Source organism: Lagenorhynchus albirostris, chromosome 7 (assembly GCF_949774975.1).
Source record: "Lagenorhynchus albirostris chromosome 7, mLagAlb1.1, whole genome shotgun sequence".
Classification (NCBI taxonomy): Eukaryota; Metazoa; Chordata; class Mammalia; order Artiodactyla; family Delphinidae; genus Lagenorhynchus; species Lagenorhynchus albirostris.
In genome coordinates this window covers 24,324,552-24,431,108 of record NC_083101.1, presented here as the reverse complement: position 1 = coordinate 24,431,108, position 106,557 = coordinate 24,324,552, and the positions used below count along the sequence as shown (strand labels likewise).

The 106,557-nt window shown below is 39.4% G+C and overlaps 1 protein-coding gene across 2 annotated transcripts; it reads right to left on the bottom strand.

The window, feature by feature from the left end:
* Window positions 1-256: 256 nt before the first annotated feature.
* On the bottom strand, window positions 257-104,071 carry TMEM245 (transmembrane protein 245). Of its 2 annotated transcripts, XM_060154667.1 has the most exons (18): window positions 103,469-104,071; window positions 94,020-94,137; window positions 92,373-92,474; window positions 79,926-80,042; window positions 76,735-76,959; window positions 74,897-75,066; window positions 71,939-71,962; window positions 66,775-66,879; window positions 55,215-55,297; window positions 51,122-51,212; window positions 40,088-40,186; window positions 37,565-37,696; window positions 33,501-33,623; window positions 33,227-33,372; window positions 22,299-22,399; window positions 21,009-21,183; window positions 16,271-16,465; window positions 257-5,405 (listed from the first exon to the last, which is right to left on the bottom strand). In XM_060154667.1, exons 1-18 carry the CDS (start codon window positions 104,066-104,068, stop codon window positions 5,360-5,362), a joined length of 2,652 nt encoding a protein of 883 aa, XP_060010650.1. In that variant the 5' UTR covers window positions 104,069-104,071; the 3' UTR covers window positions 257-5,359. The 2 variants fall into 2 exon arrangements, with proteins under 2 accessions (XP_060010650.1, XP_060010651.1); XM_060154668.1 differs by lacking the exon at window positions 71,939-71,962.
* Window positions 104,072-106,557: the final 2,486 nt, after the last annotated feature.

The following is a 106,557-nucleotide window of genomic DNA, read 5'->3' as shown; positions in this document are numbered from 1 at the left end:
AAAGCCACCTTCCCCTGGGCTCTGAGGGTCCCAGCCTTAGCCTTGGACCCTTTCACCTCTTTAAGGTGCTCAGCACCCACTCCACAGGTACATCTTCCCTTACGTAAGTTGCCCATATTTCATAAAAATTCAGTGTCGGCATTGGTGTCAAAGAAAAGGCAAGATATAAGGCCTAAGAGATGGATGTATTCGTGAAAGTTTCACTTCACTGAAGACCAAATTTCTCCACAGAAATGAAACTAAGTTTACCACCTGATTCATTCAACACAGTAATTTTATTTCAAAATATAAATATTTTACATTTACAAAGATGTTACATCAGTCGGTTGTCAAAGCAAGTTAAAGCTAAGAAACAGAGTTCGTGAGAATAAAGATGTATTGTTGTATTTGAATAATCTTTTTTTTACCTTCAAACCATCTCTACTTTGCCTGAGAATGCAAAGATGATACATTTTCCAGAAGTTACATAAGCAATTAAAACTATATATCCAATCTTGGTTTCAAAATCAAATGGTATTTGAAATACACTCCAATCACCTAGACAAGTGGCACTGCAAAGCACAAAGAAGGGTTTTCTTTGGGATAACTACAATTGGAGTTACACTTTCTGGGTCACTGCCATAAAAAATAGTATTTGATAAGAAGCCAAAATGATGTTTAAGATCTGCTTCCATAGCTTTCATAGTAAAATATGAAGCTAGAAGTAAAAGTAAGAAACCAGGTGTGGAGTAAAGAATTCTGGACTTGGAGTCAGAAGCTCTGCAACTGAATTCTGGCTCCATCATTTTATGGTATAAACTTAAGGGGAAAATCACAAAAACCTTTCTGAGCCTCCAGTGCCTCATCTGATAATACTTACACCTGCCTGTCTCACAGGGTTGTTATGAAAGCATTCTGAAAACTATAAAGTGCAACACAAAAAAGCATTATTAAAATGTAATATCAATATATCACCACTGTATTTGCACACTAATTGATCTTTGAAAAACTTTCAAAACCAAAACACAAATACTGATTCTACACACCATAGGTAGAAAAGAATCTCTATACTTGATGTATAGCTCTGAATGGCAAATACGTTTTCTTTCTGGCATCTCACTAAACTTTGAGATATATTACGATTTACATGGTGGATGTACCATTCAGAATTCCATTAGGGATGTCTTCTAAAAGACATGTAAACTTTTGAGAGTCATGTTTCCCAAAGGACACGGAGTCCTTTGAGCTGCTCTGAGAAAAGGAGGATGGGGCGCAGTTTAAGGTCATATAAGTCTCGTAAACACAGTCTTTGTCCCCTTATAAATTCACAATATATAAGAGCACATTAAAAACTCTTCGAAGTCCTACAGAAAGGAAACAAACTCAGCATTCCTCAATTTTAACTGAGCTTGGAGTCCCCACCCCCCCCCACCCCACATACACTTTTGTTCTCTTGTAACATCTAATAACATCCCTTGCAACTACTGCTATAAGGAACACATTTTTCCAAAAGCTACTCAACTACAAGAGGAAGGGAAGAGAAGTAGAACAATGGGCTGAGAGAAAAAAACTTACTCTGCTCTGAATTGTTACTGACTGGTCAGAAAAGACACGTTAACCTGTGGATTTGTTTCCTTCTCTAGAAAATGACAGGATCACCTAATTAGATAAGGCTCATCTGGCATAGAATTCCTATGACTCCAGGATGCAGGCAGAACATCTTGATTTGCAATTCTCTTGATTATTTTTGAACTACCAAAAAAATTAACTGTTCAGTGGTTTCACATAGCATTCATATTTTTTGCAGATCCTCAATAAGTTAATGAAATGAATATATTTTAATGGCAAAATGGGTAAAGACAAGAAATACATAAAAAACAAAGAAATACTTGTTCTTGGTGGGAACTAGCATTTGGAAGGCTAGTTCAGAGGCTATAGTTCAACTGCGAAATGCCTAGTCTAATGCTTTTGTAAGGATCTTGGAAGACACTTAGAGGAGACTGTAGGGGTTTTCCTATAAACCTTGAGGTTGAAAGCTCTGGATAACTCACCTAAAATTACTTTGCTCTAATCTAACCTCTCATAGCCTGAATTTCTGAGCATTTCTTGCTCAATAGTGACACATCCTGGAGCTCTAAATACAACCAAAGTGGGAACTAGGGGTACTAGCAAGCCCTGATGGGTCACAATGGGTTCTTGTTAAGACCAAGGTTAGCCAGAGGACCTCATGTGCAAGCCCTTTAATGGAATAAACGGCTATTTCCAAAGCTACTTAGTTTGTTTAAATAACACTTCTTGGGTATCAAGAGTCAATTTGCACCAGCCTCAGAAGTCAAGGGAAAACTCTGCCAGCTAACCACCTCTAATGGAAATGCGTGTTAAGAATCCTTGCAAACTTAAGAGTAAATAAAATTGGTATCTAAGGCAGTCTGGCAGAGATCACTTCCAGAAACAGAGAGTGTGATAGGAATTTTGGAACTGAAGCTGGACTTACATGACATGGAGTTTATCTGAAAATCCCGTGCGTCGTTCTCAGAAAAGAGAGGAACATACTGTGTGGGGAGATCTTATCCCCTCCATTCAGTTTACAATTGAGTAGTGAATGTGACCTTCAAACTCATCTTTAATAAAGCTATAAAATGCAGGACATTGTGATAGGATTTCTGTACTATGTTTTTGCTGAAGCTACTTCTACTTCATCAATGCATTATCTGTTCCTAAGGAAGCTTCTTTCTGGGTCAAATCCTGAGAATCACTTTTGAGACTCGAGCTTGAAACTCCTACTTTTTCATATCATTTGATCTCAATGCCTTATGAAGATCTGTGAAACCTCCTCACTGTATCTGAGGGGGCATGTTCTCTCTGTTTCTGAGGGTTCCAGGAAGACCTCCCCCAGCTGCAGGGACTTCAAGTCCTTAGGCTGTTGCTGGAGTACTGGGGCAGTTCAAGTTTCCTGACAGGACTGGGGAGTGCTCTGGGGCACCTCTGCTCCTGATACTTCAGGGTGATACTACATCATTGCTAATTTTGGCAGCTCTAAACTATTCTCTTAGGGCTCAGAGTCCCCCTCTAAGGACCTGGTATTCACACTACCAGCAAGAGCCATATATTACCTCAAATTTATATTTTTGCAATATCACTTTACAGAGCTAAAAGCACTTTGGAAGAACATAATTTGTATATGCACACTAACTTACTGTGCATAGTGTTTGCCTCTCATAAATATGTGCTAATCACAGCTGTAAACTTATCAGTATACCATTAACAAAAACAAACCTGATTTCTTTCTTAATACTTTTAATGCAAAATTTTTAATTTTAGCAATACACATGATCTGGCTAAGATTTAAGGTGAGAGAAGGCCTTCTTATGAATTATCCCCTACAGCACCCTGTACAGTGCCTGGCATAGAACCTAGAGTCTGGCAAACTCTCAACCAATGTTCTACTGAATGAATGAATGAACAAGTGATTAGAGAAAAGAATGAGTTACTTAGTGCCACTTAGTGCCAAATGTAACACTTGGTGGAATACCAGATTGTAATTGTTGAAGGATTCACAGGAAATATATGAGATCTGTACAGTCTACTCTACAGACAGAGACCTCAAGGTAGCCTCTTTCCTAGATGGAGTTTTTCTGAAGTAATATCAGAATAAATTTAAAGTAATTATCATTAACTATGCTTCCTAATGAGAAGATGTTTTAGAAAAATATGATTTCTACTTTTAAATGTTTTCCAAAAATGAAATCTTTGTTACTTAAGAACTCTTTCTCCTCCATACTCCTTTGGGGGCAGAGAAAGAGCCTGAAGATTGTTTTACACAGTGGAAAGGGCACAAAGCTAAGAGCTGGGTTCTAGTCCCAGCCCTGTCATTAACCCTAGGACAAGTCTATGCGATAGAACAGGACACCTATTCTACCTCAGAGCACTGGAAAAATTGTGTAAGATATTAAAAGAAACACTACAATATAGCAGAGTTGGCAGAGTGTGGAGTCAGAAAGATCTGAGGTCAAATTTTACTAAACTTCACGACTTTTGAGTTGGTCACTTCCGAACCTTACCTTCCCCATCTGTGTGAAACTGTTGCAAAATAATGTGAAGCTATATGAAAGCTGATGTGAAGTGCTTGTGAAATAATATGTGCAAAAAGACTGTGTCAAATGTAGAGCACTATGCTGGTTATTGTGATATCTGAGATATTTTAAAAGTCATAATTTAATTCAACAAGCATTCATCTAGAGTCTATGTGCGGGCTTCCCTGGTGGCGCAGTGGTTGAGAGTCCGCCTGCTGATGCAGGGGACATGGGTTCGTGCCCCGGTCCGGGAAGATCCCACATGCCGCGGAGCGGCTGGGCCCGTGAGCCATGGCCGCTGGGCCTGCGAGTCCGGAGCCTGTGCTCCGCAACGGGAGAGGCCACAGCAGTGAGAGGCCCGCGTACCGCCAAAAAAATAAAACGAAAAAAAAGAGTCTATGTGCAAGGCACTGTGCTAAGTGATGGGAAAATACTACACAGATATAAAATTTTACTGCTAATAAAACTAATTGGTCAAATTCCAAATAGTGAAACAGGGATACTTTTAATGATCGGAGCACTGCAGCCCGAGATTTTTTTCTTAAAACATTTGGAAAGAAAAACATTACAACATGAATTCTATCATACTGTTACCATTAATAGCAGCTTAATAAGTATTTAATTTCAATGTGGTCAGCCAAGTTTAAAAAATTTGGCAATAGAGCAGTAGCGGATGGAGGGAGAAGGGGAGGAAGAGCTTCGGTCTTTCTGTGATCTCCTGTGGTTGTAACATACAACTAACTGAACTTCAAATAAGCCACCTGCCCTTACACTGAAGATTTGCTCTTCCTTACAGAGAGGACCATACACTGTGGAAGAAGGGAGAAGACTCATTTTTCCCGCTCAAGCAACTACATTCTCAAAAGTGAAAGCCCTCTTCATGGAAAAGTGACTGTCACAGAAAAGTTTAAAGACAGATTTCTTAAAACAGGAGAAAACTACACTGTATACAGCAGGTAGTTTAGGACTCTTTAAAAAACTTTATAAATACATATTGTAATATACATAACCAAAGTGGGAAAATTTCAAGCCATGGTACCAGTTTATAAACTGAAACTTTTCAAGCCATCTTAGCAACAGTTAAGTGAGTAAACCACATTTCTGAGCTCCAAAGCTGTGCTTTAAAATGCAAAGCACAGCAAGTCCTCTCTTGTCCGGGCATTCTGTATGGAAGGCTAGGAGGCTTCTGCTTCTTTTCCTGGGCTCTGTTTGCCAGGCACAGCTGAAAGGATAGGCAGCCACAGCTGAGCTAAACTCACAGTCAAGGTTGAATTTCCTAGAGAAATCACTGTGGTTTAGAAACCAAGTCAGTCTACTGAAGGCTTCAGATCTTCAGAAATGTCACGGAAAGTCCTTTAAGAAGAAACACAGAATGATTAGTTTTGCTTTTGCAAAAAGGGAAATAATAAAACCACAGAGAAGGAGGGGAGGAAGGGAGGAAGGGAGGAAGGGAGGGAGGGAGGGAGGAAAGAAAAATAGCATCTAACCAGTAATTCACTGCCACAGAATATCTTATTTTTATAATTTGAGAGCCTTGATGAGGTTATGTAGTCCCTGTTTTTTTCCTGATATTTTCACTGAGTATTGTTTCAAAGTCTGATAGCTGTCTCTCAATCTTTAGTAACAAGAACTCCAGTTTTTTGGAGGGTCCATCCAAAAGACTATTTCCCCAGACTCTCTTGAAACTAATGACCATGTGACTAAGATCTGTCCAATTCGAAGTGTTGAGTGACTTCTGGGCAGTGTACTTAAAAGAGAAGGGTAATCTTCAATCCTTCCCCCTTCTTGCTGACTGGAAAGTAGACACAATGATGTTAAAGAGAAAATCACTAAGAGACCAAAGATTAAACGTTAGCAGGATAACTTTTATTGCAAAATAGGAAAACTGACCCAGCAATGTCCAAGCTCTGAGGATTGTGGTTCAGGGCAGGAGAAATGGGGTAGGTCTTTTCAACAGATGACCTTGTACTTGTACCGTCTCTAACCTACATCAAGCAAGCCAAGTAAATGTAGCTAATTGGCAGGCAATATCTGGGTTGGATGGAGGTGGTCTGCTGCATCTTTGTGGTGCCTACCTTAGGACTATAATAGCTAGGTGGCCTTTGCTACATAATTTTTATGCCCAAGCTAGGATGATATCACCCAGCCAGGTCTGCATCTGTGTTGGCAGCCACATGGCCAGGTCAGAGTTTATCAATGAACATGAGCTCAAGCACCCATCTTAGATGAAAAGACCTCACACCAAGGCTGGCATTAAGGTGGGGCAAAGCTTGGCATGGATGTTTGTGGAACAGACACACTAGTCCTGATCTGCCTGCCTCTGCACTTCTTACACCCGAGAGAGAAATAAACTTCTGGCTCATTTAAGTCACTGTTATTTTAAGTTCTACTGATGGTGGATTTTTTTGAGTTTGTTTTTTGGTTATAATGCAGGCAAATCTATCTTAACCGATACAGATATGAAGCACAAGTTTATTACCATCCTTTTAGATAGAGGTTGCCTTGCTGTTTTACAACAATATCACCAATTAGGAGGGTTCAACAGGCAGGGCAGAGGTAAATTAAAGACTAAGCCTTTAGCACAATGTAGGAAGTACTTTAATGTCAAGAGGGGCACAGGTAAAATGTTACAGAAAAAAGATTACATTCAAGGATGCTCAGTTATCTCAAGGCTCCTTCACTGCATGAGGCCCTACATCTGAAGGAACAGCTCTGAGGAAGGGGTAAGCTTCCTGGCTATGGTTCCTGTGGCTCTGAAAGGGTTTATATGTGACATGACTGAACCCCATGTTGAATATATGCTGATAGGTCAAAGAAATGGAATGAATTTCTTTCCTTAAATATTTTTATTTATACCTGGAGAAAAATTCCCCCAAACTAAGGTTTATACAGACACAAATGTTTTATATATATATATTAATATCCATCTATCTCTACATCCATCAAATCAGGGTTTCTCAACAGCAGCACTGTGGACCATTTTGTGCGCTGTAAGATGTTTAGCAGCATCCCTGCCTCCACCTACTACAGCTGTGATGATGAACATGTCTCTAGACATTGCCAAACGCCCCCTGAGGGGAGCAAAATCACACCCTCCTCCCAGAACCATTGCTCTAGATAGCTATCTACTCATTTATTTATATATCTATTTTTTACAGTCTCACCTAAATTTTTGTTGTTACATTTGTGTATAGGCAAAGCTGGCTACAAGTTGCCTCAGACTATATGAATTTCAAGTAGCACTTAATTCTGGGAAGCCCTGGAAAACCTTTAAAACCAATAACCAAAAACTTGTCAATATTTCAAAGCATTTTCCAACACCCAAAACGGTTTGTAAACTCATTCTTTGATATCTTTTCAACTTTCTAAGATACCTGCAAATTTGAATCTCTAACTCTTCAATTCCCTAAATTATGAATGAAAATTTCTGCCTCAGGGCAAAGATGCATGAAATAACATTAACACTGTGGTTCGCCTGGCGACTGCTTTCTGTTGACAAGTAAGCTTAGCTGTGACCTTGAAATTCATACCTGCTATTCAATTCTGCCTCCAGGCCAAGAAAGTCTCCAGAAGGACTCAGAAGAAAGAAAACAAAGTGAAGCAAGCTAAGAAAACAGTTGCTAAGTGTTTTCTATCTCAACAGAAATAGAATGGAGGCGGGGGGGGGGGGGGGGGGGGGGGGGTGGGGGGGTGGTGGTAACGTGTGTGTAAAACCCTATAGAAGTAACACTGATCTTAACTGAACCTCAATTATCTCCTGGAAAACAAACTCCATAAGCTAGAGATAGAGAAATAATTTATTTCTGGCCTCATCAAAAGGCACAGTACTAACTAATCTGCAGGGCTCATAAATCTGTAACTCTCTAGATTAGGAAGAAACAAAGAAATAAATATTGCATTGACAGTATTTCCTTCTTGCTTTCTTTGATTTTTTTTTTTTTTTTTTTTTTTGGCCTCGACGCGCAACTTTCGGGATCTTAATTCGCCAACCAAGGATTGAACCCAGGCCCTCGGCAGTGAAAGTGTCGAGTCCTAACCACTGGACTGCCAGGGAATTTCCTTAACAGTATTTCTAAAAATGGCAAATGTTCTACCTAAACCATCTAAATACAGTATTCTTTCCCATACCATAAGGATTATTACGCCCCTTTGAACCATAGTGGTAGAATTTCTCAAGAACAAGTAATGCACAATGGGGCCACATGAGACTGGGGGGGACAGAGGACTGCTGTTAACATTTTATGGTTCCTTTAAGAGCAATGGAGATTGTGCGGTGTGATTTCTCATTTACAATCTCTGCTCCTCGGAAATATTTTGGGATGTGCTTCCCCTAAAATTTCAATGAGATTTTAAAAAATCCATTTATGTGAATGTTTAAATCTTTTGATTTAACAACTCAAGAGTTGTTGACTCCCAGCCTCCCAGAGAAGCAGAGTAAATTGTGGATGTTTAACTTACTTTCGTTGGCTCAGGATAGCAAGTGTGTATTTCCTAGACCCTCACCCGCACATCTTGTGACAGAGCACATGTCATCACTATTATGTACATTCCTTCCCTTCCAAAAATGTGGAATAAAGTTCTAAGGCTGGGGTTTACCACGGCCCCTCCTCTTTTTATCGGCCTCACAGTTATACTGCAAAAATCTTTTAATCTGATCTGCTCTTGGTTTCACTAATCTATTAATTCATCAAATTTTCATTGAGCACTTTCTATTTGCCAAACACCGTGCCAGGAATGGTAACACAGCTGTAAACGAGTTAGACATAGTTCCTACCTTCAGAAAGCTTACCAATTAGTGGAAAGACAAACACACATTTATATAATAGGTATTAAGTTAGGATAAGTGGAAGATGCTATGGGAACACATAGCAGGGACACCTTATCTAGTCTAGAGAGTTCTAGTAATGCTTCTCCAAAGAAGAGTACTTTAAGTAAAGGTTATGATACTGGACTTGGCTAGAAAGGGGGTAGTATTCTTTACAGAGGGGAAAACATGTGCAAAGATCTCACTGACTCCAGGAAACTAAACAAGTTCAATATGGCTAGAAAAGAAAACATAAGGCAGGCAACAGAGAGAGATGAGTCTGCTGAGGTAGACAGAAGGCACGAAAGGTCTGATGGGCCAATTTAAAGTTTCAACTTCACCTTGAAGGCCATGGGAAGCCACCATGGGAATTTTAAGCAGCAGAGGCATTTAACAGTTATGCTCCAGAAAAACCAGAGAACAAGATGGGAGGGAAGTAAGACTAGAGGCAGGGACCAGTGAAGAGGATGCTGAAGAAATCCTGGCATTGGGTCAACACCATTGGGAAGACAGAGGAATGAACAGATTCAGGAAAGTTTTTAAGTGACAGTGTCAAAGGAGGGGGAGTAGAGTACAGCTCCCTTCCCATCTCCAGTTCTCTTTTTTCCCTCATTTTCCTAAACTGGAATGATGGGGAATACACTCCAACTGAAATCCTTAAGGTTAATGTAAAGATCTGGAGGAGTGGTGACTGTTTTTTGGAGAAGATCTTCATATCTTATTTTGCAAAGACAAAAATAACTCCTTGCTCTATAAAAAGTAGGATGTGTTACACCATAGCTTAACTGCCAAATACTGATCTTTCTTGACTTTCTTGACCATATTACATCCCAATAAACCCACTGTAAGTTGAAAATATCCTAAGTCAAAAAGCATTTAATACACTTAACCTAAGAAACATCATAGCTTAGCCAAGCCTACCTTAAACATGCTCAGAACACTTACATTAGCCTACAGTTGGGCAAAATCATCTAACACAAAGACAGTTTTATAATAAAGTGTTGAATATCTCACGTCATTTACTGAATGCTGCACTGAAAGTGAAGAACAGAATGGTTGTCTGGGTACTGCATGATTGTAGGCCTATCAGTTGTTTCTTTACCTGATCGTGTGGCTGATTAGGAGCTGCGGGCTGCCGCTGCCCAGCATCACGAGAGAGTATCGTACCACATATCACTAGCCCAGGAAAAAACCAACATTCAAAGTTTAAGTACAGTTTCTACTGAATGTGTATCACTTTCACACCATCACAAAGTTGAAAAAGTCGTAAGTTAAACTTCTTAAGTTGGGGACCATTTGTAATTTCTTTTATGAAAAAATACTGAACTTTGATTGAACTTTGGGTATTAAATCATGAAAGATAATCACAGTCAGGTTAAGATAATGCTTCTAAAAACAGCAATGAGTTACCAATTACTCTATCCTAGAAAAAGATAAAGCTGAGTTCCTAAAGGGCCACATTCCAGCTGTCACCTCCGGTCATAACAAGGTATGACAGAGGGCAAAGGAAAACTTGAATACAGGTAAGAGCGCTCCCGCAGGAGTTCCTGCGACATGCCCTTACTTTCTCCTTACAGGTTTTTCTAAGCTTTAACATTCAGAGACTGCTGCTCAGTTTTTGGTAGGAGTGAAATAAGTACATCAAATCAAGTCTGATTATCCTGTCCAAAAATCAAGAAAGTACTTGAAAGTGTGTGACTGCAGGGTGTTTTGATCCTTCCCCACACCTCCCAAACAGCCCCAGTGTTAATAGAGAACAGGGGAAGCAATAGGTTCTGATTATTGAATCAAGGCCAAAATAGTTGGGAGCCCAAAGTTGTGCTGTGTCTGCGACATTCACCCTTGTGAAATAGTGCAACCACCACGATCAACAGTGAGAAGCAGAGAAAAGGGGTCCACCCTCCTTCATCTTTCCTTAGGTGGACAGTCATTCATCCATCTGAAGATACATGGCAGTACATAGAAATAGCCGTGCAAATGGGTCTTCTCAGCCACCAGCGCCTCCATCTGCAATCAGAAGGTATATCTCCCTAATGGAATGAACAATCCACCCTCCATTCTCACACTGAGAGTTCCTAAGACAAGCCAAACCCTTCCACAGCTCATGCCTCTGTAGAGACTATTCCCTCACAGCCCATTCATTCCTTCAACTAGGAAGAGAGCACTTTCCAAGGTTGACAGGTGCGGTGGATACACCAGTAACTAACATGGACATGACCCCGCAGTAACAGCAACCACAGTCAAGCGGGAAAAGACAAAGAATCAAGTGTATAAGTGAAAGTCGCAGGAGAAAGGAAAGGTACAAGGTGCTATCTGTAAGAGCATTAAACTAGCAGAAGGACGTAATCTAATCTTGGGGGTAGGGAAAGCTGCTCCCATGAACTGACACTTGAGTTGCGATCTGAAGAATGATTAGGAGTTAACTAGGCAAGGAAAGATGGGGGAGGGGGAGAGTGTCCAGACAGAGAAAGCAGCGTGCTGGAAGTCCTAGAGTTTGAATGGAGCTGGTGTCACTGAGGCCCTAACACAAAGCCAACATGGCTGCAGCTCAGACAGGGAAAGTGTTTCAGAATTCGTGAAGCAGACACAGGTAGATCACGCAGGGCCTCGGAAGGACGTTGATCTTCCTTGTAAGAACAATGGGAGGCCGGTTTTGGTAAGCACAACCGGATCTGCCTCCATTCTGAAAAGAAAACATCCGCTGCAGTATGGAAAAGGGACTGGAGGACAGTAAGAGTGGACACTGAGAGACCGGCTGGGAGACTGAGATGCCTGCAGCAGTCCAGGTGAGAAACCTAACAGCTGGGCTCAGGGCAGGTGGAACTGGGGGAAAAGGGGAAAGGACAGATTTGAGATAAAACTGACAGGACTTGGTATAGATGGTTACTGAGGAGCTGGAAAGTCATAAGGATGACCTCACACTGGCACATATAATTAGAGGGTAACATCTACCGAGGAAGGAAACAGAGGAGAATGTTTTATCTTGTGGGGGGTGGAGGCGGGAGATGATTAAGGAAAAGGAAGATCTTTAGTTGTAACACACCAGCTCACCTGCTTATTACTATGTGACTAGAGGCAAGTTAACCTCTCTAAGCCCTGATTTCTTCATTTACAAAATATGGAAAACAATCTTTCCTAACCTCACATGAAAACAGTGGACAGATTAAGTAAAATAAGACAACGCAGGTAAAGTTTTATCACAGAACTTGGCATGCTGAGTCCCAATAAATGTCAGTGGTGGTTGTTTGTTACTATTTAAGAGGTCATTTAGACTTTCCACTAGAAAGTGCTGTGTTGAACACATAGTTCCTTCAGGCCTTCTCAAAACCCCATTAGAATGCCAGTAAAAAGTGTTTTTTTAAAGGCATAAACCTACCTGAAAAAAGAGGAGAAAAAAAAGAACATAAGAGGTTAAGAGCAACAAATTTTTAGAAGATGGAAAGGAGATGAACAACTGCTATGACCCAACATAACCTAAAAAGCTGAATCCTAAGCCAGGAGTTATTCAGCAAAATTGCCCATAAGGCTCAGGAATTGGTGATATCAAGTAACTTTGGAAGTGGGGTTGAAGGTGGGACTAAACACAGAAGGGCTGCTTTAAAGTGTGTTTAAAAAGCAGTAAGACCAAGCTGTCAAACTCTGGGCAGGAGATTAAAAGATCTTTCTCTGAGGAGTTTAGCAGCCCCAAAGGGAAACCAAAAAGCACTGACATCAAGGGTTGCACAAGACAATGGTCCTGGCAGATTATATTATGGTAATATAATAACCAACCCACAGGTAATAATACCGTAATGTACACATAGCAACCAACCCACAGATCCTGAGTAGTTCACTCTTAACATAAGCCAGTAGTCAAAAATATCCAATACCTGCTATTGTGATTATGTTGTGTTAATATGGTGAAGGTGAAGGGATATTACAGATGTAATCAAGGTCCCTAAGCAATTGACTTTAATCAAAATGGCAATATGTTCAGTGGGCTAGGTCTAATCAGGTGAGCCCTTTACGAAAGGGTCTTAGCAGTCAGAGACAGAAGTCAGAAAAATACTCTCCTGCTGGCCTTGAAGAAGCCAGCATCATGTTATGAAATGCCTATGGAAAGGGGCAGCCTCTGAGGCTACAAGCCTCAGTTCTACAACTGCAAGCAAAGGAATTCTGCCAACGACAGGCAAGCTTGGAAGAGGGCTCCCCAATCTGCAGATGAAATCCCAGCCCAAGCTTACACCTTGACCACAGCCTTGGCAGATCCTAAGTAGAAGACCCAGCTGAATTATGCCTGTACTCCTGACTCATGGACTTTAATATAAATGTATGTTGCTTTAAGCCACTAAGTTAGTGGAAATTTGTTATGTATCGCAGAAAAGTAACACAGACCTATATGCCAAAAAAGATAAATTTTATTTATACAAATAATACCTCAATAAACCAGACCCCCCAAAAAATATGATAGCAGAAGTGGAGACCTCTAAGAAGGTGTTAGAAGATAAAGTTGGAGAAATCACCCAGAAAATGGGAGCCAAAAAGACAGAACCAGAAGAACATCAGAGAAAAGGTTAAAAAATGATATGAACAGTGTATGCGGGTCAGCACCAAAATAAAAGTAGTTTTGAAAGGGAGAGAAGGAAATCATTAATAAAATAACCGAAGAAAAATTTCAGAAGCACAGAACGTAAATTTCCAGTTTTAAAGGTCACAAAGGCACTTGATACAAGTGCCAATTGGAACAACAACAACAAAGTAGATTAAAAACAACAAAAAAGATCCTATAGGTTTTCAAACAGTTAAATTCCAAAGAATCAGGAACCAGAAAGGCTTCAGAATTTTAACAACCGTGAAAGCTAGAAAACAATGAAGAAATGAAGTTCTAAAGGGAAAAAATTTTAAACATAGAATTCTCTACCCAGGCAAACTATTGAGTAAGTATGACTTTAGAAGCCTTTTCAGACATGTATCGTCCCCCAAATTTACCTCCCATGCATTCTTTCCCAAAAATCTACAGGAGGATGTGCTCCAACAAAAAGCAGGAATAAATCAAGAAAGAAAACAATATTGGGAAATCATATGGGAAATAAGGATTCCCACAGAGGGGAGAGCTGAGGGAATCCCCAGGGTGACAGCTGTACAACTCTGCTGGAGCAGATCAGAACAATCCAGGAGCGAGTTCTTCAGGAAGATAACACTTACAGCAAACCAGACGCAACTCAGTATGCTGAGTGAGAGGAGAGGTAAATACCTGGTGCAAAGCCTGGCATTGGACTAATTATAAGTTCACAGAAAACAAACAAATAAAAAATGGTATCTTTATAACACAAAGGAAAGCAAAATGTTGTATAGGTAAGGAACTATAGACAATATACAAGAAGGCTTAAATATGAATGTAATTTACAGAGCCATAATGACGTAAACACTGAATACTGATCTAACCAATATCACAGTTCAGTAATATCGGGCAGACGGTTAGTAAAAGAGATAATTTCTCACTTTCCAAATGGGAAGTAAACAGTGCCAATACATGAAAAAAATCAAGAAATAAACACAATTTCAAGATATGGAGGTAAACATCAGATAGTCGAAAGTGGTTCCTCTTAGAGAGGAAAGGAAGGGGCAGGGAGAAGGCCAAGGACTGCTCTTTTTCACAAGCTTTATAGAAATTTTTGACTCTCTTAAATTATATACATCCATAACTTCGAAGGAAAAAGATTACAGCTATATCGGTCCTTATATTATTTTTTCAAACCCCCATACCACTTAATTAACAACATTCTGCCTTCAGAAGGGGACCAGGGGAAAGGGGTTACTCGCCTCTAGAAGGATTCATATTAGCTTCTTTTGTTTCACCTTAGAAACTAACTCTTGCTCTACCAACCTGGAATCATCAGAAGTCTTTTTCTAAAATAACAGCACAATATTGATCAACCAATTTTCTTTTTACTTCTTGTTTCGTGAGCCCAAGGAATACGGTATCCACTCAGCAAATGCTCTCTACTGCTTTCAAGTAACTGTCCACTGACTTCTCAGGAACCCAGTACCTGCCTTTAAGAGCAAAGGCAGGAAAGGATATCATAGTGTAACCACCCCCAAACTGGTGACGTCTTTGTTAAAACCTCTAAGTACCTCTTCTTTTCATTCTTCTTCAGGAAACTGATATTTCACTGCCATCAAATAAGTGCCTAGAATTAACTAAGATGGCCCTTTGACCGACTAGCTCTAACTCAGAAACGTTATTCTACTTGTTTTGGGTTAAAGGACTATGTCTTTCTTCACAAAATACAGCACTTAAAATGAAATAAGCAGAACATTTTAGAAGAATTTCAAATAAAAATACAGTTTCACTAAATACATTTTCAGAATCAACTTGTTAATGACTCCTTAATTACACTAGAATAGGCAACAAAAAAATCCTTTTCCAACTGAAAATAACAAGGGCAATGCAGTATGGTCTCTGGAAAGTTAAAATCCTGTATTCTGAGACTTAGTTTTTCATTAAAAGTCCTTCTTATTCTGTTGTTAAAATGTAATTTCTGATACAGCCACATAGAAAAACTGTTTTGCAAGTATCCACTAAAGTTAAACCAGATGTAGTCCCAGCCATTCCTCTGCTGCTATATACGCACCTGAAGTAAGTACTCATGTTCACCAAAAGCCATGTACCAGAAAGTTCATAGCAGCCTGATTCGTAACAGTCCTAAACTGGACACTACCCAAATGTCCATCGATACTACAATGAATAAATAAATTGTGGTATATCCACACACTGGAATACTACAGTATATAAATAAATATATACAAATTAAATAGTATATAAATAAACCTACAGAAAAATTGAAATAGTACAATTAACAGCCATGTCTGTCCTTCATCTAGATTCACCAGTTGTGAACATTTTGCTAGTCATTTTCTCCCTCTCAGTTTGACATCTCATCCCTAAAGGATATTCTGCTACATAACCGAAGTATCACTGTCAGACCTAAGAAATTTAATATCAATATAATATTATTTCACATATGGTCCATAATCAATTTCTCTAAGTGCTTCAGAAATGTTCTTTATAGATTCTCTCCGTTCCCCAATCCAGGATCCTGTCATGGACCCATGCACTGCATTTGGTTGTCCTATTTCCTAAGTCTCCTTCAATCTAGTATACCACTGTCTCAAAAGGGTCTTTTAAAATTTATTTATTTTTGGTTTTTCATGACATTAACAATTCTGACCCAATCGGTTTTTAAATGTTCCTGATATGTGAAACCCAAAAGTCTACACACAAATGATTTCTATTTACTTAGTGTCTTCAATCTTTAGTAGAGCAGAGGAACTGAAATACTCTGTATCCTAACAGACTGTATGCAGGTGAAAAATAATGAGACAGGTTAGTTCAATTTCATACACAGTTTATGATCATTCTGCTGTAACTCACCGCTGAGTCTGAACAGGCCACGGGGTCTGGTTTGGCGTGGGTACTGAATTCGTGGGACTCATTAACATAGCACTATAGATATTGGAAGCGACCACAAGTATGCAGAGAAGTATGGGCCCAATGATTGCTCCTTCCAGGCCCAGGTAGTACGCTCCACCAGCCACTGCCAAGCCTGTCAAGTAAGGATGGCCACCTCTGGAATAAAGAGCACACAGATTACTCATGACTTTTAACAAACATAAACCTTGGAGTAAGTTGGAAATACATTCTCTAACACAATGTTCATTCTGTAATACACCTGCCTTTTGATTGCATTATCAGCTTTCTTCAGATTACCTCAATGCAGATAACAAGATGCAAAAAGTTTCTTGCCTACATGTATGATGTTTGCCTTTTTATAGGTCCAGCAACTGAAGGAGTGAAGTCAGCAATGTTAACAGGTACCATTACAGGGCTGTCTGAGGTGGGTTAATGTCAGCTTAGGACTCGTTATATAATCTACCTGTTAGGTTTACCTCCATCTAGAAAAATTAAGTGGGCACAATTAAGTGTGTAGTTCAACTAATTATGCTTTTTTTATAAAGATGATAACAATACAATGACATCCCTGTTATTCGTAAGTTAGACTTCTAGCAACCTCCTAAAATACAGATTTTAACACAGGTAGTGATAAAAGGCCTCATGAGGAAAATATTTGATAAAAAGCCCAAGATTTTTATTTCATAGGAGAGTCATAACTGTCTTCCAGCTTATCACAGTGTCACTTACATAACTGGAATGAAATAAGACACAGGCAGACCTCAGAGATACTGCAGGTTTGGTTCCAGACCACCATAATAAAGCCAAATCTCACAATAAAGTGAGTCACGTGAAATTTCTGGTTTCCCAGAGTATATAAGAATTATGTTCACACTGTACTGTAGTCTTTTAAGTATACAATAGCATTACGTCTAAAAAAATGTACATACGTTAATTTAAAAATACCTGATTGGTAAAAATGCTAACAATCATGTAAGCCTTCAGCAAATTGTAATCTTTTTGCTAGTGGCGAGTCTTGTCTCGATAGTGACGGCTGCTGACTGATCAGCGCGATTGGTTGCTGACGGCAGGGGCAGCTGTGGCAATTTCTCAAAACAAGGCAACAATGAAGTTTTGCTGCATCCACTGACTCTTCCTTTCATAGATGATTTTTCTGTAGCACGCAATGCTGTTTGAGAGCATTTTACCCACCACAGAACTTCTTTCAATATGGGAGTTAATCCTTTCAAACCCTGCTTCTGCTTTATCAACCAAGTTTAGGTAATACACTAGATCCTTTGTTGCCATTTCAACAATCTTCACAGCATCTTTACCAGAAGTAGATTTCATCACAAGAAGCCACTTTCTTGGCTTATCCATAAGCAAAGAAAATTAAAGTTTTATCATGAGACTGCAGTTAATTCAGTTACATCTTCAGACTCCACTTCTAAATCTAGTTCTCTTGCTATTTCCACCACATCTGCAGTTACTTCTTCCACTGAAGTCTTGAACCCCTCAAAGTTATCCATGAGGGTTGGAATCAACTTCTTCCAAACTTCTGTTAATGTTGATATTTTGACCTCTTCCCATGAAATACGAGTGTTCTTAATGGCGTCTAGAATGCTGAATGCTTTCCAGAAGGTTTTCAATTGACTTTACCCAGATCCATCAGAGGATCTGGGTAAAGTCCTACATAATAAGACTTGAAAGTTGAAATTACTCCTTGAACCACAGGCTGTAGAATGGATGTTGTATTACAGGCATGAAAACAACATTAACCTCATTGCACATCTCTATCAGAGGTCTTGGGTGACTGGGTACATTGTCAAATAAGCCAAAGTATTTTGAAAGGAATCATTTTTTTCTGACCAGTAGGTCTCAAGAGTAGGCTTAAGATATTCAGTAAACCATGTTGCAAATAGATGTGCTGTTATCGAGGTTTTGTTGTTTCATTTCTCGAGCACAGGCAGAGTAGATTTAGCACAATTCTTAAGGGCCCTGGGATTTTTGGAATGGTAAATGAGCACTGGCTTCAATTTAAAGTCACCAGCTGCATTAGCCCCTAGCAATAGAGCCAGCCTGTCCTTTCAAGCTTTGAAGCCAGGCGTTGAAAGTCCTAGGTGGCATCTTTTTCCAAGAGAAAGTTGTTTCGTCTACATTGAAAGTCTGTTTAATGTAGCCACTTTCATTATTTCTCTTTAGCTAGACCTTCTGGATAACTTGCTGCAGCCTCTACATCAGCACTTGCTGCTTCACCTTGCACTTTTATGTTCTGGAGACAGCTTCTTTCCTTAAACCTTACGAGCCAACCTCTGCTAGCTTCAAACGTTTCTTCTGCAGCTTCCTCATCCCTCACAGCCTTCACAGGGTTGAGAAGAGTTAGGGTCTTCCTCCAGTTTAGGCTCTGGCTTAAGGGAATGTTGTGGCTGGTCTGATCTTCCATCCAGAATACCAAAGCTTTCTCCGTATCAGCAAAAAGGCTGCTTTGCTTTCTTACCATGTGTGTGCTCACTGGAATAGCACTTTTCACTTCCTTCAAGAACTTGTTCTTTACATTCACAACTTAGCTAACTGACTCAAGAGGCCTAGCTTTCAACATACCTTCTTCACTAAGTTTAATCATTTCTAGCCTTTGATTTAAGTGAGAGATGTCTGTCTCCTCCTTTCACTTGAACACCTAGAGGCCACTGTAAGGGTATTAATTGGCCTTATTTCAATATTGCTGTATCTCAAGGACTAGGGAGACCCAAGGAGAGGGAGAAGATAAGGGAACGGCTGGTTGGTGGAGCAGTCAAAACACATACGACATTTATCAATTGTCTGCCATCTTATATGGGTGTAGTTCATAGCACCCCAATACAATTACAATAGTAACATCAAAGATCACTGATCACAGATCATCATAAAAAACATAATAAAAAAGTCTGAAGTATTGCAAGAATTACCAAAATGACACAGAGACACAAAGTGAGCAAATGCTGTTGGAAAAATGGTGTCAACAGACTTGCTCAACACAGTGTTGCCACAAACCTTCAATTTGTTTTAAAAAAAAAAAAAGCAGTATCTGCGAAGCGCAATAAAGTACAATAAAATGAGGCATACCTGTAGATTACAGCAGCACAGCACACTGATAATAACATATGACCACTGACATAAGACGGACTTAGAAATAAGGTATATTTTGTTTGTTTCTAGTTTCTAAACACAGATGATTAGAACAATTTAGTGAAGGGAAAATAACTAAAAACCTTGGAAGGATATCCTGTACTGTATTACAATTCAGTAACATTTAAGGTGAGCTAGTCTTCAGGAAACCAATAAATTATATTTGTAATTTATTTGTCTTCTTCATTCCAAAAAGGATTTAGGGCAATATTCCATGTTACACTATGTAAGCAAGCATTTTCCCTAAACAATACATTTAAGGAAAATTTTTATCAAAAATGCTTAAAGCTTAAAAAAAAAAGTGTGGGAGCTTTTAAATAAAAGCTTAATTTATTACAAAATAAAATAAAGCAAGTTACGTAAAATTTTTCATTTCCTAATGATGTTGGTTAAATAAGGTGTTACTTTCTTATTAAGATAGAACTATATCTAAGTCTTAAATTCTAGCTAAAAACCCTGATATAAAATTTACAGCAAAGTTTAAAGAAATGAAAACACTTAACTATAAATCATGTAACTACTCTTATGGTTTAAATTTCAACTATTAAATGTTAGTTAAGCTCACTATGAAGTTCTCCTGTTATCTTTAAGTTTTAGGCAAAAAAGTTCCCCTAAGGCTTGCTTATGGAGTTGCTTGTTTCTTGTTGCTCTGGAACTTTGGGGTTTCTTAGTTGTTCTATATCATTTATTTTCTATTTTAACTTACTAGAGAGAAAACAAGGTAGCATATGACTGGTCTCTTCATAAATTCAAATTAACTGAAGGGTCCTCTTCCTGTAAACTTAGACCCTGTCTATGCTTATTGTGATGAGTTTTACTTAAAGAAAATTTAAAATATTAACTATTATGATAGTTTCAGTGGGCCATATTCTGAATTTGAGTAGCTAAATAAAATTCAATATTTGTCACATCCTAGATTGTAATAAGCAATGTTAATCTGGATACGTGACTAAATGAGAATCAGCTTGATTTACTGAATGCAATTTCTAAGAGACATCAAAACCTACAAAAACAGATATTTATTATATTGCCAAAGTTTGGCTTCTGCCTTAAATTTAATCTGCATTCATCATAGAACCATACTATAATATCTAAAGTAAGAAAGCACTGCTTGTCAGATACGAACTTGATGACGTTTCATTTTACGTGGAAATCCTCAAACTTAGAACCTAATAATGTGTTTCTCTGAAAGCAAAGAAGTTCTGAAAATAACTACTAACTTGTTATTGTACTTAAAATATTTTTATTTTGAAGTATGTACAGTAATTCTTTTTTCCTAGGTTAAATGTCACTAAACCAGAGGATTAGTCACAATTTTTAGTCTCATGTATTGTAAATAAAACTTATAACAAAATAGCATAACTTGCAAATGATATTAATTAAATTAAACTTTGATTATATCAGTGGGATCACAAAAGATTACTTCACTGAAAATCCTACCACCAGTCCTTTCTCCCATGCCCAAAAGGAAAAAAATAAAATCTTCTTAAAAAAGGCCAAAGAAATTCCTGGATATGATTCATCACCAACTTCAGAAGTTCTGTGGAATACTTACCCTGATATATCAGAATAGATGGCAGTATCTACAAAGTATGTCGGCAAGAGATGAAAAACCAACAGTAAGATGGCTTTGCATCCTAAGCCTTGTGTAAGCCACAGGTCTAGAACTGCAGGTACTGCTGCCCAATATGTGCCTAGAAACGGCACTGCTCCAAGGATTGCTGCTAAAGCTAATAAAGATTAAAAGAAGAAAAAGCAACTTAACATGATCAGCAAAGCAATAACAAGACAGCAGAATCTAATCACTAGCTCCGACTACTTAAAAATTTCCACCAGAACAAGTTAAACAAATACAAACTCAAATTTTAGGGGAATGATATGCCCTGTTTAACTGAATTTGCTAGTTGAATGAGGTCCAAGATCTTCAAACTGGATCATGAAAATCTTTCTGAAGTGTGTGTTTACTTCATGAATCTGTTCTTAAGCAACAAAATTTTAGTGTCCCACAGTTGTTATTCTCAATCAATGGTTAGTTAATACGTATGCAGGTGGCCCTCCATATCCTCAGATGTGGAACCTGCAAATACAGAGGGCCAAAGGACCTGAGCATCCGCCGAATCTGGTATCCTCAGGGGGTCCTGAAACCATACCCTCAGGGATACCAAAGGACAACTGTACAGTCCTATGATATAACTATAGAGCACTGGTCAAATATCTGTACTGATTCCAAAGCCAAATCAGAAATTAGTTTCTAAATCTCGGATAAGAACGTATATTCTTTTTTTTTTTTTTTTTTGTGGTATGCGGGCCTCTCATTGTTGTGGTCTCTCCTGGCACAGGCTCCGGACGCGCAGGCTCAGCGGCCATGGCTCACGGGCCCAGCCGCTCCGCGGCATGTGGGATCCTCCCGGACCGGGGCACGAACCCGTGTCCCCTGCATCGGCAGGCGGACTCTCAACCACTGCGCCACCAGGGAAGCCCCAAGAACGTATATTCTTTACCTTGCTTCTTTCTAATAAAAATGAAGTGTAATTTCAATAAAAACACCAAAAATAACCCTGCTAACTGAAGGACCTTACTTTACACTCATTCCTTTCCAGAACAGTATGATCAATTAAGAAATAAGTATTTGTTATTTATGCAGTGCTTCCTATGTGCTGGGTATTGTTTTAACTACTGGGGATACAGCAATAAATAAACATTCCAGATCATATTTCTGCTCCTAATCTGGACTAGATTAGATCTCAAAATTTAGCACTTTAAATTTAAGGAAGCTGACAGTATATGTAAAATGGCTTAATGTTCCTTAAATAGAGGACAGCAGAAGTTATGATACAGTTGTTACCTGATGGTATGAAGACAATATTGATGCCAAATATAGTATGAGTCAGCCAGGTGTATAATCCGTAGAAGCCAGCCATTTTGAGGGAAGCATCAAACACCCCTCTAGATCGTCCAAAGATAAAAGGGAAAGAAAATAAACACAGTATCATACTGTGATTCAGAAAAATCAATATTCCTAGGCTTCTGGCTACTTTATCCAAATCTGATAATAGCTTCAATTTTTCCAATGGCCTGAGAATGCTTTTTTCATTTTATTTCAGAGAAACATAAAAATCTTGTATTGAAAACTTGAAATAGATTTACTAAACTGTTCTTTAAATTTCTCTAATGAAAAGATAACTGAAATAAAACACCTTAAAATACCCTATTCACTGAAATAACTCATCAACTCTTCACTTCTAAAGCAGATCGCTCACCACCAAAATAAAGAGAAAGAAAAATAAGTGTGAATATCTTATTTCTGAGGATGTAGTTAAATTTGGAGACATCCAGGCTGTGGCCAGCCCTCCCCTTTGGGAGGAGCAAGTGAGGAATACTATAGCCGGTACTTCATCAGTCCTTCTTCTCGTTAACAAAATGCTCCCACACATCTTAAACCATGCAACCCAACCTACAAAGTAACTTATAAAAATGCTATCAAAGAATGCAGGTCATTGGGTGAGAATTTACAAAAAAATCTTATTAATTCCGAAGTAAAATCAGAGAGGAAAATACAAGAGGTGTAAAAACAGACAGACATATTCCGTGATTAATAGGAATGAAAATACGCAATCTCAGGTACTTCATTTTTGCTTTTCAGTTGGAAGATTAAGGTAGTACTGTATAAGGAGGAGAAATAAGGAACTGCTCAGGGAGAGCACAAAGGCAGCAAATCTGAAGTTATCCCAAGGTATCACAAAGTTACAAAAAACAGGAATCTGTGGGGTGCACGGGACGCACGCTTATATACTCATGAGAGAAGGAAAAGCTGTTTGTGATTTAAAAAAGCAGAGACGGTGGCAGCAACGTAACACTGTACACACAAAAGGACACACCAAGATTTTCCAAAGCATCCCAAGAGGTGTACTGGGAGAGTAAGTCAAACTCTGGAATCCAGTGACTCAGTCATTTCATAGGGTTCTGAGACATGCATTTGGGGACAGAGTGGCTCTCAAAATTGTGAAACCTTGTCATACTGACCAGCAGCTTTCACTGAAAAAAGTGCCATAGGCTCTCTAACAATAAGGACACAGGCAAAAGAGATACCAAAAGACTTAAAGTAAGGGAGATAGCCCACAGGAAATATAAAGGATCTGAACAGTAACTGATTAGAAGACATGGAGGAAAAAAAGAACACGAGAGATTCAGTTTTAAACCTGAGGGAGAAAGAATGGCAGTGTCTCAAAGTCATGGAGAACCCCAGAATGGGCGAGGACATGGAAGAAAAGGGAACATGTTTAGTTTGGGCAGTGTTAAGTCGAAAAAGGATGATGAAAATAAATACCCTGGAGGTAGCTGGAAATAAGAGACAAGGCTTAATAGCGACCCTGGGACAAGAAATTTGAGATACACCAAATAATCATAGGATAGGGTAAGATATCCCAAGGGGCAAGCCTAGAAAGAATGGGGCAATGAGCTGTGTTCTCATAAGGGACCTAAGGACAAAGATACACCAGCCAAAGAGATAATGAAATCATTTCCCTAGTAGAAAGAAAATCACTAGAGTACACTATTCCCAGAGAGCAAGGGAGAAGGAAGCTTTTGAGAATGAGGGAATAATAATATCAAATATCATGGAAAGATTAATGAGCACAAAGTCTAAGAAAAAAAGTACAGAATCTGACTAGAATGGGGAAGGGGGGCTGGTGAGAAAAGATATAGATGTGATATTTCGATCAAACTTACGGTGTTTTAAAATTTTTAAGCCAAAAATAAGTTGACATCAAAGTGCAATGGAAATGTAAGGCCAGACACTATCACATTCTTAGAGGAAAACATAGGCAGAACGCTCTATGACATAAATCACAGCAAGATCCTTTTTGACCCACCTCCTAGAGAAATGGAAATAAAAACAAAAATAAACAAATGGGGCCTAATGAAACTTAAAAGCTTTTGCACAGCAAAGGAAACCATAAACAAGACCAAAAGACAACCCTCAGAATGGGAGAAAATATTTGCAAATGAAGCAACTGACAAAGGATTAACCTCCAAAATTTACAAGCAGCTCATGCAGCTCAATAACAAAAAAACAAACAACCCAATCCAAAAATGGGCAGAAGACCTTAACAGACATTTCTCCAAAGAAGATATACAGATTGCCAACAAACACATGAAAGAATGCTCAACATCATTAATCATTAGAGAAATGCAAAACAAAACTACAATGAGATATCATCTCACACCGGTCAGAATGACCATCATCAAAAAATCTACAAACAATAAATGCTGGAGAGGGTGTGGAGAAAAGGGAACCCTCTTGCACTGTTGGTGGGAATGTAAATTGATACAGCCACTATGGAGAACAGTATGGAGGTTCCTTAAAAAACTACAAATAGAACTACCATACGACCCAGCAATCCCACTACTGTGCATATATCCTGAGAAAACCATAATTCAAAAAGAGTCATGTACCAAAATGTTCATTGCAGCCCTATTTACAATAGCCAGGACATGGAAGCAACCTAAGTGTCCATCAACAGATGAATGGATAAAGAAGATGTGGCACATATATACAATGGAATATTACTCAGCCATAAAAAGAAATGAAATTGAGTTACTTGTAGTGAGGTGGATAGACCTAGAGTCTGTCATACAGAGTGAAGTAAGTCAGAAAGAGAAAGACAAATACTGTATGCTAATACATATATATGGAATCTAAGGAAAAAAAAATGTCATGAAGAACCTAGGGTTAAGATGGGAATAAAGACACAGACCTACTAGAGCATAGACTTGAGGATATGGGGAGGGGGAAGGGTAAGCTGTGACAAAGTGAGAGAGTGGCATGGACATATATACACTACGAAATGTAAAATAGATACCTAGTGGGAAGCAGCCGCATAGCACAGGGAGATCAGCTAGGTGGTTTGTGACCACCTAGAGGGGTGGGATAAGGAGGGTGGGAGGGAGGGAGACGCCAAGAGGGAAGAGATATGGGAACATATGTGTATGTATAACTGATTCACTTTGTTATAAAGCAGAAACTAACACACCATTGTAAAGCAATTATACTCCAATAAAGATGTTAAAAAAAAAGTAAAATATTTATCATAAACCTTGGACATAGTAAGAATTCAATGAATCTTAACTGATTCTAAAAAAAAAAAAAAAGTGCAATGGAATACCACAACTGAATCACCCCTCTAGGTGGCAAGTAAGCAAAGCTCAATCCAAAAAGGACCACTCGTAGGAGAACAGTCTCCTTCTAGCTCTGGGAATATTGACTGTTGGTAATATTCTCACTAAGGCAACTTTCAAGTAATTTTGTAGACCCTAAATGCACTACCTATTGTTCGCAGTAACTAAACATTTTCATGTATCCCAATGAGGGAAGTAAAGACAATATATTTCCCCTACCTTATGATCTGGCACACAGTTTTTTAGAAAGCAGAGAAAAATCTTCTAATAATTTACTAAGAGAATTTTTTAACTCCTTCAAATTCCTAGCCATTTTTTCTCCTCTCTTTCTTCTACGTAAGTTTTATTGAACTCTAATTTACCAACAATAAAACTCACCAACTTTAAGCATATGATTCCGTGGATTTTGACAAATGTATACAGTTGCATAACTACCACCAGAATCAAAATATAGAACGTTAGCATCATTCCCAAAAAGTTTCCTCATGCCCTGTTATAGTGAATCCCTCCCTGAGCCCTGGTCTCTGACAGCCACTAGATATGCTTTCTGTCACTACAGTTTTGCCTTTTCTAGAATTTTGTACTAACAGAATCATACATTACGTACCTTTTGAAAAACAATGTGGTAAAATATACATAACATGAAACTTACTATTTAACCGTTTTTAAGTGTACAGTTCAGTAGTGTCAAGTACATTCCCGCTGTCATTACACAGCTTTTGGTGTTTGGTTTCCTTAACCTAGTACAATGCTTTTGAGGTTCATCCACACAGTAGTTTGTTCCTTTTAAATTGCTGAGTAGTATTCCATTCCATAATGGAATATACAATTTGTTTATCCATTCACCAGCTGATGGGCATTTGGGCTATTTCCAGTTTGGGGCTATTGTGAATAATGCTGCTATGAACATTTAAGCACAAGTTTTGGTCATATGCTTTCACTGCTTTTCAGTAAATGCCTTAGAGTGAAGATGCTGGGTAATATGGTATCTGTTTAACATTTTAAAGAAACGTTAGCAACTGTTTTTCTCTCTCCATTCTGAGAAAACCTATAGTCTATGGACACCTAGCCAGAAGTTACTGCCTGCTACATCACACCACATCTCCTCAAGGTGTAAGGCAGAAAGAACAATTCAGCTCATGAAAAGCTAAATGACAACGCATCTGGAGTCCCCAGTAACTGACCTGACACACACTTGGTGCTCAATAACAGTGGCTATTATTGGAGCTACTGTTATCAGGTATCAAGTTCACCAGTCTCATATGCATGTAGCATACAGTCTTCCTCCACTATCCACCTCAATCTTTTTTTTTTAATATTTATTTATTTATTTATTTGGCTGCGTCGGGTCTTAGTTGTGGAACACGGGGTCTTGGCTGAGGCATGCGGGATCTTTCGTTGTGGCGCACGGGCATCTCTCTAGTTGTGGTGTGTGGGGTTTTCTCTCTCTAGTTGTGGCACACGGGCTCCAGGGCATGTGAGCTCTGTAGCTTGTGGCACGCAGGCTCTCTCGTTGAGGCGTGTGAGCTCACTAGTTGTGGCGCATGAGCTTAGCTGCCCCGCAGCATGTGGGATCTTAGTTCCCTGACCAGGAATCGAACCCGAGTCCCCTGCACTGGAAGGCGGATTCTTTACCACTGGACCACCAGGGAAGTCCCAATCTTTTCTTTTGAGTGGAAGAATATCTGCGTGTGCTCCACCTTCTAAGACACCTCTTTTCAGTGACTCTTTAAAGACTGAGAGTTGTTCTCTAACTACATCTCCAGGCTTTCCCAGCACTCAGCAGTTGGAGAATCAAATTCAGAAGACTCAGGAGGCTCTTTTCCTCCCCTCTTTCGGTAGCTCAGTTAATCTGGCTCAGCAGGCCTGATTTAGCTCAACAGATGAGACTGACACCAACCCCTGAGCTGGAGGCTCCCCCTTTCTAACAAGGCCACATCCTCACTCAGAGACCTTCCACTGTCAGACGGTCCTATAGATGTTCCCCTGCCCCGTGCCATATGGAGACTGTTACAAGGCAGGGGTCCCCTCTACTGAAGGCAGGCCATAGCGCATCCCATCCAGTTAGGCCTCATCTAAGCATACCTCTCTGTGAATAAAAGTTCCAAGTTGATACACAATCAGCTTTTTGTCTAAGTGTAATTATACTTGTATAATTATGACACATAAAGGTTTGTGTGTCCCTGCCTCGTTTACACAACTACATATCTAACTCCTCTGTACCAGAGACCTAAATTGACTTCAAATGACTGGTTAGAATTTTAATTCTTAACCAGCGCTCTGTGTTTATCCTTTATAAACTCTGAGATGAAACTGTTGTTTTCACAAATTTTTTACTTCTGCTCTCAGCCCCCTCTCATTTCTGACCGAAAGAGTATTTGTGTTACTTTTCCAAACTGAGTGAGAGAGAACTAGCCAGCCAACTCAGGATTTCATCAGATGACTTGCTTTTAATGGAGTGAGACTTGCAGCAAGGACATGGGTGGGGAGAATGAAAAACCATAGTCAAGAAGCTCTGTGCCCTCAGGGTACACAGGGCCCTAGACCACAAACAAGTAGAAAGCACAGTCTAAGGGAAAAGAAAGAAAAGGAGAGTAAAGAGTCCACAATCAAATTCTGCCTACTCCTGACATTTCCTTACACTGGTTCTGCCCTCTTTTCTTTCTAAAGGTCAGACAGGAAGACTATTAGACTATCATTCCCCAGGGAACAACAGTAGTCTACCCTCACTGCCACACAGTGCACCTCAAGTAGAAGGTGAGCTAGTGGAGAGGGCAGGCATGTTCAGAGACCCCGCGTATAAAATGACCAATCAGGGATCCCTTCATTACAACCCCCTCCCTTTCCTGATTCACTAGCCACCCCAGAGACCCAGCTCCACAGTAAAAGGTACAGAAACTTGGTTGACACTGGATTTCCATTCCAGAGGGGAATGGTCACGCTGTGCACGCAGACCTAGCGTGCTGGTGAGGGGCTCAGGGAGAGCTGCTCCCACAGACGCCTTCCATCCCCACTGGAAATAACTGTGAATCACACACACAAGCATACGACTATGGCATCACATTAAATCGTGTGGAGTCCTTGGCAGCAGTAAATACTAATTCAATACTTTTATTTAATTAACACGTTGTTTTGTGTCTTTGACAGTGCCTACCGATCATGGATACTTACTCTAGTGCTAATTAAAAAAATCAACAAGAGGTTGTTTCAATTACATACGCAAATAGCAAACATTTGTATCTCAACACTAGTTGTATTATGAGCCTAAGTTCATTAAAATGAACTTAGCAATTTTTAAAGCACCACAAAGAGAAACTAAATACAAGACAAAGTTTTTAAAAGTCATTTCCCTTGGAAACTTGAAGCAAAGGTTTAAGCTTATTAAACTGATCTTTAATCAAGTAGGCTAAAAAGGCATTATATTTACTGACTTGCTTATTATTTAAGAACTCTACTAATTTTAATTTTCCCAAACATGCATAAGAGATTCTGCCTCTCTATTTCAGCGTTAGATCTCTTCAAATAAATGAAAATATATTTTCTTACAGCTTTAAACGGTTCCTTATACATTTTAATTTAAACAAATAATGTTTATAACCTTCAATCCACAAGAATTTCTAATGAATATTTAATATTTCCAGTAAAATCTGGAAATACTGATTTACTAAATGATCGACGCTGATTTTTTTTTTTAACCCAAATACTTTTAATTCTGCAAAACTGGAGGGAAGCATGTTCACCGAAAATCTCACAGTACACACATTCTCCCATCAAATTCATCACTAGGACTCCCACCCACCGGCCCTGAAAAGCTGTAATCCCACAAGCAAGAGCCCTACCCGTGTGCATGCACTCATGTGAAAATATCACACACACTAAATTGCACTGAGGCCGTGACAACATGCAACTTAGTAATGTGCAATATCTCCACCAGAGCAAGCAGAATGGAGCATCGGGGAAGAAGGGTGTGATGCAAACATTCAGGACACAACATGCTCTAAGGGGAGGAAAATGGTTTAGGGGTAACGGATGCATGCCACTAACTCAAAAATTCATGAAATGAAAACCCAATCACAAATGTATTCGGTTTAGAAGAATACTCATTCAGAATGGAGAAAAATAACTAAGGTTCAGAAATTCAATGAGACAGTGATTATCAAGTAGCCACATATTTCAGAAGGCAAAGCTTGAAGAACAAAGACACTTTCACTGTCTGGACATGCAGTTAACTCCCAATTTCAATTCCACTTTTAACTTATTAATGGATCATAGAAAATGAGTTTAATAATTCACTTAACTGCAACATTGATGACAACTAATGACTGATGCTTATAAAACCTGACATCATTGATAATTTACACACTAAGCTTCAGTCTCAGGGTATTATGATAATATTTTCATGATCATTTGTATAATATTTTCCCTCTTAAAATCTTTCTCCATGAAGAAACATATTCCATCTTGAACATAATCCTTAAGAATGAAAAAACTGACAGGAGCTTGTAGAACTACAACTCATTGTTATCTTACATATATGAGAAAGTTCTTCAGAGGTATCTATGTATGACTGTATATTTTAAGCCTTGAATTTGACCCAGTAAAGAAATAAAAAGCACTCAGGCTGCTAAAAATCAACCTGAATTACAATCTATAATTTATATAACTTGATATAGTTGTGGTTAGAAAAATGGCCCAGCCTATATAACAAGTTATCTCGTCTGTACCATATTTTTCAGACTCACAGAAATCTATCAATTTTGAGAACAATTAGGATTGTAGTGTTGGTTGTTAATTTTTTTTCTGTATTAAAAATAAGTCCTCTATGTGACTTTTACCACAATAAAAAAACATTAACCTTTGCTCTGCACCTGAAACTATCACAGCATTGTTAATCGGCTATACTCCAATACAAAATAAAAAGTTAAAAACAAATTAAAAAAAATAAGATAAAATGAATGGTTTTTGTACGAGTATACATTAGAACCAAGACATGGGCTATTCTTATAGTACATAATTAGTGTGTACAATCCCAAGAAGATAAAGCAAATCTAACCTGTGAAAAGACATATATTTCCTCATATCTATGTAGATGACTGTACGCTCTCTAACCTCAAACTCCTTCCTGAACCAAAGACCTAATTTTTTAAAATTTTTATTGAAATATAGTTGACTTACAATGTTCTGTTAGTTTCAGGTGTAAAGTGTACAGTTATACATATATAACAAAGTTATACAAAGATTCAGTTATACATATATATGAATATATATATTCTTTTTTACATTCTTTTCCATTATAGGTTATTACAAGATATTGAGTATAGTTCCCTGTGCTATACAGTAAGCCCTTGTTATCTATTTTACATACAGTAGTGTGTGTATTTTATTAACCCCAAGCTCCTAATTTAACCCTTCCTCCAGCCTTGGTAACCATAAATTTGTTTTCTATTTGTTTTGTAAATAAGTTCATTTGTATCCTTTTTTTAGATTCTACGTATAAGCGATATCATGTGATATTTGTCTTTCTCTGCAAAGAACTAAATTTTTAGCTGCCAGCCTCATGTGTCCATGTGAGTAACAGTACCACAAATTTAATTCATCATCTTTTGTTCCAACCATCTCCTGGAAGAAGGCATCATGGTATACCAGAAGAATGTGTGATCTCAATCAGCTGAACTTAGGTATAAATCACAGCTCTGCTTACCAGTTCCAAGGAACCATGACATTAAAGAATAATCTTTAAAACAAAGGAGGTGGCATATTTGGTATAAAAAAAACATGACTCAATGACAGACATTTAGAGGATGGCCAGCTGTGCTAGTAAAGGTTACTTCAGGAAAAAGAAGTATCTTTCTTGAAGTTCTTTATGGACAAGCTAGATACTTTTCTGTAAGACTTGGCTTAAGTCACACTGACTAGAGGATTATGGCAGCCTTTGATATGGCTGATTCCATAGCTTTATCCTATTGGGAAGATAGTTATTTTTCCTTTTTGGTAAAGTATTTGCATAAACTTTTTTGAGACAGATGTCACTTAGATACACTAAAGTTAATCTATTGATAGATTAATAAAGATGAAAACCAATGGTCAAATAGGCTTAGAAGGGATGCTAAAGCCAGCAAGTATCTTTCCTGAAGACAACTTCACCCTGAAAGCTGTTACAGTAGACAATATACTCCCAAACCCAGAATATTTACATGGATGGCTCCATGTGGATACCTGGGAGCACCAAAGGGGATAAGAGCTTTTTTGGTTTTAATCCCACCTACTGTCAAATAAAGTAGGAGGAAAAACAGAAAACGTAGCAAAGTTTCCAGAGAAAATATATTTTAGGTGCATGCATGCTATTTGAATGTAACCAAGGGTTTTCCAAAGATCAAAGTGGTATCCTCACCAGCTGTTACATGAACACAGTGAAAAAATAAGCCAAAATCAGTCAGACAGAATTATCAGGTCAAATCAACATTTCTGTGGCAGACTAGTTTCAAGAAATTCCCATTTTCTTAAAAGTATGTGGAAACAGAAATGCCAGGCAAAGATTCACTATTCAAGAGAAGCTTTAGACCACCTAACAGCTTATTAGAAAAAGGAGCTCTAATGGATAACATGAGGATTTCATTTGAGTAGCTATTCGTAAGAAGTCAAAATGAAGTAGAGTCTTATTAATGAGTTAGAGCAATGAGGGACAAAGTTTTGGGAAGGAGCTGAGACAAGGCTGCAAAAGGCCTCTCCCTACCTGACATGATGAAGAGGAAAAAGAAAAAGGCATCAGTGACTTGGAAAGAGGATATGAAGAATAAAAGCTGAAGAATCATCTCATTCAGAAATCAAGGCTGCAATACATAGACCCCAGAAGACATGATGGAAATTTCTGGCTGGAACCTGCGATACACACAGAGCGCGTGACTTGGAAATAACCCCAAATTTTGCATTTCCGGTATCCAAACTACCCTCTGCAGAGGACACAGCCTGGCTGCAGAGCGACAGAAGAAGAAACAGGAAGGCCACCTACTCTCCTCCCCAAGCAAAGCTAGAATTCCTGAGAATACAAGGAGGGTTCTGAGAGAAGCTGAGGTGTATGTGTGGTGCAGGGTGCAGGAGGGGCTTCTCCCGAGCAAATTATGTGACGATTAGAAGCTGCAGCAAGGGCCTGGGGACAGGCCATTAGACCTTTGTACATCACAGGCTTGACAGTAAGATATTAAAACTGTTTTACATTATCCTCTCAAAGGAGATGTTAAAAATCTGAAAATACCAGGGGCTTCCCTGGTGGCGCAGTGGTTGAGAGTCCGCCTGCCGATGCAGGGGACACAGGTTCGTGTCCCGGTCCGGGAAGATCCCACATGCCGCGGAGCGGCTGGGCCTGTGAGCCATGGCTGCTGAGCCTGCGCGTCCGGAGCCTGTGCTCCGCAACGGGAGAGGCCACAACAGTGAGAGGCCCACGTACCGCAAAAAAAAAAAAAAAAGAAATTTGAAAATACCAGCGTCCCTCAATAGCTTAGCACTGAATGTTACCAGGAAGGCTCAAGACAGAAAAATGGGCCTCTCATGGAGAGCAGTTTCTGAAGGAAGTAAGAACAGCATAAATCTTTTCCCTACCTGATAGCTTCTTCCACAGACTGGCCAATAATATTAGAAGAAGGACCTGGCTGAGATAGTGGTGTCAGGCTTATCACCCACTTCACTGGCTTGTAGTACTCATCACTGGAACTTAACAGATAAAATAGTGTGGTCAGGAAAATTATCTGCAAAACAAAGGACAGTACCTCCTAAAATATCACATTTGGAAACTACCGGAAGGAAACATAAATGGAACCAAGAATATGCTTTACTGCAGAAGGAGTGTGACACGTACTCATCTGTGTGTACATACCAGAGACAGAACAAAGTTGAGGAGGGCAGTCCCGCTGTAGAAGAGGATGGCCAGGAGCGTGGTGACAGTGGTGAAGAGCAGGCTCACATTCCGGCTCATCACGATCCACAGGGACTCTAAGATCTGGCGAGGAGGGAAGGCTAAATATGAGAACGCATCCTCAGGAAAGAAGTTTCTACAGCTGTCTAGTGTGCTCTCATGGAGTGTTTTACTACCATAAACTGAAACAACAAGAACTGAGTATTATTTTATCTGAAAACATTTGAATGTTGATTAGTAAGGAAAATGGTTAAGTAAATTATGGTGAATGTACTACAAATAATAACAGGCAGCCATTAAAACATCTCTATTGGGCTTCCCTGGTGGCGCAGTGGTTGAGAGTCTGCCTGCCGATGCAGGGGACACGGGTTCGTGCCCCCATCCGGGAAGATCCCACATGCCATGGAGCGGCTGGGCCCGTGAGCCATGGCCGCTGAGCCTGCGCGTCCAGAGCCTGTGCTCCGCAACGGGAGAGGCCACAACGGTGAGAGGCCTGCGTACCGCAAAAAAAAAAAATCTCTATTATAACACAGAAAAATATTTTGTGATACAATGCTAAGTTTAAAGAACAGGACAAAAAAGCTTATTTATAGCATGATTATAACTATGAAAATGGCACGCATAGAAAAAATACCTACAGGAGAATATGCCAGAATGCAACCTGTAGTTGTATGTAGCTTGTAGGACCACAAGCACAGGTCAAGAAATTCTAACATTAGTCTGATTAGCTATACCTCCCCCACCGACTGGCCATCTTCAACTTAGAACCAACAACAAACACAAAAGCGTCACTTCAATGACTTCACTGAAGTCACAATAAAAGAAATGAACAGATGGGGTCAGAGCTCTGCAGCTGAAAACCTTTTCCTCAGACAGATAATGACCCTATATCAAGACCTATTGAGTTCATCTGATCCATCACCTGCAAATTCACTAAAACGAGATGTTAATACATGTTAAATATTACTGAAAGAAGATGTATAATATCTATAACACACCTACGTGTTTTCACGTAGGTGTGTTATAGATATTTCCTATCTCTTCATGAACTTAAAGTCCCATATGATAATGTCTGTTCTATTATTCTCCCCAAGAGGACTATCCTTCCTCTTAATGAAAAACAAGGAAGCAAGATGATCAGAAAAACACCTTCCATTATAGTTTTCAAAATGCTCGCATAAACCTCAGAGCAATGCAGCGAGGGAAGCAATGTAGATGATATCATCTTTATTTTACAGATATACAAACCGAAGCTCAGAGATTTTTAAAAACTTGCCCAAGGGCATGAAGCTAATAAGCGGAACTAGACCTAGGACCAGAACTCCTAATGGCTGGTTTTATTTTGCTGCCCTTTCCAAAAGAGAAGTTCTGTTTTTTGTCATATGCTCAAGTTATACCATCTCTTCCATGAAAGGCCTATCCATTCCTTTCCTACCTCAAATGTACCACTTATAAAGGCATATTTTGTTGTCCTCAGCATTTCTTGCAAACCTCAGCTCAGCCTTCATAAGAGGGCTTTGGCAGGCTAGTTTCATTTACAATAACTCCTTACATAAAATCTTGAAAATGCTTCATGATGCCTACAAAAATATGCATGATTGACTGTTTGACCTTATGGGATAAAGAATGAATGAATACTGCCACTGATTCTAAGAAACAAACCAACAATGCCCTTACTTGTGATTTTTACAAACATTCTTTTGAGGAATTCAGTCACTTTGGAATTTTTATCAAAAAAAATTTTTAAATAGTTTCTGGGTCATACTGATAGGAAATACTCTGTGGTAATTCTTAAGAAATTAACTGAATACATTAATTGTAGACTGGTAGTCACTAACAATCTAGTAACTTTTCTATGTACTCAAAGGGATTAGGAAGAAAGGTTCAGAAAAGAAGAAAGAGATGCTGGGTATTATAAAACCAAAAAAGTTCAATCAAGGTCTGACCTTGACAGTTTCTTAAAATTTGTTCTGATGAGATAGGTGGTGATATTAAAGAATGTAACTTTTTTTAATACTGTATAACAAAACGTGTCAATATTTAGAATTAGATATTAGTGAACCAATATTCCAAATGACCAGTGCACATTACAAAATCATGTAAGGGTAGAAGATCCATTCCTAGCCAAGACAGATCAAGGGACCTTAATATAGGGGAGTAGAAAAAGTTCACTGATACGGTTTCAAATTCTACACTGCAACTAACCTTTAAGAAATACCATTTGTTGAGTTTTGGTGTAGTATCAAAGAATAGTCACGATAATCTGAGAAGGTTATTAAAAGACTACCCTCTTTTCCAGCTACATATCTGTGTGAGGCTAGATTTCCTCATATACTTCAACCAAAACAACATATTCCAACAGACTGAATGCAGAAACAAATATGAGGTTTGCAAAATTAAACAGGTTTGCAAAAATGTAAAGAAAGCCACTCTTCACACTAAATCATTTTTTTTGTTTTGGAAAATGGTTATTTTTCAGACATAACAAGCATGCCCTTCATGTCAACAAGTAATGTTATTTTTTTTTTTTAGTGAATTGATAAATATTTTTAAAGTTCTCAGTTTTTTTTGTTGTTGTTGTTGTTGTTTTGCGGTACACAGGCCTCTCACTGTTGTGGCCTCTCCCATTGCAGAGCACAGGCTCCGGATGCGCAGGCTCCGGACGCGCAGGCTCAGCGGCCATGGCTCACGGGCCCAGCTGCTCCGCAGCATGTGGGATCTTCCCGGACCGGGGCACGAACCCGTGTCCCCTGCATCGGCAGGCGGACTCTCAACCACTGCGCCACCAGGGAAGCCCTAAAGTTCTCAGTTTTAACTGCTAATACAATAAGTATCAATAGAACCTACATCAGCAAAAGCTCTTTGGAGTCCTCACACCAAAATCTGAGAGCCACTGGACTACAGAAAACAGAGGGAAGGGATTATCAAAAACAACATTCTTAGAATTGAAGGACATGAATTTCTAAATGTAATTTCAAACTGTTGTAGCTACATTAGGCGATTGGGAGAAAGGGAAAATGTGAGTGCAGGGATGGGTGAATGGACTGGGTGAAGGGACCAAAGGAGTCGTAAGAAAACCCCAAGGGAGCTGTAAGGAAGCACTGAGGGACTTGTATCTTCATCTTCCATGTTAGGAAGCCAAAAGATAATATTGTAAAACCAAGAAAGAGCAGCATAAACATTACTTAAGAAATTTAGAGGTAAATATACAGAGAAAGCTAAAAGAATTGAGAGCTCTTTTTGGAGAATGAGACTGAAGTGGGGAAGCACAGAGCAGGGGCACTGCTATTTTTTATTAAAAACCTTAAAACATTTTTGACCTTTAAGCTATGGTCATCTATTATTTTGATAAAAATTAAATTTTAAAAACATCTAGCACAGCAAACCTCCACTTTTATTAACATGATGAGAGTTATAAGTTTATTCACAAGAGAAGTCTTCTCATCTCTGTGAAAAGCCACAGACCAAGATACCTCACAAAGTAGGCTATGGAATGAAGAATAGTCGCTGAAACTCGGCAACACGGCAAGCTGTTCCTTGCTGCCTTTGATCCTTTGGTAAACAAGGCAGAGGTGGATGGTGCATGAGGGAAGGACAGGTGGGATGATAATAAGCGAAGCCTTTAAACATCCAGTCTCTCTAATGTGACTGGAACCATATTTCCATCTGCCAAAGGGCTTCACCCACCAAAGGTGGCTCCCTCTCTAGTGGTCCAACTGGGAACATTCTGGTCAGCCTAGGGGACAAGGATACCATCTCAGAATCTGAGAGCCACAGCATTACGTGTGCTACCTGAGTCAGCATCTCTTGGTTACTCTTCAACCACAGAGGAGGCATCAGGGAGTTACACCTGAGGCCTATGGCTTTTGGACATCTTTCTAGTGCGTTTCGAACTCTCCAAACTATAAATGTCATGGCATTAAAAACAGGGTACCGAAAGGCCTTTCAGTGTGTGAAGAAAACTGGGAATTAGACTTTCTGTTTTTGTTTCTAAGTCCAGTTTAACTATAAATACTATTTCTTACCGAAAGAAATGTCTCAATGTTCTCATGGACAAAGGAAGCGATATCCTGCCAGTCCAGAATGTCTCCCAGCCAGCTATTCTGACGACTTATGTGCATCTTGTGTCCTTTGAGCCTTCCAGAGTGCGTTACATTCTATGGAAGAGAACAGTTCAGACATGAAATCTCCATCTTAACCTAAAGAATAGGAGGTAAAAGTAGCCTATTTTGTTTTAGGTCCACTTGAGCAATTTAGTAAGTGCACAAAGGTGAAAAACTTTTTATTATTTAAGAAATCAACAAAGAACTCCACCGAAAGACCCGAAATATATTTTTCTGTTTACATTCTAGTTACTGTGTCTCATTCTAGCTTAAAAGCTTCCCTTCTAAGTATGTTCATGAACACACTTTACTCGTCAGTATGTTCAACTGAACAGGAACGCAGCATATACTTTCATCTTATTTTTCCCTTTTAGCCCCTCTAACCTTTCTCTTGGTCTCCCAGTTTTGCTTTTTTCCTCCTTTGCTCATCTCTCTTATTACTCCTCCATACACGTTAAAGGAAGCAGAGGGGAAATATGAAAAAGTACAGCTAAAACGAATACAATGTTATATGTCAATCATATCTCAATAAAACAGGGGAAAACAAGGGTCGGGGGGAATCTAGCTTGTCTATCTGGAAGAGAATTACATTGGCAGAAATGCAGGAATAACAGATTTGAAAGAGTGATGTGATGTATAAACAAAGTGACTGGTAAGGTTAAAATTTAGAAATAGAAGTAGATTCTTAACATTCTTGTGTTTCCATTCTCGCACTTTTTTCAAACAGCACTGTGATGCCTGCCTTCATTATGCAATGAAGACATTAGATCCTAGTAAAACAGGTAAAGAAAGCAATGCACTTACCCACTTACAAACCTATGCTTTTAAAACACTGACCACCCTGGACCATAAGTGAAGCTCAAAGGGGGTGAGGGACAGTAAAAGCTGTTTGTCTGTAAGCAGAAGCCCCAGAGTCAGCAGAAGAAGTGGATACAACCTTTCCAATAGTCTGGCTCTTCAGCAGATATCTACCCAGAGATCCCCCAGTTAGTTTTTTTTTTTTTTTGCGGTACGCGGGCCTCTCACTGTTGTGGCCTCTCCCGTTGCGGAGCACAGGCTCCGGACGCGCAGGCTCAGCGGCCATGGCTCACAGACCCAGCTGCTCCGTGGCATGTGGGATCTTCCCGGACCGGGGCACAAACCCGTGTCCCCTGCATCGGCAGGCGGACTCTCAACCACTGCGCCACCAGGGAAGCCCACCCAGTTAGTTTTAACTCCCAGTTTTGGAAAGCCACAAAAACCATCACTGTTCCTTCGACTCCTCCTGGGGCAGGAGTACACAATGCTAAACAGGTCACCGAGCAACAAATTCAAATTTAAATCAAGCCCTCCTACCCCCAAACCCCAAGTTAAGAGATTTATTTATGTTTCTCTTCTGTTTAGATCAACCCAGGGAAAAACCAACCACGAACTCTGCCCCACTCTATCTCCTTCCCCTGGATGGGCATCTTCCACAGCACAGCTCCTAATGGCCCACAGGCCTTGCCAACGCAGTGTACAGAACAGCCTGGCACAACTAGCTGCTTTCAAACCATCATTTTTATATTTAATGAAAAATGATACTATTTTTCGTCATAAATTCTGAAATTGGAGTACATCAGCACAAGTAGCATTAAAGGTTTATTTAAAATAAAATAAATCTCTCTAAACTTTTGGATCTATTTTCACTTCCTCAAAGAGAAAAGTTCTTAGTCTGAAGCTGTATTGTCCCAAATAGTAGCCACTACCCACATATGGCTACTGAGTACCTAAAATGTGGCTAATCCAAAAATGGAAAAAATTATATATATATCTATAAAACCTCATTAAATTTTTTTATTCATTCCATATGGAAATGACATATATTCGGTATACTGGGTTAAGTAAAATACATTATTAAAATTAATTTCACCTGTCCTAGTATTTTTTTAAATGTGGCCACTAGAAAAATTAACATGTATGACTTGCATTCATTACATTTCTACTGTACAAATCTGGTCTAGAGGATGGGATGCTGTTGATGGTAATGAACAGAGGATGGAATACTGATACACCAGAGACTGGTGGGTTCTGCCATGGAGACTAATCATCAATTCAAGCTGACTTTTAGTGACCTGAGGTTTAAGAACCTGCAGCTTGGGCTTCCCTGGTGGCGCAGTGGTTGAGAGTCTGCCTGCCGATGCAGGGGACACAGGTTCGTGCCCTGGTCCGGGAAGATCCCACATGCCGCGGAGCGGCTGGGCCTGTGAGCTATGGCCGCTGAGCCTGTGCTCCGCAATGGGAAAGGCCACAACAGTAAGAGGCCAGCATACCATAAAAGAAAAAGAAAAAAAAAAAAAAACTTGCAGCTTAAAAATGTCAATAAATAAAACCCCAATGTTAACACAATCCTACCTAGTCAATGAGTCCATAAAATAAAAGGACACTATTAGTTTACAACTGAAATCCTTAGCTAAAATAACTTACCTTTACAAACCAAGAATGATACAGTCTGTCCCAAAGTTCTAGCACTTGCTTTTCAATTACGGCAGTATTGTTCACCTTATCTCCAAGAATTTTATGAAGCTGGAAGAAATACAGATATAATCTGGTTTAATATTTCAGGCAACAATTCAGTAAAATTAATACATGCTGGGTCTTTATATTTGTACCAAATCAAACTAAAATGTTCCAGCCTATTTAATTGCCTCTAACCACGTTATGTTCTTTTCTTAAACTCTACTTCTCAATATCCCCAGTAAATTTCCTCTCTCCCATCTTTTTGCTTCTTTTTTCTTTCCTTTATTCTTAGGTCTCTAAGAGAGCTTCTTTAGGTTTTAAGAGAATTAAGCCATGCTTACTGACTTTTCTGACCTTAAGTGCCCTCAGTCTTCTCTGCTAGCTTACTTCTCTGAGCTTCAAAAGCTTAAGTGCTGCAGGAATCTACCTTTGGTCCTCTTCTAGCTATATTCTCCCCTTAGGCCATGTTATGGGCTTAATTGTGTCCCCCGCCCCTAAATTCTTATGCTGAAGTCCTAACAGCTAGTACCTCAGAATGTGACTATATTTGCAGATAGGGTCTTTAAGGAGGTAACCAAATTAAAATGAGATCATTGGGGTAGGTCCTAATTCAATATTACTGTGTTCTTATAAAAAGAGGACATGGGCTTCCCTGGTGGCACAGTGATTGAGAGTCTGCCTGCCGATGCAGGGGACACAGGTTCGTGCCCCGGTCCAGGAAGATCCCACATGCCGCAGAGCGGCTGAGCCGGTGAGCCATGGCCGCTGAGTCTGCGTGTCTGGAGGCTGTGCTCCGCAACGGCAGAGGCCACAACAGTGAGAGGCCCGCGTACCGCAAAAAAAAAAAAAAGAGGACATTAGGACATAAACACACATAGAGGAAAGACCATGTAAAGACAAAGGCCATCTATAAGCCAAGCTGAAAGAGGCCTCAGAAGAAACCAATTCTGCTGACTCCTTGATCTTGGACCTGTAGCCTCTAGAATTGTGAGAAAATTAATTTACGTTGTTGAAGCACAAAGTTCATGGTACTTTGTTATGGCAGCCCTACCAAAACTAATACAGTTCATCTCTACCAATCACATGGGTACTATATGATATTCAAACTTCCATCTACAGCCCAGATCTCTCCCTTGAGCTCCAGCTATGTATGTGCGACTGCATCTCTACTTAAGATATTTAATATGCCCTGAAACAGAATTACCAATCTACATGCAACACCTACACCGCACTACCACCTCCAATTCTTTTCATCTAAGTGTACAGCTATCCTTCTAGCTGGACAAACCAAAAACTTCCTTCCCTTGCACTCCATAACCAATCCATGAGCAATTCATGTCAAGACAACCTCAAAAACATATCCCAAATATGACAATTTCTCTCAATTCCCACTTCTGCGATCTTAGTCCAACTCGTCAACATCTCACCTGGACTATCAGAATAATCTTTCAATTGGTCTCCCTGCCTTCTTCATTCTTGCCCACTCCTCCATAAAGCAGCCAAGATGAGCTTTCAATATCCTACATCTGGTCATATCCCTGTTTTAAAGTCCTTTGTAGCTAAATTAAAATCCCAAGTTCTTTATGACCTCAAGGCTTGTCTCATCACCACATCCCCTATTCCAGCCACAGTGACCTTCCTTTCCCTCATTCAAGCTCCTTCCCATCTCAGGGCCTCTGAATTTTCTATGCCCTCAACTTGAAACATTCTTTTCGAAGACCTTCATAAATTGCCTCCTTCTCACCACTCAAGTCTTAGTGAAAACATTACCTTCTCAGAGGCATTCTCTGGCCATTCTAGCTAAAGCATCACTTGGAGTTACTCTCTACCACATCACTCTGTTTACTCTGGTCACAGCACTTTCAGATCTGAAACTTTTGTTTGCACGCTTAATGCTAGTCTCCTTTCACCCGGAATGTAAGGCTCTAGGAGAGCTGTAACTCTTTCTGGTTTACTGCTTTTCGCCAGCATTTAGAACAGTGCCTGACATGTTTGTGCACTGGCTGTCATCTTCTTCATTCTTGTCATCAGAGAATGGACACAGGAAATGCACTCATTACTTATTCTCTTGCTGTATCAGGGCAGTATCTCTAGGTACAAATTTTAAAAAGAGAATACAAGTAGATAGGATAGTTAAAGCGAGGATGTTGTATGACACAGGCCTAGAGCCCGTGCTCTGCAACAAGAGAAGCCACCGCAATGAGAAGCCCGCGCACAGCAATGAAGAGTAGCCCCCACTCGCCGCAACCAGAGAAAGCCCATGCACAGCAACAAAGACCCAACGCAGCCAAAAATAAAAAATAAATTTTAAAAAAAGAAAAAGATACGGTGACCATATGTACATGGGTTTATCTCTGGGCTTTCTATCCTGTTCCATTGATCTATATTTCTGTTTTTGTGCCAGTACCATAATGTCTTGATTACTGTAGCTTTGTAGTATAGTCTGAAGTCAGGGAGCCTGATTCCTCCAGCTCCAATTTTTCTTTCTCAACATTGCTTTGGCTATTCAGGGTCTTTTGCATTTCCATATAAATTGTGCAATTTTTTGTTCTAGTTCTGTGAAAAATGCCATTGGTAGTCTGATAGGGATTGCGTTGAATCTGTAGATTGCTCTGGGTAGCACTGTCATTTTCACAATGTTTATTCTTCCAATCCAAGAACATGGTACATCTCTCCATCTGTCTGTATCATCTTTAATTTCTTTCATCAGTGTCTTCTAGTTCTCTGCATACAGGTCTTTTGCCTCCTTAGGTAGATTCCTAGGTATTTTATTCTTTTTGTTACAATGGTAAATTGTGTTTCCTTAATTTCTCTTTCATATTTTTCATCATTAGTGTATAGGAATGCAAGAGATTTCTGTACATTAATCCTGCTATTTTACCAAATTCATTGTTTAGCTCTAGTAGTTTTCTGGTAGCATCTTTAGAATTCTCTATGTATAGTATCATGTCATCTGCAAACAATGTCAGTTTTACTTCTTCTTTTCCTTTTTGGATTTCTTTTATTTCTTTTCCTTCTCTGACTGCTGTGTCTAAAACTTCCAAAATTACGTTCAATAACAGTGGTAAGAGTGGGCAACCTTGACTTGTTCCTGATCTTAGAGGAAGTGGTTTCAGTTCCTTACCACTGAGAACAATGTTGGCTGTGGGTTTGTCATATATGGCTTTTATTATGTTTAGGTAGGTTCCCTCTATGCCTACTTTCGGGAGAGTTTTTATCATAAATGGGTGTTGAATTTTGTCGAAAGCTTTTCCTGCATCTGTGAAATTATCATATGGTTTTTATTCTTCAATTTGTTAATATGGTGTGTCACGTTGATTGATTTGTGTATAATGAATAATCCTTGCATTCCTGGGATTAACTCCACTTGATCACGGTAGATGGTCCTTTTAATGTGCTGTTGGATTCTGTTTGCAAGTATTTTGTTGAGAATTTTTGCATCTATGTTCATCAGTGATATTGGCCAGTAGTTTTCTTTTTTTGTGACACCTTTGTCTGGTTTTGGTATCTGGGTGATGGTGGCCTCACAGAATGAGTCTGGGAGTGTTCCGCCCTCTGCTATATTTTGGAAGAGTTTTGAGAAGGAGAGGTGTTAGCTCTTCTATAAATGTTTGATAGAATTTGCCTGTGAAGCCACACGGTCCTGGGCTTTTGTTTGCTGGAAGATTTTTAATCACAGTCTCAATTTCATTGCTTGTGATTGGTCTGTTTATATTTTCTATTTCTTCCTGGTTCAGTCTCGGAAGGTTGTGCTTTTCTAAGAATTTGTCCATTTCTTCCAGGTTGTCTATTTTATTGGCATATAGTTTCTTGTAGTAGTCTCTCATGATCCTTTTTATTTCTGCAGTACAGCTGCTACTTCTCCTTTTTCATTTCTAATTCTGTTGATTTGAGTCTTCATTTTTTTCTTGATGAGTCCGGCTAATGGTTTATCAATTTTGTTTATCTTCTCAAAGAACCAGCCTTTAGTTTTATTCATCTTTGCTACTGTTTTCTTCATTTCTTTTTCATTTATTTCTGATCTGATCTTTATAATTTCTTTCCTTCTGCTAACACTGAGTTTTGTTCTTCTTTCGCTAATGCTTTAGGTGTAAGCTTAGGTTGTTTACTTGAGATTTTTCTTGTTTCTTGAGGTAGGATTGTATTGCTATGAACTTCCCTCTTAGAACTGCTTTCGCTGCATCCCATTGGCTTTGGGTCATTGTGTTTTCATTGTCATTTGTTTCTAGGTATTTTTTGATTTCCTCTTTGATTTTTTCAGTGATCTCTTGGTTATTTAGTAGCGTCTTGTTTAGCCTCCATGTGTTTGTATTTTTTACAGTTTTTTTCCTGTAATCAATGTCTAGTCTCATAGTGCTGTGGTCGGAAAAGATACTGGATATGATTTCAATTTTCTTAAATTCACCAAGGCTTGATTTCTGACCCAAGATATGATCTATCCTGGAGAATGTTCCATGAGCACTTAAGAACACTAATGATGAAAAATTTGAAAGTGAAATTAAGAAAACACTCCCATTTACCGCTGCAACAAAAAGAATAAAATATCTAGGAATAAATCTACCTAAGGAGACAAAAGACCTGTATGCAGAAAGTTATCAGACACTGATGAAAAATTAAAGATAATATAAATAAATGGAGAGATATACCATGTTCTTGGATTGGAAAAAATCAACATTGTGAAAATGACTCTATTACCCAAAGCAACCTACAGATTCAATGCAATCCCTATCAAACCACCACTGGCATTTTTCACAGAACTAGAACAAAAAATTTCACAATTTGTATGGAAACACAAAAGACCCCAAATAGCCAAGGCAATCTTGAGAATGAAAAACGGAGCTGGAGGAATCAGGCTCCCTGACTTCAGACTATACCACAAAGCTACAGTAATCAAGACAGTATGCTACTGGCACAGAAACAGAAATATAGATCAAAGAAAGCCCAGAGATAAACCCATGCACATATGATCACCTTATCTTTGATAAAGGAGGCAAGAAAATACAGTGGAGAAAAGACAGCCTCTTCAATATGTGGTGCTAGGAAAACTGGACAGCTACACATAAAAGAATGAAATTACAACACTGCCTAACACCATACACAAAAATAAACTCAAAATGGATTAAAGACCTAAATGTAAGGCCAGATACCATCAAACTCTTAGAGGAAAACATAGGCAGAACACTCTATGACATAAATCACAGCAAGATCCTTTCTGACCCACCTCCTAGAGAAATGGAAATAAAAACAAAAATAAACAAATGGGACTTAATGAAACTTCAAAGCTTTTGCACAGCAAAGGAAACCATAAACAAGACCAAAGACAACCCTCAGAATGGGAGAAGATATTTGCAAAGGAAGCAACTGACAAAAGATTAATCTCCAAAATTTACAAGCAGTTCAGGCAGCTCAATCAAAAAACCAAACAACCCAAACCAAAAATGGGCAGAAGACCTAAACAGACATTTCTCCAAAGAAGATATACAGAATGCCAACAAGCACATGAAAGAATGCTCAACATCATTAATCATTAGAGAAATGCAAATCAAAACTACAACGAGGGGCTTCCCTGGTGGTGCAGTGGTTGAGAGTCCGCCTGCCAATGCAGGGGACATGGGTTCATGCCCCGGACCGGGAAGATCCCACGTGTCGCGGAGCGGCTGGGCCAGTGAGCCCTGGACACTGAGCCTGCACGTCCGGAGCCTGTGCTCCACAACGGGAGAGGTCACAACAGTGAGAGGCCCGCGTACTGCAAAAACAAACAAACAAACAAAACTACAATGAGGTATCATCTCACACCGGTCAGAATGGCCATCATCAAAAAATCTACAAGCAATAAATGTTGGAGGGGGTGTGGAGAAAAGGGAACCCTCTTGCACTGTTGGTGGGAATGTAAATTGATACAGCCACTATGGAGGACAGTATAGAGGTTCCTTAAAAAACTAAAAATAGAACTACCATACGACCCAGCAATCCCACTACTGGGCATATACCCTGAGAAAACCATAATTCAGAAAGAGTCATGTACCAAAATGTTCACTGCAGCTCTATTTATAATAGCCAGGACATGGAAGCAACCTAAGAGTCCATCAACAGATTAATGGATAAAGAAGATGTGGCACATATATACAATGGAATATTACTCAGCCATAAAAAGAAATGAAACTGAGTTATTTGTAGTGAGGTGGATGGACCTAGAGACTGTCATTCAGGGTGAAGTAAATCAGAAAGAGAAAAACAAATACTGTATGCTAACAAATATATATGGAATCTAAAAAAAAAAAAAAAAAAAGTTCACGAAGAACCTAGGGGCAAAATGCGAATAAAGATGTAGACTTACTAGAGAATGGACTTGAGGATATGGGGAGCGGGAAGGGTAAGCTGGGACAAAGTGAGAGAGTGGCATGGAAATATATACACTACCAAACGTAAAACAAATAGCTAGTGGGAAGCAGCCGCATAGGACAGGGAGATCAGCTTGGTGCTTTGTGACCATGTAGAGGGCTGGGATTGGGAGTGTGGGAGGGCGGGAGAAGCAAGAGGGAAGAGATATGGGGACATATGTATATGTATAACTGATTCACTTTGTTTTAAAGCAGAAACTAACACATCATTGTAAAGCAATTTTACTCCAATAAAGACGTTTAAAAAAAAAAGTGTATTCTGTTGTTTCTGGATGGAATGTCCTATAAATATCAATTAAGTCCATCTTGTTTAATGTGTCATTTAAAGCTTGTGTTTCCTTATTTATTTTCATTTTGGATGATCTGTCCATTGGTGAAAGTGGGGTGTTAAAGTCCCCTACTATGATTGTGTTACTGTCAATTTCCCCTTTAAGGCTGTTAGCCTTTGCCTTAAGTATTGAGGTGCTCCTATGTTGGGTGCATAGATATTTACAATTGTTATATCTTCTTGGGTTGATCCCTTGATCATTATGTAGTGTCCGTCTTTGTTTCTTGTAATAGTCTTTATTTTAAAGTCTATTTTTTCTGATACGAGAACTGCTATTCCAGCTTTCTTTCGATTTCCATTTGCATGGAATATCTTTTCCCATCCCCTCATTTTCAGTCTGTATGTGTCCCTAGGTCTGAAGTGGGTCTCTTGTAGACAGGATATATACGGGTCTTGTTTTTGTATCCATTCAGCCAGTCTATGTCTTTTGGTTGGAGCATTTAATCCATTTACATTTAAGGTAATTATCGATATGTATGTTCCTATTCCCATTTTCTTAATTGTTTTGGGTTTGTTTTTGTAGGTCTTTTCCTTCTCTTGTGTTTCCTGCCTAAAGAAGTTCCTTCAGCATTTGTTGTAAAGCTAGTTTGGTGTTGCTGAATTCTCTTAACTTTTGCTTGTCTGTATAAAGGTTTTAATTTCTCCATTGAATCTGAATGAGATCCTTGCTGGGTAGAGTAATCTTGGTTGTAAGTTTTTCCGTTTCATCACTTTAAATATGTCCTGCCACTCCCTTCTGGTTTACAAAGTTTCTGCTGAAAGATCAGTTGTTAACCTTATGGGGATTCCCTTGCATGTTATTTGTTGGTTTTCCCTTGCTGCTTTTAATATTTTTTCTTTGTATTTAATTTTTGATAGTTTGATTAATATGTGTCTTGGCATGTTTCTCCATGGATTTATCCTTTATGGGACTCTCTGTACTTTTTGGACTTTCTTGACTATTTCCTTTCCCATGTTAGGGAAGTTTTCGACTATAATCTCTTCAAATATTTTCTCAGACCCTTTCTTTTTCTCTTCTTCTTCTGGGATCCCTATAATTCAAATGTTGGTGTGTTTAATGTTGTCCCAGAGGTCTCTGAGACTGTCCTCAATTCTTTGCATTCTTTTTTCTTTATTCTGCTCCACGGTAGTCATTTCCACTATTTTATCTTCCAGGTCACTTATCCGTTCTTCTGCCTCAGTTATTCTGCTATTGATTCCTTCTAGAGAATTTTTAATTTCATTTATTGTGTTGGTCATCATTGTTTGTTTGCTCTTTAGTTCTTCTAGGTCCTTGTTAAACGTTTCTTTTATTTTCTCCATTCTATTTCCAAGATTTTGGATCATCTTTACTATCATTACTCTGAATTCTTTTTCAGGTAGACTGCCTATTTCCCCTTCATTTGTTAGGCCTGGTGGGTTTTTACCTTGCTCCTTCATCTGCTGCATATTTCTCTGTCTTCTCATTTTGTTTAACTTACTGTGTTTGGGGTCTCCTGTTTGCAGGCTGCAGGTTCATAGTTCCCATTGTTTTTGGTGTCTGCCCCCAGTGGGTAAGGTTCATTCAGTGGCTTGTGTAGGCTTCCTGGTGGAGGGGACTGGTGCCTGTGTTCTGGTGGGTGGGGCTGGATCTTGTCTTTCTGGTGGGCAGGGCCGCATCCGGTACTGTGAACTTAGTATGATTTTAGTCAGCCTCTCTGCTAATGGGTGGGGTTGTGTTCCTCTCTTGCTAGTTGTTTGGCATGGGGCATCCAACACTGGAGCTTGCTGGCCGTTGCATGGAGCTGGATCTCAGTGTTGAGACAGAGATCTCTGGGAGAGCTCTCACCGATTGATATTACAGGGTGCAGGGAGGTCTCTGGTGGTCCAATGTCCTAAACTCGGCTCTCCGACCTCAGAAGCTCAGGCCCGACACCTAGCCAGGGCACCAAGACCCTGTCAGCCACACGGCCAGGTATGTGGGGATTTTCTTGTCTTTGGGGAAGTCTGAGGTCTTCTGCCAGCATTCAGTATGTGTCCTGTAGGAGTTGTTCCACATGTAGATGTATTTTTCATGTATTTGTGGAGAGGAAGGGGACCTCCACATCTTCCTCCTCTGCCGTCTTGAAGGTTCTCCAATTCATCCATTTAAGTGTATAACTCAACAGTTTTTTAGTACATTCACAGTTATGCAACGATTACCAAAATCAATTTTGGAACATTTTCAACCCCGCAAAAGAAAACTCCATACTCTTTAGTAATCAATCCCCCATTTCTCCCCAATCCCCCTACTCCTGAAAACGACTACTCTACTTTGTTTCTGGAGATATGCCTCTTCAACACATTTTACATAAATGGATGTGGTCTTTTATGACCGCTTCTTTTACATAGCCTAATGTTTTCAAGGTTCGTCCATGTTGTAAAATGTATCAGTTCGTCCTTCCTTTTTATGGCCAAATAATATCCCAGTATGTGGATATACCACATTTTATTTATCCATTCATCAGTTAATGGACATTCAACGGTTGCTTTTAGATATTATCCCTGTGTCTTGCAAATGAGGATCACAAATATTTTACAATGTTTCGTAGCAATATCATCTCTCTTCAGCTGTCTTCCCTTTTACACTCTTGAGCAAAAGGTTTCAAACCTATCTTTTCTCTAAGTAATTTGAAATTTACTTCTTTAAAATCTAAGGCACATTTCTCCAGCTATCCAAATTCCCCTTCTTTATCCTTTTCCCAAATATGTAAGAATTCCAGAATAAAAATTTCTCCTGAACAGATAATTCAAAAATTAAATGCTATGCTTTCCATAGAATAAGTCAGGCATATATACATATAAAAGTCTAAAAGCTTCTGCAATGACTGGATCTTTCTTCTATATTAGTTCTGAGATGCATATCCACATACAGTGGACCTTTGACCAACACAGGTTGGAACAGCACAGGTCCACTTACATGTGGATTTTTTTCACTAAATATGTACTACAGTGCTCCACAGTCTGTGGTTGGTTGAATCTGAGGATGTGGAACCAGGTATATGAGCACCAACTGTAAAGTTATATGGGAGTTTTTTGACCACAGAGAAGGTCAGCGCCTCTAACCACCACATTGTTCAAGGGTCAACTGTACTTAACTTTCATTTATTCAATAAATATATTTTTTAAAACTTCCATGTGACAGTTGATTTGGTTATCTGGCATGGACGCAGGAAGATTAGTAACATATTTTTCTCTTAACTTTTAAGTTGACCACAATTCCATCCTCAGGTTAGCAGATTACTGCATGTACAATGTCATTTCCAAGATACCTTTTTTTTTTTGAGATTTTGTTTTTGAATTTTAAACAAGAAATCACACACTAATACTTTTTTTCTGGCACACATCTCACTGCAACAAATCTTGTCAATCCCTAGACAATCCTAATTACTTCAATACATTAAAACTTCAAATTACCTTCATTTCCACAGGCAAAACTAGGGGGAAAAAAAAAGAGATATCCCAAATCCATATCATGGAGTCTGATCTTAGCTGTGATAACTGTGCCTTCTCCTCTGTCTTTCATCTCCCCTTCACTAAGCTTCAGCTTCCTGTCTCTACATCTTGGATCACATAAATACCCCTTCTTAAAATACACTCTTCCTTCTCTGTATTCATCCAGGACCTATCATTCCATTCCTTCAAGGTTTATCTCAAGTGCCACATTAAAGCACTAAACTCAGTTCCAGGCACACACTTCTAGCATACCACAGTAGAAAGAGCAAGGGATTTGGAATTACTCTTCAGTTTGAAACCAAGCTCTGCAATTTACTACATGACCATAGGGAATTTACTTAGCTTTGCTAAGTCTGTTTCCTCATCTATAAAGGGGATAAAATAATTCAGACTACAATAAGTTTCTTGGAAAGATTAAATGAAACAAATTGGAAACTGCCAAGCACAAATAATAAAGCAAATTATCAGCAAATAATAAAATATAATATGTGTTCATACTTTTTTCTCCACAAAGCCTTATTTGTCCACCCAAGCTTAGTGATCATTCTGTTCTAAAGCACAAATAATGAATCAGAACTATCTTGAACATGAAACAAAAGGCCTACCTCTCAGATTGTTCAGGCTATCGGCACTAATCAATATGATCATCCAGAATGTTTAATTTCATCGTATATTGCTTGTTGACTTGCAGATTTAAGCCTATCTCAAAAATAGAAATTGTTCTAAACAGAATCTCCATTTTTGCTTTGTCAAAGCAAGAATCCACTACCAATGAAGACCCTGCAAAGAGAAAGCCGCAAAAAGAGGCTCTTCCCTTACCTTGTGGGTTATCCATTCTCGTCCATACTGATACACATTGTTAGCCGCGGAATTAAGGGCTCTTTGGACTACCTGAGCCTCAGGAAGCCAACTAATTTAAAAATAAAGAAAGAAAAAATGAAAAACTAATATAGTGCACTGCACCAAACTCTTGGAACTTAATTTTTTAAACACCGATTAACTGACATCACACACTTACAAATGTAATAATCTTGTAGTATAATAATAGGAACAGGAAATTTGGATCTCTAAATAGAGATGTGACTTGGGAGAAATTAAGAGCTTTTAAATTACTCCCGTATTTATAGATTCATTAGTGGTTTGAAGAGACTGTTGAATATTTTCAGTTACATGGTACTACATTTTAGGGGAAAATTATAACCTTTATTATTATTCAAAAGTGTGAAATTCACAGAGGTATCTGAATAGATCCTTAATGACTAAGAAACATCTATTAGGCCTGATAAAAAAAAATCTTGCTGTCTGCTGTGAAAACACTTTGCCACTGTGTTCATGCAGGTGTCCGAAGAGCAACAGAGGAGCTGCTGTGAGGCCAAGTCAAAGGCTTTGGCTCAGTCCAGACCTCCTCACAGCCAGTGCCCTCTAGGAGACATGGGGCCAGAAACAACCTGAGCAACCTTTGCTGGGACAAACTGGGACACACCTTGGTCTTATACCAACCACGGCCTCTAAACTGAGCTTCTTGCTTCAGATATTTACTACATCAGCCAATCACTAACTCTCCTAGCCTCAGTCAAAAGGTATCCCTCAGGTGAAACCAAGCTCCTACAATTAGGACTGGCCTACCCTCATCTTCCTGGGTAAAGATTAATCTCTATCACAGTATGACCTACCAAGAGAACAGCCCCAATTAAAAACAGCTTCATCTACTGGGTTCCTCCCAAGTAAGGGCAGGGCTAAGTGACGTTCAGTACCATCGTAGTGCCATCTCCTAATGCAGGTCCTGAGAATCAGCAGGCTTGAGACTAGTGAGTAGTAAGTAGAAAGTGAGTTCTAGACTAACAATACTGTCCAGGAAAAGAATTAAGAGGTGTTCCAACTTCAACTTCATTTTCTCTGAAGCTCTACTAGGCTGATCCTACCCTAAGTCTTTCTAATTTATACTTCAGCTCACCAAGCATCCACAGGAAGTCGAGGTACCTATGTAGGGCACACAAAATGTGTACCACACTGGGAGAAAGTATATCTAATCAATTCTTAACTGTATCACCTCCACTAAGAGCACCCACGTGAATTTCCCACAAGGTCAACTGCCATCTTCAGGACAAGAATCCACTGAGTACTGAGATTTGCAAGAAACTATTCATTCATGACCACCCCCCGAATCTGCTGCAAAAGAATCAGACCTCCCACAAATTACTGGAGTCTAAATAGCTTTTAAATTCTTTCCTGCATAGCATATTATTCAGCAATAAAAAGGAACTTGCTATTGCTACATACAACATCTTCAGTGGACTTCAAGGGAATTATGCTAAGTGAAAAAAGCCAATCTCACAAGGCTGCATACTCTATGATTAGATTTATGTATCATTCATCAAACAACAATATTATAGATACGGAGAACAAAATACTGGTTGCCAAGGGTTAGGAATATGTTGGAGAAGGAGGTAGAGGGTAGGTGTGGCTAAAAGGGGTAGCATGAGGGAGCCTTGTGGTGATGGAACAGTTCTGTATCTTGACGTGGTGTTGATAGCTAATGGGAAGCATGATAAAACTGCAGAGAACACATATAATATACACGCACATATACATACACAAGTGCATGTAAAACTAGTGAAATGTTGATTTCCTGGTTTTGTTATTGTATAGTTATACAAGATGACAACAACAGTAGAGAAGGTGGGGCGAAGAGTCCAGGGGACCTCCCTATACATTTCTTTGCAAGTCCCTGTGAACTTTATAATTATTCCCACATTTAAAAACAAAAACAACTGGGCTTCCCTGGTGGCGCAGTGGTTGAGAGTCCGCCTGCTGATGCAGGGGACACGGGTTCATGCCCCGGTCCGGGAAGATCCCACATGCTGCGGAGCAGCTGGGCCCCTGAGCCATGGCTACTGAGCCTGCGCGTCCGGAGCCTGTGCTCCGCAACGGGAGAGGCCACAACAGTGAGAGGCCCGCATACCGCAAAAAAAAAAAAAAAAACAACCAACTTTCTGAACTACTCTGATCTGGGGCTCCCCAGTTTGTGTGTACCTTCAAAACAATAGTAGAGATAGTACTATTACAATTGAAAGCCAGTACAGAAGGGCTTTGGACTTATTTCCACTACAGAAGAATGACCACCAAAGAAAAAGAGCCCTCTTCTAAGGAGATAATTAAGGCTGCCGATTTTTTAACTTCACTCCAGATCACTCTCCTGAACTGTACACCAACATAACCAACAGCCTACTAGATGCCTCTGCTGACACTTACCATAAACACCTCAAACTCATCAGGTAAAAAGTAAGTGAATTAGTTTTCCCACCATATCTGCTTCTCTGTTTCCTATCTTGGTGAATCCACCATCATCCACTAAGTTCCACAGCTTGAAACATTAGAGTCACGCTAGGTTTCGTTTTCCTATACCCAATTAATCACCAACTAACCCCCTTAAGATCTTACAAATCTGTCTGTCCTGTTCACTCCACAACAACGGTCCACAATTAAGAGCTTTACTGCCTCTCACCTAGTTTTACCCTAGCTTTTAACTCGTCTAAGAGGCTCAAGTCTTGGAACACCTTCCACCTTTTCTCCACAGCACAGAGGGAGACAGTTACAGAATAAAATCTGATCAATGTTACTTCTTATATCCTTCACTAAGACAATGAACATACCTATCACTCTCAGAAGTTTCCCTGCGCCCCTCTGTACTCCCTCCCTGGAACCCACCCCTATCCACACACAGCCACTGATCTATCTGTCACTAGATTAGTGTTTTCTAGAACTTAACATAAATGGACTCATATCATATAGACTCTCTTCTGCTTGACTTCTTTCATTCACCATAATTATTCTGAGATTCACCCACGTTGCCGCATGAACTGACAGTTCATTTTTGTTTAATGCTAAGTATTATTCCCTTGAATGGATATACTACAGTTTGTAACTAATCAGAAATATTGAGAACAAGCACTGAGTATGCTCTGGGTAATAGGAGATAAGTGGGTAGAAATATAACAGAAATCCTTCTGAGAATATTTAAATATGATTCTAAACCAAGTTCAAGGAATGTCCTAAGCAGGTTTTATATAAAGAAATAAAGTCAAGTCAAAGGAAAAAACCAAGTTAAATCTCAATTTATAATCTTAAAACTGGCAGAGTATTTCCTAAAATAAATTAGTGACCACCCTGGCGTTAGTAAAAAAGGTCATGTAATTTGTCATCAAGTTCAATTAGGTGAACAGCATAGTCCAGCTGAACATTCTCCACAAAGACATAAAAACCCTCTCACAGAAGCCAAATTAAACAAGTACACAAAGAAATCCTCTAAGACAGGGGTTAGCAGATTTCTTCTGTAAAGGGCCAGAATGTAAATAAATATTTTAGGCTTTTCGGAACATATAATCTGTATCACAACTACTCAATTCTGTCTGCCTTTGTAGCCCCAAAACAGCTACAGACAACATGTAAATGAATGGGTATAGGTTGTTCCAATAAATCTCTATAAGAACAGGTGGCTGGATTTGGCCCTGAGCCACAGTTTGCAACACTGCTGCAAAAACGATACAATATGGGAACACTGATGACTGTGCCATGGGGGACCGTCACAAATTCCTTAGCCTTTGATCCTGCATCCTCATCTGTGAAATGGGGATAATCTCTTCAACCTACTGAGGAACACATAACACAATGTAGGTGAAAGCTTAGTAAGTCACAAACACGTGGAAAACTGTGAATCTCAATTCAAATATACGAACTCCCCCCTCCCCACCATCCATTACATGCTATTCTTATGCAAAAATGACAACGTTCATCAAAGCCTTGGCAAATTCTTTTCTCTTCCAAGGTAACTGTATCAATGAAGATCATTTCATGCAAACAGACATAGAACCTTGGCCAACCATCTCTATTTTTGTCAAAACAACATTCTTACTTTGCCCACTCAGGGTGATTTGCTAGAGTTTCATTAATCAAATTGCTTGTGACTTCAATCATGTGTACACTCTCTTGATGTACCTGTATTATGGATAAGAAGAGAAAAGAATCTCAATAAAAATTAAACTCAATTTAACATTTATTTTCTACACTATTATTGGAACAATGCTTTTAGAGTCAAGTAATTATACATCTTAGTTTCAATTAACTTAGAGCCCTCCACTGAATAGCCGCTATCCATAATGTCCTAGGACACAAACTATGGGAAATAAATTGTGCAGAACAGCTCCCTATCTTCAAGCTCAACAATGGGGGGAGAAATGTAAATAGACACAAATACTTCCAAATATATACAACAAAAATATATAGATATATTTAGTTCACATAAGTGTATGTGTGTATAGTGTATGTACGTGTGTGTGTGTATATATATATGCAATATCAACACTACATGGGCTTTAGAATTATAAGGCAATGTGAGACATACAGGGAAATAATCAACCGAGTAAGGTTTGTGAGTAAAGTAACCCAAGTGAAAATGAATCTCAGAATTTATCCCCCTCAAAATGAGGGGGATAAAAAAGGAGAAGCCAATGTCAAGGAACATGTTCTATATGATTTTACTATTTTTGAAAGTATTAAATGGAGATTGGTTCAAGATGGTGGAGTAGAAGGACGTGCACTCACTCCCTCTTGTGAGAGCACTGGAATCACAGCTAACTGTTGAACAATCATCGACAGGAAGACAATGGAACTCACCAAAAAAATACCCCACATCCAAAGACAAAGGAGAAGCTGCAATGAGATGGTAGGAGGGGCAGAATCACAATAAAATCAAATCCCATAACCACTGGGTGGGTGACTCACAAACTGGAGAACAATTATACCACAGAAGTCCACCCACCAGAGTGAAGGTTCTTCACCCCATGTCAAGATTCCCAACCTGAGGGTCCAGCAACGGAAGGAGGAATTCCCAGAGAACCAGACTTTGAAGGCTAGCGGGATTTGATTGCAGGATTTGGAAAGGACTGGGGGAAACAGAGACTCCACTCTTGGAAGGTACACACAAAGTAGTGTGCTCATCAGGATCCAGGGGAAAGCACACTGACCCCATAGAAGACTGAACCAGACCTATCTGCTAGTGTTGGAGGGTCTCCTGCAGAGGCAGGGGGCGGCTGTGGCTCACTAAGGGGACAAGGACACTGGTAGCAGAAGCTCTGGGAAGTACTCCTTGGTGTGAGCCCTCCCAGAGTCTGCCATTGGCCCCACCAAAGAGCCCGGTAGGCTCCAGTGCTGGGTCGCCTCAGGCCAAACAACCAACAGGGAGGGAACCCAACCCCACCCATGAGCAGACAATCAGATTAAAGTTTTACTCAGCTCTGCCTGCCAGTGCAACACCCAGCTCTATCCACCACCACTCCCTCCCATCATGAAGCTTGCACAAGCCTCTTAGATAACCTCATCCACCAGAGGGCAGACAGTAGAAGCAAGAACTACAATCCTGCAGCCTGTGGAACAAAAACCACAATCACAGGAAGATAGACAAAATGAAAAGGCAGAGGACTATGTACCAGATGAAGGAACAAGATAAAACCACAGAAAAACAACTAAATGAAGTGGAGATAGGCAACCTTCCAGAAAAAGAACACAGAATAATGATAGTGAAGATGATTCAGGACCTTGGAAACAGAATGGAGGCAAAGATCAAGAAGATGCAAGAAACGTTTAACAAGGACCTAGAAGAATTAAAGAACAAACAGAGATGAACAATACAATAACTGAAATGAAAAATACACTAGAAAGAATCAATAGCAGAATAACTGAGGCAGAAGAATGGACCTGGAAGACAGAATGGTGGAATTCACTGCCACGGAACAGAATAAAGGAAAAAGAATGAAAAGAAATGAAGACAGCCTAAGAGACCTCTGGGACAACATTAAACGCAACAACGTTCGCATTATAGGGGTCCCAGAAGGAGAAGAGAGAGAGAAACGTCCAGAGAAAATATCTGAAGAGATTATAGTTGACAACTTCCCTAACATGGGAAAGGAAATAGCCACCCAAGTCCAGGAAGTGCAGAGAGTCCCAGGCAGGATAAACCCAAGGAGAAACACGCTGAGACACAGAGTAATCAAATTGACAAAAATTAAATACAAAGAAAAATTATTAAAAGCAACAAGGGAAAAATGACAACATACAAGGGAACTCCCATATGCTTAACAGCTGATTTCTCAGCAGAAACTCTACAAGCCAGAAGGGAGTGGCAAAATATACTTAGGGTGATGAAAGGGAAAAAACTACAGCCAAGATTACTCTATCTAGCAAGGATCTCATTCAGATTTGACGGAGAAATCAAAAGCTTTACAGACAAGCAAAAGCTAAGAGAATTCAGCACCACCAAACCAGCTTTACAACAAATGCTAAAGGAACTGCTCTTACTGGGAAACACAAGAGAAGAAAAGGACCTACAAAACCAAACCCAAAACAATTAAGAAAATGGTAATAGGAACATACATATCAATAATTACCTTAAATGTAAATGGATTAAATGCTTCAACCAAAAGACACAGGCTTGCTGAATGGATACAAAAACAAGACCCATATACATGCTGTCTACAAGAGACCCACTTCAGACCTAGGGACACATACAGACTGAAAGTGAGGGGATGGAAGAAGATATTCCATGCAAATGGAAATCAGAAGAAAGCTGGAGTAGCAATACTCATGTCAGATAAAATAGACATTAAAATAAAGAATGTTACAAGAGATAAGGAAGGAAACTGCATAATGGTCAAAGGACCAATCCAAGAAGAAGATAAAACAATTATAAATCTATCTGCACCCAACATAGGAGCACCTCAGTACATACGGCAAATGCTAACAGCTATAAAAGAGGAAATCAACAGTAACACAATAATAGTGGGGGACTTTAACACCTCACTTACACCAATGGACAGATCATCCAAACAGAAAATTAATAAGGAAACAGAAGCTTTAAATGACACAACAGATCAGACAGATTTAATTGATATTTATAGGACATGCCATCTGAAAACAGCAGATTACACTTTTTTCTCAACTGCACATGGAATATTCTCCAGGACAGATCATATCTTGGGCCACAAATCAAGCCTCGGTAAATTTAAGACAATTGAAATCATAATAAGCAACTTTTCGACCACAATGCTGAGATTAGAAATCAATTACAGGGATAAAAACGTAAAAAACACAAACACATGGAGGCTAAACAATACGTTACTAGATAACCAAGAGATCACTGAAGAAATCAAAGAGGAAATCAAAACATACCTAGAAACAAATGACAATGAAAACAGGACGATCCAAAATTTATGGGATGCAGCAAAAGCAGTTCTAAGAGGGAAGTTTATAGCAATACAATCCTACCTCAAGAAACAAGAAAAATTTCAAATAAACAATCTAACCTTACATCTAGAGGAACTAGAGAAAGAAGAACAAACAAAACCCAAAGTTAGCAGAAGGAAAGAAATCATAAAGATCAGAGCAGAAATAAATGAAACAGAAACAAAGAAAACAATAGCAAAGATCAATAAAACTAAAAGCTAGTTCTTTGAAAACAAAATTGATAAACCTTTAGCCAGACTCATCAAGAAAAAGAGGGAGAGGACTCAAATCAATAAAATTAGAAATGAAAAAGGAGAAGTTACAATGGACACCACAGAAATACAAAGCATCATTAAGAGACTTCTATAAGCAACTCTATGCCAATAAAATGGAAAACCTGGAAGAAATGAATAAATTCTGAGAAAGGTATAACCTTCCAAGACTGAAGCAGGAAATAACAGAAAATATGAACAGACCAATCACAAGTAATGAAATTGAAATTGTGATTAAAAATCTTCCAACAAACAAAAGTCCAGGACCAGATGGCTTCACAGGTGAATTCTATCAATTAGAGAAGAGCTAACACCCATCCTTCTCAAACTCTTCCAAAAATTGCAGAGGAAGGAACACTCCCAAACTCATTCTATGAGGCCACCATAACCCTGATACCAAAACCAGACAAAGATACTATAAAAAAGAAAATTACAGACCACTATCACTGATGAATATAGATGCAAGAATCCTCAACAAAATACTAGCAAACAGAATCCAACAACGCATTAAAACAATCATACACCATGATCAAGTAGGATTTATCCCAGGGATGCAAGGATTCTTCAATATATGCAAATCAATCAATGTGGTACACCATATTATCAAATTGAAGGATAAAGACCTTCAATCATCTCAATAGATGCAGAAAAAGCTTTTGACAAAATTCAATACACATGTATAATAAAAACTCACCAGAAAGTGGGCATAGAGGGAACCTACCTCAACATAACAAAGGCCATATATGACAAACCCACAGTAAACATCACTCTCAATGATGAAAAATGGAAATCATTTCCTCTAAGATCAGGAACAAGACAAGGATGTCCACTCTCACCACTATTATTTAACATAGTTCTGGAAGTCCTAGCCACAGCAATCAGAGAAGAAAAAGAAATAAAAGGAATACAAATTAGAAGAGTAAAACTGTCACTGTTTGCAGATGACATGATACTATACATAAAGAATCCTAAAGATGCTACCAGAAAACTACTAGAGCTAATCAATGAATTTGGTAAAGTTGCAGGATATAAAATTAATACACAGAAATCTCTTGCATTTCTATACACTAACAATGAAAGATCAGAGAGAAATTAAGGAAACAATCCAATTCACCATCACAACAAAAAGAATAAAATACCTAGGAATAAACCTACCTAAGGAAGTAAAAGACCTGTACTCAGAAAACTATAAGACACTGATGAAAGAAATCAAAGGTGACACAAACAGATGGAGAGATATACCATGTTCTTGGATTAGAAGAAGCAACACTGTGAAAATGACTCTACTACCCAAAGCAATCTACAGATTCAATGCAATCCCTATCAAATTACCAATGGCATGTTTTAGAGAACTAGAACAAAAAAATCTTAAAATTAGTATGGAGACATAAATGACCCTGCAATAGCCAAAGCAATCTTGAGAAAGAAACACAGAGCTGGAGGAATCAGACCCCCTGACTTCAGACTATACTCCAAAGTTACAGTAATCAAGACAATATGGTAACTGGCACAAAAACAGAAATATAGATCAATGGAACAGCATAGAAAGCCCAGAGATAAACCCACACACCTACAGTCAACTAATCTATGACAAAGGAGGCAAGGATATACAATGGAAAAAAGACAGTCTCTTCAACAGGTGGCACTGGGAAAACTGGACAGCTACATGTAAAAGAATGAAATTAGAACATTCCCTAACACCATACACAAAAATAAAGTCAAAATGGATTAAAGACCTAAATGTAAGACCGGACACTATAAAACTCAGAGGAAAACATAGGAAAAACATGCTTTGACATAAGTCACAGCAAGATCTTTTTTGACTCACCTCCTAGAGTAATGGAAATAAAAACAAAAATAAACAAATGGGACCTAATGAAACTTAAAAGCTTTTGCACAGCAAAGGAAACTATAAACAAGATGAAAAGACAACCCCTCAGAATGGGAGAAAATATTTGCAAACGAATCAATGGACAAAGGATTAATCTCCAAAATACACAAACAGCTCATGCAGCTCAATATAAAAAAAAAAAAAAACCCAGTCAAAAAAATGGGCAGAAGATCTAAATAGACATTTCTCCAAAGAAGACATACAGATGGTCAAGAGGCACTTGAAAAGCTGCTCAACATCACTAATTATTAGAGAAATGCCAATCAAAACTACAATGAGGTATCACCTCACACTGGTTAGAATGGGCATCATCAGAAAATCTACAAACAACAAATGCTGGAGAGGACGTGGAGAAAAGGGAATCCTCCTGCACTGTTGGTGGGAATGTCAATTGATACAGCCACTATGCAGAACAGTATGGAGTTTCCTTAAAAAACTAAAAATAGAACTACCATATGACCCAGAAATCCCACTACTGGGCATATACCCAGAGACAACCATAATTCAAAAAGACACATACACCCCAATGTTCACTGCAGCACTATTTACAATAGCCAGGTCTTGGAAGCAACCTAAATGCCCACTGACAAACGAATGGATAAAGAAGATGTGGTACATATATACAATGGAATATTACTCAGTCATAAAAGGGAATGAAATTGGGTCATTTGTAGAGATGTGGATGGACCTAGGGACTGTCATACAGAGTGAAGTAAGTCAGAAAGAGAAAAACAAATATCGTATATTAACACATATATGTGGAATCTAGAAAAATGGTAAAGATGAACCGGTTTGCAAGGCAGAAACAGAGACACAGATGTAGAGAACAAACGTATGGACACCAAGTGGGGAAGGTGGCGGGGCGGGGGGATGAATTGGGAGATAGGGATTCACATATATACACTAATATGTATAAAATAACTAATAAGAACCTGCTGTATAAGAAAATAAAATAAAATTGAAAAATAAATAAATGTATTAAATTTATTGAGCACATCATTGATCTTGGTCAGTATTCCATGTTTACTTGAAAAGAACATGATTCTGCTCTTGTCAATTAGGTCAAATTGCTTGACAATGTTTTTCAATGTTTCATATCCTTACAAATTTTATATCTACTTATTCTGTCAACTATTCCAAGAAGAGTATTAATGAATCCCCAACTATAATCATTGATTTACCTATTTTTGCTTTTAATTCTGAACATTTTGCTTCATGTATTTTATTTTTTAAGTTTTTTTTTTTTTTTTGGCTGCACCAGGTCTTAGTTGCAGCACGTGGGATCTTTTGAGGTATGCGGACTTCTTAGTTGCAGCATGCAAACTCTTAGTTACGGCCTGCATGCAGGATCTAGTTCCTTGACCAGGGTTTGAACCTGGGCCCCCTGCAATGGAAGCACAAAATCTTACCCACTGGACCACACGGGAAGTCCCTGCTTCATGTGTTTTAGAGCTCTAGTGTTAGAACACACATTTGTAATTTTTTTATCTTACTGCAGTATTAACTTATCATTATGAAAAGTCCTCATTTGTCTCCAGTAATATTTGTTTTAACTACATTGTTTGATATTAATATAATCACTCCACATCTCTTATGTTTACAGTTTGCTTCGTATATATTTTTTCATCCTTTTACTATCAATCTTTTTGGTTCTGAATTTAAAGTATATCACTTATAGATACCATTTAGTTGGAACTTGCTTTTTCGCATCCAGTCTGAAAATCTGCCTTTTGTTTAGTTGCCTCATATTTAATATAAGCACTGATATGACTGGACACAGATCTGCCATTTTGCTATCTGCTATCTGTCCCATCTCTACTATTCCTCTTTTATTGCCTTCTTTTGTGGTAAGCAATTATTTTTTTAGTATACTGTTTTATTTCCCCTAAAATTTGCATTATTTAGTAGTTGCTGTTTATCTTAACCTCATCATACCTTTAATTTATCACAAGTTATTTCAAGTTAGTATTGACTTACTTCTAGTAAAATATCTATAGGAAATTCATACCAGTTTAGTTCCATTTCCCAGTCCTCTTCTTCATGCTACGGTTATACATACGTAACTTATCTACATATACTATAAACTCTACAATAGTGTTATAATTTTTCTTTAAATAGGCACATGTTGTCCAAACAAACTGAAGGAGAGGGAAGAATATAACTTTTATATATACTTATATATTTACCAAGTGCTCTTCATTTCTCCCTTTGGATAGAGTTATTTCTAGAGTAATTTCTCTTCAGTCTGAGGGAACTCCTTTAGCATTTCTTATAGTGCAGGTCTCTATATTAACAAATTCTCAGTTTCACTTTATCTAGAAACGTTTTTATCTTGCCTTTACTTTTAAAGAATAGTTTCACTGATTATAAAATCCTTAGTTGACCACTTCTTTTTTCCCCAAGACTTTGAACATGTCATTCCAATGCCTCCTTGGATTCACTGTTTATTATGAGAATTAACTCATTGTTTTGTTGTTCTCCGGTGTGTGATGTGTAATTTTTCTCTGGCTTCCTTCAAGATTCTTTCTCTCTCTGTTTGGCTTTTAGTAGCTTGACTATGATGTTTCTAGGTGTGATTTTTTGTTTCTGTGTATTTATTCTACTCAAGGTTTGTCAGGCTTCTTGGATCTGTTAATGCTTTTCATGAAACTTGGGAAGTTTTTGACCATTATTTCTTCAAGTATTTTTCAACTATTTTTTTCTTCTCACTTTCTCGGATTCCAATTACGTGTCTGTTAGGTTCTAACAGAAACGTTGATATTGTCCCACAGATCTCTGAGGCTCCAATATTTTTAAAATTTTTGTTCTTCAGATTGTATGCTTCTACTGATCTTTCTTCAAATTCACTAGTTTCCTTTTTCTGGATTGCAAATCTGCTGTTGAGCGTATCTAGTGATTTTTCATTTGTTATTGTTCTTTTCAGTTTCAGTTCAGTCTAGGATTTCTATTTGGTTCTGTTTTATAGTCTCCATTTCTCTGTTGAGTCTGCATTTGCTTACTCATTATTAGCATACTTTCCTTTAATTCTTTGAACATATTTACAATAGCAGCTTTGAATTCTTTGTCTGCTAAATCCAACATGTGGACCACTTAAGTGTCTAATTCTTTGGGTTTTTTTCCCCTTGAGTCACATTTTTCTGCTTCTTTGTATGTCTAGTAATTTTTGGTTAAAAATTGGATGTAAAAAAATGAGTTGTAGGGACTTCCCTGGTGGTGCAGTGGTTAAGACTCCGTGCTCCCAATGCAGGGGACCCAGGTTCAATCCCCAGTCAGGGAACTAGATCTCACATGCATGCCACAACTAAGAGTTCACATGCCACAACTAAGGAACCCACTGGCCGCAACGAAGTTCACCTGCTGCAACTAAGGAGCCCACATGCCACAACTAAGAAGTGCACCTGCTGCAACTAAGACATGGTGCAGTCAAATAAATAAATGAAATACATTTTTTAAAAAATGTGTTGTAGCAACTCTGGATTCTGTTCTATACCTCTGAAAGCTGTTATTTTGTTTCAGTAAGCAAATAACTTATCTGTAATCAAACTGCAAAGTCTGTCTTCCCTGTCATTAATGTCTCTGCTCAATGTCTTTTATTTTTTGAAAAGCCTAAGGGTTTCCCCTAGATCTGAATAGCTTAACAGACAGCAAATAATTTTGGCAGAAGTTATGCTCAGACACTTCACACTAGGAAGCTTCATCCTCTGCAGCCTGAGATGTGTGAGAGTTGAGAAATACAATCAAAGGCACAACAAATTTGCAAATCTCCCAGGTTTTCAATATTCACAGGACTCCTTGAGGTCTCACATATACCAGTCTAGAATGTGTGATTTATTAATCTCAGCCCTTCTATGGCTCTCTTGCTTCCAGAATCTCCCCCTTTAATTCACAGCTTCTCTGTTGCCAGCCCCAAACCAAATCCACCACCTCCCATAAGAAAAACTGCAGGTTTTTGCTGCTCACGCCAGGCAGATGAGGATAGGGAACTCCAAGCAAGAAAGCCACAAACTACGTGTTTTTACCAGATGTGGTAGCAGTTTTTCATGAGCAAATACTCCTCAAATTATTGCCTAACTGGTCATTTTCCAGTGCCCTGATATGGTGTTTATAGTCATTTTTATACCATTTTATTCTTGCTTTAGGTAGAAAGGAATTACCTGACATCCTCACCCTGCTATTACCCCAAGATATATCAGGAAAATGGAGGCAAAAAGGATTTTCTGACAGACTGGATGTGGATATAAGAGAAAAAAAGTAGTCAAGAATGACCCTGAGGCTTTTCACCTGAGCAAACAGAATGAAGCTGTCACTTACCAAAATGGGAAGACTGTGAGAGAACAGACAAGCAAGGGAGGTCTGGAATTCAGTTTTGACATGTTACATCTGAGATGTCTATTAGACATTCAAACGGATACTGTCGTGGTGTTTTAGAGAATTATCTTTTTATTGGTTGGGAGAATGAACTAGATAACCAGTAAATTTCCTTCAAAAGCTCAGTTTGCATGAGTCCTAGACCACAATGAAGTGGTTCAGTAATACTTGTTATGAAAGTTCAGGGAAGCAAAAGCTCACTGAAGCATGGGATGAACAAAGAAAAAGGACTTGAAAGATGAACAATTGAGATGGGCAGGCAAGAAGACCCTACTCAAAGGGATGAAGAAGGGAGAGTGGAACAGAAGAAGAGAGAGGAAAAAGAGAAAAAAGGAAAACGGAAGACCATACTGGTGAAAGATTTCTCTAAGAACTAGGAACTCGTGCAGAGGCAGGTTTAGGTGAAATATGACAAAAACAAAGAAAGGTCTCTAAACAAGGCTGTAGAGTCTAAATAAGTGACTATACACGATTAAAATCCAAAGAACAGATAAAAACTGCATTGAAACTGAAACAGGTACAGAGAGAGCAGGTTGATAAGATCAGGGAATACTGAAGCTAAGAATGACTGAGAAATAGGACTTGCAAGTAGAAAGTCAAATAGCAGGAAACAGTGTAATCCTTTAGTAAATTGCTGCATATTAGATTATCTACTGATAACAGGTACTACCATATCTCTACAGCACTACAGGAAAATTTTTCATATCCATGATTTCATGTAAGCTTCACAATTCCTGGAAAACATATAAAAATCTGGGATGCAGAGTTGAGGAGAGTCAATATAAAGATTTAAATAGATTATAGAAGTTTTTTAAATAGTCCATAAGATACATCACTACAGAGAAAATTTTAGCTGCACTTTGGAGAATGATTTTCTTTGATGAAAGAGGGGTGATATGGACTAAATTTTTGTATCCTCCCGAAATTCATATGTTGAAATCCTAACAAGCAATGTGAGGTAGGGCCTTTGGGAAGTAATTAGGTCATGAGGGTGAAGCTCTCATGATGGGATTAGTGCCCTTATAAGAAGAGACACATGTTCTTTCTCCCCACCATGTGAGGACACAAGGAGAAAACAGCCATGTATAAACCAGGAAGAGGACCTTTACCAAGAACTTGACCATGCTGGCACCTTCATTTGGGACTTCCAGCCTCCAGAACTGTGAGAAATGCCAGTTGTTTAAGGCACTCAGTCTATGGTTTTCTGTTACAGCAATGCAAACTAAGAAGGGGGAGAGGAAATGCAAGCTGGAAGGATCTGGAAAGCAAGAAATATCCTAATGGTAAATCAGCAGAAAAACCAATGAGACATGAAGGAAAGGAACTGAATTCTGATCTAGGAAACAGGATCTACACTAGAAGTCATGAGATCAGATCGTAGTTCTCCTATTGACAGAAGAAGCCACTTTTTCCTCAGTATCTTAATTTTTCATCTGCATTTACCTCAGAGGATTTTTATGAAATAAATAAAAATGTACATTAAAAAATATATTAGGCAAATTCATGGCAAAACTAGTAATACAAACATCATAAATACTTTAACTGTTATACATACTTATAAGCAAAGTAATATTTCCCATGCCTGCATCTGCTAGCTTCTTACCTACATGACAAATTCTAACAATTATGAGTTTATTAATGATAACAGTATTGTTGTACTCTACCTTTGCAGTCAGGAGTAGGGCTAAAAGAAGGGTTCCTATCACTAACAAAAATATGATGAAAATGCTAATTATTTTGTCTAACATCTTCTCCAGCCAGATGATCATCTGCACAGAAACGAAAAAGAGAATTAGTTATCTTTCAAACACAACTTAATAAAAACACATATGTATTCAAACATCATGAAGACAAGATATTCAGCATTGCAAAGCAAACTATGGCATAATGATTAAAGCAGGGAAAGCTTTAAACCACTTTAGAAAGTTAAGTAACAATATTAATTACCATTGCTGTTTACAGAAAGAGTTTATTATTGTCATATCTAAGAAAAGGCAGTCAGTTTGAATATAAACAGTATCTATGCTTGGATTCTCATACTGTGGTATATTTACCTTTCAAATTATAATTTACAATCTGATAAAAATTCTAAACAAAATAATGACAATCCATTAGTGACCTCAAATCTCATGAAATTTTACTGTCAATTAGCAAATATAGATGACTTTAGAAAAAGTATGACTCTTACAGTACAAGTATGTCCTGAATTATACAGATAAAATAGGAGCAAATTAAAATGGGAATTGCATTCAAACTATTTTTTCCCTTTAATGTCACTAGGGTTATAAAAGCAGTAAGAATAAAATCTAATGTTAAGGTAATAATAAATACTAATTCAGAATAATAGTTACCCTGGAGGCAAAATGGTTGGGAAGTGGATGCACAAGCAGGGAGGGGTACACAATAGGCTTCAACTGCATAGGTAATATTTTGTCATGCTGGAAGATAGGCATGTGGGTGCTCTTCTTATTTCTTTATATTTGAAATATTTCATAATAAAATACTTTCAAAAATCTGATATGCCACTTGACATTTCTATTCTTTTTAAAACATAAGCTTTATGACAAATTGTAATTGACTGTAAATAAAGAATAATCATTAAAGTAATGGTTATTCCTTAATCAATAATTAAAATTATGCTTTCCCTAAATGCTACTTGACGTTCTATTTTGAGTATAACTCCTCTCATCTTTCACAATCACAAATAATCCTACATTTATAAAAATTTTTGTTTTGAGATTATATAATTCTGATAGATTTCTAGAATTCCTGCCATGCCAAGCTACCATTTAACATTTCAAAAATACAATCAGACTGACGACTGAAATACCACATTGCACCCCTCAGCTCCAACATGAGCATTGCTGAATAAGTTACTCTTAATTTAAATATGAATTATGTTCTCCAAACAGTGAGTTAAACATCCAAGAGCAAAAAAATGGTGGTTAAAACAACATGCCTTCTAAAACATTTATTTTCCACTCAGTGATTGTAAGCTTGCATCTCCTTATCTTTCATGAAGTACACTGTCATTAAGAGATCAATGCTACAGTGAACTCAAAGATAAAAAGTGCATCTTTTATCTTGGCAATTACAGCTTCAAACGGAAGAGTTAATTTTCAGTGCATGCTACCAAAGCATCAAAGACAATGCAGAGATTAAAAAAAGTAATAACAGGTTTCTAAGATATGGAAGGTCAGAGGTCATATTTTGAATGTAAGTTCTAAAACCAATGAAACTGAAAAGTTTCACAATCAGAAACTAACTCTACATCTAGTTCTTGATACAGTTTCCTGAGGAAAGAGCTAGTGCTGCATTACTCTTCTTTTTATCTCCAAAACCTAACAGTGCATGGCATGTGGTAAAAGCTCAGTTAATACATATTTGACTAGGCAAGATAAATAAAATAATTTCAGAATTAAGACCGGATTTGTATTCACAAGTTATGATTTCTGAAAATAACTTAGGAGCCTCAATTTTTTTTAGAAAAGTCATATCCTGAAATATGTTAACATAAAAGATATTTTATTTGGAAAGTATGAATATCTAAATTTATGTCTGGGTATTTTTAACATATAAAATGTGGAATATTCACAGACACGTTATATATAACAACATTACAAAAGTCAAATTTTGTTTTTAAGCCAGGGTAGAATTTTCCTATCACAAGCCTATACCTAAGGCTTGGAATAAGAGGCACCTAAATAAAGATTTATTTTCAAGAGATAATACTGAGGGTTAGATGTTTCATTTAAAATTTAAAATACAGCAGACCTTGTTTTATTCTCCTCATTTCCAATTTACTGTGCTTTGCAGATAATGTGTTTTGTTTTTTTTTTTTTACAAAGTGAAGGTTTGAGGCAACCCTACATCGAGCAAGTCTATTGGCACCATTTTTTCCAAAAGCATTTGCTTATTCTGTGTCTCTGTATCACATTTTGGTAATTCACCCAATATTTCAAACTTTAATTGTGGTATTTGCCATGGTGATTTGTGATCAATGATCTCTGATGTTACTACTACAACTCACTGAAGGCTTAGATGATAGCATTTTTTAGCAATAAAGTATTTTTAATTAAAGTTTACAGTTTTTTAGACATAATGCTACTACACACTTAATAGACTACAGTATAGCGTAAACAAATTTTATATGCACTGGGAACCCAAAGAAAATCATGTGACTTGCTTTATTTGCAATATTCGCTTTACTGGGGTAGTCTGGAATGCAACCCGCAATATCTCTGTAAATCAAGTCATTTAAGATGTTCAATACATAAGCAAAAATGTTGGGGCGGGGGGGGGTCTATTCACATTACAGCCAGCTAAGATATAAGGTGAGAAAACACGAAAAAGAAGACAGCAAAAGCGAAAGAGAGCACAAAGAGTGGGAAAGAGAGACAGGAAAGACTTAAAAATGTGAAGAACTAAGGACCAATCGAGAGGAAACAAAATGGATAGAAAACTTATGGAGGAAAACAACTCCCTGAAAGAGTGAATGGAACAAGACTCATAAGGAAACAGCAACTGATAGACACAGAAAGAGAAACATGGTCAGAGGAAGCAAGGGGGAAGGGGAAGAGGAAGGAGGAGAGAATTCGTAAAGAAATGCCAGTGGCTCTGTCCCATGAGGCTCATCCTGTTCTGTGGTCCGCGTTGGGCAAAGGGAATCACACCACCTGTCAAACCCTGCCCTGCTCGTGGAAATTGCACAGTTGTCTAGTAACTTTCCCAGCCTTCCACACCAAGAGAAATTATTTCAGATTTTAAACTTTATTTTCTAAAAGTGGAAGGGGAGTAATTTTAAAACAACATTCTTAATGTTTCAAGTATAAATGAAGGGCAAGCATTTTTTTTTTTTAATGTAGCAATGTCAGTAAATTTATAGTTATACCAAAAGACACTCTGAAACTGACTGGCCTTATTTATCAAACTATGAAGGAAGTGTCATTCCACTACTGAGTTTTCTATTTCGTTATTCTGGACCTGGAGGTTTTTATTTTGCTTTGTTCTTTTTTAACCAAATTCTAGTAGTCTTAGTGCAAATAATAAATACTAAGAAATAAAACAAGTCTTAAGAAACAGTTACATTTCAATTAATCATAGACGTGTCTCTCACCCTCACTTCTCTTGAATTACTCTCTAATTCACTCCACTTGAACTTGGAATACCAATACCCAATGCTGCAAATTTTCTGACCCTGGATGAAATGTAACAAAACAGACCTCAACTTATTTACATGCTTTCCTCAGAACTTAAAGCAGTTACTCCTACTCTACACCAATGCTTTACCTACACTACATGGAATCACCAAAGAAAAGGAAAAAGTTACCTGATCTCTTAGAAATCTTTTAAAACTCACAACTAGTCAGCTATGAACTAGGTAACCTAACACATTTAGTCACCAAAGGTTAAATCAGATTGAACCTAATGACTTTATTTTTTTTCTAAAGTCTTTATTGAATTTGTTACAATATTCCTTCTGGTTTATCTTCTGGTTTTTTGGCCATGAGGCATGTGGGATCTTAGCTCCCCAACCAGGGATCGAACCCACACCCCCTGCATTGGAAGGCAAAGTCTCAACCACTGGACTGCCAGGGAAGTCCCTGAACCTAATGACTTTAAATCTCCTTTCTCTCATCTCTACAGGACAATTTCATTTCAATATACACAAACTGGGAAAATACATAAAATCACCTACTTTAATCAAAGTAAGAAAATGTAACATATTTGCAGCACTATCATTTGCCAAGGATTGAACTCATTTACTCATACCAGGTTTTTAGACAGTGGAGGTATACATAGCCATTTGTGTATGTGTGTTTGTGTGTTTGTGTGTGTGTAGTGGTGGTGGTATGTGTGTGTATTTATTTATTTCACACACTGCTTATTTTCAATCCAACGTTTAAAAGCATAAGCATTGTCAAGAGTCTCCCCTTTCTTGTTTCAACAGAAAGAATGAAACCCTAATCTTTATACCCAAGAGTCACATTTTGATCTATTTCCAAGAGGTACCACATCTTTCTTAAGGCCTGCTATATTTTCACTGACGACTTTTAAGGCCTTATTGTGTTTAAAGACAATACACATGAATGATGTCATCTTTTGCTATCTGCCCTAGGGATCTGATGATATTAAGTCAGAACTACTGTAATGTGGACAATATATCAGAGATACAGCATTCCTAATATATCTGCATTAGCCTTTATTGAAGTTATTGAAAATTCCATGCTGATCATGTGAGTCATTGACCACAGATACCTCACACTTTGGGAAATACATAAAATTAGATATCATAGGCCATGACTACAATCTTTTTTAAGATAAAAATAAAATTCTGGAATACTAGTTATTAAAAAGGACAACATATAACATTACCAGCCAAGAGAATCAGACAAATATTTCACAAATTTATATTTTTTAAAAATTACTGTGTTATTTATAGAAAAAGTAGCCATAACGAGTTCTCTTTCCTTTTTAGTAACTTCTGCCTAATGTGCTCTCACACAACAAAGGAGATTAGAGTATCAGACTGGGTCACATTATAGAGCTAAAAAGGAATGGAAATCACAGTGAACAAAAGGACTACAAGACAGAACTTACACACACTTGGGCAAGGAGATATCATCCACATCCTAAATAAATAGCTTTGAGTTTTTAGCAAATTGTACTGTGACGATATTAATGCTTCATGACCTTCCATAGCTTATAATTAGAACTTTACAAACAAAAACTTAGTTTGACATGTGGACAGAAACAGGGTGAGAACGGAGATTTGGGGGGAAGTTACAGAATTCAATAGTAAAAACCAAAATCCAGGTGTTTGTTTACCTTCTTATTTAGCCAGTGCCAGAGCTTGAGGATAGGGGGGGTAAGGTGAGAGAGAGAAGATAAGAACAGGGGCATATCATTAGAGAATACAGTAATAGCATGAAAAGGAAAGAAAAGAAAATCATTGAGAGCATGAGGAGGAAATTATCTCAGACAAAGGAAAAACTGGAAAAAAAATTGTAATGCATTAACAAAGTTTTTAAATCAAGTGAATGTAGCAGTCCTTTAAGATACACGATTGAAATGATGATAACCACAAGCTTTGTTGGCAATTCAATAATTAAAAATACATAAAAATAACTTGAAAGCTTATAGGCTTGAACTTTCACACCAAATTCCAAAGATCAAAGTGATAATTAAGATTTTTCACATATCATGCACCAAAAGGATTTTCAGTCCCTGTATAAACTAATTTATGTTCATAAAATACATTTTCATTGAATTTTGTAGTTACAGCGTTATAATACTACTTATTTCACATTTCCTAGAGTAAAACATTTCAGTGCTCATTTGGAACAGTGAACACCTGGCGAAAAAGCAGACATATCTAAGATTCTGATCAGATTTGGTGCATTTCCTTCCATTTCCAATTTTTTAGGCACACATTTTTCTACCATATATAATATCCTTTTTTTCACATCAACATTATGTCATCTATACCTCACAATATTTAGCACTATAATAACTCATGTTGATTAGTGGATACATAATCTAAAAATCAGTAAACATAAGATTTAAGGCATTATTAGTGACATAAAAAGCATAAAAACTAAGACGCATAATTTCATCAGAGTAACTAAATGCTCCTTGCAGAGTTTTCCCTAAAGTACACTCAATACATGTTTAGACACATACTTAAAACAATCTCCTGTATGTGGATCATTTCAAAAACACTGGTCCAATCAATTGCAATTAAACAGAAAAACAGATTTATTCCCCAAAGCAGGAGCCCACATACATTATTATACTACACAGAACATAATTCTGACATCAATTATAATTAAATATTCAGTTTGAGAGAGCCATTTATTCTGGTATGTATTACATATAACAGAAAATGCTAGTTGTATTCATTTTACTGTCTCTCTTCCTTAAGAAGGACAGATTGACATACAAATTAGAATAAAAATGAAAAATTTTTACAAGGTTACTCCATAACAAATACTTTTTGACACCCCTGGAACTTCAACTGACACAACTGTAGAGTTTTCCTGAACGAAGGGCTCCAAATACAAGTACATGGGAACACTGAGAAGGGGATTCAGTTTCTATCCCATCCGATAGTGCTAAGACAAAGAAATTAATTGAAGTAAGAGTTACCCTCTTTAAACAGTTTGAAGTGATAAATCTGCTCTAATAAGATAAAGCTTCACCTTAATCAGGGAGATGTGATAAATATGTTGCAATTTGTGAGACGTTTTAGATTCTTTCTTATGTAAAAAATCGAAAAAAATTAATAAGAACACAATAGGCAAATTACAAAAGAAAAATATAAACAGCCAATAAGCAAATAAAAGGATGGTCAACCTAATTTTTATTTTTAAAATTTTCAAATTAAAACAACACTGAGATACTTCGCTTTACAAAACTAAAATGGACTTTTTGTTACACTATAACATCCAGTGTTGGCAAGAGCTCAAGGAAATGGGCATTCTCACATGTTGCAGTGGTGGGAATTGAAACTGGCAAACTTTCTGGAAGACCATCAGGCAATATGTAAGAAAATGTATCCCCTGCATCTCCTTCGACTTCCTCCCCCCTCACATGAACTCCAGTTACTGTTCTCATCTATATCTACATTTGTTTCAACTAACAGTGTTTCTCAACCATAAGTCATGGATGGACCTGTTAAAGGAAGCAGTCACTAGCCCTGTGATGACGTCCAGGTTGCGCAGCGTGGCACATAAAAAGGCCTTCGTGATCCAGTCTCACCTGACCCTCCAGCCTTGCCTCCCACTAATTACCATTTCACATATCCCAGCCATTGCCATTTTCCTGGTGTTCCCTAAGAACTCATGCTATGGGAGTCTCTGTGCCCTTGCACTGCTCCATCCACCTGCTCTTCTTGCCATGTCTACCTTATAAACTCCTGCTTGTGCTTCAAAATTTGCTCTGGCATCACCTCTGCTGCAAAACCTCCCCTCTCCCACCGCTCTCCGACAGTGAGTTATTTCTTGCTCAGTACTACCACTGTATCCTGTACACACTTCTCCTCCCCAAATTACAACAACAACTTAACACTTATATAGAGCTTACCGTGTACCAGATGCTGATCTAAGAATTGTACGTATATTAACTCATTTAACACTCGCAACCATTCTATGAGGTATACCTGCTATTATACTCATCGTATTGGTAAGAAAACCAAGGCACAGAAAGGTTAAGAAACTCATCCAAGGTCACATAGCTAATAAGCAGAACAGGGATCTGAATCCAGAGTTTGAATTCAGAGCCTATGCTCTTAACCACTAAGCCTCTGAATCTAACTCAGCCTCTAAATTTTAAGGGGTTGCTATCTCCCCATCAAACACAGCTTCTGTACCTAGTTTTCCAGGATTCATCTGATTTGCCCTAAGACTTAGCATAATATCTGACACATAAGAATTTTCCCAAAAATATTCACTGATCTGAGCCACCACCTGGCGATATAATTTTAGGCAAGTCACTTAACCCCTCTAGATTTCACTTTGGTCCTTATAAAATGAGAGAGTTGAACTAGGTGCTCCTTGTCTCCCATTTTTAAGATGTAAAAATACTAACACAATACTTACTGAAACTAAATCTATCCCATCCTTATATAAACCATAATTCTAAACTTTAAATTTCATCATAGAATTAGACATTAAATGTTCTATCCACAAATAAAACATAAATACCAATATACCATAAAATGGAATATTTTAGACAATGAAATACATAAACCCCATTAAAATAGCTCAAGTTCTTAAAATACAATACCTTGCTATCAACTTTCAACAAGAATTTTCCAAGCCCGATAATTGGCCATGGTGCCAGGGCTTCCTGTCGCTCCTTCAGGAAGTGCTCTATAACCTGCCACCACACCAAGCAGCGCTTCTCCAGGAAGTTCACAACGCCAAAGTGAATAACGAGCTTTTTGAGTATCCATACTATAAGGAAGATGAGAAATACACACATAAAAAAGATAGAGATTACAAAGTTTTAACATGAATAGGTTCCTCAATTTCATATAACTTCCTAAAACAGTAAAGCTAGTGCTAAAACACTGTTTTTTTTTTAAAAAAAGGAGAAGGGAGAGAAGAAAGTTCAAAATATTCCAAATTCATGTAACTGGGACAATTTTCACACAATCCCCACCCACCTATATTCCTCCTTCTCTGTGAAGTCTTAATCCTTGAAGGGGTCAGGGATTCACAGCCTATATAAACATAAGATACCCTGATCATGAAGATTTCAGTGACTACAATCTTGGCCCCTCACGTCTTACCCTTCCAGGGTAAAGAATACTAACCCCTGACATGTCCTAATCTCTTTGGCTATTATAGCTGCTCTTGCCAAATTTTGTTCTTTTCCTTAGATGTTTCATGTTTAGTGATCAGAGGAGTATAAGGTATTCCACATGCATCATGATTATACCACTGCAGGACAACATGTTCATTTGTTTCTATTTCTCTACTCGATGCTGCTCTGTACATCTGAATCTCTTACCGGGGTTCGGTAGATAAGCAGGGTGAGTACGAGCAGGGCTGTCACAAACAGCTGTGTACTATGTAACTTCAGTGGGAACCACACAGACTACAATGTGAAAGTACCCCTCTGCAGGTGGGCAGTGTGGTGGCCCTTCAAACAGAGGTTAAGCCTTCTGTTAAAAGCCAACTAAGAAGGTGGAGGGACTAGAAGGAAGTGCTATTTATCTGTGAGGGTTGCCTTGAAGTTTGGACCCTAGATAATGGATCCCAACCACTATAATTTCCCTAACTCAAGGGAGTTTTGTGTCATTAGTCCTGGCCTTAAAATCTAACAGTTCACAGTTTACTATTTTGAACCATGAGGTTAGTGTTACATGCCAATTCAACAATTCCTTTATCAGCATTTTTAAATCTCTGGAGAGGTCCTAGGAAAGCTCCTATGGTCTCAAGAATAAGACCAGGGTAATTAGAGTTGTAAAAACTTTTAAGGGGCCACCTTGTTCACAGCCTGCTCTCCCTTTTTTTTTTTTTTTTTTAACATCTTTATTGGGGTATAATTGCTTTACAATGGTGTGTTAGTTTCTGCTTTATAACAAAGTGAATCAGTCATACATAAACATATGTTCCCATATGTCTTCCCTGTTGCGTCTCCCTCCCTCCCACCCTCCCCATCCCACCCCTCCAGGCTGTCACAAAGCACCGAGCCAATATCCCTGTGCCATGCGGCTGCTTCCCACTAGCTATCTACCTTACTGCGTTTGTTAGTGTGTATATGCCCATGACTCTCTCTCGCCCTGTCACAGCTCACCCTTCCCCCTCCCCATAACCTCAAGTCCGTTCTCTAAGAGGTCTGCGTCTTTATTCCTGCTTTACCCCTAGGTTCTTCATGACATTTTTTTCTTAAATTCCATGCTCTCCCTTTTTATTTAAAAAGACGGTAATCCCGTGAGCCATGGCCGCTGAGCCTGCGCGTCCGGAGCCTGTGCTCCGCAATGGGAAAGGCCACAACAGTGAGAGGCCCGCGTACCACAAAAAAAAAAAGACAGTAAAGTTATCTCAAACATAAAAATCCAAAAGTTAAAGAAAAAAGTCTTCCAAGGCAAGACAAGATCATAATTAACCAATTACCTGCAATAGGCACTGGCAGCAACTGTACAATCCACAGGTTCAACCAGATCTGGACTCCAACAATGGCCCAAAGGAGAGACACAAAGTAGATATCGCTAGTTTTCTTCTTTCTCAGAAATGTTCCAACTTCAGGCCTTTGTCTGCCCAAGGTGGGTGAAGGGGAGGAGGGTGAAGCAGATGAGGACAGTGTTGGAGGGGGTTCTCCTCTGTCCATGGTTTCTGTCCCTGAAGAGGGAAAGAAAAAAAAAATCCCCCACATATTAAAAATAAATAAATTATTTATTTATAAGTTATAAATAATAACATTAATAAACAGTAATTCAGAGCAATTGCTAGGCTATCCTAGTTTAAGCTTTCAAAATGTATTCTGACAGTATGATCACATTGGGTTGAAAAAGAAAAAAAGACTTGGATGTATGCTTGCATATGCAATGAAAAAGGTATAGAGAATTAATGCTGTGTTTACATCTAAGGAAATTAAGTTTTTTGGGGAGTAGGGTTGAGTATGAGAAATGTTTTACTTTTTACTTTATATACTTAACATTATTCAAGTTTTTTGTTGTTGTTGTTGTTTTGCGGTACGCAGGCCTCTCACTGTTGTGGCCTCTCCTGTTGGGGAGCACAGGCTCCGGACGCGCAGGCTCAGCGGCCATGGCTCATGGGCCCAGCTGCTCCGCGGCATGTGGGATCTTCCCAGACCGGGGCACGAACCCACATCCCCTGCATCAGCAGGCGGACTCTCAACCAGTGCGCCACCAGGGAAGCCCTGTTCAAGTTTTTTTATGACATATATATCATTTATATTTTTATGTATATCATTTAGACAAAAAAACTGAAGAAAAACACAAGACAAAGTAACTTGAGAATTATAATTAGCCCATCAAAATTACCCAAACCATATAAAGCAACAAATATTAACATACAGAATTCTTTATTTAAAAATTCCTCCTGGGCTTCCCTGGTGGCGCAGTGGTTGGGGGTCCGCCTGCCGATGCAGGGGACGCGGGTTCGTGCCCCGGTCCGGGAAGATCCCACATGCCGCGGAGCGGCTGGGCCCATGGGCCATGGCCGCTGAGCCTGCGCGTCCGGAGCCTATGCTCCGCAGCGGGAGAGGCCACGGCAGTGAGAGGTCCACGCACCGCAAAAAAACAAAAAAAACAAAAATAAAATTCCTCCTCTTTTAACTTTACAATAGATGTATTTATATATATTTCTGAAACAATACGGCTTTTCAGCGTCATTTTACCTAAATGGAGCCAACTGCCCTTACAAGAACCAGCCAGGGATTTGCAGCATAACTTTCTCTTAAAATTAGATATGAAAAATGACAGACTGCTGGGGATGAGGAATTTTCAAATACAGGATATCACTCAATTATTTCACGAGGCACTGTTTTCTAACAACGCAACTACTATTACATTTCACTATTACTCAGAATATACCATGATGATGGAAATGTACAAGATCCTAAAACCTGCATTTTGCCTTCCATAAAAAAAGTTAGTGATAAAAGTATACCATATTTCTTAAAGTCTAGGTAAAAAAAAAACCATGAACACCCCTAATCTCAACGCCCTATTTGCCCCATTGTCTTTACATATTTTACATAGTTGTATCATGTTCCACTTATGACCCTTCCCACTTTCTCCCTTCAGTTGAATATCAGCTCCAGGAGAGCTAAGACCTTGTCTATCTTGCGCTCCCCTCCACCGATTTCCTAGCACACACAATAGTAACTGACATATGGAACGTACTCACTAAATATTTGTTCTAACAATGCCTTCTCTGTTATTTCATAATTTTCGTAAGTAACCACACAGTAACCTTCTGAGCGTCATGTCATAATTTCCTTAGTGTTTCTTTTTAATGTGAAATGATTAGTTGTGAGTACATTTTTACTACTGATATAACTAGCACCATGGTAAGTCAGCCCACCTCACCAGAACAACCATTCTACCCTGAGGTTTGGGGCTAAAGCGCAAGCTAATTATAACATGCTTCTGTTTGACCCTACTCTCTGAATATCTTCCTAATTTGGAAACTTCACGTTGGTGGATGTGGCAGCTATTTAGAAGAACAGTAAGTCCATAACTAAAACATCATCCCCTTTCCACGTTGAAAACATGATTCGATGTGCAAGAAAAATAACATTTTCCTACTACCCCAAATGCCTTTTTCTTAGCCGATCCCTTCTTTCAAAACTTCTCTGAAGTCCATTCTTCAAAAATAGCTCATGAAAAACATTCCTTAGCTCCCAAACCTCTGGCACTAATGGACCTCTTGGCACAGAGAGGGAAGGCCTTTTACATTCCTGAATCCTGTGCAAGTACAGTGTGACTTTAAATCTGGTATAAACCTATCAGCTGGATCTTATAGGAGCTTTGCATGCAGAACAACCAGAGGGCTCTGTTTTAAGGGAAACAGTCAATATACTAACAGCATGAGGCATGCAAAGCAAACTTTGAGAATAAAAGCAAGAAATGCCAGAGAAATGAATGACTGGAAGATGGAAAATAATAAACAAAAGAAAGAGCTGGAGAAAGGCAACAACAAAAGCAACATAAAGAGTCAGAGCAGGGCTTCTCTGGTGGCGCAGTGGTTGAGAGTCCGCCTGACGATGCAGGGAACACGGGTTCGTGCCCCGGTCCGCGAGGATCCCACATGCCGCGGAGCGGCTGGGCCCGTGAGCCATGGCTGCTGAGCCTGCGTGTCCGGAGCCTGTGCTCCGCAACGGGAGGGGCCGCAGCAGTGAGAGGCCCGCGTACCGCAAAAAAAAAAAAAGTCAGAGCAAAGTAGAACAATGGCGGAGAACTGACAGTTGCAGAAGAAATGGAAAATAAAAGGACTAAGAGAAAATATGGACAAAGGTAAATAGGACACTAAGAAAAGAAAAATAACACGAAAGTGAGAGAGAATAACAACAGAAAAATAAGAAAAGCACTTTTTAAAAAAAAGGAAAGAATGAAGAATCAAGATAAGAAACCTAAGAAGATAAATAATTAAATGTATGAAAAAAGTGATATATGAGAACAAAGATGAGAAGGAAAAAAGTGTAAAAATAGGAAGCAGAGAGAAGAATGAAGGACCAGCAAGTAGCATTTTGTGGTGCTAGTGTCTTTCTGAATTTTATATTCTACATATATTTCATTTTCCGGAATATTCTGAAGGCACTCCTTCACAACGTCAGTCACCTGCAGGCTGGGTAGAGGGCTGGTCCTCAGTGCTCGATTCATACCCTGTGATGGAGATGGCCAAGGTTGCTAGAGTAGAAGCTGCCATGGAGATAACTTGCCCTGGTAACTCCGCTCCTGTAAAACAAGCATGCATTTTTTTAAACTTTTTAAAGGCAATGGACAAAATGGGAAATAACCTGCAAACTGAAACATACTCCTAAGTTTTCAACAGCAATAAAACAAAATGGTTATTACTGACCCACCAGACCAGTGGTTCTTCGCCAAGAGAGAATGCTTAAGAATCAACAGGCTACTGTACAGCACAGGGATCTCTACTCAGTCCTCTGTAATGACCTATATGGGAAAAGAATCTAAAGAAGAGTGGATGTATGTATAACTCATTCACTTTGCTGTACACCTGAAACTAATGCAACACTGTAAATCAACCATACTCCAATAAAAAGAAAAAAGAAAAGCAACAGGAAAGTCTGCTAAATATGCAGGTTCCTGGACTCTCTGTGTATCTCTCTCATTTGGGAACTTGATGCTGGTGCACGTGGCAGATAGTAGATATATAAATGTGGAGTGCCACGCTTATATTTTTTGTACTTCACAGGTTAATTTTACTGCACATCTCTGTTGAAATACACTGCCACAACAAGTCTGTGAGCTTCTTGAATGCAGACTTACTTTCCTTTGTATTACTAGCTCCTAGCACAGCATGGAACAGCCCATACTTGCTCTCAATGACAACATTCCATGAGTGAATATGCAAATGTATGGGTATCATGCAAAACCATATACAGTTGATCCTTGACCAACACGGGTTTGAACCGTGCAGGTCCACTTATACACAGATTTTTTTCAATAAATATAGTATCTGTATTTTTATTTTACAGATCTTTAAATTAACTAAGTGTGGGGAAAAGTTTTTGTTCGATGAGAGATCACAACATGTGGAATCAAAAGAACTAGGATTTGGGCTTCCCTGGTGGTGCAGTGGTTGAGAGTCCGCCTGCCGACGCAGAGGACACGGGTTCGTGCCCTGGTCCGGGAGGATCCCACATGCCGCGGAGCGGCTGGGCCCGTGAGCCATGGCCACTGGGCCTGCGCGTCCGGAGCCTGTGCTCCGCAACAGGAGAGGCCACAACAGTGAGAGGCCCGCGTACCGCGAAAAAAAAAGAACTAGGATTTGAATTCTGATTCTACCCAAACTGTTTCAGCTTCCTGCCCTTGGGTGAGTCATTTATCAATTCCTTTGTTTCTGAGGCAGAGACAGGAGCTCACAGATTTTGGACTGCATGGTGGAGTCAGTGTCCCTAACCCTGACATGGTTCAAGGGTCAACTGACTATCTATAAAGTACATAATTCAGCACAGGCGAAATCCACTGCTTGAAAATCTAAAAGATCATCACTACCCTGTTTCACGTTACAGGTTCTCATGTTAAGTTCCTAATAGGTAGTAAACCAAGTTTAACCATTTGCACGAGATTCAAAAAAAACATTCACTGGTCAATGAGGTCTGTCTATGATGGTCAGCCTTTAATTTGCTACGGCAGACAACACAGACTAGCTCACACAACACCTCGTTCTAGTGTGCTTTCTTGTGCCCTAGAGACTGGAAAGCTAAGGACTGTATTTCTTGGACTCCTTTGCAGCTACAGTTCCACGTGATACAGCAGAACACTTGTGCAGGCACGCCTGTGCAGACTTGGAAGCCCTAAGTGACTCACTGTAATTTGGAAGCTCTCCTGTCAAATACAGTCCCATGGTTTTTCTGCAGGTACTTAGCAGAAGGTCCAGAGGTTCTGCTGTCTGATCTCCAACTTTGTGGCAAGCAGCAGCAGCTGTGGCATTTCTGCTCAAACAGTCCTTTGGTGTCGTTGAGCATTTCTCCTGGTTGCATTGCTTCTGCATGTCAGATCCAAGCTTAACTGTCTGGTCCTTCCAAAAATTGTGTATGTACAAATTCTTTATACTAACGAATACCTCTTTCTATTTAGACTAGCTGGCATGGATTCCACTGTCCAACTGAGAACGCTGAGGGTCCTCAGTCACCAAATCATATGTACGCCCACACTCATGCAGCGGGGACCTCTGGGTAGGCCAATATCCAATGTGACAACATAAAGCTCTGCCAAGCCAAGGAAGAGCCATGACCTTCGGAAGGTCAATGAATTACAGCTTCAGATAAACTCTGCACACCCAACAAATTCAAGGCTGGCCGTGTCCTAGAGGGAAGCAGGCCAGGGGTCTGAGATGGCTCTTCGGCAGCCTCAGCCATCAGGATCAAGCACACTCATCTTGCTCAGTCATATCCTATCCCTCCTCTAATAAGTGCCTCCGTAACCTGAAAGAGGTTTAAGTTTTAGGCAATCCAAGAGAAACGCAAACTCATGATCTGGGAAGACAGCATAAGCTAGATATCTGGATTGGAACCTATTCTCCTGGCCTAGGTATCTAAGGTGCTTTTTTGATGCCAGTAAGAGAACAAGGGCGGACAGAAAAACACAGTGTCTTTCATGTCTTACATGTTTCCATTACTCACTGTACTGAATGCTGGGGATAAAAACACAGACCCTGCCCCCATGGAGCTGAGTGGAAGAGACAGATACGAATTAAAGAACCACACAGATAAACGAATGTATACAAATTGTGATGATTGCTATAAAGGAAGAATACTGGGTATTTTATGAGCTCCTAACAGAAGAAATCTGACTTAGTCTGGAGAATCAGGGAAGGCTTCTCTTTAAGAAGTAAAAATGAGGACTTCCTGGGCAGTCCAATGGTTAACACACCACCCTTCCAATGCAGGGGGCGTGGGAACTAAGATGCCACATGCCATGAGGAGTGGCCAAAAATAAATAAATAAATAAAATGGGGTTTTATTAAAAAAACAGAAAGTTTCCCAAATGATTCTTTAAAAAAAAAAAAAGAAGTATAAATGAAGCTGACATATAAAGAATGAGGAGGAATTAACCAAAGGAAGGTAAGTAATAATATTTTGGATGATGGAAGCAAATAGGAAGGCTGTAAGTGAAGAAACTGGTATGTTAAAGACAGTGAAAGGTCAGTGTGTTTGGAGCACAGTAGGAAACTGGTATCAAATAAACAAGGCTGGAGATGGTAAGCCAGATGTTGCAAGTCGCAGAAGACCATACTAAGGACTTTAGTCTTTATCCCAAAAGGAGTAGGAAAGCACTGAAGAGTTTTAAATAGGATAATTTTTTTTACTGAAATGTTATTGAGATAATTGTAACATCACATGCAGTTGTAAGAAACAATACAGAGAAATCCTGTGTACCTTTTATCCTGTCCCCACCACCCCGCAATGGTAATATCTTTCAAAACTGCAGTACGCTACCACAATCAAGAGTATCAGCATGGATACGAGATACAGAACAGTTTCATCACTGCAAAGATCTCATGTTGCCCTTTTATGACCACATCACCCCACTCTGTGAATAAATAATCAGTTTTGAGATATAAAAAGATCATTCCTACTGTTTGGTCAAGAACAGATTAGAGAAGACCAAGAGTAGGTAGAGGGAGATAAGTTATTGCAGTATTACAGGCAAGACATGATGACAGCATGGTCTGCAGTGGTTAACAGGAAAGATGTTGGGAAAGCGGCTGCATTTAAGAGACATGGAATAGTCAAAGTGGACCAGACTTGGTGACAAAACAATAAACGGTTCAACGATGACCCCCAAGTTTCCAGATTATGATCAGACAGAGAACGTGTAGGGGAAATGGATGAAGATTTTGGGTATACTGAAGTTCTTTTTAGACTTCCAAATAGAAATTTAAACACAAACTGATTACATCAGAGACCAGAGCGGTCTTAGGTTCCTGTGTGCCCGCAAGAGATTTCTTGGGGTCCACTCAAGAGAAAAGGTTGGGAACACCTAATGACTAATGGCCTGGGACAGCACAGTAAGGTGGGGAAGGGGGAGGCTTCCAATCAAAACTCAAAGAAAGGGCTTCCCTGGTGGCGCAGTGGTTGGGAGTCCGCCTGCCGATGCAGAGGACGTGGGTTCGTGCCCCAGTCCGGGAAGATCCCACATGCCGCGGAGCGGCTGGGCCCGTGAGCCATGGCCGCTAAGCCTGCGCATCCGGAGCCTGTGCTCCGCGACGGGGGAGGCCGCAACGATGAGAGGCCCGCGTACCTCAAAAAAAAACCACAAGAACTCAAGGAAACAAAGTATTCTCTCATATAAGAGTAAAGACTAGTTCAGGGTCCTCAATTACTAAACCTACCTCTTCACAAGTAATTTAATGAAGTGGTAACTTATCCTTGAGAGAGTCAGAGAAAGAAGTCCCCTGATGGTTAGGTAGCTCCAAAATAATAAGATCATTTTATAGCTCCTCAAATACGGGCTTTCAGTTTGGCTGCATTTTGGCTTATACTTCTAAACTCCCACTGAGCATTCATTCATTCACCAAACAGGTGACTAGGCTATGTTGCTGGGATGAGAGACTAAGTTAAGACCCTAGTCTCAAGCTCAGTCTAATACTTAAACTATCAGTTATGATTCAGTATGTTAAGAGCTAATGTAGATATAAGTGTAGAATATTGGGGGAGCACCGAGGATAGAAATCTAACCCATGCCTGGGAGAACAGTTTCCAAAGGGGCTATCTGACAAGAATGGTAAAAGATGCCATCCTTTAAATCCATTTAAGCAAGTTAGATAAAGAAGACAGAACAAGTTTAGCTTGGGGAGAAAGGAAGAGGCTGGTATCTTAGAGGACAGAGGTAGAAAAGTTTTCCAGAAAGACAAAAAAGCAGGTGTAAAGACACAAAGGCAAGAAAAAGCAGAGCGTGCTGTTCAAAGAACTCTAGGAAGTCGAATAAGGATGAAACACAGGGTACAATGGTAAGAGTGGAGAGACAGGACGATACAGAGGGAGAATGGAACCAGAGAGAATGGGACCTGTGCTCATACTTACTATGCACAGGGGCAGTACAATTCAGTGGTTGGAATCACAGGTGAGGAAACAAGAATGCCCAGGTTCAAATCTCAGGTCTATTTCTTACTAGTTGGATGACCACAGGCAGGTTACTTAGGATCCAGATGCCTTAGTCTCCTCAAGTGTAAAATGCAGCATACAGAAATTCCTATCTCACGAGAGGATTAAGTGAAACAATACATATAAAATGCTTAGAACAATGCCTGCTGTGTAGGACTCAACAGAAGTTAGCTCAATAAATGATATTATTATCACCATCACCTTTATCAAAACTGTTGGCTTCGACAGGATAAACTACAAGCACAAGCCACTAGCACTCCTACAGTATTTGCCTGTACCTCTCATCCCCTCCCTGCTCTGTACTACAGCCGTTTCCCTAAGTCTTATCCTTACATTTTTAGATCTCGCCTCAGAGCTATGCAAAACATCTTACATACAGTCATCACTGAAAGACTTGAGGAAAAGTTAAGATCAACAGATTAAATCTTCACAACTACGGTTTAAAAACTTTCTCCAACTTGCTGATATCACTAAAATATACAATAAATATTTAATAAGTCTTAGCTAAATCAATGAAAACTACACAATATCATCCTAGTTAATACACAAATGACTCAGCAAATTTTCAGAATGCCTGAAACTTCACAAAGGAACGAAAGGAATAGCACACAGAAAAAATCAACAGAGTGTTTGAAAATTATGTATATAAGACTCGGCAACTGCTCTTACTCATCAAACAGATATGTACTTGAATGACTTTTGTCTAGTGATATCTTTCTGCACTTCAAAAACCCCAAGGGTTTGGGCAGAGAGATGATCAACTAGACAGAAGAATGCCAGGACCTGGAATCTAGGCAGACTCATGGTACTGGGAAAAAAGCCCCAGCTAAAAATAGGCACATAGACAAGGGAACATAATCTTCGGAGCCAAGAACTATAAACAAAGAAAGGAAAGAGCATCCAAGGTTTCAAGAGTCAATCTACCCAGGGAAAGGGCCAGTATTTTTTTTTTTTTTTCTGGTACGCGGGCCTCTCTCTGTTGTGGCCTCTCCCGTTGCGGAGCACAGGCTCCGGATGCGCAGGCTCAGCGGCCATGGCTCACGGGCCCAGCCGCTCCACGGCATGTGGGATCCTCCCAGAGCTGGGCACGAACCCGTGTCCCCTGCATCGGCAGGCGGACTCTCAACCACTGCGCCACCAGGGAAGCCCGGGCCAATATTAACTGGAGGGCCAAACAGCAGGAAGCCACACATGTCCAAATAAGCAGACCACTGACATTAGCAGCCTAGCACCAGGGGACAGAAACTCATACTCTGGTATAAGAAATAGATCACATGTTCAGATAATATCTGTTGATATGGCTAAGTCGACAATGGGCAAAATAATTTTTTTTTAATAATAGAGGGAAACATATTTTGAAGCCAGTCTAGATAAGGAGATACTTGATCTACTTTGTTCTCTTTCACAGGGACAGTTGAAGTTACCAGGAACACACCCAAAGATGCTTATTGGAAGGAGGCCCTTTACATCAAGTAAAATCTCCCCAGCATGTAAAGTTCCCTTTGAAGAAGGCTTCTGTTTCCATTACTAATGTGGAAAATACATCTCCTCCTCAACAGCTTCTAGTATCACTTCACTGTACTACTGGTCAGTAACAGGGGTTTGGATATGGACCACTAGGAGTTTCTCTAGGTCTATTTAACTGACAGCGGCAGAATTGGGGAACGATAGACAAGCAGTAAGAAATTTACTTTGCGCTTTTTCTTCCTCCAATTTGGGCTTAACTGGACCAAACTTGTTCATTCATATCACATGCTGTCCCAAACAATTAAGACAAGATGAAGCCTTCCTCACCAAGATATTTCTGGTCACTCATAAACAATTACCAATGTTAAGAGGATCAGGCCCAGGTGTAATTGCCTGTACTTCTCATCCTGGGTGTCCTGGCTATTAAAGATACATCTGACACTTGTTTGCCTAGCTTTAGAAGAAGCACTTCTCATACTCATAGTAAATGGCTCTCTGAGCCTAAGTTCCTTCACCTGTAAAACAAGTATAACACTAATCTCACTGGTATACTATGAAAATTAAATGAGATAGCATGTTTTAAGAGTCCTACAAGGCCTCATGCATAGGGGAGACCAACAATGCTTATGTTCCTCCTTTCTCACAGGCCCAGGGAACACACCAAAGCTGGATTCCAGGTTTCTGCCAAGTTAAGACTTCCGGGGCCCGGGAGGCAGAGACGCTGGGTGCTGTGCTTGTGGTAAGCCACCGGGGCCAACATGAAGACTGAAGGAGCTGACAACTACAACTGAGTGCAAGACGGATCCGCAGGGCTTCCCTGGGGGCACAGGGGTTAAGAATCCGCCTGCCAGTGCAGGTGACACGGTTCGATCCCTGGTCCGGGAAGATCCCGCATGCCGCAGAGCAGTTAAGCCCGTGAGCCACAACTACTGAGCCTGAGCTCTAGAGCCCACAAGCCACAGCTACTGAGCCCATGCACCACAGCTACTGAAGCCTGTGCACCTAGAGCCCGTGCTCCGCAACAAGAGAAGCCACCGCAGTGAGAAGCCCGCGCACCGCAACAAAGAGTAGTAGCCCCTGCTCGCCGCAACTAGAAAAAGCCCACGTGCAGCAACAAAGACCCAGCACAGCCAGAAACAATAAATAAAATAAATTTATTTTTTAAAAAAAGACACATCAGCAGTCGATACTTTTTCAGGATGGCTGATGCTTGTCAAAGAGCCTGGTGAAAGGAAAGAACACTGGACGTAGGTTAGAGTCAAGGACGTAGGCTTAAATTTTAGCTCCACCAGTCACCCATGGGATTGTGGGCAAATCAGTTAACCTGTTATTAAATGTCTTCATCTGCAAAACGGAGAAATCTACTTTACAAGGTTGTGGGGGGAATGTTTTGTTTGTGGATTAAAAAAAGATAGTACACTTAAAAGCATGGTAGACACTTAACATTTTTCCCTACATTAACTTGAGGTTCCAGGAAATACCAAGTAAGAGTTCCTAAGGTCTAAGAACTGAGTAAGGTCCCTGGGTTCAGAAAGAACCATTGAAACTAACTCAGCAATGATACATAAGAAGAGTTTTCTGGATCTAGGAACTAAACAAATTCATGCTTTGAAGTATGATGACATCCAAAGGATTAATTCTGTGCATCCAGCAAACCACAGATTGTAAAACAGCAAAAGATTCAAAGCTCAGAAGACATAGAGAAAGATGCCTACACAAGACTAGGTTACAAGAGCAGTCCTACAATGGGACAGTGGAGGTGACAAGGAAGGAATAAATGCACACAATGCCATGGCAGTACACTGAAGCATTCCCGTGCCTAACTATATTACAGTGACATCTACAGGAGGGAACTGACTATAAAAAAGGGAAAGGTTGTCCCAATATGGCTTGAGTTCTGATGCCTAAAAGAAACAAGGTACTAGGGGCAACAGGAAAAAAATATTCAGAAATTTAGAAGAAAAAAATGGTTAAACAAATTTATTTTATGATGAGGATTATCTACACTAGAAGTCCATAAAAAGATTCTAAATCAAGAAAAGCCTATTCTGAAGTAGGCTGGAATAGGAGTAAACAAACAAGGAAAACCAACATTTCCAAATCTGCTCTCAACATTTATTCTGTGTCTCTATGACTTCCTTTCTTGTAATAGTCTGGAATACAAATACCAGAAATCTGGGTTGCATGCCAACACACCACTATTCTGGGCTTATGGGGAATAATAATCAAACACAGCCTTCTTTTTTCCCAAGCTCAATACTTGGTCTTAGAACTCCTGTCCTCACGGCTCCCTAGGCTGCCATCACCAGCTGACTAGAATTCATACCCAAGAGAAAATCCATCTGAAACCCCTGGTTTAGACCTACTTTATTCATATACTTACAGTAAAGTACTTACTTAGCCCTGGACAAAAGCAGTCAAAAGGACAAAACTGTCCTCAAAATATTAAAAACAGAACTACCATATGATCCAGCCAATTCCATTTTAGGATATATATCTGAAGAAAACAAGAACACTAACTCGAAAAGACATATATACCCCCATGTTCACTGTAGCATTACTTACAATAGCCAAGATACAGAAACACCCTAAGGGTCCACTGACGGATGATTAAAGAAAATGTGGTGTGTGTGTGTGTGTGTGTGTGTGTGTATACATACACACACATACATATATATACACACATGCGTGCGCGCATGCGCACACACACACACAGGAATATTATTCAGCCATAAAAAAGAATGAAGTCTTGTCACTTGCAGCAACATGGTGGACCTCAAGGGTATTATGCTAAGTAAAAAGGGTCAGAGAAAGACAAATACTGTATGATCTCACTTATATGTGGAATCTTAAAACAAACAGCAGCTCAAAGATACAGAGAACAGACGGGGGGCTGCCAGAACTGGTGGTGGGGGTGGGATAAATGAGTGAAGGGAGTCAAAGGCACAAACTTCCGGTTATAAAATAAACAAGTCCCAGGGATGTAATGTGCAGCATGGTAAGCTATTGTTAATAACACTTTATTGTAGACTTGAAAGTTGTTAAGAGAGTAGGCCTTAAGAGTTCTCATCACAAGAAGAAAGTTTTTTGGTAACTGTGTAAGGTGACAGATGTTAACTAAACTTATTGTGGTGATATATACAAACATGGAACCATTATGTTGTACACCTGAAACTAATATAATGATATATGTCAAATATACCTCAATTGAAAAAAAGAAAAAAAAGAGAGAGAGAGAGAAATGCCAGAAGAAAAAAAAAAGGAGAAAACTGTCCTGGGGTGAGGGGTGAAGGATAAGCAGAGCTGTCTGAACCACTACTATTAGGGGAAAGGGGAAAAAAAAGAGACAAAGCTTATCAGAGGAACAAGTGGAAACCACCAAGCTTTCTACAGTAGTTGCCAAAACAGGAAGTTTACTTCTACTGGTTCGATATATAACCACACAGTCTAACAGATTGTGACCAGAAAGAGAGGCTGAGCAAAGAAAACTTAGAAAGACAGCAAAATATAAAATAAAATCTTTTTTATTTTCTACTCTCAGAGAGATAAGTAATTAAAGTTTCTTTGTTTCAGATAGTTATTATAAAATTCTAAACAAATATTTATGAATAAAAGATGTCTTGGGGCTTCCCTGGTGGCACAGTGGTTGAGAGTCCACCTGCCAATGCAGGGGACACGGGTTCGTGCCCCGGTCCAGGAAGATCCCACATGCCGTGGAGCAGCTGGGCCCGTGAGCCATGGCTGCTGAGCCCGCGCGTCCGGAGCCTGTATTCCGCAACGGGAGAGGCCACGACAGTGAGAGCCCCGCGTACAGCAAAAAAAAAAAAAAAAAAAAGTCTTAAAATTGTCAGACACTACTCATCTACCAAATAAAATAATAAACAAACAGCAACTTAATTTAAAAAAACTTCTGTAACGTAGCTATACACATACACGGAAGTGCCACAAATAGCCTTGTGATTAGCATGAAAAGGAGATGTGAAAAATAACATTGCAGAAGTATATTCATGGACATAGAAAGGTGCTCGTGACATCATTAAGTTTAAAATGCAGTTTATAAAACAATTTCACTATGATCCAGTCTTCTTGTGTCTCAAAAAGTCCAAAGGCATAAAAGTCATTAGTTAACATTTTGGTATAATCTGTGGGCAGTGGGATTTTTAATGATTTTTCTTTTCTTCTTTTTGTTTCTCTCTATTTTCTAACTTAACTGTAACACACTGGTATTTGAGAACTTTTTTTTTCCTCTAAAAACTCTGCTGCAATTAATAATTTGCTCTTGTAGTTTATGTATAACTATCAGAAAGAAGCAAGGGACAAATGTCAATTACTGTGGAAACTGTGTGCTGTTCAAACCTACCCTTCTGCTCACAGCCATTTCCACATAGCTGGCTAACTAGAATTCCAGTCTGATGATCTCAGAACAGTGACGATATCTGCCCCTGCACCCCACCCCACCACAACCCCCGTACAACTCATTAGAAACCTGTATGTTTAACAAAGCGCTCTGGATAAAGGCCACGTGCAACCAGGGTACCTCAAAAACAATCCTTAAAAAAAAAAGATTATTTTAAAAGGTTAAAATAATCTTTTAAAGAATAATCTTTAAAATAATCTTTTAAAGAAGACTAATCTTTATTCAACATTGTAGTGGAAGTTTCAGCCAGAGCAATCAGGCAAGATAAGAAATAAAAGGCATCCAGATTAGAAAGTAAGAAAACTATCTCCATTTGCAGAGACATGATCTTATATATGCAAAATCCTAAAGAAGTCACAGAAACTATCAAAGCCATTAAACAAATTCAGCAAAGTTGCAGGATACAAGATCTACAGGGGTAAATATTCATGACTTTGGATTTGGCAATGGTTTGTTAGGTGGGACACAACACATGGAAATTAAACAAAATACTTCTGATTAACCAATGTATCAAAGAAGAAATCAAAAGAGAAATCAAACAGTATATGATCCAAAGAAAATGGAAACACAACATATCAAAATCTATGGGAAGGGGCTTCCCTGGTGGCGCAGTGGTTGGGAGTCCGCCTGCTAATGCAGGGGACACGGGTTCGAGCCCTGGTCTGGGAAGATCCCACATGCTGCGGAGCAACTAGGCCCGTGAGCCACAACTACTGAGCCTGCGCTCCGCAACAAGAGAGGCCGCGACAGTGAGAGGCCCACGCACCACGATGCAGAGTGGCCCCCGCCTGCCACAACTAGAGAAAGCCCTCGCACAGAAACGAAGACCCAACACAGCCAAAAATAAATAAATAAACAAATATGGGGTTTAAAAAACAAAAAACAAAAAACCTATGGGATGCAAAAGCACTTCTAAGAGGGCAGTTTATAGCAATAAATACCTTCATTAAGAAAAAAGAAAGATCTCAAATAAATAACCTAACTTTATGTAGCTGCTTAAATGGGCACAGCACTTTCCTTTACGGTGATGAAGATGTCTTGGAACTAGATGGAAGTAATGGTTGCACAACACTGTGAATGTACTAAATGCCACTTTTAAATGGTTAATGGGGGCTTCCCTGGTGGCGCAGTGGTTGAGAGTCCGCCTGCCGATGCAGGGGACATGGGTTCGTGCCCCGGTCTGGGAGGATCCCACATGCCGCGGAGTGGCTGGGCCCGTGAGCCATGGCCGCTGAGCCTGCACGTCCGGAGCCTGTGCTCCGCAACGGGAGAGGCCACAACAGTGAGAGGGCCGCGTACCGCAAAAAAAAAAAAAAAAAAAAACAAAGGTTAATGATTAATTTTATGTTATATGAATTAAACCTCAATTTAAAATGCAAAACAGGGGGGTGGAAATGGTCTAACCATCTAAAATATTTGAAAGAAATTTATTTTCTGTTCAGAAAATACCACCAATTTAAAGCAGTTCATCATAGTATGTTTTTTAAATAAAGTTATTCTCCCAAATACTTCTTAAGAGTAATATTAATAGAATGCAGTATTTCTTACCAGAAGACTCTTTTCCATTCTGTTTTTCATAGAGGGTGCCCACAGACATCAGGAAAACAATAACCAGGAATACCGGAATTCTCCATGAGCCAGCCAAGGATGCTGCAAATTATTAAGAATTAACATTTTTAGTGAAATAAAAATCTAGCACTTGTCTTTAAAAGACTCAGTTTAGTAGACTGACAGAACAATCTGGCAAATATGTTAATAACAAAATTGTTTCACAGGGAAAAAATTTTTTAAAAGGCAATTGAAACCTCAATTCAGGGCTCCTCTCAGGAAGTCCAGCCCTGCTCTCAGAGGCCCTGGTCTAAAGGATTGGGTATGTGCCAGCTTACCTTTAAGAGGCTTGTATCACCTGAAGAATCAAGTCCATTCTAAAGCACATCCAGTGCTGAAGACCATCAAACCCCCTGTTTAACCCCCGAATGACCTGCATCAGGCACAGAACTTTAAGTCATGCTGCCTGACTTGATTTCCCGGAAATACCACTGGGTGTGAACTCTACCTCTCAAGAAAGGGTGGAACGGCCCACAAGAGCACGGCAAAAAGCTTTAATGTATCCTCAGTGTACAGAGCAAAAATGCTAACAAGTGGCCAAGGATCAAAAGCCTTTGCATTTCCCTGAGTTGGTCTACAGCCTTACGAACATACCTGCCTGCCTCCCTCCTCTACTCTACCTTCCCCAAATTCGAAATGAGTCCCATCAGACATTAGGGGATCTTGTTGAGAAACTCAGCTTGTTGGGAAACTTGTTGAGAAGTCAGCAGAGCTAGAGAGTAATGCTTTGTTCCATATCAGACTCTAAGCAAAGATACACTTTCAACCAACTCTGGTTTTTATTTTATTTTTAACAATAAGTAGCTCTAGAAACTACTACTAATAGGCTACCTACTGCTCTAGGTTACTGAATTTTGTTTTTAAATTAGAACTTGATGTTTCCATATAGTTAAGACTTGGAGGTACTTGAGTCCCTGAAAAATCACTCTACAACATCCTGGCAGCCACTCAGCTAACAGTGAAGAGTCTCAAATAACGGGGAACTCATTACTCTGAGCAGCTCTGACACTGATCATCCTTATGTTGAACAGAGACTTGTCTCTCTGAAGCTGCTTGTTGCTCTGACATCTCTCCCAAATGGCTATAGAGATCTGTTTAAACCACTCTTTCACAATCCTTCAAATACCTGAAACCGGCTTCCGTATTTGCTATCTTCCTCACCTCTACCTCCTCCCCACCCCTGCAGCCCCAGTGCCCTTCTCTTATGGAGAGTAAACATCTCTGGTTCCCTTAAGAGTTTCTCTCCCATGATTTTGAGCACCTCTTATCATCCTTGACTGCTTAGCTATATCCTCCCTAAGTAAGACACTCAGAAACAGCCATGAAAGTTCAAGTGTGCTCTACTTTATAAGATATATTTATTTTTAAAAGACCTTTTTGAAAATGAACATTCCATATAATTAAAAGTAGACATTTTAAAGTACAATATTTTCATTCAAGATTAATGAAAGATTAAGGCAGAATATTTTGAAGGATTATTTTAAAGAATTTTAAACGCAACACATAAAACTTCAAAAAATTCACTTTGATTCACACGGTCAGCCTTCGCTGACCTTAAGGTAGACTTTCTTAGAAAAAGGGACCCACCTAAATGAAAAAGCAATATAATCCAGACAGGAATTGAAACTGCTCTCAAGTAGCGTTCAGTGCTTGCATTCCACTTGAATGAAACAGTCAACACATAGCCAACTACCAAGGTCCAGATCTTAAATAAATGAAATATAGACACAGTTGTAAAATACACATGCAATAAACATACAATTATACAAAACTTGCAAGCATCTACATAGCATGAGAGCTGTGGATACAACACAGATGACGGTTGGTGGTGCTAAAAGGAGTGTGCATAGGTTTTCCTCCTCTGCTTAGATAAATCAAGTTTGGAAATAAACAGGTTTGAAATCCCATGCAGCGATATTATTTAAATATCTTTAACAAAAAATACATAAATATAGTTTTAATTTAAGATATGTTAAAGTTCAAAAACTATTATATGCATAAAGATACTTACGATAAAATATTCAATTTTTAAGCCATGGATTTAAATTAAGCGCTTCACCTTGTGGAATTCTTAAAGTTTTCTCTGTAGATTAATATTTACAAAAGAAAAGAAAAAACAAGAGCGAATTCCCTGGTGGTACAGTGGTTAGGACTCCGTGCTTCCACTGCCAGGGGCCCAGGTTCCATCCCTGGTCAGGGAACTAAGATCCCGCAAGCCGGTGTTACTATGAAAAGAATTTTTTAAAAGCTAAAAAGAAGGCAGCCAGCTGAAGTGTGACCCTGCTGAAATAATCTTGGTAACAGATGGTTAGAGTCCAGAGTTATACTCAGTTGAAGAAGTGTAGCTGAAAAAAATATTACCAGAGGAAGAAACAGCGAGACTTGAGAACAGAAGAACCAGCCAGGGTCCCCCTCCTCAGTTTTCCCTACAGTAAAACTAAATGACTCTGCTAATCACAAAGCATCATACACAGAAACTCTCTAATAACCTCATATTTTAATAGAACATACACAAAAGATGGAAAGAATACATAACCTAGAACAAATGAGCACCAAGAATTTATTAAAACAACCTGAACCTTGAAAACAAATAGGCAAATTAAAACAAAAAAAGGACTTTATGCTGTAATTCAGAGAGTAAAGAAAAAGGAACTGATATGGTTACTACAAAAGCCAGAAAAAAACTACCTCCTACTTTATTTTGAGCATATCTTCAAAATACTCTTCGGGTCTTAAAAATGTTTATAGCTTCAGACCTGAGAATTCAGCTTTGGGACCTTACTAAATAATGATAAATTCTGAAAAAGGGTTAAAAATAAAGAAGCTCATCATAGACTAATTTAGAACACTGAAAAGTTGATAACCTAAAAGTTCAATAACTGCGAAGTGGTTAGCTCTGGATGAGTCACTCAGTAAAATGTTATGCAATCATTAAAACAGGCTTTTTTAAACAAAGACTATATAACTTAAAATATTCCTAAGATATTATTAAGGAAAAAGCAAAATTAAAAAACACATGTGACATGAGTATATCTACTGTATGGTGGAGGAGGGGGAGGAAATGTACTAAAAAGTTGTATTTAGGTGATAAGATTTTGTTTTCCCCTTTTCCTTTTCTCTATATTTTCCAAATTGCCTTTAATGAGCACCAGTTCTTTTATAATGAAAAGGATATTAAAATATTTTTCTTCAAGCAACTAATAAGATGAAATATTAAAGAGATCTTAAGCCCCAGATATATGAGCACATGGGAAGTTAGACTACAGCTGCTTCCAAAAAGTTCAAGCTTGTAGGACCATACACATTTAACCCTGGGAATTTAGAGAATTTGAGATATGACTGTAGAGCTCAGAACAAAATCTGAGTGTAGTAACAGTACACTTATGTAACACTTTGCCTTGTTCTAATACTTTAAATACATGAACTCATTTAATCCTCATAACCACAGGAAAAAAGTACCATTATCACTCCCATTTTAGAGATGAAAGGAACTGATACTTCAGAGAGGTGACTTGCACAAGGTCACACAGCTAAAAAGTGACAGAGTTGGGAAAGATGGGTTCAAGGCCTCTGGGGCAGCGGACTTAGCCTTGGACAGGCAGTGAGACGGGAGGAAAATCCAGGTAGAAAGACAGCCAAGGCCAAAAAGCTTTGAAAGGATACCACCCAATCAGTATCTTAAAGATGGAAGAGAAATCAGTCAGAAGTCTCTCTTCTAGAACCCTGTCCTCCTGCCTCCAGGGGACATGGGTTCAATCCCTGGTCCGGGAACTAAGATCCCACATGCTGCAGGGCAACTAAGCCCACGCACCTCAACTAGAGAGAGAAAACCTGCACGCCACAACTAGAGAGAAGCCCGTGCACCACAACGAAAGATCCTGCATGCCACAACGAAGATCCCGCATGCTGCAACTAAGACCCGATGCAGCCAAAACATAAAACATAAATAGATACTATTTTTTAAAAAAGCAAAAAAAAAGAAGTGACAGAGTCAGGATTAGAACCCAGGAACCTGGCTCCAGAATCCGCTTTCTTAACAATAAGGAGAATAAAGGGTAGTGCCAGAAAAAGAAAGAGGAAACGCTGCCCCAGTATTCACGAGGGAAAATAAAAACAGTTGATTCTGATGACTACAAACTGCTGAAATTTAAAAAGAAAATGATCCTCAGCAAGTGGATGGTCTTCAGCAGTATGCTACACAGGGGTAATCAGCCCTGCCTTATTAAACATGTAGTCAGTAATTTAGATGAAAGACTAGAAGGCATATTAGTCGAACTTGTAGATTACACAAAATTGGGAATAGTCAATATAAATGATTCAAAAAGATACCCTGAAATTAGAACAATGGGCTAATCAAATAAGATTAAATTTAACAGAGAGAAATGCAAAGTTCTGCTTTTAGGTTCAAAACTCATCTATACGAGTATAGAATGGGAAGAGGATAGCCGGTCAGAAATGTAACTGGCATGAATGCCTATTAATAAAAGTACAATACATCAGGGAAAGTGATTGTTTCAGTGACTTACACTATCAAACCACAGTGGCAATAAAATTCAGACTGGGAAAGGAAATGGAAATCACAACACAGGAGACACAGATACAGCTGGGGGAAAAAACTGTTCAGCTTAGGAAAGAGAAGGAAATAAGATTTGATAGCTATCTTCAAATAGCTGGGGAAATGTCATCTGAGAGAGGAACAGACTTAATTATATGTGGTTCTGAGGGCAGAAATAATAGGTGGAAATTAGGAAGCAACATATTTCAGCTTTATATAATAAATTTTTCTAATAAACTGTAGATGTCTAAAAAGGGAATGAGCTACCTACCATCGCTAAAAGTCTGAGCAAAAGCTGACTGGAAGTCAGGCATGACAAAGTAGGAGAGTGTGCCCTCAGTGAGAAGCTGAACTAGAGGATCACAGAAGGATATACTTTCAGATTTTAAGCCTATGATACTTTTCAACCAATCTTCAAGAAGTTTTTGTTTCTTATCTGTATTCATAAGGAATGAGTATCACTCGCAAAGAGAGGAAAAAAATGAGAGACTGCATACTTCAGATTTTTTCAAAGAAACTCATGATCTAAAGAGAGGTATGTGTTTTCACCCAGTAAACCTGAAACTCACAGATAACCTCATTTCAGTTTAAAATAGCAACTTATTAAATATACTCCCCAACTCCACTTCTACAAATTTGGTTTACAGAAGAACTACAAACTGTGCAGATATAAAAATGTTCACTGTGGCAGTTTAAAATATTAAACAAACAAATTAAATATAACAAATTAAATGTCATTTTATAGGAGACTGTTTAAATTATGGTATCTACAAAAATGAAATAATTATTCAGACTTTCAGAAGTGTGATAAATAACTTTATTCAATGACACAGTGTAAATTTATGCATATGCACATTTATAATGGTGAAAATATATACTCACCAAAATGTAAAAAAATATTGTCTCTGAATAGTTGGATTTCAGGGGGTAAGTCGCATTTTTATACTTCAAGTATTGAATTTTCTTCTAAGAGTAGTATTATCTTTATAAATAGTAAATGTCTTTACTTAAAAAAAAAATCTTTTGACTTTTTTTTCAGTATTTTCAAGAGTTTCCTCAGAAAAACTTCACAGAATATTATTAGTTGAAAAAGTATGGCCATTTATAAAAACACTTTAAAGTTTCTATTAAACCATAATGATTTTACAGTTACCAATGTTTAAAAATGTTTATCAGATACTAATACAAATTCAGTGCTAAAATAATTTGGTAGGAACACTTTCTAAAAGGCATCCAGAAAAAAAAAAACTTTAGACTACGCTACTATTAAAAAGAAAGAAGTATATCTGAAAGTACTATCAAGGAAAGATATCCACAATACAATGATAATGAAAGAGCAATGATAAAAGAAAGAGAATTATATATATAAAATTTTTGTTTTAAAAAATAAAACCCCTATACTTTATACATTCACATAGGTGTAGAAATAAATTTAGAAGGCTATTCACCAGTTAACAACAGTAACATCTATACAGTGGGAAGAGAAAAGAGACAATTCACTTTTACCATATAAACTTACATGCTGCTTAAATTTTTTTATATATATAACAAGCATGTTTTACTTGAGTCAATATTTTAAATCGCTAAATATTCTTTAACTTACTGAAAATAAGGATGTGTACATTCAAATTTCATACATAATTTCCAGTATGGATTCCTATAAGTGTGCCTTTATGAGAGCTTTTTATTTCTGTCTCTGAGAAAACCTGTTCAAGTATGAATTTTCTTCCAGGAATAAATCAATGAGCTACAGTTTAAACAGAAGAAGGCATACTTTCCCAAACTATGTTCTTCAGAGTAATGTGTCTGATCTTTTCAAAATATACATTCAATACTCATTTTAAAGCACCAATGCGTGCTAGATACTTAAGACTGTCCATAAAAACTGGCAACATTTATTTAGCACTACAAGTAAAGCAAGTTAATAAACAATCACATTTTCCTTTCATTTGACTTACTGACCACATATACTTTTCTGATTAAATAAGATATTAAATGCATAAAACATAAGTAGACTTTGCCCTATAGACTATGTCTTTGTTTTATTTATTGTCATCTGGGTATTAACTGGAAAAGCAACTTGGCTTGCTTCTATTGCATGATTTTGCAGAACAGTTTCCTAAGTCTTTTACAGAGAGAATAAAACGACTGATTTCTTCTCAACTTATGGAGCCACAGCCCTCATCAGCTACTGCTTCAGGTACTTCATTCTCCTTTAAAACTTCATTCTCGGGCTTCCCTGGTTGCGCAGTGGTTGAGAGTCCGCCTGCCGATGCAGGGGACACGGGTTCGTGCCCCGGTCCGGGAAGATCCCACATGCCGCAGAGCGGCTGGGCCCATGAGCCACGGCCGCTGAGCCTGCGCATCCGGAGCCTGTGCTCCGCAACAGGAGAGGCCACAACAGTGAGAGGCCCGCGTACCACACAAAAAAAACACTTCATTCTCCTTTATTCTAATTTGAAAACTTTCATGGTGTGGCAACTTAAGAGTCAAGACTCTTTTATAATCAAAGTCTTTAACTGAGAAAGAACCTAAGTACCGGAAACTTTCCTCCTTACTGTTGCCAAGCAAGTAAAACATCCCAGGAGTAGGCCTGGCCGGCTGGCTAATGTGCATTTCCCAAGAGCCTTGCTGGCAGTACTACCAAACTCTAAGGATCTATCTGTAAAACTGAATATCCAGGAACCTTAGAAATCATCCAAGCTAACCCCACACTTCACGCAACTAGAGTTGAGTAGCCCAGAGACGGGCCCTGGTCTGTCCAAGGTCACAAAGCAAGCTACTAACAGAGCTCAGTTTAGAATTTACACTCTTATCTTTCAGCCACTGTTCCTTCCACTTCATGCTTCTTTATAAAGTAAAATGGAAACAATGTGATCAGAGACCATGGAGAAAACAAATCTATTACTACTGCAAAAACTGTAAATGTCTTCAAAACGTTCTAACAAGTCTGAACTAACGGAGAGAGGAAGACCCAAAACACTCCCAGCAAAGAAAAATGGTGGAGCAGGAAGGCTAGATTTTTAGATTTATCTTGACAGCTCTACACCAAGGAAAGATGCCAAGGACCCTAAGGACTAAGTTATATGTGAGGTTGCTGCAACAGATGATTTTTTTTAAGTGTTATGACATCACTAAGTCAGCACAATATTCTAATATATTTGAAACTGTTTTTAAAAATTGCTCACATCATGGATGGTTACTCTTTCACTTGCAAGCAGGATGGAGAATTAGCAGAAAAGAGCTAGGAGACTGAAGGAGACTGAAGGAACCCCAAAGTGAGGTGAACAGGACCTGAACTGGAAGGATAAACTGGTAACAAAGGAAAACACAGGTAGCAAAGACATTACAGAGGAAAACGGGATAGGACTTGGAAATAACAGATACAAGGATAAGAGAGATGACTAAGGTTTCTAGATGACTAGAATCCAGGGGCCTTTGGGGGAATATGTGTGGTTAGTCCAATCCTGATATTCTTCTATTTTTTTTCCTGAAAACTAAAATCAATTTATACTATAAATAAATAAACACAATATATTGGGGGAAAGCTTTTAAAAATCTTTGTTGAAGGTTCTGATGACAAAGGGCCTTCAACTGCTGACAGGTCTGTTGAGTATCATTCACTGACAGAATGAACAGATCAATCTCTCAATCTCACCTGAGAAATTCCTCGCTCCTACTTCACATGACTGTTGTGAGAATGAAATAACACACACGAAAGTGCCTACCAGTCCATGGCAGATGCTCAAAAGCTGGATCTTAAATGCATGGATTGTCAACTCTCCAAAACGTAGATTTCCTTAAATTCACTTTTCTCTCTACCTCCCCCAGCCATACCTCTCAGCGGCAGCAGGCTCCAATTTACAGGTTGTTTAGAAAGCGTAAGGACTCTTTTTCTATGACAGGCAGCCCTTCTTGGGCTCACAAAACCAAACCAGCTGTGAACTATGACAGAAAAGTTATAGAGAGGGCGCCCTACCCAGTCATATGACCTTTCACTTCTTGTCAGGCCTTAATCAGCGCTCCTGACTGAGCAGTGAGCACTCCCTGTCTCCGCTTCCCAGGTACACTTTTAGCTCACCTCCATCCAACCACCCGCTCCTGAGAACTGCTTCAAGAAAACACAGCCGCAAGCTTCTCTCCAACTCAGATCAACCTCAATTTAGGCTCCCTACTCACTTCTAATTAACTCATACTGTGTCTTTTATAATGGGGTTTTTTACCCCTTCCTCCCTTGCCCCCATCGCTTTAGGCAAACAGCTGAGTTTCAAGCCTTTTCAAAATTAGTAATTGGCTTGACCTTCCTTCCCCTCTTCTAACCTAATCAATCTTGGCCCTTACTTCTCTTCTGCTCATCCACAACCCATTCAAGGGTATGTAAATAAAATACAAGGAAGGGGGGTTTATCTTCAGTAAAAAGATATTCATAGCTCTATACACGGAGCTGCAGGCACTTTTTCACATTTATTCAATTCCTCATCTCTTTCCACTATCTGAGAGGGACTGGCAGAAATGCCCCAGTTTCTGCTAATCATGGCAATTTACCCATGTATTCAATTACTTTACTATGAAAATACAGTGTTCATATATGCTAGGGTTTTCTTTCCTAATTTCCTACAGTTTGGTGGATATGTTACTTGGTCTTGCCTACGGTAATTACAGTAAGCTGCATTATCAACAGTCAAAAATGTTAGCAGAATCTAGAAATATGTCTGAATTTGACAAGATTGAATCTCTTGAGGACAGGAATCAAGTTATAGTAATCTTTATATTTCTTAACAGCATATAGTACTCTGCCTTCTATGTAACAGGCATTCAGTCCACTTAACTGAACTGTGAAACAACAGGTAAAAGAGAAATAACATGGAACTGGGACTCCATAAAGTGAACCCTGGGTTTGTTCAAAGTCTGAGCGACTTTGGGACCATCACATTCTCCGGATCTCAGAAACCTCTCCTGAAGAGCACCAGGCAAGGAGGCAAGAAAGAGTAGGATCACTTCCACCTGATAGTCTGCCAAGCCTCAGGAGGTGAAAGAGGGTGCTTCCACATCCCTCCCTCCTACCACAACTGAAATAACCAGGCCTCTTGGAGGCCAAGGATTCTGTCTGATAACTTCGCAGTTACACACACAAGCAGCATCCCAAAATTATGGATGAGGTGCTCCCCAATACCCTGCAATACCCTGCTGGCCCATAATTGGTGGGTAATGAACATTTTATCTGTGTCTGTCATCTCCATGAGAATATGCTCACATATGATTATATGTACCTTGAACACAGAGCCTGCACCTTACTCCGTTTAAAGCCCTCACAAAGCCCAGTACCTAACAACATACTCAATCAACTTTTAACTTGAACTGAGAGGTTGTATGGATAGAGCAAGAGCAGACAGGAGTTCTGGAATCAATCACCAACTCTACCAATAACCTCAGGCAAGTCAAAACCTTGCTTGACAGATAAAGGGAATTATTTTGCAACTTGACATAAAGGTGCATTGCACACTGACAAAAGTGAATACATTTATTTTTAAATGGTACTGCTTACTGATGAAATAGCATTCTTATGCATTAAACATCCACTTGTTTTTAACAGTCCCCAGTGAAATATTTGGATCATTAACTGATCTACAATCTGGTCTGAGTTAGGAAATGTGTCAGTAGATTATGCTTGAAATCCCTTCCAACTCTCAAGCTCCGTGATTTTCTAAGAATAAGCTCAGATGATCCAAGAATCACAAATATACCTTTCCTTCACCCAGTCTGCCTAAGTAATCCAGGCGGGAGGATAATGTTGCACAGCAGTCCCTGCACAATGTAAGCAGTTCCCAAGAATAGACTGTGGTGAGAAAGAGGCCCACGAGGCTCAGCAACCAGGTAGGTGCCTGGCACAAAGTACATTGAAATCACCTGAACTGAGAGGCAGCTCTGAACTATTAAGAAAGATTTGTTCTAGGACTTGAGAAACTTGCGTCAACCAGTGCCCTCTTTGTGCCCAACTAGCCCTAGCCTGGTAAGAAGTCACCTCTCCTATCTGTAGGATGACAGGTTGGATTAGAATCTCTAAGGTCCCTTCCAGGAAAGTCCCACGTGAGCAGAACTAAGATGCTGGAGGACCCACTCTCCCTGACCAGGAGTAAATTCATGTCCACCTACCGATGCACTGAAGCCCCTACCTGCAAAGCGGAACGGCGATTCCTCACAGGGCACACGCCCCGCTAAGTGGTTCCGTTAGGACGGGGGCGGGGAACGGGGAGACTGTTTCAAACCACACCCGCACTTTGGAAGGAAGTGAGCCAAGTTCCTAGGGTGCACGGGAAGGAAGGCTGAGACGGACACTGCCTGCGGCGCAGGTCTGGATCTCTGGCCGCCCCTGCATCGTGCGGAGGGGTTGGCAGGATCGCACCCCAGCGAGCTGCGGGTGTGGTGAGGGGCACTGCGCGCTCGCCGGGACCGCCCAGGGCCCGGGCCGAGGCTCACTCACCCACAGGCTGCTGAAGTAGTCCAGCCCGCGGCAGATGAACGCGCCGGCGTGCGCCAGCAGCACCTGCACGCCCAGGTAGCTGCCCAGGCTGTAGAGGCCATAGAGAAGCGGGCCGCCGGCGCCGAGCAGCAGCAGCAGGCGGCGGCGGCGCAGCGCCTGCTCTCCCAGGGCCTCCACGCCGTAGTCTGCGAAGCAGATCGGCAGCAGCAGCGCGGCCAGCACGATGGGCGTGTGCGCGCGGTGCAGGCGCTGCAGCCAGTGGCGGCCCAGCCGCGTCAGCGAGCTCTTGAAGGGGTGCAGGAAGGTGCCGCACAGCACGGCCCACAGCAGCGGCCGCAGGAAAGCCTCCAGGATAAAGTAGACGAGCACGGCGGCGCCGCAGCACAGGCACACGAACAGCACGGCCCCGGTGTTGTAGAAGGCCTGCTTGATGGGCTTGTCGAAGCGCAGCGCCAGCGCCGCCGTCCGCGGGGTCTCCCCGCAGCCGCTGCCGCTGCCGCTGCCGCTGCCGCCCGGCCCGACCGCACGCTGAACCCGCGGCGCCCGGCCCGGGGAGCCCCGCGGACTGGGCGGCTCTTCAGGGGAACCGTCGTCGGCCATGGTACCCTGCCGCCGCCGCCGCTGCCGAGAGGCGGTACTGGGATGCCCGGCGAGAGGCACGGGCGAGAGGCAGGGCGGGCGGCCCGCGGCATTGTGGAAGTCGTAGTTCCTAGCTGGCCATTGAACGCTTACAGGACCTTTGGGGAACTACAACTCCCAGAGAGCGTAGAGAGCGCTCCTTCGCCCTCGGGCTCCCTTCGTTCATTGGTCCCTGAGGAATCCAGGTAACAGGTTTCTGGGCTCAGCATCCTAGAAGAGGCAAAAAACAAACAAACAAACAAGCCAAACTCCTCCTTCCCATCAATTAAAGTGTTATAATAGTCACAAACTGGGAGGAAAAATGTCAGATAATCTTCCCGAAAAACACCCTGAACTGTCATTAAAAACAACCCAAAACAAAACAAACGAAAAAAGCAACACGCCTCACCCACTGGTTAACGCCAATTTTGGGGGAGGCGGAATCCCCAAAGAGGCACGATGTTAACAGATTGAAAACCCAGGCTGCACATTAGAATCCGTGGGGGAGTACTTATGAAAGACCGATCACCAGATTCTATTTTATTGATTTATTTAATAAACACTTAAAGTGTGTGCTCTGGTGTGCTTGGCAGGATTTTAAATAGCGATTACCATATGGCAGACCCTGTTATAAATGTCTCATCCCCATTAACTCATTTGATCCTTAGAACAACCCTACAAGGAAGGCGGTGTTATTATCCCCACTTTACAAAGAGGAAAACTGAGGCACAGAGAAGTTAAGTACCTTGCCAAGGTACACAGCTAGTAAGTGGCAGAGGCAGGATTCAAACTCAGAATCTGGCTCCTAAGTCTATTCTTACGTAATATGTTAATTAATTGGTCTGACAAGGGATCCTTTTAGCATATTTTTTAAAGCTCTTCAGAAGACTCTTAGGCGCAGCTACTGGAACTAAGAGAAATGAAGGCTGAAGCACCAGAAACTCACTAGACTTACATTTATATGGCCTAACGCAAGGCTGGGTTCCTATAGGATTTTGCTCACCCCTCTATGATTGTACTTACTACACTACAGTCAAAGTCAGAGATTCTCATGGGTTTGCTTCATTTCTGTGTCCGCAGCACCTGACACAGCATGGGCCATTGATAGTACAAGTTCAGTGTTTGCTGAGCAAGTGAATGGATGATTTGCTATCCTTTCAAAAAAACTTGTTTGTGCTCCCTATGAGAAATAGTGTTGAAACACTGGGGATGTTTCTGCTATGTATTCCTATGGTTGAGAGCAGAGAAAAAATACTGGGATGTAGGACCTACAAACAGAATTTGAGATAAGTACACACAGTCTACTCAAATCTCTAGCTCACAGGACATATGCTTTTAGGCATCACCTCCAAAATGCAAGGCTACTTGGGTTTTCTTCTTTGGTCCCACACAGCAACTCACTCCAAAGACCTCAGGGAAGAACAGCCTCCATGGGCATCCAGGATACAGTGGAGGTGAAATAGATTCAGAGGAGTGAATCAAGCTGACCCTGGGACCACACTGCCTTTGGCCTTCCTGTTGCATGAACCAATGAATTTCCAACCATTTAAGCCAGTTTCAGTTCAGTTTTACATTTCTTGCAACAGAAAGATTTCTGGCTGATAAAACGATAACATCTACATCACTGGTTACTGTGAGAATGAAACAGAAGAGTGTGTCTAAAGCAGCAGCACAGTACCTGGGACATGGTAAAAAATCTGATAGTGGCTCTCAGGGTAACTCTTCGTTTTGTCCTAGAGAAGCCAAGAGGCATCTCTTAAACATCAGTCAATGTCCACAAACTCCCAAGGTATCAAGATAACAGCCCCAGAGGTAAAACAAACACAGGTGGGGAGAGGATTCTCCAGGGCTTTGTGTTTATCTTAGAGTGTTTACTTTAAACAAGGTCCAGTGCTTACAGTGGAGTGTGTACATCACATATAGAGCAGTATGTACAGTGCAGGAGAAGCCATGTGAAAATGTAATCAAACAACGTGCATTCAGATTCCAAATCTGAGTTACCGCTCTCTTTTACTAAGCCCGTAGAAGACATTGCTAATCAACCACTCAACTCTTTCTCACTGAGCCTAGACACAGCCTCAAAATCCTTCTCAGCAAAGCATTCTAGGGAACCACTACCAACTCCACAAAGTAAGCACCCAAGAGGAAACGTATTTGCCTTTTCTACACTTAACTAACCATCCAGCGTCTGAAACTAGATAAAATTGGCAGACTAAGAACATAAATAACTGGTTTAGAAGAAAAGAGTTTGGGAAGCTAAGGCTAGTATGAATGTGAACAGTTACTAAGAGATTTTTTTCTTACATCTCAATGGCTGAAGAACAAATGATGTAAACAAGTCTGATACCATCAGGCCCTGCCTGACTCCCTAACTACTCCTACTTCTCTCTCCTATTCCTGCACTAGGACACATGCCCCCACTTACAGCACGGGTCCTGCCAGTTCACTGAGTGGAGTATCGCCTTTCCTGC

Excerpts from the sequence above, each read along its gene's own strand:
- TMEM245 (XM_060154667.1), bottom strand. The coding sequence starts at position 104,068 with ATGGCCGACGACGGTTCCCCTGAAGAGCCGCCCAGTCCGCGGGGCTCC. Across the intron at positions 71,963-74,896 it reads TGTTGAAAGTTGATAGCAAG|CTCTGGCACTGGCTAAATAA; the intron begins GTATTGTATTTT and ends CCTATCCTCAAG. Across the intron at positions 55,298-66,774 it reads CCCTACTCCTGACTGCAAAG|GTACATCAAGAGAGTGTACA; the intron begins GTAGAGTACAAC and ends TCCATAATACAG.